Source organism: Salvelinus namaycush, chromosome 6 (genome assembly GCF_016432855.1).
Source record: "Salvelinus namaycush isolate Seneca chromosome 6, SaNama_1.0, whole genome shotgun sequence".
NCBI lineage: Eukaryota > Metazoa > Chordata > Actinopteri > Salmoniformes > Salmonidae > Salvelinus > Salvelinus namaycush.
The window spans coordinates 19,783,437-19,913,244 of NC_052312.1; the positions used below are offsets into that span (position 1 = coordinate 19,783,437).

At 44.1% G+C, this 129,808-nt stretch overlaps 5 protein-coding genes and 1 non-coding gene across 7 annotated transcripts in view; 4 read left to right on the plus strand and 2 right to left on the minus strand.

The window, feature by feature from the left end:
- Positions 1–28,683: 28,683 nt before the first annotated feature.
- Positions 28,684–28,766, plus strand: trnal-cag. The gene has a single exon. It is a non-coding gene; the product is annotated as a tRNA-Leu (tRNA).
- A 3,263-nt stretch (positions 28,767–32,029) lies between these two features.
- On the plus strand, positions 32,030–49,898 carry LOC120048995 (shootin-1-like). The gene is made up of 17 exons (XM_038995256.1): positions 32,030–32,063; positions 32,948–32,997; positions 33,190–33,250; positions 33,432–33,526; positions 33,802–33,982; positions 34,285–34,382; positions 34,465–34,546; positions 34,650–34,744; positions 36,333–36,479; positions 38,296–38,449; positions 38,651–38,789; positions 39,007–39,065; positions 47,146–47,243; positions 47,331–47,360; positions 47,463–47,516; positions 47,856–48,030; positions 48,531–49,898. Exons 1-17 carry the CDS (start codon positions 32,030–32,032, stop codon positions 48,680–48,682), a joined length of 1,704 nt encoding a protein of 567 aa, XP_038851184.1. The 3' UTR covers positions 48,683–49,898.
- A 328-nt stretch (positions 49,899–50,226) lies between these two features.
- Positions 50,227–57,994, plus strand: LOC120049738 (protein TEX261). Of its 2 annotated transcripts, none has more exons than XM_038996108.1 (6): positions 50,227–50,435; positions 54,717–54,819; positions 55,190–55,343; positions 55,549–55,616; positions 56,348–56,450; positions 56,818–57,994. In XM_038996108.1, exons 1-6 carry the CDS (start codon positions 50,356–50,358, stop codon positions 56,931–56,933), a joined length of 624 nt encoding a protein of 207 aa, XP_038852036.1. In that variant the 5' UTR covers positions 50,227–50,355; the 3' UTR covers positions 56,934–57,994. The 2 variants fall into 2 exon arrangements, with proteins under 2 accessions (XP_038852036.1, XP_038852037.1); XM_038996109.1 differs by having other exon boundaries at positions 54,740–54,819.
- A 2,508-nt stretch (positions 57,995–60,502) lies between these two features.
- LOC120048996 (ankyrin repeat domain-containing protein 53-like) lies at positions 60,503–62,900 on the minus strand. Its single transcript, XM_038995257.1, has 4 exons — positions 62,733–62,900; positions 61,976–62,448; positions 61,576–61,696; positions 60,503–61,337 (listed from the first exon to the last, which is right to left on the minus strand). Exons 1-4 carry the CDS (start codon positions 62,898–62,900, stop codon positions 60,753–60,755), a joined length of 1,347 nt encoding a protein of 448 aa, XP_038851185.1. The 3' UTR covers positions 60,503–60,752.
- Positions 62,901–95,321: 32,421 nt separating this feature from the next.
- On the minus strand, positions 95,322–115,119 carry si:dkey-185m8.2. Its single transcript, XM_038995258.1, has 8 exons — positions 114,934–115,119; positions 114,183–114,717; positions 113,290–113,513; positions 106,548–106,759; positions 105,994–106,328; positions 103,638–105,858; positions 100,269–101,285; positions 95,322–95,372 (listed from the first exon to the last, which is right to left on the minus strand). Exons 1-8 carry the CDS (start codon positions 114,983–114,985, stop codon positions 95,322–95,324), a joined length of 4,647 nt encoding a protein of 1,548 aa, XP_038851186.1. The 5' UTR covers positions 114,986–115,119.
- Positions 115,120–122,858: 7,739 nt separating this feature from the next.
- Positions 122,859–129,808, plus strand: part of LOC120049739 (coagulation factor XIII A chain-like) — a 15,100-nt gene continuing 8,150 nt past the window's right edge. The window contains exons 1-2 of the mRNA XM_038996111.1: positions 122,859–122,986; positions 125,850–126,034. Of these exons, the coding sequence (XP_038852039.1) occupies positions 125,881–126,034 (154 nt within the window). The 5' untranslated portion in view covers positions 122,859–122,986; positions 125,850–125,880. The remainder of the gene's footprint in view (positions 122,987–125,849; positions 126,035–129,808) is intronic.

Below are 129,808 nucleotides of genomic sequence, written 5' to 3' on the forward strand. Positions count from 1 at the left end.
CCGTGATTGGGTTGTCCCATAGGGCGGCACACAATTGGCCCAGGTTTGGCCGGTGTATACCATCATTGTAAATAAGAATTTGTTCTTAACTGACTTTCCTCGTTAAAGAAAAAAAATATATAAAGAAAATACTTCATTTGTATTGAAAACCCACTGTTAAATATCAAGGCCTGTATGTAAGCTATAGCATTTGCTCAATGGGGAAACATATGTAATATTATTCTGGTTGATAAGTTAGCCACTAGCTATACCCTCTCTGAATTACAAACGTCATTCATATATCATTGATGTCCTCTCCTCTCCTCGCTTCCTCCTTTCCAGTGACACAGGGACAATTGACTCCAGGGTGCCAATTAAAATGATTGGCGCCTTCATTTGAGAGGGGAAAAAGCGAGGGCCAGGAGAAAGGAGAACAGATGGGTGGCCCGTTTCGCAAGGAGGGAAGGAAGGAGGGATGGAGGGAGGGTAGTGGGGAGCTGGGTAGCCCTCCCTGTAGCAGTGGACCGAAGCAGAGAAGATAACCACTAATGGGTTGTCGGGCCAGTGCAACAGGCTTGCATGCGGCTAAAGTTATCATCGCAACTGCGCTTCACAGTGATGCTAAATCCGGAAAATTGATATTATTGTAAGGTGTCGTAATCGGAATGATTAGAAAAATATTAGAATCAGCAAATGTAATCTTTGATTGTATGTACTTTTCTTCGTTCTATGGTGTAGTGCTGTGTGTGTGGGTAGTCAGTTTAGTGCTATCCCACTGGGCACACACAGTTGAATCAACGTTGTTTCAATGTAATTTGTCAATCTATTGCGACGTGGAATCGATGTGGAAAATACATTGGATTTGAAAAAAGTAATCAACCAGTACTGTTTACATCTAATTTCAACCAGCGTTGTAAACATTGAATTAGGGTAAAACTTCAACTTAAATTCATTGACTTAACCTGAATAACAGGTTTTTACATCAATCTGATTTCAACATCATCATCAGAACTATGTATAACGTTGAAATTGTGTTGAAAATTACACAAAGAAATGTTAGAAATCATTTTATTCCTGTTTATATATTATATATATCAGGTGGTTGAAATTATATAGAATTTCATATTTGATTGGACATATTTGATTTGATCTTGTTTCAATGTTGATAGTAAAATGGTATGTCTGAAAACGTCATTGTTTCAACGTCATGCCATCAACCTAAATAAAGAGGTATATTGAAATGAAATGTGAAGCCACAGTCCAACAATTCCCGACTGAACATTTGACTCCTACTGGTATATGAGGAATAATGCACACAGTGAGAACAAGTCCACCATCCAGATGCCTACCTCTATGTACCCTACTCAGATCCGGTAAAAAGCTATGTTTGATTCAGCTCAGACATAGTGTCAACACATTTAGACATGGATCAGCCTCGAAACTCATTTGTGTAGACTACATAAATCACATTGAATAGTTGAAAGTAACTCCTATACATTTTCTTTAACAAGCTGTATGTGAAAGTTAATTTGGAGTGAGGTTGGGTTTATGTACTGTAGGCAGGGCTGGATTAACGCAGGGGCACACCGGGGCTGAAGCTCCAGGGCCCAGGCCCGTTTTACAAAATAAATAAAGGAAATACTGTATATACTGTATATATTTTATATACAGTATATATTATATATGTAGTATATATATTGTATTTTTTTTATTGCAACTGCCAACCACAGGAGGACTCAGGAGCCCACTCTCAATGAGTGTAGACAGCCTGTTGCTGCCGCTCTGCTAATTATCAGCTGGGGGAGGAGAGGAGGTAGGAGGCCCACGTGATTTAATGGGGGGCCCTGCCATGATTGGGTAACTGATTAATAAAAACAAAATAATAAACTGCATAACAAATAAATGTGACTGGTCAATTGTGTGAGTCAGGGGCTGGGCCCAAGAGGCCAACAAAAATAATAATATATCCATATTATAATTTTTTATCCAACCACAGGAGCCCGCTCTCAATGTTCAAAATACAGCAGAGAGCATCATTTAGCCAGAGAGAATCAATAGTTTATAAAAGGAAAACCAATTAAGTTTTATCACAAGCACATACAGGTATCTGCCAAAATAAAGGAAGCGTCAACATAAAGTGTCTAAAAAAGGTATTTGGCCAATACGAGCTCCCAGAACAGCTTCAATGCGCCTTGGCATAGATTCTACAAGTAGACCTAAACCATGCCAGGAAAATGCACCCCACACCATAACATATACTTTGTACAACTGTTTACTCAAGTGTTCCCTTTATTTGTGCATTTACCTGTATGCTCACAGTCGGCAAGGCCGCAGTTTGGGCAGCATGCGCGCCAAATATACAGCTTGTTGTGTGTTGACCATAGACATATAATCCATAGAAGGGTTCTGTAACCTTTGACTGTTAAACTCATGGGTGCACTAGCAATGGATGCCAGTCCTGACTTGAATGGGAACTGCCATCTATGGAATATATTTCTATGGTTGGTTGCGGCTGTCGGTTTTCCTTTTGCATAATTCTAAATACAATCGCGGGAAAAACGTACAGTTTTGGAAAGCCAATGCCTACTGCTGAAAAGAAAAGGATAATCGGTCTGTAGAACAACTAGAAACAAAGCCCAGGGGACTATGGTTTCTTGATCCGGCCCTGTTCAGTATGAAGGCTATGGTTGATTAGATCTTTGGAAGTTTAGAAGTGGTTACCATTAGCCCTATAAATAGGATGACAAAATAATGATATTAATAATATACTTTCACCTTTGGATATTGTCTTTTATATATTGTATTGGTAATATACAGCATATATACTATCCAAGCAGAATATACATCTTCTTCAAATGGTTGCATTCACAGTTCAATATGCAGTTTGTCTACAAGTTAATGATTGATATGCTTGACTCACGTCTCAATCTCAACCAAAAATCAAAGTTAAAGAATAGCACTAAATCAAACTAAATTCGACTTAGATTTTTAGTTGAGATGGATACTTGAATCCGACATGTAAATAACTTATTCATTGCATTTTAAACCAACCAACCATCCTTCATACACAAGGAAATATCCAAAGGTAATAATGTATTATTAATATCACGAAAGTGGTATCCTATTTGTAGGGCTAACCATCCAATCAACCATGGATGAATGATAGTACACCTATCTACATATGGAAATGACAGTGTCCTTTGGGCAAATCAGATGTCAATGTAGCCTACATAAACCCAACCTCACTCCGAATTTACTTTCACACACAGCTTGTGTAAGAAAAGTTAGAGGAGTTACTTTCAACTAGGCAACGATATTTAGGTAGTCTACGCAACTTAGTATGGAATCTGATCAATGTCTAAATGTGTTACCATGATAGCTAAGCCGAGATGAACACAACTTGTTTCCAAACTAAGAAGCGTATGTAGAGGTGGACATCTGGATGGTAGACTCAATTGAACTGAAGTGCATTACCAGTCACTGTTCAGGTAGAAATTGTTGCTGTTCCTTCAAATTTGATTGAAAAAACCCCCGATTTATTTAAGTTGCTATCATGACGTTGAAACAAATTATTCAAAAATACCATTTTACTGTCAACAAAATAAAATATGTCTAATCAAATCTTAAAATTCAACATAATTTCAACCACACAATATGCTCTATATTATACGATATATTGTGGAATTTCCAACGTATACATAGTTCTGATGATTATGTTGAAATTAGATTGATGTAACAACCTGTTGTTTTCAGTGTTCAATGTTTACAACGTTGGTTGAAATGAGATGAAAACAGTATTGGTTTATTACTTTTTTCAAATCTAATGTATTTTCCATGTTGATTCCACGTCGCAATACATTGCCAAATTACATTAAAACAACATTGATTCAACCAGTATGTAGTCAGTTTCGGGCTGTGTGCATGGGTGCGTGCGTGTCAGTTAGCCTAGTGGTTAGAGGGACGAGCCGGAAAATGGATGGTTTGTCAGTTCGAATCCCAGGTCTGGTGTGAAGAGAGCTCTTAACCATAGTTTTGCTGGTATCAAATCCTAGATGCCATTGCCTGCCGTTGTGCCCTTGAGCAAGGCACTTAACCCCCCCCCCCCCCCACGACAACAATTGCTCAGTATGGCAATCCAATCTCTCCAACCCGTATGTGTGTATTTTGGAGGGGTTGGTTTAAAGCGTCAATAATTGTGTACAACTGACAAATAAAGTGATATTAATCTTAGTGCTATGCATGTGTGTGTAGAACCCAGACCTTTAGCCACGCATCACTGTCCTGTCCTGTCCTGTCCACCCCCCGTCCACCCCCCGTCCGTCCGTCCGTCCGTCCGTCCACCCCCCCCTCCCTAAAAGCAGCTCTGAGACCCATCAGGGCCCTGCACTAATTACGGTCACTTATTGGGGGTCGTCCAAGGCCAGGGACCTCTCCACACCTGCACGGTCATGTGACATTCAAAGAGGTGCGTGGGGTCAGGGGTCAGAGGTGCGGGAAGGGAGGGGAGGGGGAGATCAGCTGTGAAGGTCCTCTGGATTATAGAGAGAGACTTGAGGAAGTACATGTGTGTGTGTAAGGAGAGAGAGACAGGGGGTGAGGGAGCACCTCTTGGGGTTAATTGCCGGGTGACCTTAGTGGGCAGGACAGCCCTCACCCCTCCTCACCCCTCCCACACTCCTCCCTTAGCCTGCCTGCTTTTCTCAGCCCAGGGTGAAATGATGGCTGCTTGTTTTGACATGCTTCACACAAGAGGCTGACTGACTTAGCCCTACGAAAGAAAGAGCCGGGCTGCATTCCTGAGACCAGCCCGACCGACCAGGGCTCTCAACAGACAGGCAGGGCGGGAGGGGAGGGGAGGGGGGGACCATTAGGGAATCTCTCACGCACACACACACATACACATACACACACACACACACACACACACACACACACACACACCTCCCTGTATTCTATTATTCTCTTTCAAACAAGCTTGCACTGCAACAGAAGGAGGAACAGTGTGAAAGGTTTTCTTTGGTTTCGAAGAGAAAGACGCAGAGCTGAAGAAGGCATCTTTTTAGTCCCCATTGGTGTGCAGTGCACGGTCTTCGCCCCTTGTCTTTCTTTGGCACCTTTTGATGATGCGTAAACAAGGAAGTGCACAGTGAAGTAAGAGGGGGACGCATGTCAATGGGCGAGAAAAGACCACAACATCATGTTTGTTTGGGGATGTGGTCAATGGGTTTTATTATGTCAATTCTGAAAAGTTGCATTCACTTGTTGTTGTGGTTAGGCGAAAGCACTTATAAAGAGTAAAACCTTTTTTTTTAGATTAACAAAAACAACCATATTCCATGGTTCCTTAGCATTTATTTATGTCAATGTGTTTCATACTGTACATCAGATCATTGCAATTGTCCTCATTGACAGAGGTTGTGATAATTGTTGGAAAAGATTGTTGGTTGTCTACCTACTTTCATAATTTGACCAAATATTTAGGAAGAGGTCATCATTTTATGGAAACATGGAAAAAGTGGTAAGCAAGTTAGGTCCAAAAAACACATTTTTCACCAAATCAAATACATTTATTGTGTTAGAGGTGATGCTCGTATCCAAACCAAAGTAGATCATTTTAAGATTGTTTTATACATAATTTGTTGTCTCTATAAGCCTCAACATGAGGTCCTAAACCTAGCATGAAAGTGCATCCTTGTAGCTGTGTGGGCTAATATAGTCAATGTTTGTTTTGGGGTAAGTTGAGCCAATGATTGAGCCAATGGCAAGTTGAGCAAATTGAAGTGTTTTCTTCACAGGTGTAATGCAAAGTGTTAAAAAAAGTTCAAAGTGTTTGTTAGGTGTTAAGCCTGTGTTAAAAGATGCCTCAAATTATTAAAAGACCAAAAAACGATTGTGATTGTGTTGAAATGTAGTTCAATCTGTAAGGCTGGTCTGAATGGCTCACCACTTTTACATGTATGCAGTAAGCACAATATAATTCACATTGATTCCTATGTCACAGGCATAGCAGGTATTGTTGTGGTAGTGTCTAACATTACCTCATTAGAATAGCAGGTATTTCCATGGTAGTGTTATTAAAGTGACCTCGTCAGCGTCCGCGTCACGTCTCTCCTCCTCCTTCACTATTAGCAAGCGTGCTAAAGGTCATTCACCTATTAAATTCAGCCTATGAGCATGGCACACCAAGGCAATTCCACCACGCTTTCTGAATAACCTAAGGGCTCACTCATGCAATAATCACTTTCCGTTCTTTCAACCAATGGGCATAAATCTAGGGGAGTATGTATGTCAACTCACCCCTTGTGTCTCTCACTTGCTGTTTTGCAACAGTCTTCAATGACCTTCCACCTCCCCACCACCACCACCACCAACTAAAGCCTCGGATCACCACTCTTCCAGCCTGTCGTCAGCATCTGGCTCAGAGGAGCATTCCTTTGAGACGAGGCCTACCCCAAAAATGTTTAAAACATTTTATACCTCCTTTTCCCCCCCAATTTCGTGATATCCAATTGCGATCTTGTCTCATCGCTGCAACTCCCTAACGGCCTGGGGATAGAGGCGAAGGTTGAGTCATGTGTCCTCCGAAACATGACCCGCCTAACCGCTCTTCTTAACATCCGCCCTCTTCACCCGGAAGCCAGCTGCACCAATGTGTCGGAGGAAACACCGTCCAACTGACGACTGAAGTCAGACTGCAGGCGCTCGGCTCGCCACAAGGAGTCGCTAAAGCACAATGAGCCAAGTAAAGCCCCCCCCATGGCCAAACCCTCCCCTAACCCGGACGATGCTGGGACAATTGTGTGCCGCCCTCTAGGTCTCCCGGTCACGGCTGGTGGTGACACAGCCTGGGATCGAATCAGGGTCTGTAGTAACGCCTCAAGAAATGTGATGCAGACTGCTGCGCTACTCGGGAGGCCTGTACCCCAAACTATTTCATAAAATTCCATGTTGTCTCTGTTGTCATTCACTTAAGCATGTACTCAATCGAATTGTATTTGGAAAATAAAGATAGATGGTTTTAAAAAGGTAGTGGTAATATTTCATTCAGCACTGAAATTTAGAGAATTTGGCAGTACGTCCAACCGGCCTTAACTTACCCTGTTCTGCGGCTGAACTTATCCCATACCCGGAGTGTGATGTACCAAGAGATCACTTTTTCTGGGCAAGCTATGTTTTCAAAACTGTTATGGTTACATGAAGTCTGATTATTTTTCCAGGGATACACAACATCCTGAAAAAAACTACACAGTATATACAATAGTATGTGGACGCCCCAAATTAGTGGATTCTTGTTTTTTTTATCCACACCCGTTGCTGACAGGTGTATAAAATCAAGCACACAGCCAGGCAATCTTCATAGACAAACACTGGCAGTAGAATGGCCTTACTGAAGAGCTCAGTGAGTTTCAACGTGGCATCGTCGTAGGATGCCACCTTTCCAACAAGTCAGTTTGTCAAATTTCTGCCCTGCTAGAACTGTCCCGGTCAATTGTAAGTGCTGTTATTGTGAAGTGGAAACGTCTAGGATCAACAACGATTCAGCCATGAAATGGTAGGCCACACAAGCTCACAGAACGGGACCGTCGAGTGCTGTCCATCGTCTGTCCTCATTACGAGTTTCAAACTATCTTTAGAAGCAACTTCAGCACAATAACTGTTTGTCGGGAGCTTCATGAAATGTGTTTCCATGGCCAAGCAGCCGCACACACAGGCCTAAGATCACCATATGCAATGCCAAGCGTCGGTTGGAGTGGTGTAAAGCTTGCCGCCATTGGAATCTGGAGCAGTGGAAACGCCTTCTCTGGAGTGGTGAATCATGCTTCACCATCTGGCAGTATGACGGACTAATCTGGGTTTGGGGGATGCCAGAAGAATACTACCTGCCCGAATTCACAGTGCCAACTGTAAAGTTTGGTGGAGGAGGAATAATGGTCTGGGGCTGTTTTTGTGTCACCCATTGAGAATGGAGGCCATGGAAGAACTGGGACCTTTTCTTCTTCCAGGAATTGTGTACAGATCCTTGCGACATGGGGCTGTGCATTATCGTGCTGAGGTGATGGCGGCGGGTAAATGGAACAACAATGGTCCTCAGGATCTCGTCACGGTATCTCTGGGCATTCAAATTGCCATTGATAAATGCAATACACCCTTTTCCAGTACACGACACACTGATGTCACGCAACTCTTAGCGGCAGTAAGAAAGTCATCGCCATCTGCGCCCATTTTGGGCTTCTCATACGCTTACAATTATGTTTTGATTCTTGCTTGAAAAGTCGCTAAGATTTTATTTGGTTGTGATATTTGCTAAATAACTATTTTGGATGCAGCAGTTGTTAGCTAGAATGCTAATGCACATTGACATAGGCTGTGGCAAAAGCTATCCAAAGAGCCATTTTACTGATTGATGTTGGAGTGTTTTTTAAGTATAGGGCAGTTGATTTGCGATGATGACACAAACATTATATTAAGGAGGACATTCATACAAGCCTTAAAATCGAATTATAATCCAAAACTAGTGTGAAATGTACTCGTAAGTAACATGCAAATAGAGACATTTTTTGTTGGTGTTCTATAAGAACTCCCCTTTGTTCTGCCACCAACTCGCACGCCTCGCCCTCATGCGGCAATGTTCGCAAACAGAGAAAGGGCTCATTGTCCGTAGCTTATGCCTGCCTATACCATAACCCCACCACCACCATGGAGCACTCTGTTCACAATGCTGACATCAGCAAACCCCTCGTCCACCTGACGCCATACATGCTGTCTGCCATCTGCCCGGTACCGTTGGAACTGGGGTTCATCCTTGAAGAACACACTTCTCCAGCATACCAGTGGCCATCGGAAGTGAGCATTTGCCCACTGAAGTCAGTTACGAAGCCAAACTTCAGTCAGGTCAAGACCCTGGTGAGGACGGCGAGCAAGCAGATGAGCTAACCTGAGATGGTTTCTGACAGTTTGTGCAAACCCGCGGTTTCATCAGCTGTCCTCATGGCTGGACCCGCAGGTGAAGAAGCCGGATTTGGAGGTCTTGGGCTGGTGTGGTTACACGTGGTCTGTGCTTGTGAGGCCGGTTGGACGTACTGCCAATTTCTCTAAAACGACGTTGCTTATGGTAGAGAAATGAACATTACATTCTCTGGCAACTGCTCTGGTGGACATTCCTGCAGTCAGCATGCCAATTGCCTGCTCCCTCAAAATGTAGACATCTGTGGCATTGTGCACATTTTAGAATGGCCTTTTATTGTCCCCAGAACAAGGTGCAACTGTATAATGATCATACTGTTTAATCAGCTTCTTGATATGCCACACCTGTCAGGCAGATCGATTATCTTGGCAAAGGAGATATGCTCACTAACACGGATGTCAACAAATTTGCACACAACATTTTGGAGAAATACGCTTTTTGTGCGTATGGAAAATTTCAGGGATCATTTTATTTCAACTCAGGAAACACGATACCAACACTTTTCATGTTGTGTTTATATTTTTTGTTCTGTGTGTATTTTGTAGCTAATTGTGTCCTCTCTATTGTTGCATTTAGCCTCAGTTGTGGATTTGTACCCTTTTCTGGACAGTGTGCAGGTCTGCATCTCTCATATAAACTTTACAAAATGTTCATGATATCGGGTCAAACTACACATTGTGATGTTTTTATGCTTGTGTAACTTGTGTGTCACTCCAACACTCTTGTGACTCCTTCACAACAACAGCAAAAAGTCGACAGAGAAATCATCAAAGCTCACACATCACATACATTTGTCCACAGTGACCCCCCCCCCCTCCCCCCTATTTTCAATCTCATAATCCTTTCAGAAGGTAAATGAGTCTGGGTCCGTATAAAAGGGATTGTGAAGCAGGGAATACAAGTTTAAAATGACATATTGAGCTTCTTCCTGTGCTGGCATCAATGCAATACATTGAAAGCTCATCTTTTTAATGGGAAAAATGTCATGGCCATACAAACAAAATAAAAAGTCTCCTTGGACCCAGTGATCCCTGTTTTCACCAGACTAATTCCTCCAAACCAAGGACGATTCCTTGATAATTCTCTTTAGGTTTGTATGTTGTGTAAAGGCCTGTATACTGTATTTGTTAGACATTAAGTCAAATTTTTTGCATAATCTTTTTTTCTTCATTGCTCTCCAATTAGTTATTTTTCTTTGGGGCAAACTGCAATATCAGACACTACTGGATGATTGATTAGTAGGCAACATAACAAGAGAATCGAAAACACAGCGAAACAAATCTTAACTCTCTCTTCCACCTCTCTCTTTTAAAAAAGTGTTTTTGTAGAGAGTGGGTGTGGGTTCGAGTTGGCCTTGACTTTATGGTCTCCACCCTGGCAGTTACAGAGAGGAGCGGTGGGCTCCATGTCTCCACCTACCTCTGTGAGGTTTGGTGGCTTTGCTGTGCCTCTCTCTCTCTCTCTCTCTCTGTCTCCCCCCTCTTTCTCTTCCCCCTTCTCTCTCCCTCCCCCCCTTTCTCTCTTTCTCTTTCCTCTCTCTCTCTCTCTCTCTCTCTCTCTCTCTCTCTCTCTCTTGCTATCACACACACAATTCATCTTGTGGTTTCTAAACCTCTCGCTCACTCTCTTTTCTCACAGCATTTGTATGTTTCTATGTCCACCTCAGTGCGTAGTGGAAATTCATTTCCATAAAATCTCACAAGACTTCTCCACTACCCCATAAACGATGCTGAGCACATGAATTCAAATGATTTTAGGAGAGCTAAATTAAACCCAAGTTTACTTTACCAAGCTGAGTTAAACTGAAGTTTAAAACATCTGACAAATTATGGTCCAAACTCCCCCCCTCTTCCCGCTTTCCTCCCTCCTCCCGACCCTGTGGAGCCCACCGCTCCTCTCTGTAACTGCCAGGTCCCGCTTGCCTCCCTATTGTGGCGATGACAAAGGAGGCCGGTGCCCTCTCTCAGGCTATGTTACAGACGGCCGTATGAGGCGGACACTCTGGGCCGGCCCGGCGTTATCTGCTGTGACACTTCAGATTACCTCCACGGCTTCCCTATCTGATCTGCACATCCAATTCAATTAGTGCCAATTAGTTTGTCCCTGCTCTCCCCTCTCCCCTCTCTCCTCTCCCCTAGTCATCCACCCACCCAGCTTCTGATCCTGTACCATCGCCAGTAGCGAGTCGCTACCCCACCACTGACCATCACTGCCTGGACCAGAGAACAGTCCACACCAGTGCTCTCAGCAACGCTTGTGGAACCCCCTTTGTGGGCCCACCACACGCTCACCACCTCACCCCCCCCCCACCAACCCCCTCGCTGGCTAACTCTGGGTCCAGGCACACCTGGCATTTGCAAATTGGGAGCCCTCAAAAAGCAGCGAGAGAAAGGCGGGATGGGGGGGTGGAGGAATAGGGGGAGGAAGAGGGGGAGGAAGGAGGGGTTTTGGTTGATGGGTCTTTCAGCATTCCGATGGAGCAAAAAGTTAATGATGGATCCTTTGTTAGAGTCCCCCAAAGAGAGAAAAGCTGGCCGGAGAAAATGCTACGGAAAATCATTGCTTATGCCAGTGAGCAGAGACAATAGGGAAGGGCACTAAGTACACTCAGGCCCTCCTTCCAGCATTAGGGAACATCCACAGGTTTAATTAAAGCTTATTTCCTGCAATTCTACACATTTTGTCATGGGGTGCAGAGACAATTTAGCAGCTTTAAAGCAATTTTTTTTGCAATTCCATACATTTGCCATGTCTAATGTGTATTCTTCTGATATTTGAGTGAGTCAAGTATTACAACACAATCTATGGGCTGAAAAACCTAGCTAAAAAAACGTAAGCAGACATGGGCTAGTTGATATGGACATTTCTTACAAGTTACAAATAGCTCTCTAAGGTATGCAATGACTGACATGACGAGAGGTAAATTGATAAATGTTAAATGTCTACTACAGCAGCTACAACGTAGACTATGCTTACCTGCCAGAATGATTTTTTTGCGTCAATCCAGTAGCCGAGCCATTTCTTTCGCAAACTCCAACTCATGTGCTACAGAAACACTGCTAAACAAACAACAGTGCTAGGTGCCTGCTCACTTGAATTAAAGGGTAACTACACTCACAAATAAAAATGTCTTCGATTTTTTCCCAGACCTCAAAAGTGGTTTCTTAATGTGGTTGAAGCATTGTTATGGAATTAGAACATAACATGTTGTTGTTTTTCTGATAAAAAGTGTGAAAACCTGAAAAAAATGTGAAAAATCGTAAACCTGTGACTTTTTTACATGTATCTGTTTCAATGGTAAACCTGCTATTCACATACTGCACAGTACAGCTTGGGTTGGCCTGAATGTGAAAGTGTAAACCATTGTTTCTCATAGAATTTTTTCACACAGGGCACCTTTCCTTCTTGTTCTCTCACCCTCTCTCTCTCTCTCTCTCTCTCTCTCTCTCTCTCTCTCTCTCTCTCTCTCTCTCTCTCTCTCTCTCTCTCTCTCTCTCGCTCGCACACACACACACACACACACACACACACACACACACACACACACACACACACACACACACACACACACACACACACACACACACACACACACACACACACACACACACACACACACACACAGCCTCTCTCTATCCCTCCCTCTCTCCCATCTCTCTCTATCCCCATCCCTCTCTTTCTCTCCCATCCCATCACATCGCTCTCCCCCATCACTTTCTATCCCTTCTCCTGGTATCTCTCTAATAATATACCCCCTCATACGCCCTTCTTCCTCATCAGGCTCTAATTTGGACTGACAGCTTCCCCCGTAATTGGTCATAACACCCAGATGGACCGGTCCTTAATTTGCTGTTCCCAATACAGCGATGGAGGAGGCCATGGAAGGGCACGGGGGTGAGGGGAAGCGGAGGAGGGAGCCAAAGTCTTGATTTGTTGGTTATAGATACAAGAGCAGTAAACACCCAAGGCTCTGCGCCCGACAGTTTGAACAGGCTTTTGTTCACACGTCTATTCAAAAGGGAATGAGGGCCCTCTCCTCCCTCCCTCCCTCCCACCTCCTTCTAACCCCCTTTCCCTCTCCCAATCTCTCTGTTTCTTTCACCAGGAAAAGAGAACTGGTGGGACAGAGAGGTGTGTGTGTTGATGTATTGAAGGTGGACCTGGAAATGAATATTGATGAATGATCTTTAATGATGTAGAAGTAGAGTAGACTGGGTGTTAATGTGAGTTTAGTTTAGTTTATTATTTTCCTCATTAGTACATGCAGCAGCTACTATTCTTGGGGTCCTTGGTGGTGCTGGATAAGGAGACACTGCTCCTGTGTGGTCGTGGCTCTCTACAGGAGACTATAGGGCCAGGAGGTACAGGGGGTACATGGTGACAGCCAGCCAGGCAGAGGTGAGTACCCCCCGGCACTAATGAGGGCAACCCGCTGGCCACTGTGACCTCAGGGGTGTAGGGGTCAACAGGACCTGATGGAGTGGTCTGGTGGCAGCGCCGAATGCCAACAATTGTTGTGTTGCACCACTACACAATAGTATAGAGAGAGGGAGAGAAGACAGAGCCAGAGAGGGAGAGGGAGAGAAGACAGAGCCAGAGAGAGAGAGAAGACAGAGCCAGAGAGAGAGAGAAGACAGAGCCAGAGAGGGAGAGAAGACAGAGCCAGAGAGGTAGAGAAGACAGAGCCAGAGAGGGAGAGAAGACAGAGCCAGAGAGGTATACAGGACAGAGCCAGAGAGGGAGAGAAGACAGAGATAAATAGGAAAAACAGAGAGAGAGAAAGAATGGGGAGCAGGTCTTTTCCCAAGCCTTGCAGCAGTAGTCCAATTAAAGGCGATTTCTCTCACTGCACATCTGAGGCCCTTGAAGCCGCGCGGTCAGTTGGTGCAGTTTGGGAAGAAGAGGAGGGAAAGAGGAGGAGGAGGGAGGGAGGGGATGTTGTCAGCATGTTGAATGCAGGGCCAGTGGAGGGGTTGGTGGGGTGTGTGTGTGTGTGTGTGTGTGTGTGTGTGTGTGTGTGTGTGTGTGTGTGTGTGTGTGTGTGTGTGTGTGTGTGTGTGTGTGTGTGTGTGTGTGTGTGTGTGTGTGTGTGTGTGTGCGTGTGTGTGTGTGTGTGTTTTTTGTGTGTGTGTGCACGTGTGTGCGTGTGCGCGCGTGTGTGTGTATGCTCGTGTGTGTGTACGCTCGTATATGTAAATGTGTTTGCATGTGTAATCCTGTATGTGTGTGTGTGCATATGTGCGTGTACACCTGTGTATGTGTGTGAATTTCCGTGTGTATACTCGTATGTGTGTGTGTGAAGGGGATGTGTGCATACACAGTGGGACAGTCGCAGCTCTGTGGAACATGACTGGGGCACGCAGATGTGTGAGTCTCTCTGGACTAAGCCTTGCCAAGGCCTACTGTGAGGGGTCACGACCTTTACAGAATCAGTGCTCCTGCATGTCAGAACTAATAAAGGTCAAGGTTCCACCAACACCAGCTGCATGGAGGGAGAGAGGGAGGGAGGGAGGGCGAGAGGGAGAGGTAGAGAGGGAGGGAGAAAGAGAGGGGGGGAATAGAGATAGTGAGAGATGGAGGGAGAGAGAGGGAAGGGGAGAGGAAGGGAGGGAGGGAGGAAGAGAGAGAGATAGAGAGTGTGAGAGATTCGGCGAGGGTGAGAGAGAGAGTTTGATAGTAGGAGAAAGAGAGAGAGAGGGGGGAGAAAGGGAGAAAGAAAGAGGGGGGAGAGATGGAGAGAGGGAAGGAAAGAGGGAAGACAGAGGGAGAAGGGGGGTTCACACACTGAAGCCCCCACAGCTGTCTAGCCCAGGACAGGGGAAGTAAAGAGTAGAGAGGGGCTTGGAGATCTCCTCTCGGCAGCTCAGACTACAGAGAGTGTTAAGTGGGGGAGCTTCGAGCCACAGGGCTTAACACAGGTGCTAGTGCAGCAGAGCACACAGGGGGTGAGTAGAGTATAGTCTTTAGAGCTCTGTCATTATTACCGCCACCTCTCTGGTTGATTCTCATTGTCTTTGTCGACGTGTGATTGTGTGTGATTAACGAGCGTGGTGGATGGGAGTGGGAGGGAAGGGAAGGGAAAGAACTGTTCGATTTGTGAGGAATCAGTGGAACTGATTGGTAGATTTAGGTGAAACGTCTGTGATATCAATGGATGGGAATTGATCTAGTGATGTGATAGACAGTGAAGCAAGTGGAAAATTGGGTATTACGTCATCGCTAGCTAACGTTTGGTTCACTTGTGGTTTGTTAATTAACAAATAACAGATAGAGGCAGAGGGACAGACAGGGCAGGAGAAGGTGAACGGAGAGAGGGCAGGAGAAGGTGAAATGAGAGAGAGGGCAGGAGAAGGTGAAATGAGAGAGAGGGCAGGAGAAGGTGAAAGGGGAGAGAAAGGGCAGGAGAAGGTGAAAGGAGAGAGAGGGGGCAGGAGAAGGTGAAAGGAGAGAGAGAGGGCAGGAGAAGGTGAAAGGAGAGAGGGCAGGAAAAGGTGAAATGAGAGAGAGGGCAGGAGAAGGTGAAATGAGAGAGAGGGCAGGAGAAGGTGAATGGGGAGAGAAAGGGCAGGAGAAGGTGAAAGGAGAGAGAGGGGGCAGGAGAAGGTGAAAGGAGAGAGAGAGGGCAGGAGAAGGTGAAAGGAGAGAGGGCAGGAAAAGGTGAAAGGAGAGAGATAGGGCAGGAGAAGGTGAAAGGAGAGAGAGGGCAGGAGAAGGTGAAAGGAGAGAGAGAGAGTGCAGGGGAGGGTGAAGGTTAGAGAGAGAGTGTGTAATCCAGCTTTACTGAGACATGCCGTGAATTTGATTAAGATCTCAGGCTGTTTTAGGTTATTTCTTCACATTATAAGTGCATCAATGCACACACGGCAGAAGGCTATAAGTGTGAATGTTCCAAAACGCAATCAATTATCTGGAAAACACTGTTCTCAAAAGTGACCGCAAATGGAATTATACATATAATGCTTTAATATAAAGCAGATTTTTTTATTTGTGAAAATGATCTTCCCCAAACTTGAAACTCACACGCCACCTATGTCTGCCAGTTAGGCTCTACACCGGTTGTAAAGCGGATTAATGTGCTTAGTTTTAAGAAGTTATTTGGCCACTTTAGTTGTGATACGAACCTTATCAAAACATATAGGCCTATGGGCTAGGCTACATGAGGTGTGCGACTATGTTTTTTAAAGTTATTTTTTTTAAAGGTATTGCTCTGTTTCTTGCCTTACTGAACACCCTGGGCATCATTCACAAGTGATAATACATCATTCACAAGTGATAGGCTAATATTGTCAGCCATCAGACTATTCTTAATTTAATGTTGTCTTTACACATACTAAATAATATATGTGTGAAATTAGTTTTGATTTAGTATGGACCTGGACCGTTATCATTCACCTGTCTCGGAACAGGGGCATGGGGAATAAAATACATGCCATCTATGTACTTAAATAGCGAATGAAGGACGCTTTTCCTGTGGTTCATTTTCATGCCAGCCTGGTAGGCTATACTCCTGTTATAAAACAAACCAATGTGTTTGATATTAGGAAAGTTAATAAATGAATATAGTAGGTCTAGCCTATAGAAAGCTGATCAGATCCTCCTCTTTTTAGTAGAGGCCATCACTCTGTTTTCTCCCGCAATTGCATAGCCTATAGAAATGTTGCGCAACGTGAGCTCACGGGCTCTCATAAAGTGTTTGATTTGATTTTCGAAAACATTTGCATTGATGTCAGAGTGATTAGAGGGACAATAGAGTGCTGAGTACCAGGCAGTTAGCAAGTTTGGTAGGCTGCTAACGACCATCAGCAGCATCAGAGCTTGGAGAACCCTAGTTACCGTGTCCACGTGACCGTGTAATTTGACTGCGGGTCATGACTCGTGACCGCCTTAGTGACGCTAATACGGTCACCGTAACAGCCCTAATCTCAGCTCCATGGCAATGTAAACTTTTGAGCAAGTCACCCATAAATCATCCTCCTATGTGCGTGCGTGCTTGCGTGCGTGCTTGTGTGTGTGTGTGTCCAGTCATGGTAGCACTTCATTTTACAGAAATGACCTAGTACTTACTTGGAAACTGCATAGTAACATGGTAATTACAAAGGAATAACCTATTCATTACTTAACTGTGTCTTTGGGACTTGTTGCAACAAGCACCATTTGGCACTATTTGGTTTCAGGTAGTTACAGTTAATTGTGTTCAATTAATTGGAGTAAGTAACAGAAAGTACTCATTGATACCTTATAATTTACCAGGTAAACACCAATTCATTAGTTCACCGTAAAATAAACTACTAGCCCAGTTATATTAGCCAACCAGTCTCCTTCAACTCCATCCCAGTCTGTTTCTCTGTCGACTGTTGTGCCAGGGATGTCTGGTTGGCGGTCGCTGACTGTGCCACTTTGTGCCTGCCCAGATGCCAGCTTCCTCTGCCACCATTCTGGCTCTACTCTGAGACAGTGATCAGCCATTACGGGTATGAGACGGTGATCTGCTGTCTGTGCCACTGTGTGCCAGTCGGCCCCAGCAGACAGACAGTTTCCTCTGTAAACTCATGATCCTGAGACGGTGGTGATGAAGATGGTGTACCACGGTGTGTGATGCCACCAAGTCTAGGTCAATAAGACGCTCACTGGCTGACTGACATTGTTTGTCTGTCTGCCGATTCTAATGGCGTTTTCTAGACTAGAGATGACCTCTGTGCTGTTATGACGTTTTTTCAACGTGCACACACAGCAGCATAATTTCCCTTCTCATTCTCAATTCACAAAGCACACATGCATGCACCCACACACGCACACACACATACACACACACACACACACACAAACACTTCAGATCATTGATGTTCGTCAGCTTTTCAGTTACCTGAAATATTCGCTCAAATAAATCGAAATGAATTGCATTTAATTGCTACATTTGTTAATAGTTTGGTCGAGATAAATAAAAGACTATCAAAGCAACATTAAAATATGAATTAAGTTCCAAATCATTCTGAGTAATTGAACTCAACATTGAATACATTTGTATTTGAATGAGTATAATATTAAATCAAATCAAATGTATTCATCACATACACAGTTTACAGCAGGTGTAAAAGGTTCAGCAAAATGTTCATGTGCTAGCGCCCTCAACAATGCATTAATAAAAAATAAAACAATGAAAAGAGTCAAAAACAACAAGTAGTAGAAGCAATGTACACATATAAAGTGGGTAGTGGAATCAATAGTATATATTAGAACAGCAGTGTTGACTGTGAGTGTGTGTGCCATTTGTCACCTCTGAGTGCTCTTGTGTGTGTGTGTTTATGCATGTTTGTGTGTGTGTTTGTGTGTAACTTTGTGTGTAAGGGTTGGATGTGTGGGTAGTCAGTGTAGATACTTTCTAAGGTGCGTATAGTCCCTCCGATGAAAATAGTCTCTCAGGTGCAGTGATAATTCAATTGAAAAGTAATAGAATTGAACACAAGGCCAAATTTGAGGGGGACACTGATGGCCAAATGCATATATTAAAATATATTTCCATGAATTCAACATAATTAATATAGTTAATTAAATGTGTGCAACAAACAACAGCTTATATATTTATTTCTAGGTCTGTGGCCTCTCAGTTTCAATGTTGGCTTGCTGTTGGTTTGTTGGTCCGGGACTCTGCATGGAGAAATACAGAGAATGCAACTGGTGGCAGAACACAGAGTTACAGCGCCACCTACAGTCCTCCAAGCAGTAGAACCTCTCTCTCTCTCTACTCTAGTCTAGTAGTAGACAGTGAACAGTGAATACACAGTAACATGTCAGTCAGCAGACATGTTGCCAGTTCTGGCCTAGTTCTTGAATTCCATTCTCTTCAGATTGTTTATTTCTTATTTATTTTCTTGTATGTATGAATGTATGTACAGTGAGCTCCAAAAGATTTGGGACAGTGACACATTTGTTGTTGTTTTGTCTCTGTATTCCAGCAGTTTGGATTTGAAATTATACAGAGTAAGTCACAGATGCACAAATATAACCCCCCCCCCCAAAAAAAAATGCTAACCTCCCCTGTTATTGTAATGATGAGAGGTTAGCATGTCTTGGGGGCATGATATTTGTGCATCTGTAACTTTCTCACTTATCACTATTCAGGATTCATTCAGGACTAGCCATAATCATGGTAGCATTCACATTAATGTTGAAGTGTTTAGAAACATATTCTATTCTCTATTCTCTATTCATATTCTATTCTGTATGGATGTCACGTTCGCTGGAATAAATATCGGACCAAGGCGCAGCGGATGTTGAGTTCCACATTATTTATTACAGTGAAAACTTAAAACAAAACAAATAAAGAAACAACGAACCGTGACTACAGCGGTGCTATGTGCACTAACTCAAAACAATATCCCATAAAACACAGGTGGAAAAAATGCATCTTAAATATGATCCCCAATTAGAGACAACGATAACCAGCTGCCTCTAATTGGGAACCATATCAAGCACACCAACCTAGAAATATAAAAACTAGAATACCCACATAGAAATATTAAACTAGAATACAACATAGACATCCATATATTAAATCACCCCCTAGTCACGCCCTGACCCACTATACCATAGAGAAACAATGGTTCTCTATGGTCAGAGCGTGACAATGGATGAAAATACAATCCAATTAAAGCTGGCAGTCTGCACTTTAAACTCACAGTCATTGAATCATTTCAAATACAAAGTTCTGGAGTACAGAGCCAAAACAACAACGAAATTGTCATTGTCCCAATACTTTTGGAGCTCGCTGTATGTGCATGAGACGTGCATGTATTAGAATGGCTCAATCTCATATCATGACTACATCAAATCATTTGGTCCTTACAGTATAGTAATCCAAATTGTATCAGAATGGTTTACAAAATGGTTGGAGGTCAAAATGTAAGTGATATGGCTCTCCATTCGGTTCCAATATATAAAGCATGTTTTTGTATGTTTGGACAAAAAAAAATGCACAAACAGAAACAGAAAAATAGAGGGCCTCGCGGCATCGTTCTGGTTTGTTTTTGTTTTCACAGCACAGCGGAGTCACCGAGGGTTCACAAGTATCTGTGAGGCTGCTCTGTCACATTTCATTGTGTCTCTCTCGCCCTCTCTCTCTCTCTCTCTCTCTCTCTCTCTCTCTCTCTCGTCCTCTCTCTCTCTCTCTCTCTCTCTCTCTCTCTCTCTCTCTCTCTCTCTCACTCTCTCTCTCTCTCTCTCTCTCTCTCTCTCTCTCTCTCTCTCTCTCTCTCTCTCTCTCTCTCTCTCTCTCTCTACTGTACTCCCCCAGTAACATCAGGCTTTCAATTCAATTCAAGGGGCTTTATTGGCATGGGAAACACATGTTTACATTGTCGAAGTAAGTGAAATGGATAAACAAAAGAAAAAAAAGAAAAAAAGTAAATATTACACTTACAAGTTCCAAAATAATTATGTCTATATACAGTGTTGTAACGATATGCAAATAGTTTAAGTACAAAAGGGAAAATAAATAAACATAAATATGGGTTGAATTTACAATGGTTTTTGTTCTTCACTGGTTGCCCTTTTCTTGTGGCAACAGGTCACAAATCTTGCTGCTGTGAATGCACACTGATATTTCACCAAATACATACCTCTCTCCTCATCACTCAATGCCTAGGTTTACCTCCACTCTACTCACATCCTACCATACCCTTCTGTACACAATGCCCTGAATCTATTCCACCATGCCCAGAAATCTGCTCCTTTAATTCTCTGTTCCCAACGCACTAGACGACCAGTTCTTATAGCCTTTAGCCGTACCCTTATCCTACTCCTCCTCTGTTCCTCTGGTGATGTAGAGGTTAACCCAGGCCCTGTTGCCCCCAGTACTACACCCATTCCCCAGGCGCTCTCATTTGTTGACTTCTGTAACCGTAAAAGCCTTGGTTTCATGCATTTTAACATCAGAAGCCTCCTCCCTAAGTTTGTTTTCATAACTGCATTAGTACGCTCCGCCAACCCTGATGTCCTAGTCCTGTCTGAATCCTGGCTTAGGGAGGCCACCAAAAATTCTGAAATTTCCATCCCCAACTATAGCATTTTCCGTCAAGATAGAACTGCCAAAGGGGGCGGAGTTGCAATCTACTGCAGCGATAGCCTGCAGAGTTCTGTCATACTATCCAGGTCTGTGCCCAAACAGATTAAGCTTCTACTTTTAAAAATGCACCTTTCCAGAAATAAGTCTCTCACTGTTGCCGCTTGTTATAGACCCCCCTCAGCTCCCAGCTGTGCCCTGGACACCATATGTGAATTGATTGCCCCCCCATCTATCTTCAGAGTCCGTACTGTTAGGTGACCTAAACTGGGATATGCTTAACACCCCGGCCGTCCTACAATCTAAGCTAGATGCCCTCAATCTCACACAAATTATCAAGGAACCTACCAGGTACAACCCTAAATCTGTAAACATGGGCACCCTCATAGATATCATCCTGACCAACCTGCCCTCCAAATACACCTCTGCTGTCTTCAACCAGGATCTCAGCGATCACTGCCTCATTGCCTGCGTCCGTAATGGGTCCGGGGTCAAACAACCACCCCTCATCACTGTCAAACGCTCCCTAAAATACTTCAGCGAGCAGGCCTTTCTAATCAACCTGGCCCGGGTATCCTGGAAGGATATTGACCTCATCCCGTCAGTAGAAGATGCCTGGTTGTTCTTTAAAAGTGCTTTCTTCACCATCTTAAATAAGCATGCCCCTTTCAAAAAATGTAGATCTAAGAACAGATATAGCCCCTGGTTCACTCCTGACTTGACTGCCCTTGACCAGCACAAAAACATCCTGTGGCATACTGCATTAGCATCGAATAGCCCCTGCGATACACAGTAAGTCAGGTTAGCAAAGGCTAGCTTTTTCAAACATAAATTTGCATCCTGTAGCACTAATTCCAAAAAGTTTAGGGACACTGTAAAGTCCATGGAGAATAAGAGCATCGCCTCCTAGCTGCCCACTGCACTGAGGCCAGGAAACACTGTCACCACCGATAAATCTACGATAATCTTAATTTCAATAAGCATTTTTCTACGGCTGGCCATGCTTTCCACCGGGCTACCCCTACCCCGGCCAACAGCTCTGCACCCCCCACAGCAACTTGCCCAAGCCCCCCCCCCCCCCCCCCCCCCTCCCCCATTTCTCCTTCACCCAAATCCAGATAGCTGATGTTCTGAAAGAGCTGCAAAATCTGGACCCTTACAAATCAGCTGGGCTAGACAATCTGGACCCTCTCTTTCTAAAATGATCCACCGCAATTGTTGCAACCCCTATTACTAGCCTGTTCAACCTCTCTTTCGTATCGTCTGAGATCCCTAAAGATTGGAAAGCTGCCGCGGTCATCCCCCTCTTCAAAGAGGGAGACACTCTAGACCCAAACTGTTACAGACCTATATCTATCCTGCCCTGCCTTTCTAAAGTCTTCGAAAGCCAAGTTAACAAACAGATCACCGACCATTTCAAATCCCACCGTACCTTCTCCGCTATGGAATCTGGTTTCCGAGCTAGTCATGGGTGCACCTCAGCCACGCTCGAGGTCCTAAATTATATCATAACCTTCATCAATAAAAGACAGTACTGTGCAGTCGTCTTCATCGACCTGGCCAAGGCTTTCGACTCTGTCAATCACCGCATTCTTATCGGCAGACTCAAGAGCTTTGGTTTCTCAAATGACTGCCTTGCCTGGTTCACCAACTATTTCTCATATAGAGTTCAGTGTGTCAAATCGGAGGGCCTGTTGTCCGGACCTCTGGCAGTCTCTATGGGGGAGCCACAGGGTTCAATTCTCGGGCCGACTCTTTTTTCTGTATATATCAATGATGTCGCTCTTGCTGCTGGTGATTCTCTGATTCACCTCTACACAGACGACACCATTCTGTATACTTCGGGCCCTTCTTTGGACACTGTGTTAACTTACCTCCAGACGAGCTTCAATGCCATACAACTCTCCTTCCGTGGCCTCCAAGTGCTCTTAAATGCAAGTAAAACTAAGTGCATGCTCTTCAACCATTCGCTGCCCGCAGCCTCCCGCCCGACTAGCATCACTACTCTGGACGGTTGTATTGTGTTATTGACTGTACATTTGTTTATCCCATGTGTAACGCTGTGTTGTTGTTTGTGTCGCACTGCTTTGCTTTATCTTGGCTGGTCGCAGTTGTAAATGAGAACTTGTTCTCAACTGGCCTACCTGGCTAAATAAAGGTGAAATAAAAACATTAAACTTGCACATCATCATCTACACATCACTTGTGTTAATGCTAAATAGTAATTATTTCGCCACTATGGCCTATTTATTGCCTTTATACATTTGTACACACTGTATATTGATTTTTCTATTGTGTTATTGACTGTACGTTTGTTTATCCCATGTGTTTTTTTGGCATACTGCTTTGCTTTATCTTGGCCAGGTCGCAGTTGTAAATGACAATTGTTCTGGCCTTGACTTCATGGTCTCCACCCTGGCAGTTACAGAGAGGAGCGGTGGGCTCCATGTCTCCACCTACCTCTGTGAGGTTTGGTGGCTTTGCTGTGCCCCCCCCCCCCCCCTCTCTCTCTCTCTCTATCACTCTCTTTCTCTTCCCTCTACTATCCTCTTTTGCTCTCTCTCTCCCTTTCTCTCTCTTTCTCTTTCCTCTCTCCCTCCCTCCCTTTCGCTCTCTCCCCCCTTTTTCTCTTCCCTCTCTCCCCTCCTTTACTTCCCTATCTCCCTCTCTCCCTCCCTCGCTCTCTACTGTACTTCCCAGTACCATCAGGTATAAAAGCTGTTATATCGTATCATCCTCCCATTCACTTCTTCTCATCCTCTTCTCTTCTCCGCCGTCCCTAAAACACTCACTCTTTCAACAAACCCTCCTTTCTCTTTGCAAACTTCCCCTCGCAACTCTTCAGACCTCTCTCCTGCGCTATCTTTAGCTCTAACTGAGCCATCCCCTCCTCTCCTCCTCCAAGCCGCTCTCCCCCCTCCTCCTCCCCTTACCCCTGCAAGTTGTCTTGTGTCCTGTCTGCCCTGGGGGGTCGTGACCCCATTGACCTTTGGGTGACTTCTGCAGGGTAGATTCTCAGTCATCTGTAGCTGTGGTCCTGCCAAAATCTGGATAATCCTATCACACTGTCATCACTGTTGAGAGAGGCAGGGCGGATCAGGGCAAGGCATCGCAGGTGAAGTGTGTGTATTTGTGTGTGTCTGTGTGTGTGTTTGTGTGTTTATTCATGTCCACATGTATGTGTTAATGATTACTTGTCAACAGACAAATAATATAAATATAAAATACAAACTAGCTGACAGAAAGTGAGTGAGTGCTATGTATTACAGTGCATTCGGAAGTATTCAGACACCTTGACTTATTCAACATTTTGTTACGTTCAGACCTCCCTCATCAATCTACGCCCCCTCCCCCAAAAAGTAAATATCACATTTACATAAGTATTCAGACCCTTTACTCAGCTGAAGTACATTGGCAGCGATTACAGCCTCGAGTCATCTTGGGTATGACACGACAAGCCTCGCACACCTGTATTTGGGGAGTTTTACCATTCTTTTCTGCAGATCCTCTCAAGCTCTGTCAGGTTGGACGTTGCTCCACAGCTATTTTCAGGTCTCTCCAGAGATGTTCGATTGGGTTCAAATTCAGGCTCTGGCTGGGCCACTCAAGGACATTCAGAGACTTGCCATGAAGCCACTCCTGCGTTGTCTTGGATGTGTGCTTAGGGTCGTTGTCCTGTTGGAAGGTGAACCTTCGCTCTAGTCGGAGGTCCTGAGCGCTCTGGTGCAGGTTTTCATCAAGGATCTCTCTCTGCTTTGCTCCGTTCATCTTTCCCTCGATCCTGACTAGTCTCACAGTCCCTGCCACTGAAAAACATCCCCACAGCATGATGCTGCCACCACCATGCTTCACATTAGGGATGGTGCCAGGTTTCCTCCAGACATGACGCTTGGCATTCAAGCCAAAGAGTTCAATCTTGTTTTCATCAGACCAGAGAATCTTGTTTCTCATGGTCTGAGAGTCCTTTAGGTGCCTTTTGGCAAACTCCAAGCGGGCTGTCATGTGCCTTTTACTGAGGAGTGGCTTCTGTCTCGGCCACTCTACCATAAAGGCCTGATTGGTGGAATGCTGCAGAAATGGTTGTCCTTCTAGAAGGTTCTCTCATCTCCACAGAGGAACTCTGGAGCTCAGTCAGAGTGACCATCGGGTTCTTGGTCACTTCCCTGACCACGGTTCTTCTCCCCTGATTGCTCAGTTTGGCCAGGTGGCCAGCTCTAGGAAGTGTCTTTGGTGGTTCAAAACTCCTTCCATTTAAGAATGATGAAAGCCACTGTGTTCTTGGGGATCTTCAATGCTGCAGAAATGTTTTGGTACCCTTCCCCAGATCTGTGCCTCGGCACAATCCTGTCTCGGAGCTCTATGGACAATACCTTCGACCTCATGGCTTGGTTTTTGCTCTGACATGCACTGTCAACTGTGGGACCTTAAATAGATAGGTGTGTGCCTTTCCAAATCATGTCCAATCAATTGAATTTACCACAGGTGGACTCCAATCAAGTTATCGAAATATCTCAAGGATGATCAATAGAAGCCGGTTGCACCTGAGCTCAATTTTGAGTCTCATAGGAAAGGGTCTGTATATTTATGTAAATAAGGTATTTCTGTTGTTATCTTTTGCAAAAATGTCAAATATACTGCTTTCACTTTGTCATTATGGGGTATTGTGTGTAGACTGATGAAAAAAATATTTAATACATTTTAGAATAAGGCTGTAACGTAACAAAATGTGGAAAAGGGGAAGGGGTCTGAACACTTTCCGAATGCACTGTATACTGTACATTGACGTACTCTTCCCAAACGAACCCGTAGCTATCTGGGGCATTAGTCCTAGTATCATGACTATGATAAGCCAGGCAGCTGCAGTTGGCACCACCAGATGCTCGCCTTGTGCCCTGGTCCATCCATAGCCTGCTGCCTCCATACAAAGCAATAAACAACAACTTGTAATCACACACACAGATGCCAGATGCTGGGTGGAGTGTGTGTGTCCTCAATTGGCGCAAGGCATCACATCGTCATCCCCTACACCCAGTGAGTTCTGTATTATCACCACAGACTATCAACACACAGATTCTGCTGCCTCTGTGGCTGCACCGTCCCGCCCGTCCCGCCCCCCTCTCTCTTTCTCTCTCTCTCTCTCTCTCTCTCTCTCTCTCACTCTTCCTCTATTTCCCTCTCTCCCTCTCTTTCTCTATATCCCTCTCTCTCCCTGTTGCCTTCTGCCCTCTCCCACCCCCTGTTTCTCCCTCCATCTATATCTCTCTTTTTCTCTCTCTCTCTCTCTCTCTCTCTCGCTCTTCCTCTATATCCCTCTCTCCCCATCTCTCTCTCTTTCTCTCTTTCTTTCTCTTCATCTATATCCCTCTCTCTCCCTCTTGCCTTCTGCCATCTCCCACCCCCTGTTCATCCCTCCATCTATATCTCTCTTACTCTCTCTCTGTCTCTCTCACTCTTGGGCATAAGGTGTATTACATCTGTGCTTGTAAATAGACATGTATAACAACACGTTGATATTAGGGGTAAATCTATGGGCAGGGCCGGGAAAGGGCGGGATTGGTTAGGATCCCAGATGATTGAGTAATGGAGAGATTTGAGGATAAAAAATAAGTTGTTTTGTTGTGAGCAGTCTGAATACATCAAGTGAGGATGGATGTTGAAGTGATAGTTCAGCGATTTGACACATTTAGATATTTTGTCATGGTAAGGAAACAAATATCGAAACATGTAAAATCGCTGAACTATCCCTTTAAGGCTAGCTGGCCCAGACAAGACATGATGGTGATAATAAACAAACAGTTCATAAGTTCATTTCTCCAACAATGCAACTTCTCACCCCTGGTGTTGAGTCCGGGCCTGTTGTCCGGACCTCTGGCAGTCTCTATGGGGGTGCTACAGGGTTCAATCCTCGGGCCGACTCTCTTCTCTGTATACATCAATGATGTGGCTCTTGCTGCTGGTGATTCTCTGATACACCTCTACGCAGACGACACCATTCTGTATACTTCTGGCCCCTCTTTGGACACTGTGTTAACTAACCTCCAGGCGAGCTTCAATGCCATACAACTCTCCTTCCGTGGCCTCCAACTGCTCTTAAACGCAAGTAAAACTAAATGCATGCTATTCAACCGATCACTGCCCGCACCCCTATCGCCCGTCCAGCATCACTACTCTGGACGGCTCTGACTTAGAATACGTGGACAACTACAAATACCTAGGTGTCTGGTTAGACTGTAAACTCTCCTTCCAGACTCACATTAAGCATCTCCAATCCAAAATTAAATCTAGAATCGGCTTCCTATATCGCAACAAAGCATCCTTCACTCATGCTGCCAAACATACCCTCGTAAAACTGACCATCCTACTGATCCTCGACTTCGGTGATATCATCTATAAAATAGCCTCCAACACTCTACTCAACAAACTGGATGCAGTCTATCACAGTGCCATCCGTTTTGTCACCAAAGCCCCATACACTACCCACCATTGCGACCTGTACGCTCTCGTTGGCTGGCCCTCGCTTCATACTCATCGCCAAACCCACTGGCTACAGGTTATCTACAAGTCTCTGCTAAGTAAAGCCCCGCCTTATCTCAGCTCACTGGTCACCATAGCAGCACCCACTCGTAGCACGCGCTCCAGCAGGTATATCTCACTGGTCACCCCCAAAGCCAATTCCTCCTTTGGGCGTCTTTCCTTCCAGTTCTCTGCTGCCAATGACTGGAACGAACTGCAAAAATCTCTGAAGCTGGAAACACTTATCTCCCTCACTAGCTTTAAGCACCAGCTGTCAGAGCAGCTCACAGATTACTGCACCTGTACATAGCCCATCTATAATTTAGCCCAAACAACTACCTCTTCCCCTACTGTATTTATTTATTTATTTATTTTGCTCCTTTGCACCCCATTATTTCTACTTCTACTTTGCACATTCTTCCACTGCAAATCTACCATTCCAGTGTTTTACTTGCTATATTGTATTTACCTCGCCACCATGGCCTTTTTTGCCTTTACCTCCCTTATCTCACTCATTTGCTCACATTGTATATAGACTTATTTTTCTGCTGTATTATTGACTGTATGTTTTGTTTATTCCATGTGTAACTCTGTGTTGTTGTATGTGTCTAATTGCTATGCTTTATCTTGGCCAGGTCGCAGTTGCAAATGAGAACTTGTTCTCAACTAGCCTACCTGGTTAAATAAAGGTGAAATAAAAAATAAAAGTCCATATGGCATCCAATGAGTGAGGTCAAGAACAAGACATGGTAGGCCTGTTATTAAAAATAGAAAATGTTGGCCTATAATAAAAATAGAACATGAAAATGGGTTCATTTTCAGTGTCCTAGCCATCATCCCTGAGCCATAGGCTACATCAATGACTTATTATAATAACAATATTATCTTGTATATTATTAACTAAAGAATTATCCATCGTAGCACGTTTTTATTCTAGTCCAGTAGTAACATATCTCATTCCATTGAAGTCGGTTCTGAAATCGCCAGATAGACCCCAGTGTTGATTCCCAACGTAAACATTTCTAGCAGAGACAGTCGCTAATGTATGTTTTGCAATATAATGCCAATGTACAGACTCTCAAAAGGATGTACGTGTTAAACGTTAAACATGTTAAAACACGTGCTGATCAAAAGCTATTATATTTGCAACATTTTAAAAGATCGGTGTGTCAGGATGGCCGAGCGGTCTAAGGCGCTGCGTTCAGGTCGCAGTCTCCCCTGGAGGCGTGGGTTCGAATCCCACTTCTGACAATAACTTTTGCTCAAATTCTGAGAAAAGAGATCGAATGATAATGCTAACTTCTCGTATTTTGAACCTCTATTCGTTTCATTGCACAACATTTATTCGTGTTACATAATCAACATAAAGATGAGAAATCAATCAAGTTCAGAATTATAATTAATTCATTGTCTTGTGCAATAACTATTGCAATAATTGGTGTAGGCCAATATCTTCACCAGGCTGTCTGAATAAATGTTTGTATAGTTATTCATCTTATAATTCGTTTATTTGAACATATTGATGTAAAAAAGTATTTTCCTATATATATATTCTTCATGTTTCAGTAAACAAATATGTATAAATAAATAATTATACAACTAACAAAAAACATCTGAAAGCAGCAACAACATGTATATTTCTTTTGCAGGAATCAATGTAAATAGAGACTTATTTCGTATGCAAAAATGTCAGATGAGTTGGTCGAATAGCCTAATTGTAAAACTAAACAATTTTATGGAACTTCTAGAAATTGGCCATGGACAACCTCTAACAATTGTTATAATGGCATGCCTTTCATCAACTACAAAGGTGTAGAACCATGAATAGTTCTGAAAAAATTCTGAACATATTTGATCAAAATATTTTCCCCATAATTTCCCCGATGTGTATACCTTGTGATCCATCCAAAGCGATAACATTTGATTAAATGAATTCCATGTTGGTTAAGGCTTTAAAATAATGAATCGAATGTGTCACAATGGTTTGCTTTGATAAAAGATAGATAATGCTCTAATGCATGGAATCAGTCTTTACAACGATTACGAAACGTACAAATAGGAGCGAAAAAGAACGGTGGATGGGCCAGATTTTTTCCATTGACAATTTTGGCGCACAACAGGTAAGGTGAATGGGCGGTAGGCTAATAGTGACTTTGTGACTATATTCAACTGGGCTAGCCTTTATTTGTGTTAAATGTTACCAACTCATTAGTGATTCAGGAAAAACATCATATAACAGTTTTTAATAACTAGCCTACAGGCAGGTCAACTAAGGTTAGGCCTACACCTCACTAGCTCTCTCCACCTATTTGTTCCACATATTTGTTTATGCGCCCAGTAGTGCTCCGCAAGTCTTTCACTGGGATAATTTCCCCTGCTAATGCCAACAGACAGCGATGATATTATGTGACATGTTCACCTTTATCACCCTTCTGTAATTGACGTAACAAAGTGCCACGTATCCACGGTGACAGACAGATCTAGAAGCCTGGGGGGGCACTTATCCGTGGTGGCCAGGAAGGGTGGAGTCAGTCATAATGCCATCGTGATCAAAATCACATTTATCAAAACCATAAATGTTTGTTATGGATCTAGAAACCTATGTGTTAAAAAACAAACATTTTGGCACATTTACAATGGTTTATAGTGTAAGAGATGAGGTAAACGCATGTTTGATAAATTAAAAGCACGAGTTGTTTCATAGATAGTCAAATAGTTTTTTTCAAAGGTAGCCTATTGGTGTGTCCCACTCCCTATAGTTTTGTGTTATATTTGTGCCATGGTTATTGTGGGTCTGTTTGTAAAGTAGTGACGTTCACAATTACGTTTTGTTTCAATGTAGCTACGCTACCCAAACCGCTGCAATCCATTCTCACAAAAAACCTCACAATAAAAACTCTATCGGAGAGAACATAGGCTATGCGCTGCAGTGTCCCACCATACCCATCTCTCAGGATGACGAATGAGACCATCCAACCAGTTTTAAAGTAGCGCCATGGGTCAGTCTATCAGTACTGGAAAATCATTCTACCGCTGAAAAGTATGACAGAGTCAGTACTGTTCTTTTTGGGTTGATTGTAGCTGAATACAGTCTTTCCCTTCACGATGCTGGTATTTATTACATGTTGTTTTATTATTAATCCGAACATCAGGGCTAGAACTGAGGTCTCTGCCCTTACCAGATATAGGCCTGGTCCCTGTGAAGCTGTATGCTGCTAAAAACAATAATATCCACTCTAGGGATTATGAATAAATAACATGGGGGAGAATAGTCTGAGTAATTGGTTGTGTGTTTGTGTGTGTGTTTGTGTGAATAATTGAGGGTTCCTCTTCCCAATCTATGTCATGTCATTTCCAGGATGATTTTAAAAAGTTTTTAATGGCAGATCTCTGTTAAGACTGCAAACAGAGGTCAAGGTTTGTGTCCCAAATAGCACCCTATTCCCTATCTAGTGGACTACTTTTGACCAAAGCCCAATGGGTCATGTTCAAAAGTAGTGCACTACATAGGGAATACGGTGACATTTGGTTGGCACACAATATGTTCCTCTACTGTAATATGAAGAAAGCAGGAATGGTTTCTCCTGACAGACACACTTTAATTTGACTGTAGATTTACAAAGACAGTGTCCCCATTAGAGATGTCAACTGGAGTGCACAATTTCTTACTGAGGCTGGGGATACTTCAGGTGTTTAGTGGAAGAAGGTGATCTTTTAAGGACATGCAGAGATGTCATTGATGACAATGTTAGGATGGAAGAATCCAATGTAATGGTCCTAACCTTAAAGTTTGGACCTGTGTGGCTCAGTTGGTAGAGCACGGTCCTCGCAACACCAAGGTTGTGGGTTCAACCCTCATGGTGAACCAGAAGAGGGGGGGAAAATGTATGTACTCACCACTTTAAGTTGCTTTGGATATGAGCGTCTGCTATGTAAGGGTTTCTAGGTCTGGTTTTTGCCCTAATACTACAAAGTTGATTCAAATAATCAAAGCTTGATGATGAGTTGGTTATTTGAATCAGCTGTGTAGCGCTAGGGCAAAAACCAAAAACTTACATTCGGGAGGGAGGAGGAGGAGGAAATATGCACAATTATAGTTTTTTCACTACTGGTATGAGTATGTGTAAACAACTCCCCATCTTGTATCACTTCAAGTCAAGACTTTCGGTTCCCTTTCCTACACACTGGGGTGTGTGTGTTTGTGGGAATGTGTGTGCTGGTCAAAGGCGGGGTAAGATCCTGAGTCAGAACAGAACAAGGAGACTGTTGTCAGGGAGTCAGAGAACCAGAGGCTATAGAACCAGAGGCTATAGAGCCACAAGCTATAGAACCAGAGGCTATAGAACCAGAGGCTATAGAACCAGAAGCTATAGAACCAGAGACTATAGAACCTTAGGCTAGAACCAGAGGCTATAGAACCATATGCTATAGAACCATATGCTATAGAACCAGAGGGCATAGAACCAAAGACTATAGAACCAGAGGCGAAAGAACCGGAGGCTAGCTGGGTAATCATGTCGTTCCAAGGGGAAAACAGCACTGCCGCAGGTGAGACTGTCAACGATTCAGGGGTATTATTAAATTGGTATATCAACTGGTCCAAATTCCATACCTTACTTACAGCTTTTGTTGTTTGAAATTAGGTCTGCACTTGGAGGGTAAATTAATGTGGTAGTGAGAAAGGTGCCATGGACTTATTTAGACAAATACTTAAGTGACTATCTGATATTTCATGTGAATTATGTAAATATTTCTGATATCCCTAACCTTTTTGCTTGATGACGACAAAGCCTATCCATTATTGCAGGTACTGTATATGGCTAATGCGCAGGCCAGTCCCATAAACTACTGTATAGCCTATGTTCCATTTCAATGTTTTGCATAAAAGTAGCATGTTAATAATGCTTCCATTATTTATAATCCTGGGTGGTTATGCGAAAGGCATGGTTCAGATCCCTGTTCAAAGTGAGACTTCCGGAATCTCTTCCTGTATTTTCACAGAAGGCGGAGCTTCCTCTTTTAGGGTCTGTGAAGTACTACAGAAGTAAAATCTTAATTTGATCACCCCTTGCAGGAGAACTTTCAGGAAATGTTAAACTTGTAATGTATTTGAGGTTTAAAAAGGCTTCTGTCGTTTGTAATTTCCACTTTGAAATTTCAGACTTGATTTTCCCATATGAAAACTGTATCAAGCCATACTAAAATGTCCATTCATTTTAATCCACATAATAATACATATTTCCCGACGCTGCAGAATTATTTTACTGCTGTAGCAAACTGGCTCAAATTAAGATCCTACATCTGTAGTGAAAATCTGACTCATTTGGATTGTAATGTCTTTCTTCCTCATTTATTAACCACTTATTCATGATTCAGAGCTGTGATAACTGTACAATGTTGCTTCTGGAATTACTTTTTCTCAATTTTCTCAGCTTCCGGTGGAGAAAGCAGTTGCTCCTCTGAAGACGAAGGAGATATTCAGGTATCTTCAATAGCATCTGTGATGCCCTAGTGTTCCTCGATTGACCCCCCCCCCCCCCCCCCCCCCCCCCCCCATGATCTTATAGTAATAACTCCAAGTACGTTGTTTATTTACTTTCTTATGCAATAAAAAGTAAGTAAGATGTGACTGGTTTCTCTGTTCATGTTTCTGTTTGTTTGATCTGTCCTGTAGTGTGAGATTCTGGAAAAGCAGAGGGATGAGGCCAGTCAGAAGCTGTCTGAGATGGAGGAAGGTGAGCTGCACCAATCAACATCCTTGATTACATGGTGGGAGCTCAGCTTTCCAATGAAGCTTCCGTAATGAGAATAAATGCGCACACATTGTAGGAGTCTATTCATCCAGCAGCCTCATGTCAGCTTTCTCTCTCTCGCTCCCTACACACTCCCTTTGTCTCTCTCCCTCTCTCTCCTCAGTATCCTCTCAGCTGTTGAAGGAGATGGATGTTCTAGAGATGCAGTTCCAGATTGAACGCTCCTGCAGGGAGAGTGCAGAGGCCCTCGCTGTCAAGGTGGGTTGTATTATGGTTACTGTAGTTCATCATGTGACAGCGTTGGAACTCCAAAGAATGTTTCAGTGATGTCATCCACTAAACCAGTCAGTGTCCCACTTGGGTGTGCAAGTTTTGTGCCAGCCCAGTACTAACACAGACAAGTCAGCTAATGATTAAGGGCTCGAATGATTAGTTCATAAGTTGAATCACTACTAGGCGGGAACAAAAGCCCGCACGCCCTGTGGAATAAAGAATACTGCTCTTATCAGATATCTTTCTCCTTGAACACAAAGGTGACCAAAGAGAACAAGGTTCTGAAGAGGAGAAGCCAGGCTCTGCTGCCACTCCTCCCTAAGCTTCCTGAAAACATGGCCACCGTGACCTTTGACCTGGAGTCTGACCAGGGGGTCGACCCCAACCCTGATGGGGACAGCGGTGAGGAGGCTGTGCTGCAAGAACAGGCACAGATCAGAGGTATAGAGACAGTCTGAGATCCACCATACACAACAACTACCATCCTGAACACATACTGTATAATGTATGAACATGAGTGAGAGATAGCAGTATCACAAGGCAATGGAATTGAGATTTGAGAGGATTGTTTTTGTACTTTTACCCGACCGACCAAGAAAATGTAAAGAGATATAAGATACCTGCTCATCTTCCTCTCTCTCCCCCTTTCTCAATCTCTCTCCCCCACCCACCCACCCATCCACCCACCCTCCCTCTCTCTCTCTCTCTCTCTCTCTCTCTCTCTCTCACTCCATCATGGTCAGAGCTGCAGGCCTCAGTGGAACAGCTGCTGGGGGAGAAGATGCAGTTGTGTGAGCAGGTCGATTCACTGAAGAGAGAGCAGAGCCAGCTCGAAGAACAGGTAGCTAGCAGTGTGTGTGTGTGTACTAAGTCAAACTTTATAAGTATTTATTGTTTCCTACTCTTCTACATGTTCCACTCAGTTGGCCCTAGACATTGGGGAGAAAGAGGCTATACTGAAGAAACTGTCCAAGCAGAACAAGAACATGAATAAGATGAAGAGAGGTGAGACCCCACTCAGACACATATCAGTGTTCCTCATGGTATACGCTCTATTCACCTCATGCCAAAGTCACGTTCAATGTTTTATGTGTATGTGGGTCCATAGTATCCCAGCTAGTGACAGAGGAGTTCACAGGGATCAGTCAGAAACTGGAGCTGGAACAGGGCCTCAGACAGCACGCAGAGGTCTTCGCTCACCAGGTACACAACCCTGTGTTTCTGTTTGTGTATTTCTGTGCGTTTTGTGTACACGCGTATGTGTTTCTGTTTTCTCAGTGTGTGTGTGTGTGCGTGCGAGTGTGCACCCATCTCACACTCCTATAGGTGGCATGCCATAGGAAGACAAGGAGCAGCAGTGGCCCCAACCAGGGCCCAGGGGCAGTCCTAGTGAATGGAGGAGCATTGGACCGAGGGAGGGCAGGGCTACTTCCTCACTTCCTCATTCAGACACTCACTTCCTCATTCAGACCGGAGGCATATTGTGGGGCGCGCGGGGAGGGGGATGGGGTAGATACACCCATTCAATCTGTATTCATAAAAGAGGACAAATTAGCCAAACAAATACAAAGAGGTGTGAGAAGGGAGGGACACAGGCAGGCTGGTCACTTTGTAAACGAGAAACACACACACACACACAGCTCACGTTTCCCCAGCTGGCCCTGTTGTAAACAAAGGCGGCTATCTTTTCCTTCTTTTTTTTACGGGCGTCTAGGAGGACAACAAAAGTAGTCTCCCCTCTTAGAGCCCCCCCCCCCCCCCCCCCCCCTCTGCTTTATAATGAGCACCCATCACGGCGGCAGTTTGAGAACGGGGACTATAGCTTTAAACACATCCCCGTCTTTAGCTTGACACTTTACATTGAAAGCTGGCAATTGTCGCCTTTGTGCACGCTGTTTGCTATTTACCAGACAGGCACATAATGGGACGCCTCGCAGGGATCCTTACCTGTGAAAAGGACCCCTACTGTTCTGAGACAACCACACAACTCAGCCCCCTTTACTCTTAATGCAATGCAAAGCATTATTTGTTTGATGGTGTGTGTGTGCGTGTGTGTGTGTGTATGAAGCCTCTATTTGTCTACTTTCACATGTTTTGAAAACACACTCCCCATTCATAGGTCTTCTCACTCCGCATGTGTTGTGCTGCATAATAATGATGTGGGCCTCAAATAGGAAATAACTTAGTTAAGCTTGTGTGTGTGTCTGTGTGTGCGTGCATATTGTGTGGAAACCAGCAGCCCTTTTCCTTGTCAAACAGCACTCCCTACTTGGTCCCTATCTGTGTGAAAGTAGCCTTGTGCTATAGGGACTTTAGAGTGCTTACACCAGGGTAATTGGGAGTAAATATGTTAACTGTAATGATGATGTGTCGTCAAACACACAGATGACTGCTGTCGCTACACCTTCACTGTGTTCGACCTCATGGGAGCCAAAAGTGAAAGTGACTCACTGACTTTCAATTCCTAAACTCACTGTCTCTGACTGTAACTATTTTGTTAAACCTAGTTTCACTATCATTTGACCATTTACAGCTTCATATTACAGCTTTATCTATGCTGCTGGAAGAGAATTTGGCATCATTCTGTATGGGATTCCATATTCATTTAATTTGACTTCATACCGCCCCTTTCCACTAGTCATACCTCTGATGACTGTATGCTGGTCATAACTATTGTACAGTCCAAAACAAAATATGAAAAAGCAAATGAATGATTGACAATTGATTGATTGATTCATTGACTGACTGATTGATTGATTCATGATTGATGGATTGATTGATTGACTGGCAGGTGTTGGTGAAGCAGAAGGAGACCCAGAGACAGAGCATGGTGCTGCAGCAGAGTCCAGAGACCAGTCTCCAGCTCCAACATGCTCTGGAACAGGTGGCCCACATCAGCAGTACCCTACAGGACATACAGCGCTACTACCGAAACCAGGTAGATGGGGGTTGTGTGTGTGTGTGAGTGAGAGTGTGTGTGTGTGTGTGTGTGTGTGTGTGTGTGTGTGTGTGTGTGTGTGTGTGTGTGTGTGTGTGTGTGTGTGTGTGTGTGTGAGTGAGAGTGTGTGTGTGTGTGAGTGAGTGAGAGTGAGAGAGAGACAATGTTTGAGTCTCTTTGAAACTACAGTATATTAGGCCTCCTGAGTGGCGCAGTGGTCTAAGGCACTGCATTGCAGTTTTGCAGTGTCACTATAGCCTGGGGTTTGATCACAACTGGCCGTGACCGTGAGTCCCATAAGGCGGTGCACAATTTGCCCAGCGTCATCCGGGTTTGGCCGGGGGGGGCTTTACTTGGCTCATCGCGCTCTAGTGACTCCTTGCTCCTGCAGGCTGACTTCAGTCGTCAGTTGAATGGTGTTTCCTCTGACACATTGATGTGGCTGGCTTCTGGGTTAAGCCATGTTTCGGGGGACGCATGACTCGACCTTTGCCTCTCCCGAGCCTGTTGGGAGGTTGCAGCGATGAGACAAGATTGTAATCACAAAATGGGGAGAAAAAGGGGGTAAAAAAAAGAAACTACAGTATATTTGTTGGCATATAATACCTGAGTAATGCATCTGAATAGGTTACATTTAAATGTATAGGTCTAGGCCTCCCGAGTGGCACAGCGGTCTAAGGCACTGCATCAAAGTGCTTGAGGCGTCACTACAGACTCGGGTTCGATCCTAGCCGGCTGTGACTGGGAGACCCATGAGGTGGCGTACAATTGGCCCAGCATTGTCTGGGTTAGGGGTGGGATTTCCTTGTCCCATTGCGCTCTAGCGACTCCTTATGGTGGGCCAGGCGCCTGGAAGCTGACTTCAGTTGCCAGCTGGACAGTGTTTCCTCTGACACATTGGTGCGGCTGACTTCCAGGTTAATCGAGCAGTGTGTCAAGAAGCAGTGCGGCTTGGCAGAGTCGTGTTTCAGAGGACGCATGGCTCTTGACCTTTGTGGTGGAATTATTGTAATCAAAAGGAGTCACTTTTAAGATTTCTTCAAAACAATCAAACTTCATTATTTAATTACTGCAGTAATGGAGCTGGTCAGTAATCACCCCTGCAGGTGATCAATGAGGACTCAAAGAGCTGGTTTGAGCCACAGCATTTTATAGCAAAGTCCATCCTCCTTCAGTCTACACGACACACAACAGATGTATGGAATGGGTCACAAGGTTAAGATTTTTTTTTAAATTAAAACATTTATTGTACCTTTATTTAACTAGGCAAATCAGTTAAGAACACATTCTTATTTACAATGACGGCCTCGGAACAGTGGGTTAACTGCCTGTTCAGGGGCAGAACGACAGATGTGTACCTTGTATGAAGGATACTTATCATTCACAGCAGACAGTCTCTGCTGTAAAAACATGAGAACTCATTGTGTAGAGACCAGTGTCTGGCCCCCCAACTCCATACTGGAGCCATCTCTCCCTGGTACCGTATAGAACAGAAACATTAACTCATGCTCTGGAATGCGGTATCCCCAAAGACATTGTAAATCTTCCAGAGGCCCATCCTCAGTAGAACACGCATAGATGAGCGTTCTAACAACCCCTTATTCTGTTGCATAAAACAACCATTTGATGCAATAACAGCATTATAACATAATCTTGTAATTTCCACCATACCTTCATCTCTCCCGAGTCCGTAGGGGAGTTGCAGCGATGGGACAAAACTGTAACTACCAATTGCGGAGAAAAAGGGGTAAAAGTTCAACAAAACCCCCAAAAAGTCAGTAAGTCTAATACATGTCGCTGTACATGACTATCAAAGGTGAAACCGACCCAGTCTGCCCTGGAAGAGAGCAGTGTTCTATCTGAGCTGCAATGTGTCAGAGGCCAACTGGAGAGCAGTGAGGAGGAGAGGAGGACCATGGACACCCAGCTCAGGGAGGCTCAGAACACTCTCACCCAGCTTCAGGGGGAAGGTACATTTACAGATGTAGTTTGGTCACAGTCAGCATAGGACACTGATGTACAATTCAAAGAATAAATTACAAAAAACAACACTATAACCGTCTGGAGTTGAATTTCTCTTTGCCCCATTTTCAATATTCAAACAAATGCTATTTTACGGTATTCAAATATGACACACTGTTGTGGTTGATGGTACTTTCTCTTCTTTTTAGTGAAACAGCTCGAGGATAGGCTGAAAGACGCAGAGAAAGACCTGGTTTCAGAGAAGGACAACTCAACCCCTGCACTTCCTCCTCCACTACCTCCTCCTCCACCACCCCTACCCCCACCTCCCTCCAGTACTGCTGTTGAGTAGGTATTCTATATACTATAAATACATAACCACTATATTAGCTGGTAGAGGTATCCTATTTCAAACATCTTGAACTTACATTGAAAATGAAAACTTGTTGACCTTTGTTACATAGCAAGGTGATGGTAGTACCCATAGGTACATTTGATTTAAGAATTTAGTTAATTTGATTAAACAAACGACTTCTGCAACACTTTCTCTTCTTCCTCTCTTCAGTCCCTTAGTCGTCCTTCGCAACAAGAGGAAGGAGTCAGCCAACAACATTGATAAGAATAGTGAGTGTTCTTACCAGGTTATGATTGACAAAAATAAACTTTGTTATTATAGCTTTTTCTTCTGTTGTTACATGTACATTCTACACGCATTTTACATACATGGCACATGTTTTTTGTTGTTGCAGTAGTTACTGTCGGGACTTTACTTTCATTAATTTGATGACTGTTATTTATTTAATTCACTAACTATGTTTAATTGTTACCCCATTAAATTAATCTTGTAACAATTAACTAATTAAGATTTGGGGCACCACGGAAGAAGTTGTTTAGAGAGTTACCATCTCCCAAATTAAACTCTATGAGGTCTTTACCTATAACGTTAATAAACAGTAATCTTATTAATTATTACCTCTTATCAAATACTCATTCTGAACGATCGTAACCTTCTTGGATCTGCAAAAACCCCAACCTTGCGCATTATTCAGTACAACACAAATTGGTTTAATCATTTATTTACTAGCTAACTAAATAATAACACAGAATACACACACACACACTTACATGAGACAAAGGTCCCTAGTTGACTGACAAGATATGACAGCTTGTTACAACATAGATGGAGAGGGGGAAGAGAGAGAAAAAGGACACTTATTGTACAGTCAAGGACTGTCTTCACATTAATCATATATCTTGCACATGAACCACCGCCCGTTTGGAATAAGAAATCATGAATGTATTTACGTGTGAAATGCCTTCGTTCGTCGTTTATCTCGGTCGGAACCAAACCTTCTCTGAAAGTTGTTGGCCTTTCAGCTATATGGCTCTGATTGTCCAAAAGGGATCTCCCCTCCCCTTTCCTGTTTTCTACTGTTGTTCACTCTGGACGATAACCAGCCATGTCGATGGTTCCCATTGGTGATGAACGTAGTAGGATAGTCTCACTTAGATGAGCTTTTCTCAATATCTGCCTTAAGACAGCTAATCAGCTGTACCAGTGATTGTCTGAGGTGAGCTTCTCGACTTCCTCCTCGTGTTGGTATTCAGGATTCGGACCACGATGGACATGAGCTGCAACTCTTCGTCTCTCTGGTCCAAAAGGAAGGTGAGTTAATTTCTTCACCTCCTGTTGAGGTTCAAAGAGTCAACCATTCCAAACGTGCAGCTCTCCACCTCACGTTTCCTGGTCTAAAGGTTGATTCCTCTTTCAAGCCTTTATGCACTCTTAGTAAAAAGGGGCGTTCCGTCATTCTGACAAGCTCTCTGACCTCACTCGGGGCGTGGCTACTTAATGTGCAAAGGATATCAAAAACGATTATCTCATTAGAAAACTAAAATCACATTCCTATCTTAACACAAATACCTTCATCACGTTCATATTGTGTTCACAACATATTGGATGAAAATGTAATAACATTACAAAATGAAAAACAATATGACATTCGTTTTCTATAGTTCCCCACTGACCATTTCCCACATTGTTATGTTAGAAATATTGTTCCATTATCACTTTTTGGATGTTAGAGTCTTGGGTGGGCGAAACTGTCTGTGAACAAAGACATTCCTTTGGTTGATACTAAAGAACAAGAAGGAGAGCCTCCCTCTCTTGTAATTTACAACCGAGTGTGAACGGTCAACGATCCAGCAGCTCCCCCTTTCCCCTCTGTGGGAGAGAGAGAGGCCTGGTTACTGTCACAATCTCGTCAGTCTGATCTGACCCATTCTGATCCTCACAGGACAGTCATGACATTACATAGCAAGAATAAAGTAATTTGATATTTCTATATACTGTACATTGCATCTAGATAGATAGATAGTACTTATTCATTATACATTGTTTTTTCAGTCCTAACTATTATAGAACATTAACTTTTAAACGCACCACTCAGCTACTCACAGTCCATCCCACCTATCTCCGTAAACCGCCCTCTTTAAGCTTTCCATATTTTTCTGTTTCACATAAATTCTGAACCAGTATAAACGCATAGCATCTACAGATTAGATTGGAAGTTTTAAAGATACATGTTTTTACTACAAATATTATTATATTGTTGATTGCTTGACAATGATTTTCCAAATCTCCCAACAGTGCTATTTGTAGGGTGACTTTTAGATAAATGATTCGATTTTTCAGACATTCCTGAACCTGTGACCAGATATCTAATGATTCTGTTTCTTCATAGCAAAATTTGCAGAGCTAAGTTGGTTGTATGCCCCATAACATTCTTTTTGTGGCAAGAATTGTGTATAATCATTTATAATCATCATGAAAAACCTCTACATTTTTTTTTTTAAATTCCCCTCATCAATCTACCTACCCCATAATGATAAAGTAAAAACAGGTTTGTAGAAATTCTTCCAAATCTATTAAAAATAAAAAACTGAAATATCACATTTACAAAAGTATTTGGGCAGTTTCTCCCATTCCTCTCTGCAGATCCTCAAGCTCTGTCAGGTTGGATGGGGAGCGTCGCTGCACAGCTATTTTCAGGTCTCTCCAAGGATGTTTGATCGGGTTCAAGTCCGAGCCCTGGCTGGGCCACTCAAGGACATTTAGAGACTTGTCCCGAATCCACTCCTGCATTGTCTAGGCTGTGTGCTTAGAGTCGTTGTCCTGTTGGAAGGTGAACATAGGACCCAGTCTGAGGTTCTGAGCTCTCTTGAGCATGTATTCATCAAGGATCTCTCTGTACTTGGCTCTGTTCATCTTTGCCTCAATTTTGACTAGTCTCCCAGTCCCTGCCGCTGAAAAACATCCCCACAGCATGATGCTGCCACCACCATGCTTCACTTTAGGGATGGTGCCAGGTTTCCTCCACACGGAAGGTTCTCCCATTTCCACAGAGGAACTCTGGAGCTCTGTCAGAGTGACCATCGGGTTCTTGGTCACCTCCCTGACAAAGGCCCTTTTCCCCCGATTGCTCAGTTTGGCCAGCGGCCAGCTCTAGGAAGAGTCTTGGTGGTTCCAAACTTCTTCCATTAGAGAATGATGGAGGCACAGTTCTTGGGGATCTTCAATGCTGCAGAAGTGTTTTGGTACACTTCCTCAGATCTGTGCCTCGACACAATCCTGTCTCGGAGCTCTATGGACAATACCTTCGACCTCATGGCTTGGTTTTTGCTCTGAGATGCACTGTCAACTGTGGGACCTTATACAGACAGGTGTGTGCCTTTCCAAATCATGTCCAATCAATTGATTTTACCACAGGTGGACTCCAATCAAGTTGTAGAAACATCTCACGGATGATTAAGGGAAACAGGATGCACCTGAGCTCAGTTTCGAGTCTCATAGCAAAGGGTCTAAATGCTTATGTAAATAAGGTATTTCTGTTTTTTTCTTTGTCATTATGGGGTATTGTGTGCAGATTGATGAGGCAAAAGGGAAGTTGTCTGAATACTTTCCGAATGCACAGTATTTAGACCATAGACATGAATTGGCCAAATATATTTATCGTCCAATAGCATATTTAAAATGATCCACCTTCCTTTCGGATCTGTTTTGACAGTTTGTACATTCGGATCAAAATTGTTATTAATTAATATCATCACCACTTTTGAGTTTCTTTTCCCATGACAGAAATAGAAATCTCCGTCCCAGTCCTTTACCCATACAACCTCATCTGTAATTGTAGAGTGAGTTTCCTGTAAACAATAGATATTATATTCCTTTCTTTTAAGCCAGGTAAAGACTGGTCGTCTTTTTTTATAATCTGCTAAGCCATTACAATTATAACTAGCTATACTTATTTCACACCTTACCATAATGAGATACAAGTTAAATTATACTTACCATAATATATGCCTGTAAATTTACTACCAAAAAGCACCATTATGATCTAGCTGCTATATACCCTGAATTTTTCCATACTTACCAATACTACCAGAATCAATGTCTGACATCTATCCATGTAGCCGTACCATAATATATCCACTGCTAAACATACTGCAGCTGAAACTAACTCTAAGTAAACCTCCAATTGTCTTCCAATATCCCTCCCGTGAAAGCCTCCCCCATCCCAGAAGGGTGTGTTTTCCCTGATACTATCATGCCACCCCTGTACCCGTGACGCGCCTTTAGCGTCCTAAAACACACTTTCAACCGCCGATTGGTGTGACCAATCAGAAATCGGAACTGTCCCATGAACCTGTTTCAATGCTGCCACCTCTGATGTGCCCAGCCAAAAACTCTATACGCCTATGGAATGACCACGAGAGGAGCATCTTCTTTAGGAATTAGCCACATAACAAAACAAATGGAAAATACATTTGAAATACATTTGTTGTACTGAGGACAATAAGACCTAAAACAATTGGCAAATACCCAGACAACAGCAAAACATAGAACATAATACTAATGATAGTAATAAATAATTATATCATCCTTATCACTGTCATCATAAATAAAAAATAATAATCAACTACACATTACTTACGTATGACTACTTTAACAATAAACAGTATGTGCTCAGGATATGTATTTTTCGTAGCTGTCTATTTACCGCCACAAACCGATGCTGACACTAAGACTGCACTCAACAAGCTGTATGGGGTCATAAGCAAACAAGAAAATGTTAATCAAGATGCGGCGCTCCTATTGGCAGATGATTTTAATGCAGGAAAACTGAAATCCGTCTTACCTCATTTCTACCAGCATGTCACCTGTGCAACTAGAGGGATAAAAACTCTAGACCACCTTTACTACACACACAGAGACTCATACAAAGCTTTACCCTGCCCTACATTTGGCAAATCGGATCATAACTCTATTCACCTGATTCCTGCTTACAAGCAAAAACTCAAACAGGAAATACCAGTGACGCGCTCAATATGGAAGTGGTCCGATGAAGTGGACGCTAAGCTACAGGACTGTTTTGCTATTACAGACTGGAATATGTTCCGGGATTCATCCGATGATATTGAGGAGTTTACCAAATCAGTCACCGGCTTCATTAATAAGTGCATCGACGACGTTGTCCCCACTGTGAACATACGGACATATCCGAACCAGAAACCATGGATCACAGGCAACATCCACACTGAACTAAAGGCTAGAGCTGCCACTTTCAAGGAGCAGGACACTAATCCAGATGCTTATAAGAAATGCTGTTACGCCCTCTGACGAACCACCAAACAGGCAAAGTGTCAGTACAGGACTAAGAAGTCAAAAAAATTAAATCATATGTTATTAGTCACATACACATATTTAGCAGATGTTATTGTGGGTGTAGCAAAATGCTTGTGTTCCTAGCTCCAACAGTGCAGTAGTATCTACAAATTCACAACAATACACCCACATCTCAAAGTAAAACAATGTAATTAAGAAATATATAAATATTAGGACGAGGAATGTCGGAGTGGCTTGACTAGAATACAGTAGAATACAGTATATACATATGAAATTATTAAAACAGTATGTAAACATTATTAAAGTGACCAGTGATTCCATGTCTATGTACATAGGACTGCAGCCTCTAAGGTGCAGGGTTGAGTAATCGGGTGGCAGTAGGCTAGTGACAGTGTCTAAGTTCAGGGCAGGTTACTGGGTGGAGGCCGGCCAGTGATGGCTATTTAACAGTCTGATGGCCTTGAGATAACTAATCCTACTAGATGGGCTCTGACGCTCGTCGGATGTGGCAGGACTTGCAAACTATCACGAATTCCAAGGGGAAACCTAGCCAAGAGCTGCCCAGTAATGCAAGGCTACCAGACAAGCTGAAGACCTTCTATGCTCGCTTCGAGGCAAGCAACACTAAACCATGCGTGAGAGTACCAGCTGTTCCCGGACGACTGTATGATCACGCTCTCCGTAGCCAACATTCACAAGGTCGCAGGGCCAGATGTATAACCAAGACCCATACACAGAAAATGCGCTGACCAGCTAGTGTCTTCACTGATATCAACCTCTCTCTGATCCAGTCTGTAATAACTACATGTTTCAAGCAAACCACCATTGTCCCTGTGCCTAAGAACACCAAGGTAACCTGTCTAAATGACTACCGCCCCGTAGCACTCACATCTGTAGCCACGAAATGCTTTGAAAGGCTGGACATGACTCACATCAACACCATCATCCCAGAAACCCTGGACCCACTCCAATTTGCATAACGTCCCAACAGATCCACAGATGACGCAATCTCGATTGCACACCACACTGCCCTTTCCCACCTGAACAAAAGGAACACCTACATGAGAATGCTGTTCATTGCCCACCAAGCTCATCACTAAGCTAAGGACCCTGGCACTGAACACCTCCCTCTGCAACTGGATCCTGAACTTCCTGACAGGCCGACCCCATGTGGTGAGGGTAGGCAACAACACATTCGCCATGCTGACCCTCAACATGGGGGCCCCTCAGGGGTGCGTGCTCAGTCCCCTCTTGTACTCCCTGTTCACCCATGACTGCGTGGCCGTCCACGACTCCAACACCATCATTAAGTTTGCCGACAACACAACGGTGGTAGGCCTGATCACTGATGACAATGAGACACCCTATAGGGAGGAGGTCAGAGACCTGACAGTGTGGTGCCAGGACAACAACCTCTCCGTCAACGTGGGCAAGACAAAGGAGCTTATCGTGGACTACAGGAAACGGAGGGCCGAACACGCCCCATTTACATCGATGTCCTCGGTGTCCACATCACTAAGGAGCTATCATGGACCAAACACACCAACACATTTTTGAAGAGGGCACAACAACACCTCTTCTTCCTCGGGAGGCTGAAAATATGTGTCATGGGCCCTCAGATCCTCAAAACGTTATTCAGCTGCACCATTGAGAGCATCTTGACTGGTTGCATCACTGCTTGGTATGGCAACTGCTTGGCATCTGACTGCAAGGCGCTACAGAGGATAGTGCGTTGGCCCAGTACATCACTGGGGCCGAACTCTCTGCCTTCCAGGACCTCTATACCAGAGGATGGTAAAAAAAATGGTCAAGGACTCCAGCCACCAATGTCATAGAGTGTTTTCTCTGCTACCACATGGCAAGTGGTACCAAGTCTGTGACCAAAAAGCACCAAAACAGATTCTATCCCCAAGCCATAAGAATGCTGAACAGTTAATCAAATGGCTACCCGCACAATTTACATTGACCCCCTCCATAATTTTTTCATTTTATAATTTTTACCCCCTTTTACTCCCCAATTTCGTGATTACAGTCTTGTCTCATCGCTACAACTCCAAAAACGGGCTTGGGAGAGGCGAAGCTCGAGTCATGCGTCCTCCGAATTATGACTCGCCAAGCCACGCTTCTTAACACCCGCTCACTTAACCCGGAAGCCAGCTGCACCAATGTGTCAGAGGATACACCATTCAACTGATAACCGGAGTCAGCCTGCAACAAGGAGTTGCTAGAGCGCGACGAGCCAAGTGAAGTAAAGCCCCCCCCCCGGCTATACCCTCCCCTAACTCAGACGACGGTGGGCCAATTGTGCCCCACCCTATGGGACTCCCGGTCACGGCCAGTTGTGACACAGCCTGGGATCGAACCCAAGGCTGTTGTGACACCACAACACTGCGATGCAGTGCAGTAGACCGCTGCGCCACAGATATTTCTTTATCTTAATTGTTTTGCACTGACTCTTGCACTGGCTCTACTCACCCACTCACCCATACTACACTGACACTCCAACACACACACACTACATATGCTCAAACACACAGAACACACACATGCATATTGACGCCACACACACACTCACATATAGACAAACTTTCACACTTCACATACTTGGCTTCTACTCTGTTTATAATATATCCTGATTGCCAAGTCACTTTTACCTCTCCCCACATGTACATCCTGTATTACCTCAATTACCTCGTACCCCTGCATATTGACTCAGTACTGGTACTACTTGTATATAGCCTCGTTATTGTTTTTATTGTGTTACCATTTCCTTTTTTATTTAGCAAATATTTGTCTTACTTTTTAACTCTGCACTGCTGTGTAAGCAATTCACTGTAAAGTCTACACCTGTTGTATTCGGCACATGTGACCAATAAAATTTGATTTGATTTTGATTTGATATTCAAGGCATGTTTAGTTGGTAAATTATGACCCTGGTTTTGATATCAGCAGTTCTATTGTTCAACACAGCACAGCTCAAGTAGCCTATTCATTGTGTTGTGTCCCTTTCTCCAACAGAGCCAGATCCTACTTTGGACATGAAGACCCGAGCGGTGGATGCGATGATGGAGAGGATAAAGAAAGGCATTGTCCTGAGACCCACTCAGAGACCACAGGTAGGGCTAGGTCAATCAACCAATCAGTCAATCATGCTATCTACAATTGCAGTGGTGAGACATCTGACATTTTGTCTCCTATTTCAGGTCGGATCAGAAGATGACCGTGCCTGGAGGGTGAGCACTTTTGATACCTTTCTTATTATAATAATTGTTATAAAAGACTATTGATTTATTTAATATTAAAATGCTTTTAATTTATGAATCTTTCAATCACAGGACCAGAGGATTGAGAAGAGAAAGTCAGCCGTGCTGGAGCTGAAAGGAATGCTGGTAAGATGGGATCAGTTAAGAATTGGGAGTCCCATAGGGCAGCGCACAATTGACCCAGTGTTGTCCGGGCTTTGCCGGTGTAGGCCGTCACTGTAAATAAGAATTTGTTCTTAACTGGCTTGCCTAGTTAAATAAAGGTTAAATAAGAATGTCAACAAACATTTTTTTTTTTAAATTAGGGATTTTCAATTCGACAAGAGAAGTGAGTCTAATAGGTCGACGGGATTAATAATGTACCCTGATTGGTTTACTGTACTTTTGAAATCTTCTTTTCTTTGACCTGATTGGTTTAACCTCCTCCTCACCTATCCTGATTGTCTACTGTACTACCTCTACTAGGACACCATAAAGCACCAAGGCCACAGGAGGGCATGGTCACGGAATAGGTTCAGCCGAAATGTGGGGGAGGCAGAGCTACAGATGGTGCTACAGAGAAGGAGACGGGCCATGGCGGATGGACAGGACACACCCAGCTCCGCCCCCTCCACTGCCATAACCCCTACCAAAATACAAGGTGCAGTAGCATCTCCATCCTTTGCTTTAGGGATTGGGGGACAGTCAGTCAGTTTGGGTTTTTAAGGGTTGCAGTGTTCTGGTTATTGTTTTGTCCACGGGCATTAAATTGATGGTACTACATTAAAAGATGGACTGGCCTGGTCTTGGATGGCTTGAAATGATTTTAGGTCAAAGTTGGTTACAGAGAAAGATTGATGCAGATGATAACAAACGAGGGACCAGGAGGACACATCATTAGCCTACCCAGGCTACGTTTAGACAAGCAGTCCAGTTCAGATTTTTATTTTCACTACTTGGTCATTTGACCAATCAGATCAAATCTGAAAAAGATCTGATGTTAAAAGATGTGATCGATCAAAAGACCAATTAGTGGGGGAAAAAACTGAATTGGGCTGCCTTTCTAAACGCAGCCGTAGTGATGTTTTTCATTTACCTACAATATTTTAGAATTTTTTTAAATATAAAAATTTGCTTATATACCATATGTCTTTCCCCCAGGCCCACAGCCGGGCGGTCCAGCAGCAGGAGCACTTCCCTGGGCAGGAGAGAGTGGCAGCACCCCTGTACTCCGGAGGCTCCAGCAAAACAGAGAGAAGAGGAACTCCCGTATCAAAGAATCAGAACTGATCATCTGCCAGGAGAACATCTGAAAGTTGGGAAAACGGATGACTAGTTTTGGGATACTGTACCACAGTGTTTCCCAAACCTCTCCTTGAGTACCCCCAGCCAGTCCACATATTTGATGTATATGTGGAACCTTCGCCTGTAATAATAATAGTAACTAAAATGTGAGTGGCTTGGGTTCAGGCTTGACCTTAATCTTTGGGTTTTGGGGACCCAAAGGGGTGCACATTTTTATTTTTGCCATAGCAGTACACTCCTGATTGAAATAATCCAAGCTTGACGATGAGTTTATGACTTGAAACTGCTGTGCAGTGCTAGGGAAAACAATTACATTTGGATCACCAAGACCAGGATCAAGAATCACTGGGTTAAGGGTAGTAAGCCAATGGCAAAGAGCTTTCTGTGGCAGTAAAAATGTACAAGGATATTCTACTTGTGCTGGGTGTGAGAAATATTTGAATGGCAATATGCCCCTTTTTTAATAACCCATCCATGAATTTCTCTCAATTCACATTCAATGTTGCAACGAGAAAAGCAAAGAGTGAGAAGAATATGGTTCTGCATTGATGCTCTTATCGTGGAATTCTTGGTGCATTATTGTCCTGATGCTCTGAAAACTTGTCTCTTTTTGTATAGGGGTCACTTCACTCTAATACCTGCTATGCTTCAGCTATGTAAAAAACAACTTAAAAGTGGAAATAATACAATATTTTATTCACATCACGCCTCAGTTGCCATTTGTAAATGGAAAGCACACATGCAGTACCAGTGAATGAAAAATACACATACTACCACCAAATGATTTCTACTGTTTCTTTTGAAGAGTGGAAGCTACCTTTCCTCTCATTCTACGCTCTGGACCTCCTTGTAGCTAGAGACCTAGCGCCTTAATTAGCTCACACAACAGAGGAATTGTGTCGGCTGCCATTTAGGCACTCCATATACTTGGGTTGCCAAGGTGTTGAGGAGCTAAGAGCACTCAGGTGATCTTAAAGGTCCTCCAGCTTCTGAAAGTGTCTGAAATGGAGGCTGGGTGGATGGCAGCTTTTTGAGTTCACACTTCCACACACCCCTGCTCTTTGTTAAAAGCATTTGAAAAGGATGGGATTACTTTCACACTTTGACTCTGACACCATTTTAGTTTCTGCAGCACGCTGTTCTGTCATTATATATTTATTTAATTTAGCTCCTTTACTAGAAAGGTCTGCTTTTCACTTTCAGCATACATTTTTCATAGTTTTTTTTGCCCCTCAATCTCAAAGGTGTAGGATTTTTAAATAATGTTGCTACTTCATTCTGTGTAGGTGTGTCTCTGTGTGTGTGTGTGTGTGTGATGAAATCAACAGAAATAAAGTAGCTTATTAATTCTACTACAGTCTCACTATTCTACTGTTATTTCATCATTTACAGCATACCTGGAAGACCAACTGGTAATTGCAGCACATTCATTTCTGATCATTTATTCCAGCTCTAGCTGTAAACTACAGAGCGCAGGCAGCTCCCCCTCTGTCCAAATGTGCTGGAGTTCCTCCGACCATAACTGGCGCTGTAGCCACAGGGGCACACTGAATCCTGGAGACTGCAGCGCTTTCCTCAATGTCCGACTGCCAGTGGGAGAAACTTTGACCAACCACCAGTTAAATTATTTCACAGCACTTACTGTCACTTTTGTTTTTAATATATATGTGTGTTGTTTTACATGAAACGAGATGTGGTTTATTTATTTACTAAGTTGGCTGTCGTTGGTGATACAGATATCTTTCATCACACTAGCAATTGGTGAGTTTAATTTTTGAAGTTAGCTACAGTAGCTAGCATCGCCACATTACCTTCTTTCACACCCAGCCTATTGATGCATGTCAATTCGGCCTGGGCTCGGGGTGCAAGCAAAGTGACAATCAACAATGTGGCAGAATAAACTTTACTAACTTGCCAGTTAGGATAATAGTAGCAATTTAGTTAACAATGCTTTGCACATAACGTAGTGTGGCAAATTCCCATAGCTAGCTACAGCTAGTGTGTGAGCTAACAGCCAACTGGGTAGCTAACGTTAGTTAGTTGTGATTCACAATCCAACCAAGAGAGTAGAGCAAATCTACTTGTTTTCACGTGCAAAGTTGATCATTGTAATCACTACAGTAATATCTTGGCTCACCTGCGGCGTTTCATCCAGCCTGCAACTGGTGTCAAAGCTTATCCAATGTTAACTACCTATTGCTGGTCCACACCTATTGCTGGTTGTTGTGCAAGGGGCTACTAGTAACTAACTAATTAGCGAGTATCTTTACCACAACACTGCTATTTACAAAATCGCAAACTAACGTTATTGTAAAGCCAATCGTATTACGCAATAGTTGGATAGAATTGTCTGGCACGTAACTAACTGTTCGACGGTTGCCCTAACGTTACTCCTATATTCCAAGCAGAGTATGCGAGCGGAGTTGAGTGGTCGTAAATCCCGCTTGCACACCGCGCCATTAATCGAAATCACAATTTAGCCAACACTCATCTATTTTTGTTACTACCTGGACATACCATTTCGTTTTGAAGTATTGAAACCAAGCCATGTGACTTAAACCATTTTAAAAGACGTGAAAAGGTGAATGTAAGAAGCGCTCATAATTTAAATAAATATTCAGCCCCTTTGCTATGAGAGTCGAAATTGAGCTCAGGTACATCCTGTTTCCATTGATCGTCCTTAAGTGGACTCCAATCGTTGTAAATTCAATTGATTGGACATGATTTGGAAAGGCACACACTTGTCTATATAAGGTCCCACAATTGACAGTGCATGTCAGAGCAAAAACCAAGCCACGAGGTCGAAGGAATTGTCCGTAGAGTTTTGACACAGGATTGTGTTGAGGCACAGATCTGGGGAAGGGTACCAAAACATTTCTGCAGCATTGAAGGCACGCAAGTAGTGGCCACCATCATTCTTAGATGGAAGAAGTTTTGAACCACCAAGACTTCCTAGAGCTGGCCGCCCGACCAAATTGAGCAATTGGGGGAGAAGGGTCTTGGTCAGGGAGGTGACCAAGAACCCGATGGTCACTCTGACAGAGCTCCAGAGTTCCTCTTTGGAGATGGGAGAACCTTCCAGAAGGACAAGCGTCTCTGCAGCACTCCACCTATCAGGCCTTTATGGTAGAGTGGCCAGACGGAAGCCACTCCTCAGTAAAAGGCACATGACAGCCCGTTTGGAGTTTGCCAAAAGGCACCTAAAGGACTCTCAGACCATGAGAAACAAGATTCTCTGGTCTGATGAAACCAAGATTGAACTCTTGGCCTGAATGCCAAGCGTCACGTCTTGAGGAAACCTGGCACCATCTCTACGGTGAAGCATGGTGGTGGCAGCATCATGCTATGGGGATATTTTCAGCGGCAGGGACTGGGAGACTAGTCAGGATCGAGGAAAAGCTGAACGGAGCAAAGTACAGAGAGCTTCTTGATGAAAACATGCCCCAGAGCACTCAGGACCTCCGACTGGGGTGAAGGCTCACCATCCAACAGGACAACGACCCTAAGCACACAGCCAAGACAACGCAGGAATGGCTTCGGGACAAGTCTCTGAATGTCCTTGAGTGGCCCAGCCAGAGCCCGGACTTGAACCTGTTTGAACATCTCTGGAGAGACCTGAAAATAGCTGTGCAGCGACCCTCCCCATCCAACCTGACAGAGATTGAGAGGATCTGCAGAGAAGAATGGGAGAAACTCCCCAAATGGGTTATTGTGTGTAGATGTAGGCTGAACAATTTAATACATTTTAGAATAAGGCTGTATGAAATGTTACAAAATGTGGAAAAAGTCAAGGGGTCTGAATACTTCCCGAATGCACTGTAAACACACTAAATAGGTCAGGAGCCAGACAGGGAGCCTAAGATGTAACGAAAATAAATGATTTAGCCTATATTATTAGGCTCTGTCTACAGTGCCTTTTTGAATTATTTTTTAGAAACACGAGTTTGGCCAGAGTCTGTGGCTTCAGGCTCATGTGTTGGTGCTTGAAGAACAGGCTAGCAGCAAAGAATATCCTCTCCGCTCTTGTAGAGTCACTGGGGATGCTAAAACACCCTTTGGGCCTCTATTGGCAGGCTGGGCAGAGATGCAGTGTTTTATTTTACACTTTTCTATAGGTAGACCTAAAGGGTTATGCAAAATAATCCAAAAATGGAAAACACCTTGAAAGTGGAAATAACGCCAGGCCTATTGGGCCAAAATCAATTATGGGCTATTGTATAGATAATAGAACAAGAATGAACAACTTTTAAGAGATCTGATTTTTAGTTTATAAATACTTTACTACAGTGACTTAGTTAGCTACACACCTCGTTCCTTTTTTTTTTTTTTTTTAGCATTTGCACGTAGTAAGTAAACCATCATGCTTTCGGGATATGTGTGTCTTCAGATTCCACAATTATTATTTAGTGGACACTACATCACCGCACTCCCTCTCTTGCTCTTGGTCCTCATCTTTGTAAGTCACCTTGATTTTGCACCTGTGTGTTTTATCAGTTTCTTTATGAAAATATTTAGCGACCACCATGACAGTAGCTAAAGCAAGGGGCTATAGCAGCACACAAGTAGACTACAAATGCATGCTGGGCCGTGAAGTGAGCGAAATTGGAGTGGCCGAGAAGGCCGACGCTCCAGCCTTTGGGAATCTGGCTCCGTACTCCAGTCAAATTGGGCACGCTTCCTTCCAGCTCCGCTCCGCTCCGCTCACATACTCTGATTACAAGGACAGATGTTTTGTTTAAAGGCGAATTGGCTCTGGAAGCCAAAACAGCCAAGTACTCCCATCTGTGTGGGAACCCTAACCCTATAAAGGTGTGTAGTAATTTAAATAGAAAAGTATTTCGTGCTGATATGAATATACACTCCTTATGCTTCCAAAACCGTACCGCAACGGATGCGTGTTTAATGTTTTGAGAAAACAAAACTCCCCTTTCTGAAGATACTATTGTCAATATTAGTGATATGGGAAAAAAGTTGATATCGGGACATTATTTTTGATGATCGCAATACCTTTTAGAATAGTGAGAATTGCAATACATATCGCATCGGCACCTAAGTATCATGATAATCTTGAGCACCCTGGCAAATCCTAGTCAATAGGCGCTAAAGCAGTTAGTGTCTATGAAGGAATGGGGTAGAAGTCATCTGGCTTATGCCCTTGTTTAAAATCAGTCTACTGTGCTAGTAGGTTTAGCTGTGCAGATGCGTTGACAAATTCGACACATTTTTGACGTGTTAAACGCATGTGCATCTGTAAACTTAGAAGATAATACTAGTTTGAAAGTCAAGTGAGTCAACTTTTGTCACAGGCTGTTTAGTTTTATCCTAAAATCCAATCTGATTGGACAGCTGTCACTTATTATCCGGCGTGTCTATATTAGCAACTAATGTCATCAGCAATAATGTAGTAATCACTAATAACCGGTAAATTAATATAGTCCATGTGGATTTAATGCGAATGTGTGTCAAAACAGCCCTTGAATCTCATGTTCAGACAGTGAGTGAGTTTGCACTGCAGGCAGTGAGGTGGTAGAACTAAGAGAGGGAGCTGTCCGATGCGGGATAAAAAATGAATAAAAATGTCTGCCTGTCATGCCTCGCTATGAGTTCCACCGGCACTTGGGCATAGGGTTCAAAAGTGCACAGCGCTCTGTCCAGATTTCCTCACTCTCTGTGTTTAGAAGTCCGGGCGGGCATGGAGTACTTTGCCTTACGTGACGAGATGCAGATCCTTCGTGTGTGTGTGTGTGTGTGCTGTCACCCCCTTCTCATTGATGTAATTGTTCTGACTTGTTTTAGTGCATTTGCCTCAAGTAGCCTTTTCTGGAAGCATGTTAGTAAATGTCTGATTCTGTCTAGGCTACCTTCAGTTTTTCAGGGGTTATTTTGGGTCTTGTGTGTGTGTATATGTGTTTGTTTGTGTGTTTACTGCCGTGAATGTTGTTTACTTATTCATCAATCGATCTCATCCCTTGTATGTCACAGTGCTGTCTATGGACAAGCTGGTAAATGCATTTTGTTGGTTGTTTTTATTTGATTTATTAGTACGTCTCTCCTCCCCCCCCCAGCTGCTGGCCTGTATTATTTGGCAGAACTAATAGAAGAGTACACAGTTGCCACTAGTCGAATAATAAAGTACATGATACTGGTGAGTAGTTTCTCTTGGATGATATCTAACACAGTGAATTTGACCGATCATTTCCCTGAACACTTCGGCCTACAGTGTAAAAATTCAAAGAGCTACCTCTCTATAGTAACCGATCAGTCTTACAGCCTAAATATCTTGGTCATCAACTTGTACTTTCATCTCTTCTGAACAACTCTCCCCTCCTCCCCTTTCTACTTGTTAGGTGACCTAGTATTCCCATATGTCCTAGGCTACATTCAAAATGTGCACTACTTTTGTCCAGAGGCCTATGAACAAAAATATTGCACTATAGGGTGGCATTTCAGATGCATCCTATACCGCAGAGGGGAGTAGTACTACTAACACCCCTGCTCTGTGTACTGTACTTTAGTTCTCTACAGGTGTGCTGACGGGCCTGTACCTGTTTGAGGGCTTCCCATGGCTGATGATGGGCTGTGGTCTCTTCACCAACCTGGTGTACTTTGGCCTCCTGCAGACCTTCCCTTACATATTGCTGAGCTCACCCAACTTCATTCTCTCCTGTGGTGAGCATCAGAGGCAGACAGCAGCTGAGGCAGGAACAAGTGTATAGTAGCGATAGCTTTTCTAGATGTAAACGCCAATCAATAATATGCAGGGCCTGGAGTTTCTTCCCTGATCATGTGGCCTAATTTAACTGTTTAAAATGCACTGTATTCATCCCTCCTACATATTTGTCTTTCTCTCCCCCGCTCTCCCTCTTTCTCTCAGTATTGGTGGTGTTGAATCACTACATGGCTTTCCAGTACTTTGCTGAAGAGTATTACCCCTTCTCAGAGGTAAGCCTAGGACACATGCACCCACCCACCTCTGAGGTAAGCCTAATCTGTGTTGATTACTCCTGAGCTCTTATGAGCAAAGTATTGCAGGGTACATAATCATTTATTTACTTAGCAAATTACATAATGGAACTATATGAGTGATGGCTCAAATACTCAGGGTTGGGTAGGTTACGTTCCAAATGTAATCATTACAGTTACTAGTTACCTGTCCAAAATTGTGATCAGTAACATAATTTATGGATTACACAAACTCAGTAGCGTAATCAGATTACTTGCAGTTACTTTTGGATTACCTTCCCCTTCATAAGAAGACCGTTTTTTTGTAATCAGTTACTCCCCAACCCTGCAAATACCTCACCTAGGGCAAAGACAGTTGCTATGTGTAATGGGAATATTTAAACTGAATGAAGTTAATATTCAAAGATCGAGGACTCACTGATTTATTATTGTATTCTCTGAACACTGATTCTGTTGTACGTGACAAAGTCACTGCTTTTTCTTTTGACCTTCATACAAAGCCTCTCAGGCCGGTGTTTACAGAACAGCCGTCTGCTGATTAGGACCTAGTAGTTATAGGCTACGTGTTTTGCTAAGATCAGCGAAAAACTCTGAGCCCTAGTCGTAAACTCTAAAGGCAGAGTATTTCCTTGTCAGGAATCACTCCTGGCCCTGTAGCTCCTCTCTTCACCTCCGTCTCTCCTCAACTCCATATCTTCTTCTCCCTGAAGGTCCTGGCGTACTTCACCATCTGCCTGTGGATCATCCCCTTCTCCTTCTTCGTGTCGCTATCGGCGGGGGAGAACGTGCTTCCGTCCACCATGCAGCAAGGAGGTGAGCTCTTAAGGCTAAGTATGAAATGACACCCAATTTCCTGTGTAGTGCACTGCTTTTGACCAGAGCCTTATGATACGGATACTTGGTCATGTTGAGTAGGGCACACACTTAATTACAATGAAAAACGTTTTCCATGAAAGTACGTTTTTCCTATAAAACTAGTTCAGTTAAATTGTGTTTTCTCCCTTCTGGACCCCACTCAGATATAGCACGTTCAGGTACCATTCCCCCCCCCCCAGTTGTTCACCTCTTAGCCAACCAGGTTCTTTTACTAAAAATTATTTAACTCTTTCTCAACAACTTATCTGGTTAGATAAATAAAGTTGAAATGTGTTGAATTTTTCTCCTCTCTTTCCTTCTCCAGATGACGTGGTCTCAAATTACTTCACCAAGGGCAAGAGGGGCAAGAGGTCTGGCATCCTGCTCATCTTCTCTTTCCTCAAGGAGGCAGTGTTGCCTAGTCGACAGAAGATGTACTGAGGCTCTACCGGGGGGGGTTGGGGTGGTCAGGGGGGGTGGTAGGGGTACAAGGGTATATTTGGGAAGGGACGAAAGGAGAGGAGGAAGAAGAGCTCATCGTAGCAGTGCAGACGAGAGCTTCCCATTATTGCTACGGACTAGCAGCAGTGTGTTTACAGGACTTGTACATCTCTCATACTCGCTCTCTTTCTCTCTCTAGCTCTGTCTGCATCTGAAATGGCACTGTTGCCTATATAGTGCACTATATAGTGAATAGGGTATCCATGTCTGTCTGTGATGATGGTGACAGCAAACAAAGAACTGAAGGCCTCTGGCTCCTGTTCTCCAGCTACAGTAGGCGTCTCAAATAGGCTCTCTTATGCATCAGACTATTCTGTTCTGTTTTTTAACTAAAACGAGTGTTTCTTATTGGACAAGTTCATGTTGTCCCCTCTCTGTTTTAGTCAGTTTTCTTCTGTTTGGGGCCTAATGAATACGAGCCAGGTGGAGGGCAGGTTGAAGGGGGGGAAGAGGGGAACAGGGTTGGCATGAAACGAGGCCAGACCAGATCACTTTTTTTGCGTCCCAAAGGGCACCCTATTCCCTACACTGTGCAGAGACCCATGGGCCCTGGTAAAAAGTAGTGCCCTATGAAGGGAATAGGGTACCATTTTGGGAAGCAGCCCTTGTGTGCTGGGTCGCTAACTCCCTACTAGTATGGGGTCGCCTACTAAGCCAATGTTTGTACGTGGCCGCATAGGAACAAATTAGTTTTTCTTTTGTATACGTCTTTACTGTTCAACAATCATCAATGACTCCATGGCTCTCAAACGGCTCATTCTCTTGAGCCATTCAAAAGAAGAAAAAGAAAGCTTAAATAATACAAGGGATTTTTTGTTGTTGATAAATTGATAAAAAAACAGAAACAAACTAACATGCCCACGAATACTTATGAATCTGTGATAAGGTAGTTGACGTGCAATCATTTTTGTACGCTTCTTGTGGGTGAATCGGGTAAGTTTGGCGAGAGAAACGGCTAAAGTGATGTGTAGCAATGCTATTAAAGAGGCAGTTATATGGTGTGAGACTCATCACTGATTGTGTGGAAGGTAAATGGTATTTTCGACTGGGGTACGGAATTATTGGATCCCTTGAGAATGATGAGGCAAAAAAACTAAAGTAAAAAATACTAATACTGAGCTAAATTAAAAATGTGTTTATACTAGATGATGTGGTCTCATTGTTTGACAAGTAACACAAAAAAATGAATCACAATTATTGCATGCCCTGTTTTCAATACTCCAGCACCATCCCCCTTTGCGAGGATAACGGCACAGACTTTTTCTAAATGTTTTATGAAATTGGAGAACGCATTGGGAGGGATCTTAGACCATTACTCGATATAGAATCTTTCCAGATCCTTGGATCTCTTTAGTCTGCGCTTAAGGACTACCCTCTTCAATTCAAACCACATGTTTTCAATGGGGTACAAGGATCTAGTATGGGGTACATTGAAAAATATAGATTTTTGTGGTCAATTAACAATTTCTTTGTGGATTTTGATGTGTGCTTGGGGTTATTGTGTTGCTGGAAGATTAACTTGCGGACAAGTTTCAGCCTCCTGGCAGAGGCAAACAGGTTTTTGGCTAAAATGTCCTGATACTTGGTCAAGTTTATGATGTCCTTAACCTTAACTAGGGCCCCAAGACCAGTGGAAATAGCCCCATAACATCAAAGATCCACCACCATATTTTACAGTAGGGATGAGGTATTTTCTGCGTATGTATTTTCATGTCATCTGACCAAAGCAACGCTTGGAGTTTGCTAAACGGCGTTGGCATTTGTATTTGAACCGGTGCTATGGTCATATTGACATACAAATAGAGTTCTTTGGGCACGCCCACCAGCGGTGGGTTTGGCCTTCGAAAGAACAATGCAGAACATACCTCATCCCTACGGTGTTAGCGCTATTTTGCTCAAGGAACTGGAAAGATTATATATGGAGGAATGGTCTAAGATCCCTTCCGATGTGTTATCCAATCTCATAAAACATTTTAGAAAAAGGCTCAGTGTCGTTATCCTTGCAAGGGGAGCGTGCTGGAGTACTGAAAACAGGATCCAATCATTTTGACCCCTATATTTGTGTTGTTGAGTTTACTTGTTAAACTAAATCTCTTTCTCTGAGCAATTGTATTAGTCGTAATAAGCTCCCGAGTGGCGCAGCGGTCTAAGGCACTGCATCTCAGTGCTACTGTAGAGGTGTCACTACAGACCCTGGTTCGATCCTGTATCACAACCAGCCGTGATCGGTAGTCCCATAGTGCAGTGCACAATCGACCCAGCATCGTCCGGGTTATGGGGTCGGCCATCATTGTAAAATAAGAATTTGATCTTAACTGACTTGCCTAGTTGAAGGTTAAATAAAAAAATAATAGCTAATTTACAGTATATTTTATACACTTTTTTGCCTCATCTTTATCAAGGGATCCAATAATTCCGGACCCCACTGTCAGACTTAATCAATGATTGGCGGTGAGGCAATTAACATTTTACATTTAAGTAATTTATCAGACGCTCTTATCCAGAGCGACTTACAGGAGCAATTAGGGTTAAGTGCCTTGCTCAAGGGCAAGGTCGACAGACTTTTCACCTAGTCAGCTCAGGGATTCGAACAAGCAACCTTTCTGTTAACCTGGTGTGAGACTCAATATGTGAACGGTTATGTGGAATTACTTTCCTGGGTTGTGTTCACTGGGTATGAATTGTTTAAACACTTCTAACAGAAAATAAGCGTTGTTATTGGACTTATGTTTAGTAATTTCTCTGTTCCAAAAAATTGATCTCCCACTACTGAACTGAACACGACCCTGCTTTTGCAAGGTACTCTATATTGATTGTGTGCTTTCACTATACGTGTATGTTCTGGGGCTAGCGGCAGTTGCGGGGGGGGGGGGTTGAGCAGAGGTCAGGACATGCCATTGCTGGGGTGTGAAGTGATTCTCAGGAAGTGTGAGCGTTATGATGACAAAGTAAGCGGACAAAACCACAACTCCCACCTCCACCCCCTACCTTCTTTTGACAAGCTCTCACCTGCAGACCCAGACTAGACCCTGAGGGAGTGTCATCAAGACAGCAGGCCCCCGTTTGTGACAAGTGACCCAGGTTACTGTGGTCTCAGCCCTGTGTCACCCCTCCCTTACCTTCACGCAGGAGACCGAGGAGCTCCAACCACAGAGAAGTAGCTGGAGACTGGTGAACTCAGCTGTTGTTCCACTTATGTATGCATAGCCAGTTTGACATTGGGATGGGGGAGCCCTATAATGACACAAAAGCACTTAATTGGGACAGCAAGCCCAGAGTGGAAAGTTACAGGGTAGTCCTCTTATCTCTCCTGTATTCAACAACATACATAGTTAGTCATATACTAATTACAATACCCATTTGTAACCATTTTCGGGAGTTAGCTCTGACATTGCCAAACAATCCTTATACGCCTTTCATAATCTCTGGCAATTTTTATTGGATGAGAATATACAGAATATACAATAATAATAATAATACTCCTGATATGCTAAATCTGTTATGTTTTGCAGAACACCACTGTCCAATCGCCTGTGATGCTTTGTGACATAGTAGAGTCAAGTACAGTGTCTCTCCATTATAGTAGAGTAAGACTGGGAGAAAGTGGATCTCCACCACTCCTTAAGGTAGAAATTGCCCCCAACCACAGATCTAGGATCAGATTACCCTACCTGCCATTCTAACCTTAACAATTACGAGGGATGAAAGAAATCTGACTCTGGATCATTTGTTAGGGGTAACTTCTACCTCTCCATCCAGTCAGTAGTGGCCAGGCTCCAGCTCCTCGGCCAGGTGCATGGCCACCTCTGTCCAGGGAGAGGTGTTGGGTCCTGGGGAGCAGCCGAGGCGCGGCAGGTCCAGCACATGGTTGGGCTGGAAGTGGTTGGGCGAGGCGATCCTTGATGGGAAGGCAGCAGAGAACAGCCCCCTCTGAAGGACATCCCAGGGCAGGTTGGGGACCGACTGGGGGGACCCATCCCACTTGGCAGTGTACTGGGGACGTCCATCCCCACGGGCCCTGCAGAGAGTTACGCTGCGCCTCAGGTCGGGCTCTGGAGGGGACTTCTCGGGCTGGCTACTCAGACGCACCCCCTGGGGCCGGGAGACAGAGGCCGGTGGGGGTTTGGAGGGGTTGGGGGAGATGTTCCAGGCCTCCCGAGGTGGGGCCCCTGGACACTGCCTGTGGCAGGCCTTGGTCCTCTGGCTTTGTGGCCTCTGGTCTGGGGAGAGGCAGTGGGCGTGAGCCTGGTTCCACGTGGCCCTAGGCTGGGCCCAGAGGAGGGGAAGGCCTTTCTTATCGGCCCACGCCGTGACCTTCTCTTCCATCAAGTTCTGTCTCCCCAGCTGAGGGAGGTCACCATGGAAACATGGACACGGAGGAGAACCAGGTAACAATCGTTAGGAAAAAAGTAATGATTCATTTTTGATTAAATTCAAGGGTTTGGACTTTTTAACATTGATGACAGTGTTAGATCTCTGTAACTCATGAGTAACTTCCTATCAGTAAAATAGTAACAGTATTTGTAATAGTAACAGTAATAATAACTGCGTTTTGTTTTTCCACACAGTAGAGTAGACAAACCTTCTCTATGTTCTCGGCCCTCCTGTGCATTTTGAACAGGTCCTGCTGAAGGTTCTGCAGCGCCTTGCGCCTCTCCATCTCTCTTTTCTTCTCGTTCTGCCACATAGAGTCTTTCAGAAACCTGGCCACATACAGTCAAGTGAAGTGTCACTCTGTTAAGAAATAAGCCGAGTAAACTCATTGTCTTCTGATAGGTGGCGCCACTCCTAGGTGCCACTCACCCCTCAGCTGATCTACGAATATCTCTCTGACATGGCTGTATTACCTGGTAAGTACACAACTTGTTACCACTACTACTACACCAAACCTTTCAAACAAACACACACATCTCTTTCTCTATACCTCTATTTCTGTCCTTTCTCACTCACACACACACACACTCTCTCACACACACACACACCTGGCGATCCTTCTGTGACACCAGATGCGTGCCAGTTCCAGAGGTGTGTGTCCTCTGTTGTCTTGTGCACCAGTGTCTGCCCCCACCTGCACTAGAGTCTTGGTACACTCCCACAGGCCCTCGGTGGCAGCCAGGTGGAGGGGCGTCAACCCTGTGTCAGTGGCTCTGGAAATGAACCAATACACGACTCTCTTAAAGTACATCATCACCACCTTCATCTTCACTGTCATTATCACCATCATCATCATTATAAAGGCAACGCTCATTATAGACATTGGGATAATGTTGTCAGAGCAAGAGATGACGTCGTACACGTTTGGCAGGGCTCCATGCTCCAGGAGGTAGGTGAGGCAGGCATGGGAGTGGGGTCTGCTCTTGGCAGTGAGGACCATGTGGATGGGTCTGCGGCCCAGGGGGCAGCTGGCGTTTATGTCCACCACTTGGGATGCCAACAGCAGCTTCATACACTCCAACTGCCCATGTAGGCCGGCCACGTGGAGCACTGTCAGACCCTAGTGTGTGTGTGTACATATAGGTATACAGGCGAGCACGGTGCACTCAGACAGGCACAAAAGGGCACACAAGTACAGACGGATGGACACAAGCACACGCTCAGACAGACACAGACACTCAGCAGGTCAGTACAGCCACAGATAACATGTTGGAATGCATAAATATAAACAAATGACTAGCACTTCAAGAGATGGAGTTATTGAATTGACATCGAGTCAAGCCGCCGACACAGTGCTTGATTCACCTGTTTGTCGAGCTGCGTTGGGGATAGCGCCCGCTTCAGGCTGAGTCGCAGCCAGTCACGGTCCCCCGAGGTGGCCGCCTGGAACATGTCGCTGTCCGGCGGAGCCTTCACCAACCGCCGAACCAGCACCACCCCACCACCTACCCTGGGCTTACTGGAGGAGCACATTATCCAGTCACTCAATAACAATCAGTCCAGGAACAGGTTGAGAATAGGAGTAAAAAAACGTTCGTCTTTAGTTTTTCAAATTATAGTTTGATAGTATTAAATAAACTAGTAAGCCCAGGCTCTGGTTAGCCTAAACGTCTGCCAGCATTAAGGCGACTCCTTGCCCTTGGGCGGTGCGCAACCACTAGGCTAGGCTACTTCAAATTGCGCTATAACTTCTGATAAATTGCAGGCACGAAGGCTTGGCTACAATGTTACAGTGTTTCAACGGGTTAAATGTATGTAGTCTAGCAAATCAGGATACAATTTTACCACATAGTAGCCATCTTTAGGTCGATCATTTTCCGCGTTTGTTTATATGTTCCATGGTTGCTATGGTTATTCTTCATATTGTTCCACTGTTTTTAAGCACAACAACTCAACAAAAATATAATTAATTGTATTTATATTACTCAACAACCCAAAACAGAACATTGCAACAGAACGATGCATGACAGATAGAAACTTTCCTATGTAGAATCAATTTGATTCGAACACTTACTTTATCTTTCCAGAATTCAGAAGTTGTCCTTGTAAAAGAGAATTAATTGAAAACATGCGCATTGTTAATGTTCCAATCCAAGAATATAGACATACTTTCGAGTTATAGCCCATGGCCCATTATCGCAGTCCAGTGTGGAAGGCAAATAAATTATGTCAATTTTACTGATGTTGAATGAAACGCTTGTGTGTGTGTGTGTGTGTGTAGAGGCGTGGCCAAGAAACCCCTCGGGTGAAAGGAATCCGGGCCTGATCTTATTGCTTCTGTTGTTCCTCACTCACCTAGCCTACAGACGACTGGGCTTTGTTTTGTAACGGCTATGAAATGTGTTGAATTAAACAAATAGCCTAGTTCACAGCAAAGGCAGTTCTAGCATACTTAAAATATATATATACACTGCTCAAACAAATAAAGGAAACACTTAAACAACACAATGTAACTCCAAGTCAATCACACTTCTGTGAAATCGAACTGTCCACTTAGGAAGCAACACTGATTGACAATAAATTTCACATGCTGTTGTGCAAATGGAATAGACAAAAGGTGGAAATTATAGGCAATTAGCAAGACACCCCCAATAAAGGAGTGGTTCTGCAGGTGGTGACCACAGACCACTTCTCAGTTCCTATGCTTCCTGGCTGATGTTTTGGTCACTTTTGAATGCTGGCGGTGCTTTCACTCTAGTGGTAGCATGAGACGGAGTCTACAACCCACACAAGTGGCTCAGGTAGTGCAGCTCATCCAGGATGGCACATCAATGCGAGCTGTGGCAAGAAGGTTTGCTGTGTCTGTCAGTGTAGTGTCCAGAGCATGGAGGCGCTACCAGGAGACAGGCCAGTACATCAGGAGACGTGGAGGAGGCCGTAGGAGGGCAACAACCCAGCAGCAGGACCGCTACCTCCACCTTTGTGCAAGGAGGAGCACTGCCAGAGCCCTGCAAAATGACCTCCAGCAGGCCACAAATGTGCATGTGTCTGCTCAAACGGTCAGAAACAGACTCCATGAGGGTGGTATGAGGGCCCGAAGTCCACAGGTGGGGGTTGTGCTTACAGCCCAACACCGTGCAGGACGTTTGGCATTTGCCAGAGAACACCAAGATTGGCAAATTCGCCACTGGCGCCCTGTGCTCTTCACAGATGAAAGCAGGTTCACACTGAGCACATGAGCACATGTGACAGACGTGACAGAGTCTGGAAATGCCGTGGAGAATGTTCTGCTGCCTGCAACATCCTCCAGCATGACCGGTTTGGCGGTGGGTCAGTCATGGTGTGGGGTGGCATTTCTTTGTGGGGCCGCACAGCCCTCCATGTGCTCGCCAGAGGTAGCCTGACTGCCATTAGGTACCGAGATGAGATCCTCAGAGCCCTTGTGAGACCATATGCTGACACATGCACATTTGTGGCCTGCTGGAGGTCATTTTGCAGGGCTCTGGCAGTGCTCCTCCTTGCACAAAGGCGGAGGTAGCGGTCCTGCTGCTGGGTTGTTGCCCTCCTACGGCCTCCTCCACGTCTCCTGATGTACTGGCCTGTCTCCTGGTAGCGCCTCCATGCTCTGGACACTACGTTGACAGACACAGCAAACCTTCTTGCCACAGCTCGCATTGATGTGCCATCCTGGATGAGCTGCACTACCTGAGCCATTTGTGTGGGTTGTAGACTCCGTCTCATGCTACCACTAGAGTGAAAGCACCGCCAGCATTCAAAAGTGACCAAAACATCAGCCAGGAAGCATAGGAACTGAGAAGTGGTCTGTGGTCACCACCTGCAGAACCACTCCTTTATTGGGGGTGTCTTGCTAATTGCCTATAATTTCCACCTTTTGTCTATTCCATTTGCACAACAGCATGTGAAATTTATTGTCAATCAGTGTTGCTTCCTAAGTGGACAGTTTGATTTCACAGAAGTGTGATTGACTTGGAGTTACATTGTGTTGTTTAAGTGTTCCCTTTATTTTTTTGAGCAGTGTATATACTGTATATTATCAGTAACATACATAGTCTTACATCATAAAGAATTTTCCCCATTAAAGTGGTCGTCATTTCAACACCGACTTTCCTATCAATGTGGTAAATCGTTTCAATAGAGGCCTCTATTTTTTTCCTTTAATGTCCATGATAAGCCTACAGTAGGCTATGACATGACATGATACACAAATCTGGCACATTGGCCCACATGGAATTTGTCTAATTACTAGCCCAATTAACAACATTCTATTATGTCCAGGTCAATCTAATCTGATGCCAGAGTCCTGAGTGGCGCAGCGGTGTAAGGCACTGCATCTCAGTGCAAGAGGTGTCACTACAGTCCCTGGTTCAAATCCAGGCTGAATCACATCTGACCGTGGTTAGAGTCCCATAGGGAGGTGCACAATTGGCCCAGCGTCGTCTGGGGTAGGCCATCATTTTGAATAAGAATTTGTTCTTAACTGACTTGGCCTAGTTAAATAAAAGTAATAAATTAAAAAATGCCCCTTTTGCCTTCATTAGGTAGGATGTAGTGTCTCCTGTCATGATACTGGGAAATGGATACTTCCAACCAATGGGATCCCTATAGTTCAAGCCAAAGCCCTGGGCAGAGGCATTGACAATGCATTGGCTGGAGCATGTGTTGTCATTGACAGTGTATGGGTCTGAGGTTTCAGAGCAAAGTAAGTATGAAATCGGTCGATTCTGGATGGAACCAGTATTGGAGGCCTGCCTCGCTGAAACAACCTGGACTCAGGGGTAGACGTAACATAGTAAACGAAAATTTGGGACACCCAAATGAGTATGGTCTGTTATGTTTGGTATGGTTCATCATCTATTTCATATTATGAATTCTAATTTGTTGTGGGCAACTTTAGCTTGGTGGCTAACGCTAACATTAGCTAGGTGGCTAATGTTAGCTAGGCTAGGGATTCGGGGTTAAGGTTAGGGTTAGGTGAAGGGTTAGCTAACGTGTGTGTGTGTGTGTGTGTGTGTGTGTGTGTGTGTGTGTGTGTGTGTGTGTGTGTGTGTATCAGTGGAGGCTGCTGAGGGGAGAACGGCTCATAATAATGGCTGGAACGGGGCAAATGGAATGGCATCAAACACCTGTAAACCATGTGTTTGATACCATTCCTCTGATTGCACTCCAGTCATTACCAAGAGTCCGTTCTCCCCAATTAAAGTGCCACCAACGTCCTGTGGTGTGTATGCGTGTGTGCGTGATCGTGCGTGCTAAGGTGTGGGTGTCTGTGTGTGCGGTGATACTCTCTGTTTCTGTGTGATCAATGCTCTCATCAGTAGGGTTGCCTAGTCTGATCATTGATTATTGACCTAGTGAACTCTGCCTATACCTGGGAGAGATGGACCTTGGTTAAATCTGATAATACTTTGCAAAGTATGTGTCATGGCAATACTGTACCTTCACATGAAAGCTGATTGCTGTACTAATTCACTTTTGTTTTAAGTAGGCCTGTCACGTGTATGTTCCCCTGTCCAGTGATAGCCATTCAGAAGAAAGATGCCCTCTGTATCTCATGCTTGGTCAGGAGAAGCCATACTGTATGATCTATAAAAATGGAATTCGATGGATACCTGTTCTAGGAGTTCTTAGAATTCTATTTAAATGGTAGAATCCAAATTCTATTTCTATGGTATGAGTTACTGTGTGTGTTGTGTGGCTCCAAGAGTTACTGTGTATACTGTGTATGGGATTGACTGTCGTTCAGTACAGGTTCAAGGTCAGACCGGAGATGGTTTTGCTCCCAGCTTGACCCCGGAGTCTGCCCGCCAAATGCATCCCTGCCTCAGTGACTTCCCTAGCCTGTCCTTGGCCACATGGTGGGGGTCGTGTGGAGCACTTAGTGCAGTGTGTGTGTGTTCGTGCGTGTGTATGCGTGCGACGTTGTGGACTCATGTTTGCTCCTAGCAGAAGTCTCTGGACAGAGACCCTTTCATACAGTATGTCAATTTCTGTTTGGCTACACGGATCAGATGCTTGCTTGAGTGGTGTGTGTGTGTATATGGGTGTGTGCGTGTGTATGCGTGTGTGTGGATGACAAATGCTTCAAAGCCTCACTCCACTGACTATCTATTTGACCCCCAGCAGGTTGATCTCGCCAACACTGTCGCACCATTAGATCTGATCTGAGCTATAGTTACAGCTTAGCAAAAGGCCCATCAGAGCTGCTCAACCCTGCTTAAGGCAGGAGTGAAAATGAGCTCATGTCCTCGAAGCTTGAGAGGCCCGCAGTGGCCAGCTGTGGTGCTTTGCCATTGGCTCCCCCTTTTCATCCCATCATCAGTCTGGTCCCTAAGAGGTGGAGTTCTGAGCTTTGGGTGAGATCACTCAGTGAAGCTCGGCCAATTAGTCAGTCAAACTCAACATTAAAGCAAATACTATGTAGTCAGTCCGTGTTCATGCAAACACGTTGAATCACACACAAACAGACTCACACAGACTCAGTACCCTTCCCATCCCCAAGCACTCATGCTCTCACTGCTGGTCCATTTGAAAGACACAAAGCCAGTGTGGAAATGTGACTGCAGTGAAAAGATGGGCTCCAGCCTAAGGATGTATTCGTGCTGATGTGGAGAGTGAGAGCTAAAAAGGACAGGGAGGAAAAGAGAGAAAGAGATAATGACAGTGAGAGGGAGAGAAAGAAAATGAGAGAAAGAGATAAAGAGGAGAGAGATAGAGAAGATGAAGAGAGCTTCATAGGCCTCACAGCGCCTTCATATTTTATGAGCCACCTCGTGAGGACCTCATGCCTTGGGGGCCTCTGAGCTATGTTAGTGTAAGTGCGCTGATGCCCTCACTCCTCTCTTTCTCTCTCTCTCTAAATTGTTTTCTCTCTATCTTGTTCTCTTTCTCTCTCTCTCTCTCTCTCTATTGCTCTCGCTATCTCTAATCCTTCTCTCTCTCTCTACCCGCCCCCCCCTCTATCTCTCTCTTTATCTCCCTCTCTCTCTCTGCTCAGCCAGGCGGCAGTGTGTTAATGCATCCTGGCACATTCTGCAGCTCGGAGTCACAATGTGGCCGGGCTTTAAGCAGTGACCGTACCACGACCTCGCTCAGCCTCCACGCACGCACTGTCACTGTACGAGGAGGGTGAGACATGGGGCGAGGGGGGTGAGGCGAGGTGAAGGGGGGGGGGGGGGGGGGGCACAGGCAGGGGATGGCAGAGAGGGGGAAGCACATGGGAGAGGATGGCAGGGAGGGGCAGTGAGATAGGGGAGAGAGGGGTGGACGCTGTTTCTGCCTGTCACCCGGCGGGTACTATCCAACACAGTGCCAGTGAGACAAATGAAGGACCGCGAACTGAGATATGGAAATGTGTGATGCGATGCAATGGGCTGGCTGTTACATTGTAGGCTTTCAGCGCTTGTGTAACCATGTATCTCCATGAGTGCTGAACATTACATTATTTAGAGGAGCTAAAGACATGGAATATAATGTATTAATTGTAAAAAATGAATTATTTTGGACCGTTGATGATCAAAGGTCTCTTACAAATGATATGCACTGTATTTGTTTTACTCTGTCTCAGTGAGTGGTGTGTATAGTATACAGTGTGAGTAGCTATACACTCTTAGAAAAAAAGGTACTATCTAGAACCTTAAAGGGTTCTTCGGCTGTCCCCGTAGGAGAAGCCTTTGAAGAACCCTTGTTGGTTGCAGAACCCATTCAATAGAGGGTTCTACATGGAATCCAAAAGGGTTCTACCTGGAACCAAAAAGGGTTCTACCTGGAACTAAAAAGGGTTCTATCTTATGAGGACCGCTGAAGAACCCTTTGGAACTCTTTTTTCTAAGAGTGTAGAATAGAAAAGCGGAGGCCCCTGCTGGGATCCTACTATAAGATGCCTCTGATGCACGCCGTTGTCTCTCTCAGTCCTCGCAGGATAAAGATCTCATCTGTTGGGTCCTGCTCCCTCATCAAGATAAACATCTCATCTGCTGGTTCATTCTCCTTCATCAGAATAAACATCTCATATGTTGGGTCCTGCTCTCTCATCAAGATAAACATCTAATCTGTTGTGTCCTGCTCCCTCATCAGGATAAACATCTCATATGATGGGTCCTGCTCCCTCATCAAGATAAACATCTAATCTGTTGTGTCCTGCTCCCTCATCAGGATAAACATCTCATATGATGGGTCCTGCTCCCTCATCCATGAGGTCCCTGTGAAGAATTTGCCATTACTCTCCCATCTCCTCTCTTCTCCTTTCCTTTTCTTTCCTCCACTTCCTTTTCCTTTCCTCTTTCTGTTACTTTCCTGTCCTTCCCTCTCCACTCCTTTCCTCTTTCGTTCTTCTCCTCTTTTCTCTGCCTTAGCTGGAGCGCCCAGGAGGGAGGAAAAGAGAGAAAGACAGAGACAGAGAGAGAGGGCAATAATGAGGGAAATAAGATAATAGCTGAGGCGAAGCAGATTTAAAGAGCAACCGAGAATTGCGGATAGCGCTGGGTTAATGAAGAATTGAAGGAGTAAATGAAGAGTGCAATATAATGGACGAAAGAGGCAGGGGTCAGCCCCAGAGAGAGAGAGAGAAAACAGAGAGCGGGAAAGGACATGAGTGTGTGAGATAGAGAGATAATAATGGGGCTAGGGCAGTGAAGTCAAAGATCAGGGGGTGAACAGGAAGGTAAGAGAGACATTTCTCTGAAATGACAGGTGACCATGGCCTCTCTATGACATGTCAGTCCCTGGCCCCCCAGGTGAGTGGCATGCACGATGTAACATAGTTGAAGGACGATGGCCCAGTGACTCATCTACCAATCCTCTTACAGATCGATGGGCAACCTGCACCAAACACACACACACACACGCTACAGCCTCTCTGTGCCAAGGAGGAGAGGGTGAGGTACAGTAGCAGACAGCAGAACAGTAACACCAGCAATGTTAACCTGTAACCAGACCCAACGTTTCCAATACAAACTTCGTTGTCCCCGCAGGGAGAGTCATTCATTGTGCAGTCAGGAGTAAAAGACAGAAACATTAAATCCAGTCTGAACTGTAGCGTAAACTAGTCTTCTATCTCATTTCAACGCTTGGCTTCTCTCCAAACCCAGCTACCTCACTAACTGTTGTATAATGCCGATATAACGTTGCTTAAGCTGGTCCTGTGCTCTTTTGTACGAGAGTTATGTTTTTTTCTCTCCCTTTCGCTCTCTCTCTCTTTTTCTGTTCTCTCTCTCTTTCTCTCTCTTCGCCTCTCTTGTTTCCTTTTGTGATATGATGTTGAAGTTGATATGCTTGGAAGGCTGTTCTGTCAATCTGTTGGGTGTTACTATAACCAGAAAGGCAGCCTGCCCTGGGCTGTACTGCAGTTCTGTACTGTAGTTCTAGTGTATGTGTGTATGTGTGTGCATCTGTGTGCATGTGTATTCCAGAGGAGGCTGGTGGGAGGAGCTATAGGAGGATGGGCTCATTGTAATGGCTGGAATGGAATCAATTGAATGGTATCAAACACATCACACATATGGAAACCGCGCTTTACTCCGTTCCATCCATTACAATAAGCCCTTCCTCCTTTCTAATGGTTCCTCTCAGCAGCCTCCGCTGGTGGAAGTGTGTGTGTGCGTGCGTGCGTGCGTGCATGCATGCACGCGTTTATGTGTGTGTGTCCGTGCGCGTATGAACACAGACACCATGACCCTGCTGAGTAGTGTGGATGGATGGATGCAGGGCATCTATATCCAGGTCACAGAGCATTTCCCCTCACCATGGGTTCACCAGAAGGACATATCATGACTGCAGAAAACCCCATTGCATTCATATACCGGGATTGACACTGTAGGAGCCATTTTGGCCTTCTTCTGTGCTCATTTAATGTGTTGTGTATATATTGTCGCTGTGCGAATACCTGATTCATCAAGGTGAAAAAAAATGTATCCTAGAGCAAGGCACTTAACCCGTCATACTACTATGGCTGACCCTGTAAATAAACACATTTCACTGCACCTATGTGACAAGAAAACATATTTTGTATTTTTTGTATTGCCTGTCAAGGCAGGTTTTCACTTGTTTTGTACATTAGGGGCATTCTCACATGGGGTTATGGGTCACTGGTCACATGTATATAGGTGAGAAGATAGAGCATTATTTTAATCACGATGCTGTGAATGGCAGACCTGGGTTCAAATAATTTCTTCATTGAGCTTGCCTGTTGCAATGGAACCAATAGAAATTCCCCAAAGTGCAAACCCCACCCACTTGGCAGTCCAGGCATGCTAAAATAAAACACTCAAAACCACAGGGAGGGTGAGGTGGAGAGGAAAGAAAAGAGAAAGAGTCTGTCTCAGGGGGATTGACTTGTGGAGGTCCCCAATTTTTTTTCTGAGGTCTTGGCTGATTTCTTTTGATTTTCCCATGAAGTCAAGCAAAGAGGCACTGAGTTTGAAGGTAGGCCTTGAAATACATCCACAGGTACACCTCCAATTGACTCAAATGATGTCAATTAGCCTATCAGAAGCTTCTAAATGATGCCATGACATAATTTTCTGCAATTTTCCAAACTGTTCAAAGGCACAGTCATCTTATTGTATGTAATCTTCTGACCCAGTGGAATTGTGATACAGTGAATTATAAGTGAAATAATCTGTCTGTAAATAATTGTTGGAAAAATTACATGTCCTAACCGACTTGCCAAAACTATAGTTTGTTAACAAGAAATTTGTGGAGTGGTTGAAAAACAAGTTTTAATGACTCCAACCTAAGTGTATGTAAACTTCTGACTTCAACTGTATATGTCACTCCCTTTGGTTCCTTCCCCAGGCGTTATTGTTTCTGTTCCACTGTCATGTCTGTGCGTTGTTTGTGTTTCTTGTTTGGTATTTAGTTGCATTTATTTATTAAAACACTCACTCCCTGAACCTGCTTCACGACTCTCACCGCACTCGTTACAGAATAACACCTCACCTAAGGGAAGCATCAGGGAGCGTTTTTTTTTTGTGTCAGGTGGAATGACGTCGGGTCCGGGAGCCGCGACAGGCTTTCATGCCTCAGCCAGATCGCCAGGCTCTCCTGCCTCCGCTGGCTCGTCTGGCTTTCATGCCTTCGTCGGATCCCCAGGCTCCCCTGCGACCACCGGCTCGTCAGGCTCTCATGCCTCAGCCGGATCGCCAGGCTCTCCTGCCTCAGCCGGTCTGTGTGGTTCCCGCGTCCCAGCCGGCGACAGGTTCCCTCGCATCAGCAGGGGTGACCGGTCCGCTCCTGATCCCTGGGATCATCCCTTGGGTTGGCGTCCTGCGCCTGGAGACGAACGCGTCGAGGAGGGGGTACCGTCAGGTTTGCTCTCTAGGTCGCCATGCTCCTGCGTCTCAGCCGGATTGACAGGTTTCCCGCGTCTCTGCAGAGGTGTCTGGTCCACTCCTGATCCCCGGGATCGTCATTTTGGTCGGCGTCCTGCGGCTGGACCCGATCATTGGGGAGGGGGTACTGTCACGTGTGCTCCCTCTCTGGCCTCTAGGTCACCAGGCTGCTCTTTATGGCGCACACCTGTCACCATTGTTACGCGCACCTGCGCGTCATCAGACTCACCTGGACTCACTTCCCTGATTACCTTCCCTATATATGTCACTCCCTTTGGTTCCTTCCCCAGGCGTTATTGTTTCTGTTCCACTGTCATGTCTGTGCGTTGTTTGTGTTTCTTGTTTGGTATTTAGTTGCATTTATTTATTAAAACACTCACTCCCTGAACCTGCATCCCAGCTCTCAGCGCACTTGTTACACACACGTCGTGACAGTGATTTAATACTTTGCAATTCAATTGGCAAAAAAATTTAAACGAGGTGGTGGCTACCCACTGGGCACACACTGGTTGTCATTTTAATGAAATGATGTGGAATAGACGTTGAATTGACGTCTGTGCCCAGCAGTTTGTATTTGTATTTATGAGGGATCCCCATTAGCTGCTGCCAAGGCTAGCTGCTGTTCCATAAGGTGTATTTTTTGAGATTATAGTGCTTGCATCAGTTACCTGATGTGGAATAGGGTTCTATGTAGTCATGGCTCTATGTAGTACTGTGCGCCTCCCATAGTTTGTTCTGGACTTGTGAAGAGACCTCTGGTGGCATGTCTTGTGGGGTATGCATTGCCGAGCTGTGTGCTAGTAGTTTAAACAGACAGCTCAGGACATTCAGCTTGTCAACACTTCTTAAAAAACAAGTAGTGATGAAGTCAATTTCTCCTCCACTTAGAGCCATGAGAGATTGTCATGCATATCATTAATGTTAGCTCCCTGTGTACTTTTAAGGGCCAGCCGTGCTGCCCTGTTCTGAGCCAATTGTAATTTTCCTAAGTCCCTCTTTGTGCGACCTGACCACAATACTGAACAGTAGTCCAGGTGCGACATAACTAGGGCCTGTAGGACCTGCCTTGTTGATAGTGTTAAGATGGCAGAGCAGTGCTTTATTATAGACAGACTTCTCCCCATTTTAGCTACTGTTTTATCAATATGTTTTGACCATGACAGTTTACAATCCAGGGTTACTCCATGCAGTTTAGTCATCTCAACTTGCTCAATTTCCACATTATTCGTTACAAGAGGAAATATTTAGGAGTAACTTATTCCCTGCCACCCATTCCGAAACTAACTGCAGCTCTTTGTTAAGTGACGCAGTCATTTCAGTCGCTATAGTAGCTGAAGTGTATAGTGTTGAGTCATCCGCATACATAGACACACTGGCTTTACTCAAAGCCAGTCACATGTCGTTAGTAAAGATTGCAAATAGTAAGGGGCCTAAACAGCTGCCCTGGGGAATTCATGATTTCATTATGTTGGAGATGCTTCCATTAAAGAACACCCTATGTGTTCTGTTAGACAGATAACTCTTTATCCACAATATAGCAGGGGGTGTAAAGCCATAACACATACATTTTTCTAGCAGCAGGCTATGATCGATAATGTCAAAAGCCGCACTGAAGTCTAACAAAAACAGCCCCCACAATCTTTTTATCATCAGTTTCTCTCATCCAATCATCAGTCATTTCTGTGAGTGCTGTGCTTGTTGAATGTCCTTCCCTATAAGCATGCTGAAAGTCTGTTGTCAATTATTTGTTTACTGTAAAATACCTTGAGGATCTGGTCAAACACCATTTTCCCCAGAAGTTTACTAAGGGTTGGTAACAGGCTGATTGGTTGGCTATTTGAGCCTGTAAAGGAGGCTTTACTATTCTTGGGTAGCGGAATGACTTTTGCTTCCCTCCAGGCCTGAGGGTACACACTTTCTAGTAGCCTTAAATTGAAGATATGGCAAATTGGAGTGGCAATATCATCCGTTAATATCCTCAAGAATTTTCCATCCAGGTCACTTCTACGCGATGCCAGTGGATAGGTCTTGCTAAAATTATGTGAAACCACGTCGGTCACCATGACTTGATCAGCTGCTTAGCCAACTTGTTGTAGCTTGCTTACTAACATAGCTAGCTAGTTCTACCTTTACTGACAAATAAACAGCTTGCTTAGCTTGCCCTGAAGTTGTAGACATGCTGCTCCAAAATGAAGGGGGACTGTTGTCAGAAAACAGTCTGTAGATCAGAATATTTCTCCACAATTGCTACTAACGTTGGGGTCAGCTGAGTGCAGCAGCAGCTGAACTGACGGGAGGCTATGACTCGTGGCAGAACAGGCAGCGCTAGCTGCTTCTTCATAACTCATTCATTGTGGTAAAATAATGTTGCTAAATGTATCTAGCTTATGGAGGAAACATTTGGTGTTCAGCCTTGAGTGTGTGCACTAGGTTAGCTTCCTATTCCTTTCAGTGACTGACTTAGAGATACGTTAGCCAACTAATGGACAAATTTAAGCTAGCTTGTTTATGTTGTTAAACTCCAGAAATACTGCTCCGTCAAGAATCAAACTTCTTAGCTAGATGTCAAATTGAGCAACTAAGACTTCTTGAGCAAAAAACTTCACAATCAATTACAGATGTATTGTTTTAGGTTATATTCATTTTTACTATTTGAAGGTGTAATTGGGTACATTAGACAATGTCACCTAGGTAATATTTTCGAAATTCATGGCAGCCCATTGTATCCGGACTACTTTCGAGCTATCCCATTACCCTTTGCGAGATATGAGACAAATCAGAGCAGGCCCACTACATTATACTGTGCTGCTCAGGTAATAGCTCTTCAGTCTTCTGAGAGGTGCTATTCTGAAGAACACGAGCAGAGTGTGAAACCATTCTGAGAGGGTTACAAGATCAGCTCTTTAAAGGAGGGCTCGGGGAGACTGTTAAAGTGCCTCATCTCTCTCCTGCCCCTCCTCATCTCTCCTACATTTCTCCTCTCCTCCTGACTCACCCCTTCTCTCTTCTTTCCTCCCTTCTCCTGACATCCCCTCCCTTCTTTTCCCTCTCCTCCCGACTCACCCTTTTCCCTCTCCTTTCCCCCTTTCTCGTCCTCTCTCATACCCCCTCATCCTCTCCTTTCCACCCGACCCCACTCCTCCCCTTATCACCTTATACTAGGAACAGTACAATATTGCAAGGACCTTGCTGACATACAGTATGTCTATGCTTTGTGAGTTTATTCTAGCTGTACTCTCCGTGACCCCCCCATTAGCCAGTTGGAGAAATCAATAGGGATCAATAACACAACAGGACGCCAGTATATGAGGCCAGTCTAGGAGGTCTGTACCTGTTTGTGAGTGATAATGAATGACAATGAAAAGCTGTGAAGGAAAGGAAGACGAGACCACCCTCCCCTCCTCTCTTCTTCCCCCTCTCTCCACTCCCTTCTTCCTTCTCCCTGCCCCTCCCTTCCCTTCCCTGTCCCCTTCGGCAGATGCAAACGTGGCATTTATACCGGTGAGATTGTGCTCTTACGCTTTTAAAGGAAGTGACATCTCCCTCTCTCCACAGCAGCCTGTGCAAGCTTTTAAACCCTACTCCTTCATCGTGTCTTACCATGGATTACACCAGGCCCTAGAGCACTGATCCCTGCTCTGCCCTCCACTTAATGGATTGTTTGCTTTAAAGCGGGGAAGGGAAGGGGACCTCTCTCTTTCACTCTCTCGTACCCATCCCTCTTGCTTTAGCTTCTCCTTTAAAGCCGAAAACATCTATTACTTTTCCTCTGTGACGATGAATGAGCTCTCTCTCTCACTATGCTTTTTGACTCTGGTGATAAAACGATATGCTCCTCACCTCACAATCTCCATGTCCCTCCCTCTCATTGGTCTTTTATCTCAAATTCATTCCTTTGATTACTAACACTTATTCAAGCTCATTTTAATTCAAGTAAAATGTAGCTTTATGTATTCAAATAATGTGTAGCAAAGGTAATTCCCATCTATCCAATTTAATTGAGAAAGAGTTCACCCTTTCCATAGATGTGTTGTAAGAGCCCTATTGTGGGAGTGACCGAGTCTGACTGTGGCGAGACTCTAGCTAATGGACTGAAGCTACATATTTGGATGCATGAAGCCATCTTGGCGTTTTCAAACTTTAGGTGGCAGAGTTTAGGAGAGCGCGTACAAACACAAACACACAGGCCTGGGGGCAAGTGATTAGAAGGATGAACAACTGGCGCTCTATTCATACAGCCACTCAGATCGTTTTTGATATAGAATTGGTACAATCTCCAAGCCTTTACCTCCTTAATTACATGCTAAATATTACGCTTGACTCGGACAAGACAAGGTTGCTGATAACTATTTCATACTTTGCAAAGAAATGTATTCTTGTGCATTGGGAAAATGAAAACCCACCCGCTTTTCACTTGTGGGTAAAAGAAGTTGCAGGTGTTTTTCCATTCGAAAAATTGACAATGGACTTAAGAGTATAGCGGTCCCACATTCTTGAAACTACGGGCTCCTTTACTGTCTTTATTGGGGAAAAGATTTTAAAAGGTGTTGGGCATCCTGAGACCCAGCGAGTATCCTTGCTTCATAGAAAGAGAGGGAAAGGAAATAATAATAATAATAATAGTAATAATAATAAGAATTGTACTAGTTGATCTGGAAAAGCTCTGAAAATATAACTGTTTTATGAAAATGTATCTGCTGCTATTTGCCTCCAAGTTATAATGCTAACTGTACATTAGCTAACTGCATTTGCTGCTGATAATGGTACCTGTTGCTATTTGATTTAGTTTGACTTATATATGTATGTTATCTTGTTATCTTTATATTATTATTATAATTCTTTTTTGGGGGGTCTTTATAATTGTCTGGGGAAAAAATCATTTAAAAAGTATAATAATAAAAGGATAAACAACAGAGTGAACTGTTCATCTCCCTGTCCTCCTCCTACTCCTCCCTCCTTCTCTGCCCCAGCCTGGATTGCCAGCAGTGGAATTAATTAGCTGATGACATACATAACATTGGCTTCAAAGCACTTCAAGGCATTTTCTTAATAACAGGCTGCTGTGTAACTCCTTCCGATGATCATGAATGTCGAGCCAACCGCATTCAGCTGCAGTCCTCTAACACTCAGACCTGGGTTCAATTACTATTTGAAATAATTTCAAGTACATTATCTGTGCTTGATTGAGCTTGCCTGGCTTAATGGACTAATAGAAACGTTCAAAAACTGTAAATCCCACCCACCTGGCACTCCAGGCAGCCTAAGCAAACATTTCAAGTATTTGAAAGATTTCAAATAGTAACTGAACCCAGATCCGCTACCAGGTCAAGCACACTATGGGTAGCATCCGAAATGGCATCCTATTCCCTATGTAGTACACTACTTTTAACTAGGGCCCATAGCGGAACATTTTGGACTGGGCCTAGACATTGCATGGCCCTGCTCAAAAGTAGTGCACTATGGAAAAGGGTGCCATTTCAAACTCAGCGTAGCCATTCTTATAGCATGATTGTCATCTGAGAGGTCCCTATAGAGCCGTAGGTTGATAAGTTGATGACCCATCAGTTAAGTGATCCTGCATGTCAAGATTCAGTATAAAGAGTTGTGTAACATTTCTACCTCTGAATTATGACTGACTAACTGTCTGTGAGTGACAGGATTGAATGATGATGATGGATAGTATAGGTCCCAAACTGGTTATTATTATGCGCAACATCTGAAAAGGTGAATAGGCTACTTTGTAATCAGAACACATGCAGGTTAATGTGCCATCATATATATATATACACTACCGGTCAAAAGTTTTAGAACACCTACTCATTCAAGGGTTTTTCTTTCTTTTTACTGTTTTATACATTGTAGAATAATAGTGAAGACATCCAAACGATGAAATAACACATATGGAATCATGTAGTAACCCAAAAATTGTTAAACAAATCTAAATATATTTTATATTTGAGATTCTTCAAATAGCCACCCTTTGCCTTGATGACAGCTTTGCACACTCTTCTCATTCTCTCAACCAGCTTCACCTGGAATGCTTTTCCAACAGTCTTGAAGGAGTTCCCACATATGCTGAGCACTTGTTGGCTGCTTTTCTTTCACTCTGCGGTCCAACTCATCCCAAATCATCTCGATTTGGTTGAGGTCGGGGGATTGTGGAGGCCAGGTCATCTGATGGAGCACTCTATCACTCTCCTTCTTGGTAAAATAGCCCTTACATAGCCTGGAGGTATGTTAGGTCATTTGTCGTGTTGAAAAACAAATGACAGTCCTACTAAGCCCAATCCAGATGGGATGGCGTATCGCTGCAGAATGCTGTGGTAGCCATGCTGGTTAAGTGTGCCTTGAATTCTAAATAAATCAGACAGTGTTACCAGCAAAGCACCCCCACACCATAACACCTCCTCCTCCATGCTTCACAGTGGGAAATACACATGTGGAGATCATCCGTTCACCCACACCATGTCTCACAAAGACAAGGCGGTTGGAACCAAAAATCTCCAATCTCCAACCGGTCTAATGTCCATTGCTCATGTTTCTCGGCCCAAGCAAGTCGCTTCTTATTATTGGTGTCCTTTAGTAGTGGTTTCTTTGCAGCAGTTCAACCATGAAGCCCTGATTCACACAGTCTCCTCTGAACAGTTGATGTTGAGATGTGTCTGTTACTTGAACTCTGTGAAAAATTTATTTGTGCTGCAATTTCTGAGGCTGGTAACTCTAATGAAGTTATACTCTGCAGCAGAGGTAACGCTGGGTCTTCCATTCCTGTGGCGGTCCTCATGAGAGCCAGTTTCATCATAGCGCTTGATGATTTTTGCAACTGCACTTGAAGAAACTTTCAACGTTTTTGAAATGTTCCTTATTGACTGACCTTCATGACTTAAAGTGATGGACTGTCGTTTCTCTTTGCTTATTTGATCTGTTATTGCCATAATATTTACTTGGTCTTTTACCATATAGGGCTATCTTATGTATACCCCCCTTACCTTGTCACAACACAACTGATTGGCTCAAACACATTGAGAAGGAAAGAAATTCCACAAATTAACTTTTAAGAAGGCACACCTGTTAATTGAAATTAATTCCAGGTGACTACCTCATGAAGCTGGTTGAGAGAATGCCAAAAGTGTGCAAAGCTGTCAAGGCAACGGGTGGCTATTTGAAGAATCTCTAATATAAAATATATTTAGATTTGTTTAACACTTTTTTGGTTACTACATGATTCCATATGTGTTATTTCATAGTTTTGATGTCTTCACTATTATCCTACAATGTAGAAAATAGTAAAAACAAAGAACAACCCTTGAATGAGTAGGTGTTCTAAAACTTTTGACAGGTAGTGTGTATATTTAGTTATTTATTTTTCTCCCTCCCCTCAGTTGTCCTATGTAAGTGGACAGCCTTTTTTGAATGACAAGCTATATGCCAAAGATGGACAGGACTAGGACAGACACTGATAATTGGCATCATCATCTAGGCTACTTAGTTCAGCCGATGCCACGATGAAAGAGAGATAATGTAGTAGACTATTATTGTAGCCTGCTCCCTGTTTGCCAAAGGGACGCAGACTGAGAAGTATTATTTCCTGAACTACTTATTTTAGTTACATCTCGGTGTCTGGGGTTCGGAAACCACGGCCCCAGGACGCTTGCCGAGGGTGCCCGCCTGCGTCCTAGAACTTGAAGCGTAGGCTACATTTACTATGCATCCGAGCGCTAAGAAGACCTGACACAGCTGGCTGCATTTGCTGCTTCGCGCATAAGCGATCTGAAAACGCAGTGCTATTTTCGTTGTTGTTAATTTGATCCGTGTTAGGACCTAGGTTCACAGTTCGGTCAGCCTTCCCTGATACTATTTTCCCGTTTGTTTCAGTAAAGGTTCTCCCGTCACATCGCATTTAGGTCGAGTAGCCCGTGAACTGTGAATGGACCGTGCGCAGGGACATGGGTTGCGCAGAGGTGCCTGCCTTGCTTTGCGCGCTGGGTCCTTGGCTCCGTCGAATTCAAGTGATTCCATGTTCTATTTAGAAACGTTTTCCTTTCTTGTTATAAAACTGTAGGGATTCATGTAAAAAAAAAAAAAAAACTTAGTTAATTAGTTACCAGATTAAGTAGAAATGTGAAAATAATAATAACCCAAATAAAATTGAATTATGTTTTGTTTTATTAATATTAACATAATGTTTAGTCAAAGTGCAACTAAAGTGAGATTATATGTTTATTCAAATATATTGTCACAAAGCATAGCATATCCTACACAAATCCGCGTGCATGCAACAAGACGAAAAGGCAATTCATCTCAGCACACTCTAAAATCACTTTTATTAAAGTCTAAACTAATTTTAGAAATTTCAAAAGCCTATATATTTTTCAATTTAAAAACATAATAACAATGAATAATGTTCTATTGTTATTACTATTTAAGTTACCTGTTTTTCTGCAGTTATGTCCGATGGGCCGTCAACAAGTTTGGTCAGCATGTAGTGTGCCTGCCTGCTCGCGTGCGGTTGTGCGCATTCTAGGAAGAATTTAGGCTAGAGTCTCGTGGCAAACCATTGAGTTAGTAAGCAGTTCTGATAATTTCATTCTCCTATTTTCCTCTGTTGTCATTAATTATTCAAATGGAGAAAAATAATGGAATTTTTATTTACCTGGTAAATAAATATGTATTGCGTTAATTTCATAGGCTATGAAAACGGGATTTTATTGCATATGAAATTTAATTGTACAGTATTACAATAGCCACATTAATTATAGAATTCTATTACAGTTTTAATACAGTTTTACAGTTTTAATATTAGGCCTACCTATTTCAAATTGTGTATAGGGAGAATATCTGTAGGTAACCTATGTGTTATCTCTTCCACCATGGATTTGCTCAAACATTTTCAAAAATACTTTGTTGTTCAGGCGTTGTACTATTATTTAGACTATTATAATGAAATATATATTAATTACCGGTATACATTATATTTACAGGCATACCTCTTAGATCAATTTACTCTTGTTACAGGAAAACAAAACAGTTTATTTAGTAGGGTGACATTTTTTATAATTGCAAAAGCACAATGCAATCCCAAAATTTGAAGCAACACAAAATAATTGTTTTAACCAGTTTTTACCCGTTTTTTCTGATTGAGATTAAATATGGAGATATTTTACAATTGAGATCTGGAGCTAATATGGGCATATTTAATGTATTTTAATGATGGTATAGTCTATAATTACATTTTTCTTTACAGAGCTTCCTCGCACAAGTACACTAGACCATTATATTATAGGCCTACTGGACATGCGGTTCACGCGAGGAGATTGTCATGCGCCGAGGACAGTGACGAGAGACAGAATGCAAGAGACAGATATGATGTTTGGCACTAAAATTCCATGGCACTTTTCCCCTTTAAACAGCCGATGGCAGTTGACCTAAAAAGGTTAAACAGAGGCTAGCACGTGTTGTTACACCACAGCACAATTAGGTCATACTAAGTTCATGGAGAATGATACATTTCATAAGCGCTTTTTTATAGCCTACATTTCCAAAACATTTAGGCTAGGGGGGGGTGAGTTTGCACATCGGAGAGATGAAAACATATTTTGATGTTAGGTTCACTAAATTCACATTCATGGCGACAGGCGTAGTCACTATTCATGCGTCAGTCTTTCCTATTTTTATCAGACCTCGGTCTTATGTGATGGAATAACGAGGGCAACAGCACACAGGCTACATTGTACAGCACAACAAACACACACACAGACACACACCACACACACTCGGTCGAAAGGGTTGCTACCCTCCACATGTTTTTAATCACAAGAAAGATCCTCAATTAAATGTTCTTACTTATAATAAGACAAACAATGCTTTTGGCCTTTTATCAAATAATGCAGACAAAGGCATATTGCCTTCCACCTCTACTGGAATTCATCCTTATCATTTTATTCCAAAAGGGAACGGATAATTAACTCAACAACAGCACAGACTATTGAGCATACAGACCGGAAATACATTCACCCTTCCCCATTTCGCCAGCAGACGTATGAATAAAACCTATTTCAAAATGTTGTGAAAACAACAGTAACAGACCATGTGCGCGAGAGGATTGCGCTTAGAGCGGTGCGCAGGGAGAGCGAGTGAGCAAGCACCGGGCCAGCGTCAGTGCGTGCCCATGCATGTTTTCCGTCAGAGCGCATCATCTGCACCAGCTTGAAATATAAAGCCTCATGTAGCCGTGGTTGCTGGCGTTCTCTCTCTCAGATTCAGTTTCAGATAAACTCAAGACCAGACCACGGGCGGCAGTTGCCATGGCATCGGCAGCATATTTCTAGCGCTCTCTCTTTTCCTGTTTGATGCCGTGTGAACTCTTGACCTCGCTGTTAAAAATCCCCAGTAATGGATATGGTTTCATGAGCAGGATATGGACTATATTACTATTTTCCCAGCACACCATGTCACTGTGTACATTTTCCACGAGATCTCGTTCCAAGCATGGTGGGATGATAGCAATAGGCCTATTAGCCTACTACTTAAACTATAGGATAGGCCTATATATTCAAGCAGGCATTGAATAGGCCTATGTGTTTAAGCTACAGAGAAAATAACCTGAAGCCCATTGTGTCAGCAAGCTCACAGTACACTCTCAAATTGACTTGACTAAGGTATAGCTCTGCTCTTCTCTGCATTACACTCCTGTTCTGCACACTGTGTATATAGGGCCTAATTAGTCTATTTTCACTGGGACCATGTGTTGTGAAATCACTCATGAAAATCCACTGTTGTGGAGGATTGAGCTAAGGGGGCACTCACTGCCAAAAGCCATTTCTGCCCTGGCTGGCTGGAGCCCCAAGCCTCCAAGCCTCTTACTCTGCACCAGTCTATAGGCTAGGCAGTAGGCTACAAACTCAGGCCTGCTGCCACCGATACATCAAACAAACACAACCAGAGCAGACACACTCTAATCCGCTCGTCACGGCCTAGCCAACGAGCCAATGAGATTCCTCTCCCTCCCTCCCTCCCTCTCTGCTAGCCTCTTGTATTTGCCTCTGGTCCATTTTACTCATCTCTGCTCACCCCCTGTGTTTTCTCTCTATCTCTCTCTTTTCTCTTTCTGTCTCTTTGCTCTTATCTCTCTCTGTGCTCTCTGTCTCCCTCCTCTCTATCTGTCTCCCTCTCTCTCTATCTTCCCTATCTTCTCTCTCTCTCTGCTCCCTCCCTCCCTCTCACTGCATCCCCTCTCTCCATCTATTTCTCTACCACTTTTATACACCCCATCTACTCTACTCAATACCTAAGTAAAGGAAAACAGTTGTTACAGGCCAGGCCAGACAAGAGTGACTTCATTATACATACATAATCAATGTTTAATCTCCACTCCTGAAACTGGCGTTGCTCTTCGCACTCTCTGCACAACCATGATATTTTCATCCCGGTAATCGAGATAAAACCAAATTTAATAACTTTCCCTTCCATAACCTGCAAAAAAAGAGAGAAAACATTCATTTGGTATCAGACAGTGCCAGATGCCTCTTTCAGAATTTGGATTTTTTTTGGTAACACCTGGGGATATTTGAAGAGTACCTACATAACATATTCATAACCCATACATAACACATTCATAACCCATACATAACACATTCATAACACATACATAACACATTCATAAGCAGCACTCTGCAATACACTACAGCAATACACTCTTGTCACCCTTCTAGAATATTCGAAAGTTCTAAGATTCTGGCTTGGATTCTCCTCAATCAACATCCCTACATTACCTGCAGATAAAAGTAACATTTTCAACACATATTTTGTTAATGTTTGGACAAACCTTTTTACAGTTACATATAGAATTACTTGCAGAGTAAATCTTTTATAGGTTTGAGGTAAATCTGTGTGCTCTCTCTGAGTATGTGTGTGTGTGTGTGTGTGTGTACAAGTGCGTCCATACATGTGTGTGCTGCGTGCATGTGCGTCCATGCGCGTGTGTGCGTATGTGTGTGTGTGTGTGCCTTCATGCATGTGTGTGTGTGCGTATGTGTGTGTCTATCTATCTAATTCTCTGTCAGTCTGTCATCGGGATTTGCGTTGCAAAGCGCTGTGCAGAGCTGCATAACTCTTTATGTAAGGAGGTCTCAGATGGGGTGAGAGGGTCAGATGAGGATGGGATCGGCCCAGTGTTTGGACTTGTTTGTGCGTGTGTGTGTGAGAGAGAGGGCGAGAAAGAACGAGAGAAAAGCTGAGGAGATTGAGACAAATACACCAAAATGGGATGCATTCAGCCAGGGACGCAACTTCACTGGGGACGGGGGTTTTATCAGTACAATGTGATACAGAAAAAAAGCAACCGTGTGCTTGAGGACCATGTAGACGCCTCCAAGCGGTCGAGTAGACTGTTTGGAGTGTTCAGCCGGCTGGATTTAGGACAGTGCGGACACCACTGAGCGGGCTGATAGGCTGTGTGAAGGCATAGCTTCTGGAAGGCTGGCTGGACCAGCACGGGAGAGTTGAGCATAGTTCAGTGTGTATGTGTTGCGCTTTTTCACTGAGTTGTAAAAGCAAGCAAGCAGAGCAGAAACTGTCTACTCTTTAGTTGACTGATGTAGCTGACAAGGTAACTGCTGTTTAACTTAACATAAAAAACGAAACTAGTATTTATGCGCAGTGCTGAGCTAGTATTGTAACTGACGTGTAATGTTTTATCCCCTTTCAACTGAGATGACTGAATTAGCTATGCTAGCTAGTAGCTACCACAGCCAGGTCAGCTCTAGCCTCTAGCTACCTGTCAGATAGCGATATGAGGTGGCTATTATTACTATCTAACAGCTGTTGTTTGTATGGACATGTTTTGTACCCTTTGTTTCGTACAGTTTCAACAGAGAGCTGACCAAAAGTTGGCAAATGTTAGCTATTTTCTTTGCCTCAATCACACTAGACGTGAATCAAACGATGAAGCCATCGGCCAAATGATTGAAGATTGATATTGTGACATTTTTTTCAGTGCAATGTGAGTTTTATTAGTCAGTATGGCTATGTAACGTTATTGATCTGTCAGTTTCCCGAGTTAATTCTCTACTTTTCACACTGACAAAGTAATACGCAGTTCTAAAGTTACAGGCTTCACTGTCATGGTGCACAGTAGAGGTCTGTGTCGGATTTCTTCATCCCGCTCCTGCCTGCACCCACAGCTTTTCATACCACCATCCACTGGCTTTCTGTCCGACTTCCACCCGGTACCGCAAGAACTGGTCCCAAACCCAAGCACAGTCCCGCAATGTTATTTTAGGCGTATGTGACACAGCCCACTTGCCAGCTATGGTCCCAGAAATTTTGCGCCCTATAGGCGATATCAAATGTGAAAAAATCACTTAAGAAATATGTTAAATTACCAGAGATTCTCACATGGCCTTATATTAAGCTATCTGGATTACTGGGCTGGATTAGCCAATATGCTAGATGTAGTTTGAAGAGAGCAGAGTTGGAGAGACGTACACTTTCTCTTGAGCTATTTTTATAGCCTACCGGATAAATATGGGTGATCAATATTTAGGCCTTTCTAGACAATGTAGTAAACTATAGCCTAATCATAGGCCTATTTAGGAAGTACATTTCCTTGGAAAGATAACTGCCCCATGCTAAAGCTGTCACGCCCTGGCCTTAGTATTCTTTGTTTTCTTTATGTTTTTTAGTTAGGTCAGGGTGTGACATGGGGAATGTATGTGTTTTGTAGTGTCTATGGGGTGTTGTATGTATATGGGGCAGAGTAGAGTATAGTTGTCTAGTTATGTCTATGGCTGCCTAGATTGGTTCTCAATCAGAGACAGCTGTCATTCATTGTCTCTGATTGGGAGCCATATTTCAGGCAGCCATAGGCAGTAGGCTTTTGTTGGGTAGTTGTCTATGTCTATGTTCTATGTTGCATGTGTGCACTTAGTTCAGGTTTAGCTTCACGATCGTTTATTTTGTTCATTTTGTAAGTGGTTGTTTTTTCCTTCATTAAAGAAGATGTATTTTTCACGCGCTGCGCCTTGGTCCTCTCTCTCTTATCAAGACGATCGTGACAGAACTACCCACCAACCATGGATCAAGCAGCGTGAGAGGAACCAACAACAGCGGCAAAGAAACCAGGACTCGTGGACATGGGAGGAAATATTGGACGGAAAAGGACCCTGGGCTCAGACAGGGGAATATCACCGCTCTGTTGAATAGAGGGAGGCAGCTAAAGCCCAGGAGCGGTGGTATGAGGAGGCAGCAAGGAGACGTGGCTGGAAACCCGAAAAGCCTGTGAGTAAACCCCAAAAATTTCTTGGGGGGGGCTAAAAGGGAGAGTGGCGAAGTCAGGTAGGAGACCTGCGCCCACTCCCTGTACTTACCGTGGAGAGCGAGAGTACGGGCAGACACCGTGTTACGCAGTAGAGCGCATGGTGTCTCCTGTACGCGTGCATAGCCCGGTTAGGTACATTCCAGCTCCACGTATCGGCCGGGCTAGATTGAGCGTTGAGCCGGATGTCATGAAGCCGGCCCAACGCATCTGGCCACCAGTGCGTCTCCTCGGGCCGGCTTACATGGCACCAGCCTTACGCATGGTGTCCCCGGTTCGCCTACATAGCCCGGTGCGGGTTATTCCACCTCCCCGCACTGGTCGGGCGACGGGGAGCATACAACCAGGTAAGGTTGGGCAGGCTCAGTGCTCAAGGGAGCCAGTACGCCTGCACGGTCCGGTATTTCCGGCGCCACCTCCCCGCTCCAGCCCAGTACCACCAGTGCCTACACCAGGCTTCCAGTGCGTCTCCAGAGCCCTGTTCCTCCTCCACGCACTCTCCCTGTGGTGCGTGTCTCCAGCCCAGTGCCTCCAGTCCCGGCACCACGCATCAAGCCTCCTGTGCGTCTCCAGAGCCCTGTACGCACTGTTCCTTCTCCCCGTACTCGCCCTGATGTGCGTGCCCTCAGCCCGGTACCACCAGTGCCGGTACCACGCACCAGGCCTATAGTACGCCTTGAGAGTCCAGTGTGCCCTGTTGTTGTTCCCCGCACTAGCCTGAAGGTGCGTGTCTTTAGCCCGGTACCTCCAGTTCCGGCACCACGCACCAGGCCTACAGTGCGTCTCAGCCGGCCTGAACTGCCCGTCTGCCCAACGGCGCCTGAACTGTCCGTCTGCCCAACGCCGTCTGAACTGTCCGTCTGCCAAGCGCCGCATGAACTGCCCGTCGGTACTGAGCCTTCAAAGCCGCCCGTCTGCCATGAGCCTGCAAAGCCGCCCGTCTGCCATGAGCCTACAGAGCCGTCCGCCAGACAGGAGCCGCTAGAGCCTTCCGCCAGACAGGATCAGCCAGAGCCTTCCGCCAGACAGGATCAGCCAGAGCCTTCCGCCAGACAGGATCAGCCAGAGCCTTCCGCCAGACAGGATCAGCCAGAGCCTTCCGCCAGCCATGACCAGCCAGAGCCGTCAGCGAGCCATGACCAGCCAGAGCCGTCAGCAAGCCATGACCAGCCAGAGCCGTCATCCAGCCATGACCAGCCAGAGCCGTCATCCAGCCATGACCAGCCAGAGCCGTCATCCAGCCATGACCAGCCAGAGCCGTCATCCAGCCATGACCAGCCAGAGCCGTCATCCAGCATTGAGCCGTCATCCAGCCGGGATCCGCCAGAGCCAGCCAGCCAGGATCCGCCAGAGCCAGCCAGCCAGGATCCGCCAGAGCCAGCCAGCCAGGATCCGCCAGCCAGCCAGGATCCGCCCCTCAGTCCGGTGCTGCCCCTCAGTCCGGTGCTGCCCCTTAGTCCGGTGGGGTTAATTTGGAGGGTGGCCATTTGGAGGAAGCTACCAAAGCGGGTATTGACAATGGTGGAGTGGGGGCCACGTCCCGCACCCGAGCCGCCGCCATGATGGGGCCCACCCCGGACCCTCCCCTTTCTATTTCAGGTTGTGCGGTCGGAGTCCGCACCTTTGGGGGGGGGGGGGTACTGTCACGCCCTGGCCTTAGTATTCTTTGTTTTCTTTATGTTTTTTAGTTAGGTCAGGGTGTGACATGGGGAATGTATGTGTTTTGTAGTGTCTATGGGGTGTTGTATGTGTATGGGGCAGAGTAGAGTATAGTTGTCTAGTTATGTCTATGGCTGCCTAGATTGGTTCTCAATCAGAGACAGCTGTCATTCATTGTCTCTGATTGGGAGCCATATTTAAGGCAGCCATAGGCAGTAGGCTTTTGTTGGGTAGTTGTCTATGTCTATGTTCTATGTTGCATGTGTGCACTTAGTTCAGGTTTAGCTTCACGATCGTTTATTTTGTTCATTTTGTAAGTGGTTGTTTTTTCCTTCATTAAAGAAGATGTATTTTTCACGCGCTGCGCCTTGGTCCTCTCTCTCTTATCAAGACGATCGTGACAAAAGCCTACTCTATTTAATTGAGACCACACGTGCACCTGATTGCGCAGGTATGGCTACTGAACTTGAAGCAGCAAGAATGATGACAGCGACCCTTGCTAAATTTTGCATAGGCCAATAGGATATAGTCTATCTCTTAGGAGGACAATTTGCAGGCCGAGACAAATAAATGGGTAATCAATACTTATTGAAAATGAAAAGGTGCAACGCTCGCTCACCATAGTAGACTAACCACCTATGTATTTATTTACAGACACTAGTAAACAATAGTACAATCCTATTTAAGTTAATTTCATATTTAAGTTAACTGCCACGGGATTCTCCGCCCATGTAGGCCGCCTACTCTATTTCAATGAGACCGCACATACTGACCGCACTTGAACTCTCACGCCCAACTAGGAGAGGTAGGCTACTGAAGTTGAAGCAGTGAATTCTGAGTGTGTGAATAATGTGAAAAATATGTGCTTTTAATAGAATAGGTAGGCTAACGCATACAAAGCAGAAAGAGGACCGTTTCCAAATAATCTGCGGGACAACAAAAATACAATATTTTCATCCCAAAGTCGTCTGTCTGTCTCCCGCCTGCAGAACCTGCTGCAATGATCTCTGTCGGGACCTTCAGGCATCCCACGGGAATGCAGCCCTCTAGTGCACAGTCAGTACACAACACTGTGGCCATCATGTCTTAGAAGGATCAGATTGTGACAGGGGTCCCAGCAGGGTCAGACAGCCAGGGAAGACCAGTCTACGGAGCTTAGGGGAATTTTGCAGTATATTAACAATATCATTGAATTATATAAAGTTTCATCTTGAATTGATGGCTAGACCTACAGTAGCTACATGACAGCAGCTTAAGCTTAAAGCTACAGTCTGGGATCTGGCAATAATGTATAAATGTACAACAAGGTAATTGTTTGTCATGCCTCACCTTAGAAGGATCAGATGGTGACAAGGGTCTCAACAGGGTCAGGCAGCCAGAGAAGACCAGTCTGTGATGGAGCTGAGGTGAATTTTTGCAGATACAACCACCTTATTCTCTCTGCGCAGTTAACACTGGACAAGCCAGATGCCATTTTAAGCCAGTCTGACAAACCTCCAAAGTTGATTTCCAAACTGTATCAAAGGTTGATAGAGGCTTTTCCCGATGACACATCACATGTAAAACAAAAGTGTGAGGAAGACCTGCTAGAAGCTATTGATGATGATGAATGGATACAGATGTGTTTGAATGCCCAGTCAGGTTCATATCATCTCAGACATAAATTACTGCAGTTTAAGACCATCCATAGAACCTACTATATGCCAGTGAAACTGACTGTCACGCACTCAGAAATGTTATTCCTCTGCTGGAGGTGTAAAACACAAAAAGGGGACATATTTGCATATGTTATGGTCTTGTGAAGGCTGGCTGAAATCTGTCAACGAGAATGTTCTTTTATCTCAGCAAGTCTACAGATTCTCCCTGTTTTTGTTTGCTTGGAAATGTTAATACTGGAGACTGTTGTCTCTCTCCTGTGTAGCCAAGCATTTATAGTGACTAAGAAATGCATTGCCATTAATTGGAAGGTTGGTTATCCTCCCACAATGTCAAGTTATGTATCACTAGCTTTGATTTATTACCAGATTAAGGGTATACGGGGCAATTTTCATACGGTCTGGATGGCTTAAATGGATTACAGTATGACTAAAGGAGTCGGTATGGAAAACATGCCCACGTCAGGGGACATACCTATTTAGGCAATCCCTAGCTGCTGGGCTGCTCAGTCCTGGCCCTGGGGGTCTACCGTCCTGTGAGTTGTCACTGGCCTAACACACCCAAAACCAATTATGAATGTTTTACTAAGATCCTAAAGCTGAATGGGGTGTGTTGGGTTGGGGCGCTGCAGGGTGGTGGGACAAAAAGAGCTCTATAGTACTATTAGGCCTATGAGATTAATTATATGGAGGATTTGCTGTTTCTGTGTGTTTTTTTGGTTGTGTTTTTTTGTTTCTAAACCTTTTCACTTGGGAAGTAAAAAAATGAAAGGTGGGAACTGGGAAGGAACTTCTGTTGAGAGACAGTTTAGTTATTGACTAGGCTGGTAGGGGTATGGCACGCAGGTGGCTCGGGCTGGCTGGTCGGTCTGGCTGACATTTGATATAGAGAATAAAGACAATCGAAAGTCTTTATATTTTTTGAAGACTTGTACATTTGTTAGGCTATTGGTTAAAGGTGCAACACAATATTACTTTTTGAATTACATTTTATCTCGTTCAGTGTTATTAATCACTTAAACATATGTAATAATAATCTCTTACCTAGCTTGATGACTGTGGACATTTTTGCTTACTTTTTGTTCTAAATAGATATGGCATATTGGATTGGGTAAAAATGCAGGAAATCAGCTTTAGATGCCCAGGTTATGCCAGGTTATGTCCCCCCCCCCCCCCCCCCCCACTTCTAAAACCAAAGATGCGCCCCTGCATTCAGCCATGCACAGCTAAAAGGGACAAACATAAATGGGGAAATAAATTATGCACACATTTTTTTTTAAACGGGAAGAGAGAAATAGAAATAGAGGGCATGAGATAGAGAGGGATGCATACAGATATCTGTAATGAGAACGGTTATAGATACCAATGTCTTTGATTCTTGATCCAGCCTGACATTGACGGAAGCGATGATCTGAACTGTGAATCGCAATGCTTGCCTGCCTGGCTTTGACCTGTGTACAGTACAAACAGTATATGAAACACCTTCAGATACTTTAGTGGCGCTTGATTGGGCTTGCCTGGCGTAATGTAACCAATTGAATAGTCCCCTAAAAGTGCAAATCAATCCTGTCTATCTGACACTCCAGAATAAGCGCAATCAAACACTCACAAAAGTAATTTGAAAGAAAATAATTACAATTTGAACCCAGGGAGGTCTCATGCATTCTTCCCTCCCCCCTCTTTCCTCCCCATTTCCCCTGTCTCTATCTCTTTCTCCACAGGGTTAGGGTCATGGCACCCCAGGCGTTTACGTAGAAGGACATGTGAGTTTTGTTGACCTTTCTATCTATCCGTCCGTCCCTTATCTTCCCTTTGTTTCAAGTTTTAATGTCACATGCACAAGTACAGTGAAATGCTTTTCTTGCAAGATCTAACTCAAACAATGCAGTAATCAAGAACAATGTAATACTAAAAATAACAAGGTAGAACAAAAACACATATAAAAACATATTAAAATAAGAAATAAGAAGAACACGATAGAATAATTCCTACCGTTCTTCCTACTTTCCTTCCTCCCTTCCTTCCTCCGCCCCAGAGCTCCCTGTCAAGGCTCCGCAGTGGTCTACGGCGATGACGTTGTTCGTTCTTTCGTTCATTCAACAGCAACCACCCCGGCGGTCACGCTCGTCACGTTGCGTAACTCCCCCCCCCCCCACCTGACCTCTCCGTGAACCGTTGCATCGCCGCCGAGGGTGACGCTAAACCGTCCCGTTCAGGAGGCAAAGAAGACAGAAGAGCAACAGCGCCTCACCCCTGTCTTCTTCTTCTTCTTCTAAAATCTATATCATAAATCTAAGCAGGCAGACGGCTGAGGATACAACTTTCGTGGTGTATAGGGGTTTGGGTTGACAAACAGGGAAATATGCATGGTCATAGCCTATAGTGGCACTGTATAGGACAGTGTACTTCATGTCCCAAAATATACAGAACAAAAATATCAACGCAACATGTAATGCGTTGGTCCTATGTTTCATGAGCTGAAATAAAAGATAGCAGAAATGTGTCAATACGCACAAAAAGCTTATTTTGCACACACATTTGTTAATATCCCTGTCAGTGAGAATTTCTCTTTTGCCAAACTAATCCATCCAACTGACAGGTGTGGCATATCAAGAAGCTGATTTAAAAAACATGATCATTACACAGGTGCACCTTGTGCTGGGGACAATAAAAAGGCCACTCTAAAATGTGCAGTTTTGTCACACAACACAATGCCACTAATGTCTCTAGTTTTGAGGGAGTGTGCATTTGGCATGCAGGAATGTCCACCAGAGCTGTTGCTAGACAATTGAATGTTAATTTCTCTACCATAAACTGCTTCCAACGTCATTTTAGAGAATTTGGCCGTACGTCCAACCGGCCTCACAACCGCAGACAACGTGTAACCACGCCAGCCCAGGACCTCTACATCCTGCTTCTTCACCTGCGGGATCATCTGAGACCAGCCACCAGGACAGCTGATGAAACTGTGGGTTTGCACATCCAAAGATTTTCTGGGTTATGGGCAGGCATAATTTTATTGATGGCAATTTGAATACCACAGAAATACCGTGACAAGATCCTGAGGCCCATTGTCGTGCCATTCCCTTCATCCGCCGCCATAACCTCATGTTTCAGCATGATAATGCATGGCCCCATGTTGCAAGGATCTGTACACAATTCCTGGAAACTGAAATGTCCCAGTTCTTCCATGGCCTGCATACTCACCAGACAAGTCACTCATTGAGCATGTTTGGGATGCTCTGGATCGATGTGTACGACAGCGTGTTCCAGTTCCAGCCAATATTCAGCAACTTTGCACAGCCATTGAAGAGGAGTTGGACAACATTCAACAGGCCACAATCAACAGCCTGATCAACTCTATGTGAAGGAGATGTGTCACGCTGCATGAGGCAAATGGTGGTCACACCAGATACTGACTGGTTTTCTGTTCCACTCCACTACCTTTTTTTTTAACGGTATCTGTGACCAACATATAGATATTTGTATTCCCAGTCATGTGAAATCCATAGATTAGAGCCTAATGATTTTATTTAAATTGACAGAATTCCTTATATGAACTGTAACTCTGTAAAATCTTTGAAATTGTTGCATGTTGCGTTTATATTTTTGTTCGGTGTACATATATATATATATATATTTTTTTTTATGGAAACTTCTACGTCATCTCAATACAAGAATACGTACATACATTTTTTAATTGTGTAGTGCTTTTCAAAGAATCTCAAAGCACGTAAAAAGTGAAATAACAAACACAACATTTTAATGGTGGAGATTAAAAGCCTTAAAAGATTAAAAGGTCAGTTTAGGATGAAATGGAGGCTGTTTGGGCTGGAAATGCAGTGGAGGTTCAGTGGAGGGGGCATCAATGGAAAAGCCAAAGCTCTTTAACAGCGCGCTACACCTGGTTCACTCCATTGGAGCCCCTTCTCTGGCACTGGTCCTCCATTGCCAGGAATGTAACACCCACCTGGGTGATGCCGTGGCTGCTGAAAAGCGCACAAAAAGCCACCACATCTTGGCAGTGGTTAGGAGCATTCCCTGTACAGTGCCTGAACTTCCTTGGTTACCTCTGGACACAGCATGCAGTCCTTGGTTTAATACTTCCAAACATATTATTTGAAGCCAAACAGCCAGCTAGCTAGCTATCAAGCCAAAATATAGACTTTTCATCACGATCCTGCAACTCTGAGAGTCAAGACCACAGGACATAATGAGCAAACCCTAGAGCAGCCTAACACCCAAAAAATAAATAAAAAATGTAACAAAACACCCTTAAAAATACTAAAAATATGGACAATATTTACAGAAGAATGAACAGAAGTGGAGAATAAAATGAAATAAAATGTGTTGAATAAATGTATTTTCGATTCAAGAACAAGCAGAAAAAATATTTTCAAGAGCGAAGAGAGAGGGGGTGGAGATTTCATTTCACATTTCATGACACCATCTTTTGGACAACAGCGGTCACTGCATTTCAGAGCGTGAAGCCCAACAGAAAAATCTCCTCCAATCCTTTTCATGTATCTATTCCAAAATGCACTACTCATATGTTGACTAAAAACAAATGGAGCTTTGCAATCAGCTCAAACCAATCCAATAGTTACAATTTGACATGAATGAGGCTCGCAAACAATAGCACAGCAGGATTTGAACACTCTCTCCAACCAGTATATCCACAAAGACAAATCCAGACAAATGTAGCTTTTCATAGTAAAATGCCTGCTATATTTTTAGATGACTAGAGTATCATTTCCCTCTGATTTTGATGCATTGCTGTGTGCTGTATTGGATATGAATGTACAGTACGGTATTTGATTTGGAACCTGTTCTGACAGATGCTTGCCCACACACGGTCTCCCCAACCCACCCCCTCCGCCCCCTCTCGGGCCTTTTAGCCAATGGGAGCTAGGCAGACCCTCTGGGGTGTGTCTCATTAGCTAGATTCCAGGACCTGGATCTGGCCCACTGCATGCGCTCAGTCGGAAGAGATGCGGTCCAGAGGGGCCAGCATCATCTGCTTCCTCTCCTGTTGGAGAGGAGAGGAGTGGGAAGAGAAGAGAAGAAAGGTCTGTTTATTCATACCTGAATATTACAGTCTCTCTCTCTCTCTCTCTCTCTCTCTCTCTCTCTCTCGCTCTCTCTCTCTCTCGCTCTCTCTCTCTCTCTCTCTCTCGCTCTCTCTCTCTCTCGCTCTCTCTCGCTCTCTCTCTCCTAATGACCCTGTCTCTGTCGCTCTCCTAATGACCCTTTCTATCTCTCCTCCTCTGTCTCCTGTCTCCTCTTCTGTCCAATTTGCTGCTGTGCTAAGGATATTACTGTGATACACCAGTATTGCTTGTTTTGGGTTTGGATCCATATGTTAAATTGATATTGTGGATGCTCTGTTCTGAGCTATGAGACAGGACCAAACCTAAGACCTGGTAGGGGAGGAGAGAAGAGAGAAAGGAGAGGAGAGAGATGATAAGAGAGGGCTGGGTGGGTGGGTTTAAATAGTCATGCAGAAAGCTGCCTGTAGCCCAAGCCAAGCAAGCTTCCTTATTCAGAGATGCCCTTTGGGGGATGGTAGAGGGGAGGGGGAGACGGGGTAGAGCCCCCCTCCTCATGGTCCATCAGCTCTCGTACCCCCATGAGAGACTGGTCTGGTCTGACCAGTCTCTCATCCCCTTCCACTATACACGTCTCTCTACCTCTCTACCTCCAATGCCCAATCTCTCATCTTTCCTTCCACTATACTAACCTCTATCTCTTCTTCCAATGCTTTCAAAACAAGATATAATCAATTACCCCAAAAATGTAGTGAGAGAGAATGTAAAAGAATGCTAGCTTGCCACTACCTTTTCCTGCTAGCTTGCCACTAACTTTTCCTGCTAGCTTGCCACCACCTTATCCTGCTTTACTGCCCGCTACAGATCTCCCATCTTCCCTTGTAGCAGAATGTTAGCTTGCCACTACCTCCACAATCCAAAAGGCTTTCAAAATCAGGCATATAATCAATTGCTGAAAACATTTATTTTTTATTTGCCATCCTGTAAAGGCTTATCAAAATCCGCCATCTGTTCTTTATCATTGAGCATCCAATAAACATGTATAGGCTTTACTATCTGTCTGTCATGTACAGTAAGCTACTTTTTCCATTATTCAAACTAGTGGGTTGTTTGTGTGCATTTTCATGAATAGAAATCAACCAAGCCATTAACTCCTGTTTTAACAAAGCCATAGAAGTCGTCCCAAATGGCATCCTATTCCCTACATAATGCATTACTTTTGACCAGACCCCTATCAGGTATGTGTACACTGATGTGAGTAGATGGATATACAGGATGACCCGTGGAATGTGAATGGGACCTTTGTCCCACTACATTAACATCATGTGTGTCCAAAATGGCACCCTGTTCCCTATATAGTGCACTTCTTCCCATAGGGCCCTGGTTAAAAGTAGTGTACTGTAAAGGGAGTAGGGTGCCATTTGGAATGAAGCCCATGAGAGTAACCCTGAATGGAGAGAGGGCAGTGGGAAAGCCATATGATATGATTTGATACAGTGCAATGGGGTTTTATCACATAACATGATTCACTATTATGATGAGGTAAAAAAATTAAAATAAAAGAATGTTGGTACAAAACGATAGTACTGTTAGACTATGGTTCTGATGGTTCTCAAATGCAATCAAAGCAAATTTGCGGCATAAAGTTCCATGGTAGCGTAGCCATGGTTTTGGAATAACAAATATTTAATGTATGTCTGATGCTTTTCTTACACTGTAAAACCATTAAACATGTGACACATTTAGAACCTACATGTCAGTGTTTAAAACTTAGATTTGCTAATAAGTTTTTGCTAGATTTCCTAATAAACAAGATTCAACATGATTGTCAGCTTTTTCCAGTCAGTTTCCAACCAGGAGAACACCTACAGTATGTTGAGTATGCCAAACATTAGGAACACCTTCCTAATATTGAGTTGCCCAATCATCATTTATTCAAAATATTATTTTAATTAAATCTGGAAATTTGAGTTACAGAATGGTGACAGCGGTTCCTGCTATGCTAAGCTACTGTAGCATCAGACGTTTTTCTTTTCTGACCAAGGCCATGAACTACCAACGCGTGACTCTGCTATCCCACGTTGGCGGTCAGTGGACTTTAAATGACACAAAGTGGACATTTGGAAAGACACAAGCATCGTTTTCACCGCACATTTCACATTTGCAAGTTTAGTGAGCAATTACAGTAGGCGGCCTACAGTCCATTAGATACATCCATTGCAATTGGACATTGAAAGAGGAGTGGGGAGATGAGTACAAACCATATCTCTTTTTTTATAGTCAATAAGTGCTTGATAAAAAAAAGAACACTCTGAAAGATAGTTGCCCCCTGCAGCGATGTTCAAACACATTGTCAAAATTGACTTCTTTGAGAGAGCATTTCACACATCCAGTCCCCGCTCAATGACAGACCGATGGCATTTGTATGATGATTGGTTACAGAAATGGCAACATTCGCAGCAGCGACAAGTCAATCATTCCACAATTACCATTGAGTGTTTGGCTCTCCTAGAGGTCTGTGAGCTAGAAAAGCTGTTTGCTTTCATATTTTTGTACTACATTTTAGTAATTTAGCAGAGGCACTTATCCAGAGCAACTTACAGTAGTGAGTGGATACATTTTTGTATTTTTTCCCCCAAACTGGTCCCCCATGGGAATCAAACCCACAACCCTGGCCTTGCAAGCACCATGCTTTACCAACTGATCCACATGTCTTTTAAGTTGATATGAAACATTGCCATGAGGTATGGGGGGACGTTTCCCCTCCAAAATTCAGAACCGGTCGATTCGTCCCCTCCAGTAATTTCTTTAAAATCTAAAATAAATATCATAGCATATGAACACATAAGCAATGGCAAAATGTGAAGAATTGCTGGAAATTAGCTTTACCGGTCAACATTGGGCACGGAAAACGGTCCAACTCCTCTTTCTCAATTTTCCAACTGAAATGCGGTATGCCTTTCCTGGCTCATCTACTGTATGTGTAATTCTGGTCATGTGCGCCGCGACCGACATAGATAGCTCGTTAACTAAGCTAGCCACTTGTAGCTAGCCAGTAACTCCTCCAGTATGTGTTGATGTCATTGCACAGGATATGATTTTGGACAGAAGCGATAGAGATCGGTAAGAAATGTCACTCCTCTAGCCAAATATCTTATTCATCCATTATATATTTTTTAACCATTAAATTACCTTGTATGATGGTGCATTGATCAGTTATACCGTTTAAAGACCTTATTTTTTCATTTTTGCCCAAAGACGATCTTTAACATACAGTGAGGGGGAAAAGTATTTGATCCCCTGCTGATTTTGTACGTTTGCCCACTGACAAAGAAATTATTAGTCTATAATTTTAATGGTAGGTTTATTTGAACAGTGAGAGACAGAATAACAACAAAAAAATCCAGAAAAAAACGCATGTCAAAATTTATATAAAATGTCAAACTGTGTAGAATTGCAGGAAATGCGTTTTGAAATGTAAAAACAAACAAATCTGGGGGAGGACCCCATGGACCCTCCATCTACCATTCGTCCCTCCCAATATCTACACCTTAATTTCGCCCTTGGTATAAAAGCTTGACGCTTTTAAAGCCATATAGACTATAACCCACTCATCTAGAATCATATTTTACCAGTCAACCGCAGAGCTGTCTCTGGTGAGATTCCCTGCGGCAATACTTAGCTCCCCTGCCCTCCTAGCAATGAAATATAGGTCAACAATCTTCATAAAGACACATTTAGATTTTATGAAAGGCTGGCTAATGCCCACCGACAAATATCTATTTTTATTTCTGTGAAAACACATGGCAAAATGTGTGGTTGGCCTATCTAATAAAGATGAATGTATCTCACAAGTTTTAGGCCTATTATACGTGTCGGTAAATACTGCTACAGTTCCTTGTTCTCTTCAACACAAAGAAGCACAGTTGAATAAAATCTCAAAAGATGAATTGCAATAATTCAGTAATATTTAATCATTCACATTTTACAAGAATGGGATTAGTTTGTCCTGTTTATCTTCTATTTTTATAAATGTGCCTGTTTTCACAAAGCATCGCAGTGTAAGAGTGTTGATCTAGGATCAGTTTTATCTTTTAAATCTCCATGAATAAGATTGCATGTACAAGGGGGGACCTAATCCTAGATCAGCACTCCAACTCTGCGATACTGTGGATACGGGCCCTGGCCCACTATGACCCTGTATACATTAGCCTACTTCATATTTCACTTATGATGTCTTCATTAAACGTACTGGTGCTTGGACACATTTCAACTCCTTTTGTCCAATTTATTATCAACATGTTGAACATCAGCATCTTGAAACACTCCATCTGCCGTCCACAGAAAGTGATTCAAGATCTCTATCTTGTGGAGAAACTATTCAACTCACATACTGTAAATCCAACTTTTTACCTGTAAGCGGTCTTATGGGGTCGTTCCGTGCGAAACTGGAACAAAAAACGACCACAACATTTAGGATCTTTCTGAAATGTAACACATGAAAAAGTCCTTTTGGAGCAAGCATGTTTGGTAAATGTTTGACATTTGTATGTAAAAGGATTGTCAAGGAATAATTCGTTGAAGTTGGAATATTTGTGAACGACTCATCCGTGATTTCTTTTGCTTCTGTAGTTTGGCTCTGTATTTGGTAACTGTTGCATATCTCCTCATCAATTAATGATATTTTATATCAAAAAAGATTTAAAAACGACACATGAAATAAAACATCCCGCCATTGGCCTGTTCACAAAGATTTCAAACAACTGATTATTTCCCTCTCATATCATCCCAGTCCATCCTTTGTCTCTCCATTCATCTCTACTCACCCCAACTGAAGATCAGTCTCCATTACATTGATAGTCACCGTTTCCTGCCACCATCTCCTCTATCTTCTCCATTAGCTCTGCTGTTTGAGAGTTGTTCTTCCTGCTGGCCAGAATATGGTGTCTACCGCCGCATTGTCCCACCAGCCACTGGAGGTCCCCATTCCTCAATATGTGCTGCTCAGCGCTCTCCCCTAAAGCTTCCCCCCACGTGAACAGCACCATAGTGCGACGCCAACTATCTTCCCCGAGCACACTCATATGGTGTTCCACCGCTCTCCGATACTTCTGTGTGAATGACAGGTAGGCTGGTAGGACCAGGAGGATAGCGTGGGGACCTGGGTGGGACAGGGAAACACTATGGAAGATGTTCTGGAGCTGTGTTGGGTCTGTGGGGATGGAGGTGTTGCCGTCTGGTCCGTTACGCCACTTTAGCCCAAGTGGTTCGACCACACTGACCTGTCTTCCAGCGATTTGTCCCCGCCATGGCATAGAGATGGACTCTCCTGGGTGTGAGGCCTCTCTGCCCAGGATTGTGTACCCTGCTGGGTGACGGGAAGACCAAGTCTCCCCTAACAGTACCAGCCTCAGCTCAGACCTTTGGATGTGTTTAGTGTTTTCTACACTGGGGCCTGGACTTGGAGTTAACTTTAAGTCTGAGATAACATTTACATCTTCAATTTCCTTATAATTATCCTCCTCTTCCTCCTCTTCACCCATTCTCCCCCTCTTTTTACATTCTTCCGGCCATATCTCATCCTGGCTCCCTCTTTTTAACGGAACACACTCCTTCCCTGTGTTCTGAGAATCCCCTTCCTGTTTGGGATGCTCTCTATTTCCCTCCTTGCCTCCCTCTTCTTCTATCTCCTCTTTCGCCTGTTCTTCCAGATTCTGTCTAGCCTCCTCTTTCTCTTCTGGCGCTGCCATTCTTTCAAACTGACTGTTATTGTTTAAGATTGCAGACGAGGCACATTCCATCATCTTCTGATCTTCCCGGTCTGTGATGCTTCCACTCCTCTCTGGTTCTTTTCCCTGCAGTTCCCGTCCTTCTTTCTCCACCACTCCTACTTCCTGGTACATCATATGGGAATCCTCTATACCCTCTAGTGTCACATTATCATATCTTGCTGTCATGTCACATACATCTCCTCCATGTGCTTCATGGCTTGGTATCAATCCGTTAGGCTCTCTGATCTCCACGTCATAATCTCTGCCATCCGGATCTTTTTCAAAATGGTTCACTTCTCGCTCCTTTTCCTTGAATCCATTATTTGTATTCCTCTGTTCATGCCCTCTCCTCTCTAGTTCTGTTTCAAGTCTTTCTAGACGCTGCTCCCAATTCCTCAACTCTTGCATTTTTTCGTCAAAACCTTCCTCTCTGTTCTTTAGCTCTTGCTGATGGTTTTCCACCTCCCCCTCCAGCTTTTCCATGTCTTGGCTCCTGTTGCTCATATGTTTCCCTTGAATTTCTAGCTCTGTTCTCCTGTTCAGTAACTCTTGCTCTTCATTCCTCAAATTGTGTTCTTTGTTTTCAAGTCCTTGTTTGCTCTCTTGGATCTCTTTCTCTCTTTTTTCCAGAGCTTGTCTATGCTTCTTTATTTCTTCTTCTCTATTCTCCAGGTGAAGCTCCCTTTTCTCAAGGTCTTGTTGTATATTTTCCAATTCTTCTTGTCTTTTGTCCATGTCGCGGTGTCGGTTGTTCACATCCTTTTCCTGGTTTTCCAACCCTTGTTCTCCACATCTCAAATCATGTTCCCTGTTGTCGAGTTCATGTTCTCTGGCCCTCAGTTCTCTCTCTCTTTTTTCCAGATCCTCTCTCTGGTTCTGATGTTCTATCTTCCCACTCCCTTGTTCATTTTCCCTTTCATCCAGCTCTAGTTGACGGTTGTCCTGTTGGCGCTGCAGGTTTTCTAGATCCAGCTCAATTTTCTTAATATTTTCTTCCGAAGTTTTTAAATCATATTCCCTACTATCAAGTTGGTTCTTTCTGTTTTGCAGCTCTTTTTCTATTTTCTCCACATCTTGCTCCTTGCTGCAGATGTTTTGTTCTTGGCTTTCAGACTCTTCTTCCTTTCTTTTCAAGCATTTTTCTCGGCTCCACAACTCCTGTTTCTGTTTTTCTTGTCCTTTCTGTCTTATTTCTAGATCTTCCTCCCAGTTCTTTACTTCTCGTCTTCTACTTTCCAACTCTTCCTCTCTTTTCACTAGCTCTTCCTCTCTTTTCACTAGCTCTTCCTCTCTTTTCACTAGCTCTTCCTCTCCTTTCACTAGCTCTTCCTCTCTTTTCACTAGCTCTTCCTCTCCTTTCACTAGCTCTTCCTCTCCTTTCACTAGCTCTTCCTCTCTTTTCACTAGCTCTTCCTCTCCTTTCACTAGCTCTTCCTCTCTTTTCACTAGCTCTTCCTTTCTTTTCACTAGTTCTTCCTCTCTTTTCTCAAGTTCTTCCTCTCCTTTCACTAGCTCTTCCTCTCTTTTCACTAGTTCTTCCTCTCTTTTCTCAAGTTCTTCCTCTCTTTTCTCAAGTTCTTCTTCTCTTTTCTCAAGCATTTTTTCTCTATTCACTAGCTTTTCCTCTCCTTTCACTAGCTGTTCCTGTCTTTTCACTAGCTTTTCCTCTTCTTTAACTTGCACTTCCTCTCTTTTGAATAGCTCTTCCTCTCTTTTCACTAGCTTTTCCTCTCCTTTAACTTGGTCTTCCTGTCTTTTCACTAGCTCTTCCTCTCCTTTCACTAGATCTTCCTGTCTTTTCACTAGCTCTTCCTGTCTTTTGACTAGCTCTTCCTCTCCTTTCACTAGCGCTTCTTCTCCTTTTACTAGCTCTTCCTCTCCTTTCACTAATTCTTCTTCTCTTTTGAATAGCTCCTCCTTTCTTTTCACTAGCTCTTCCTCTCCTTTCACTAATTCTTCTTCTCTTTTGAATAGCTCTTCCTTTCCTTTCACTAGCTCTTCCTCTCCTTTCACTAATTCTTCTTCTCTTTTGAATAGCTCTTCCTCTCCTTTCGCTAGATTTTCCTCTCCTTTCACTAGCTCTTCCTCTCTTTTCACTAGCTCTTCCTCTCTTTTCACTCGCTCTTCCTCTCCTTTCACTAGCTCTTCCTGTCTTTTCACTAGCTCTTCCTCTCTTTTCATTAGCTCTTCCTCTCCTTTCACTAATTCTTCTTCTCTTTTGAATAGCTCTTCCTCTCCTTTCGCTAGATTTTCCTCTCCTTTCACTATATCTTCCTGTCTTTTCACTAGCTTTTCCTCTCCTTTAACTTGCTCTTCCTCTCTTTTGACTAGATCTTCCTCTGTTTTCACTAGCCCTTCCTCTCTTTTCACTAGCCCTTCCCCTCTTTTCACTAGCCTTTCCTCTCCTTTCACTAGCCCTTCCTCTCTTTTCACTAGCCCTTCCTCTCCTTTCACTAGCACTTCTTCTCTTTTCACTAGCACTTCCTCTCCTTTCACTAGCACTTCTTCTCTTTTCACTAGCACTTCTTCTCTTTTCACTAGCACTTCTTCTCTTTTCACTAGCCCTTCCTCTCCTTTCACTAGCACTTCTTCTCTTTTCACTAGCACTTCCTCTCCTTTCACTAGCACTTCTTCTCTTTTCACTAGCTCTGCCTCTTTTGTCTCAAGTTCGCATCCTCTGTTATCCAGCACTTCTTTACTTCTTGCTTGTTCTCGTTCCTTCTCATTATACACTCTCTCCCTTTTCTCAAGCTCTTTCTCCTTTTCCTCAGCCGTCTGTTTCAGCTCATTCTGTCTTTCTCTCAGATTCTTCTCATAACACCCTCGTATCTCATCCACCTGTTTCTCTCTCACCTCCTTCTCTTCTTTCATTTTCTCCAGCTCCTTCTGTCTCTCATCGTTCATCTGTTTCAACGCAGCAACCTCCAGGTCCCGCTCTTCCATAACATGGTGGATTTCCCCATCTTTGTTTTTTAACTGCTCTTCATATCCACAGAGCAGCTCTCTGATGTCAGCCTCCCTGCTCTCCTTCTCGGTCCTCTGAACCCCCTGGTCCCCCTCATACTCCTGACACTTCTTCCTGAGGTTGTCCATCTCTTTCTTCAATTTCACGTTCAGCTCCTGCAGTACCTCAACCTTCCTCTGGCTGTCCCTTAAGCCTTCTGTCATGCCTGAAATGTTCCTTCTACTTTCTTCCTCCATTTTCTGCAGTTGGCTGGTAGCACTTTCGTTGTCTTCTAACATCAACCTCATCTCCTCATCCTTCGTCTTCATTTCCTTTTCATATTCCTGTATCATGTTCATCCTTTCCTTCTCCATCATGGCAGTTAAGTTTTCCAGTTCTGTTTTTGTTTGTTTAATGGTTTGCCTTAAACTGACGAGTTCTCTCTTATTTTCCCCGTCCTTTTGTTTTAAGTTGTTGAGCTCCACTTCTTTCCCTCGTATCTTGTCCATTGTCTCGGCATCTCTCCTACTTTTGTCCTCTGTGTGTTGCCGTTGCATTGCCACCGCCTCAGACTCCTTCTGTTCGTTGTTTTCTTTCAGCCGCTCAATTTCTTTTACGTTGTCAACGGATCTCGCCCTCACTTTCACAATCTCTTTTTCTTTCTCTGTAACCAATTGCTGTGTATCAGTTATTTCTTTATTTTTCTTTTCAATGATTTCTTTCAGCTTGCTCATCTCTTTCTTTTCCCTTTCGTCTCTCTTTCTTTGCTCATCCCTCCTTTCTGTCTCCCTTGTCTCAGATAGCAGTCTCACTCCTTCCATCTCTTCCTCTTTTTCATGCACTTTTCTCTCCATCTCTTCCTCTTTTTCATGCAGTTTTATCTCCATCTCTTCCTCTTTTTCATGCAGTTTTCTCTCCATCTCTTCCTCTTTTTCATGCAGTTTTCTCTCCATCTCTTCCTCATACTGTAAACGTCTCTCCTCATACAACTGTTTTGACTCATACATCTCGTTCTGTGACGTTTTTCCTCTTTCTGTCCATTCCTCTTTTTCTTTTTCTTCCAGGGCTATCCTGTCTTTCAACTCCTCTGCTTCCCTCCTCCATCCCTGATGCTTTCCTCTAAACTCTTCCTCCCTCTCTTTTTTATCTCGTTCTTTCTCCTCGACGACACGCTCAAGGTCGAGCAGTTTCACTTGCTGCTCATCAACTCGCTCGTTCAGCTCTTCAATCTCTCTCTCTTTCTCCTCTCGCTTGATGACTATCTCCTCTAGCTCTCTGCTTCTCTGATCGAGCGCAGCGATGAATCTGTAGTTTTCCGCGGCCAGATCCTGAATCTCTCTCTCCTTATCCTCCGTCAGCCACCTAATCCTCTCCTCCAGTTCGCCCATTTCGTTCTTCCTCCCATCACTCCTTTTCTCTTCCTCCTCCTCCCCTCCATCCTCCTCTTTTTCCACGCCTGACTTCCCCGGAGATTTAACTTTCTTCTTCCGATCGAAAAACCAGCGGATGCTCTTGACCTCCCTCTCCCTCATCCTCTTGAGCTCCATCTCCTGACGCTGCATCTTGTCACCAACCTCTTTGAGACGCTGGTTGAATTTCTCGTTCCTCTGTCTGGTGAGGTCGCTGACCTCCTGCACTAGCGACGAGAAGGCCTCGCACCTGTTCCCGGCCACCATCTTCTCGACCTTCTCCAGCAGGCCTGACACCTGAGCGGCGTCCCCACATCCATTCAGATTACTGATGACGTGGTACCTGTCAAGTCAAGTTTTTACTTTTCAGTGCATTATCACAATGTCTCAATACGCCTTACGGAGGAAGATTACGAATTAAACAGAAGAACAAGAAACGACAACAACCAAAACAGAGAGATAAGGACAGCAGACATACCTGCTCCCACACTTCTCCACCAGCCACTTAAGGTCCCTCCCCCCGCTTTGGATGTGCTGCTCAATGCCCACCCCCTCCCTCAGCTGATCCCCATGGGTGAACAGGAGGACAGCATGCCTCCAGACCTCTTCCCCCAGGAGCTCCAGGTGTTCTCTTACAGGTGTGGAACCGACCAGGGTGTCCACCCTCAGGGTGAGGAGCACAGCGTGGGGTCCCGGGGGACACAGGGACACGCTACCCCACACCATCTCCCGCTTTACCCTCTCTGGGGTGGGGCCTGCTACTCCACCTTCCCAACCGGGGGTGTCCACCACGGTGACCAGCCTCATGGCTACCTAAAAATGGCAAAATAAGATACACATTACTGTTGTCTCACAACACACTGACTCGCTTTTGTATTTTATTACTAGGACTGATTATGCTGATAGTGGCTTTCTGAAGATAACTTTATGATATGTGGTTGTTTTTACCCATACCATAGTTGAATGCACTGACTGTTAGTCACGCTGAACATAGCGTTTGCTAAATGACTACAATGTAAATGTAAAAACGACCTCTGCCTGGCACCGGGCACACTCCTCCGTCACTCTCCCTGTCTGGAAGAACCCTGCTGCTTCTCCACCTCCACCCAGTATGGTGTTCCCAGCCGAGCTCTTCCCCGTCTCTCTCTCTCCCAGGAGGACCAGTCTCAGCTCTGGGAGACGACGAGTACCCTTGGAGAATGGTTGTTTCCCATCCCAATCAGAGCCCTGGGATCCAGCGTCAGCTGTCAGGGAGAGGGGGCACAAGATTTCAGGGTTGGAATATTTAGTGGTTATCAGAGTGTACTGTATGTCACATCTGTTTAGGTATAAGCTCATGTATCTCCCTAGGTCCTATTTTCCATAAGGATAGTAAAATGACATATAGATTGAAAAACATGATCAGAGGTTTTGAATTTAAGACAACAACGTATTTATCACACATCATTTCCGCTTTATGTTTTTTGATACAGTGTTATGCTGGTGAGGAAATATTCTAACTCCGAGAAGATAATCAAATGGGTCATACTAAACACAGCAGAAACAGAAACGTCACCTTTTTCAGGGCCCTGTCTTTCAAAGATAATTCGTAAAAATCTAAATAACTTCACAGATCTTCATTGTAAAGGGTGTAAACACTGTTTCCCATGCTTGTTCAATGAACCATAAACAATTAATGAACATGCACCTGTGGAACGGTTGTTAAGACACTAACAGCTTACAGACGGTAGGTAATTAAGGTCACAGTTATGAAAACTAAAGAGGCCTTTCTACTGACTCTGAAAACACCAAAAGAAAGATGCTCAGGATCCCTGCTGATCTGCGTGAATGTGCCTTAGGCATGCTGCAAGGAGGCATGAGGACTGCAGACGTGGTTTGTCGTCCTCTCGTTTACTTTTTGTATTTTTTGTCTTTTTGTATATATTTCAATTTATTTTCAATCTCTTTTCCATTTTTTAATTAAACATACCTTCTGGTAACCCGCCTCACCCAATGTGACACGGATCCGCTATTGTTTAGACCAGAACCTCCATCAGAAGCTAGCCATCAGAAGCTAGCCATCAGAAGCTAACCAGCTAATTAGCTATTAGCTATTTAGTCATTCTTAGCCACTGCTAGCGGCCTTTACCTTCTGCACAGACACCAGCCGTTTATTCTAGCCTGGATAATACTTGCCAGCCTGCCAGTATCGGACTGTTTTCTCCACTACAACGCCGGATTCCTGCCGTAAACCCTGGACCATTACTCCTGATCATCACAGCTAGCTAGCTGCCACCGAATGACCCAGCCCCAAAGCTGGCCCCGAGCCAGGCCCACCTCCCGGCCTACTCTGTGATCCCTCGGCTACTCAGCCGATGCCTCCCGGACTCTACGCCAACACGGCTAGAATCCACTACTCCACCGGATCCTTGCCGTAAGCTCTGGACCTTTGCATCGGATCATCACTGCCAGCTAGCTGCTACCGAGTGGCTATAGTGGCTAACGCCCCTGCCCCGAAGCTAGCACCAGTTAGCGGCGGGCCAGGTGCATCTCCCGGCTAGCAAACTAAATTACTGCAACTACAATACCTCTTTCGCCATCTGGCCCGGACCCTTTGTCGACACAGCGCCCCGCCGTACCACCACGACTGGTCCACCGATGTAACTCCATCCGCTGTGCCCTCAACCGGCCTTTGCCGGACGTCGGAGCAGACGCTTCTACTTACCCCGGCCTGCTAACTTTAAGCGCTGTGTCTCCCGCGTGCTAGCGTAGTAACGACTACCCCGCGGCTTCCCTGTTCCATCTATTGCTGTTCACTGGACCCTATGATCACTTGGCTACATAGCTGATGCCTGCTGGACTGTTTATTAATCACGGTACTCCATTTTGTTTATTTTTTGTTTATCTGTCAGCCCCAGCCTCGAACTCAGGCCCTGTGTGTAGTTAACCGACCCTCTCTGCCCATTCATCACCATTTTACCTGTTGTTGTTGTCTTAGCTGATTAGCTGTTGTTGTCTTACCCATTGTTGTCTTAGCTAGCTCTCCCAATCAACACCTGTGATTGCTTTATGCATCGTTTTATGTCTCTCTCAAATGTCAATATGCCTTGTACACTGTTGATTAGGATAGTCATCATTGTTTTAGTTTACTGCGGAGCCCCTAGTCCCACTCAACATGCCTCAGATACCTCCTTTGTCCCACCTCCCACACATGCAGTGACCTCACCCAGCATAACTAGCCCGTCCAGAGATGCAAACTCTCTTATCATCCCTCGGTGCCTGGGTTTACCTCCACTGTACCCGCACCCCACCATACCCCTGTCTGTACATTATGCCCTGAATCTATTCTACCATGCCCAGAAATCTGCTCCTTTTATTCTCTGTCCCCAACGCACTAGACAACCAGTTTTGATAGCCTTTAGCCGTACCCTCATCCTACTCCTCTGTTCCTCGGGTGATGTGGAGTTTAACCCAGGCACTGCGTGCACCCAGGCACTCTCATTTGTTGACTTCTGTAACCGAAAAAGCCTTGGTTTCATGCATGTTAACATCAGAAGCCTCCTCCCTAAGTTTGTTTTACTCACTGCTTTAGCACACACTGCGAACCCTGATGTCCTTGCCATGTCTGAATCCTGGCTTAGGAAGGCCACCAAAAATTTGGAGATTTTCATACCCAACTACAACATTTTCCGTCAAGATAGAACTGCCAAAGGAGAGGAGTTGCAATCTACTCCAGAGACAGCCTGCAAAGTTCTGTCATACTTTCCAGGTCTATGCCCAAACAGTTTGAGCTTCTAATTTTAAAAATGTATATCTCCAGAAATAAGTCTCTCACTGTTGCCACCTGTTAGAAACCCCCCTCAGCTCCCAGCTGTGCCCTGGACACCATATGTGAATTGATTGCCCCCCATCTATCTTCAGAGTTTGTACTGTTAGGTGACCTAAACTGGGATATGCTTAACACCCCGGCAGTCCTACAATCTAAATTGGATGCCCTCAATCTCACACAAATTATCAAGGAACCCACCAGGTACAACCCTAAATCCGTAAACATGGGCACCCTCATAGATATTATCCTGACCAACTTGCCCTCCAAATACACCTCTGCTGTTTTCAATCAGGATCTCAGTGATCACTGCCTCATTGCTTGCATCCGCTATGGGTCCGCGGTCAAACGACAACCCCTCATCACTGTCAAACGCTCCCTAAAACACTTATGCGAGCAGGCCTTTCTAATCGACCTGGCCTGGGTATCTTGGAAGGATATTGACCTCATCCCGTCAGTCGAGGATGCCTGGTTGTTCTTTCAAAGTGCTTTCCTCATCATCTTAAATAAGCATGCCCCTTTCAAAAAATCTAAGAACAGTTTTAGCCCTTGGTTCACTCCAGACCTGACTGCCCTCGACCAGCACAAAAACATCCTGTGGCAGTCCGCACTAGCATCGAATAGTCCCCGCGATATGCAACTTTTCAGGGAAGTCAGGAATCAATACACTCAGTCAGTCAGGAAAGCAAAGGCTAGCTTTTTAAAACAGAAATTTGCATCCTGTAGCTCTAACTCCAAAACGTTTTGGGGCACTGTAAAGTCCATGGAGAATAAGAGCACCTCCTCCCAGCTACCCACTGCACTGAGGCTAGGTAACACTGTCACCACCGATAAATCCACGATAATCAAGAATTTCAATAAGCGTTTCTCTACGGCTGGCCATGCTTTCCTCCTGGCTACACCAACCCCGGCCAACCGCTCCGCACCCCAACAGCTACTTGCCCAAGCCTCCCCATCTTCTCCTTCACCCAAATCCAGATAGCAGATGGTCTGAAAGAGCTGCAAAACCTGGACCCGTACAAATCAGCTGAGCTAGACAATCTGGACCCTCTCTTTCTAAAATTATCCACCTCCATTGTTGCAACCCCTATTACCAGTCTGTTCAACCTCTCTTTTGTATTGTCCAAGATCCCTAAAGATTGGAAAGCTGCCGCGGTCATCCCCCTCTTCAAAGGGGGTGACACTCTAGACCCAAACTGTTATAGACATATATCCATCCTGCCCTGCCTTTCTAAAGTCTTTGAAAGCCAAGTTAACAAACAGATCACTGACCATTTCGAATCCCACTGTACCTTCTCCGCTGTGCAATCCGGTTTTCAAGCTGGTCACGGGTGCACCTCAGCCAGCTTCAAGGTACTAAACGATATCATAACCGCCATCGATAAAAGACAGTATTGTGCAGCCGTTTTCATCGACCTGGCCAAGGCTTTCGACTCTGTCAATCACTGTATTCTTATCGGCAGACTCAACAGCCTTGATTTCTCAAATGATTGCCTTGCCTGGTTCACCAACTACTTCTCAGACAGAGTTCAGTGTGTCAAATTGGAGGGCCTGTTGTCCGGACCTCTGGCAGTCTCTATGGGGGTTCTACAGGGTTAAATTCTCGGGCCGACTCTTTTCTCTGTGTATATCAACGATGTCGCTCTGATCCACCTCTATGCAGACGACACTATTCTGTATACATCTGGCCCTTCTTTGGACACAGTGTTAACTAACCTCCAAACGAGCTTCAATGCCATACAACACTCCTTCCCTGGCCTCCAACTGCTCTTAAATGCTAGTAAAACCAAATGCATGCTTTTCAACCATTCGCTGCCCGTACCCGCCCGCCCGACTAGCATCACTACTCTGGACAGTTCTGACTTAGAATATGTGGACAACTACAAATACCTAGGTGTCTGGCTAGACTGTAAACTCTCCTCCAACATCTCCAATCCAAATTAAATCTAGAAACAGCTTCATATTTCGCAACAAAGCCTCCTTCACTCACGCCGCCAAACATACCCTCGTAAAATTGACTATCCTACCGATCCTCGACTTCGAATACTCTACTCAGCAAACTGGATGCAGTCTACCACAGTGCCATCCGTTTTGTCACCAAAGCCCCTTATACCACCCACCACTGCGACCTGTATGCCCTAGTCGGCTGGCCCTCACTACATATTCGTCGCCAGACCCACTGGCTCCTGGTCATCTATAAGTCTATGCTAGGTAAAGCTCTGCCTTATGTTAGCTCACTGGTCACGATAACAACACCCACCCGTAGCACGCGCTCCAGCAGGTATATCTCACTGGTGATCCCCAAAGCCAACACCTCTTTTGGCCGCCTTTCCTTCCAGTTCTCTGCTTCCAATGACTAGAACGAATTGCCAAAATTGCTGAAGCTGGAGACTTATATTTCCCTCACTAACTTTAAACATCAGCTGTCTGAGCAGCTAACCGATCGCTGCAGCTGTACATAGAGTATCTGTAAATAGCCCACCCAATCTACCTACCTCATCCCCATATTGTTTTTATTTACTTTTCTGTTCTTTTGCACACCAGTATTTCTACTTGCACATCACCATCTGCTCATCTATCACTCCAGTGTAAATTTGCTAAATTGTAATTACTTCACTACTATGGCCTATTTATTGCCTTACCTCCTTATGCCATTTGCACACACTGTATATAGACGTTCTTTTTTTATATTGTGTTATTGACTGTACGCTTGTTTATTCCATGTGTAACTCTGTGTTGTTGTTTGTGTCTCACTGCTTTGCTTTATCTTGGCCAGGTCGCAGTTGTAAATGAGAACTTGTTCTCAACTAGCTTACCTGGTTAAATAAAGGGGAAATAACAGGGGCAATAAATTGGGCAATAAATTGGGGCAATAAATTGCAATATCCATACTGTGAGACGCCTAAGACAGCGCTACAGGGAGACAGGACGGACAGCTGATCATCCTCGCAGTGGCAGACCACGTGTAACAACACCTGCACAGGATCGGACATCACACCTGCAGGACAGGTACAGGATGGCAACAACAACTGCCCGAGTTACACCAGGAACGCACAATCCCTCCATCAGTGCTCAGACTGTCCGCAATATGCTGAGAGAGGCTGGACTGAGGGCTTGTAGGCCTGTTGTAAGGCAGGTCCTCACCAGACATCACCGGCAAGAACGTTGCCTATGGGCACAAACTCACCGTCGCTGGACCAGGCAAGACTGGCAAAAAGTGCTCTTCACTGACGAGTCGTGGTTTTGTCTCACCAGGGGTGATGGTCGGATTCGCGTTTATTGTCGAAGGAATGAGCGTTACACCGAGGCCTGTACTCTGGAGTGGGATTGATTTGGAGGTGGAGGGTCCGTCATGGTCTGGGGCGGTGTGTCACAGCATCATTGGACTGAGCTTGTTGTCATTGCAGGTAATCTCAACGCTGTGTGTTACAGGGAAGACATCCTCCTTCCTCATGTGGTACCCTTCCTGCAGGCTCATCCTGACATGACCCTCCAGCATGACAATGCCATCAGCCATACTGCTTGTTCTGTGCGTGATTTCCTGCAAGACAGGAATGTCAGTGTTCTGCCATGGCGAGCGAAGAAACCGGATCTCAATCCCATTGAGCACGTCTGGGACCTGTTGGATCGGAGGGTGAGGGCTAGGGCCATTCAGAAATGTCCGGGAACTTGCAGGTTCCTTGGTGGAAGAGTGGGGTAACATCTCACAGCAAGAACTGGCAAATCTGGTGCAGTCCATGAGGAGGAGATGCACTGCAGTACTTAATGCAGCTGGTGGCCACACCAGATACTGACTGTTACTTTTGATTTTGACCCCCCCTTTGTTCCGGGACACATTATTCCATTTCTGTTAGTCACATGTCTGTGGAACTTGTTCAGTTTATGTCTCAGTTGTTGAATCTTGTTATGTTCATACAAATATTTACACATGTTAAGTTTGCTGAAAATAGACACTTTTAAGGAACTCACTCATAAGCACAGCTCTGATGGTACCCCTCTGAGTCTGGGCCTCCATCTGTCTCTGCCTCTTCCTCCGTTCCCTCGCTCTCCTCCTCCCGTCTGCCTCCAACCTCAGGAGGGCAGGATCTGCCCCAAAATGTCCTCCCTTGTTCTCCACCATCTCCACCATCTTCCTCAGTAGCTCCCTTACCTGAGTTCCGTCTCCCCGGCTCTTATTGTCCAGGATATGGTACCTGGAAGACAACAAAACAGAAATAAAAACCTTGTTCTTGTTCTTGTCCTTTCTTGCACTCAGATAGCTTTTTTTATGTAGACAATTTGACTTGGGATATGTGTTGTGATACGTGGATGTTTTGCCTACCGTACCTTCCTTAGCTTAATGCACTGATTATCAATCAATCAATCAAATATATTTATAAAGCCCTTTTTGCATCATCACTTGTCACAAAGTGCTTATACAGAAACCCAGCCTAAAACCCCAGAGAGCAAGCAATGCAGATGTAGAAGCACGGTGGCTAAGAAAAACTCCATAGAAAGGCAGGAACCTGGGAAGAAACCTAGAGAGGAACCAGGATCTGAGGGGCGGCCAATCCTCTTCTGGCTGTGCCGGGTGGAGATTATAAGAGTACAAGGCCAGGCCAGATCGTTCTTCAAGCTGTTCAAACGTTCATAGATGTTCAGCAGGGCCAAATAATAATCACACTGGTTATAGAGGGTGCAAAATGTCAGCACCTCAGGAGTAAATGTCAGTTGGCTTTTCATAGTCGATAAGAGTGTCTGCTAAACTAAATTACTTGTATGTTAAAGTCCATGTTTCAGATTAAATGTGGTAATAAAAGTGAATGTACACTCCTCCAAGATGACAATATCAACCAAAAAATGCCAATATTTTAATTTCATACCTGTTCCCACACCTCCGTAGCAGCTGCTGGAAGGCAGCCCCACCCGTCAGGATCCTCTGCTCCATGGGCACCACACCCAGCTCGTCCCCCCTGGTGAACAGCAACATGGTATGGTCCAACACCCCTTCCCCCAGAGACTCCAGGTGCTCCTCTATTTGCTTCCTGTAGGACTCTGTTACCGAGGCGCAGGAACGTATCACTAGCAGGATAACGTGAGGTCCGGGGGAGCACAGGGACATGCTGCGCAATGTCTCTCTCCGGACCCAGTCGGGGGTGCTGTTGAGCGGGTAGTACCATTCCCAGCCAGGGGTGTCTACCACGGTGACTCGTCTCCCGGTTAGATCGGCTCGCTTTTTCGAGCACTCCTCGGTTGGTCTGCCGCTCTCAAACCCCCCTATTCCTCCCAGAATGGTATTGGCTGCAGAGCTCTTCCCTGTTCCTTTCCTTCCCAGCAGGACTAGCCTAAGTTCTGGAAGAGGGGGAGCACTGGTTGAGTGGTTCACCTCTTTCTGCATAACACCTTGCATACTCTCATCTGTAAAGAAAGAGAGAGAATTTGTGTTGTACTTCCATAGTGTGACCACAAATTGAGTGACAGAAAGCAAAACTGTGCCTGCTGTGACATCAGTTATTTAGACGTTTACTGATGACTTTTAAAATATTTATGTTTTTTTAGCACCTAAATCAAACAGATTCAAGCTCTAGTCAAAGTAATCATGTACCATCTACTGTAGTTTCATAAAGAACTTACCACCACCAGTTGAGACCGAAAAGGGAGGGTACCCTTTGCCCTGTGACTCCATCTCTTTTCTTTCTTTCTCTCTCTCTCTTCTTCCTCTCTGTCCTCTTGCTCTTTTCTTTGGTTGCAGCCTCTCTTTTATAGGAAGGCTTTATTCACGAGTACAGAGCTACTCCCTCAGTCTTGCACAACAATGCAGAGTCATAATTATTTTCTAAAGGCATCACACAGAGCCGGTTGAATGACAATGTACAGAACACAGAACATAGCGGAACACAGAATGTGGAACTTTCAAGTCACGTGACCCACCTGTGGTTTTTTTGAAGCACGCTCATTCTACAACACAGGAAGTAGAGAGCAGGGGATGTTTGCCTTCTTGTGAAGTCAGACCACATTTCGAGCTGGGTGGCGAGATAGAGAAACAGTGCTTTGTGGTATGTGCTGCTGTGCTCCTCTGTAGCTCACACTGCCCTGTATTAGCATTTTGGTTTAATTGTGCCCTCTACGGGGTTTCAAAACTACATTCCTTTTGACATCACTGTATAATTATTTGTACTTGAATGAACAAGGACTGTATGGAGAGAATTCTGTTAACTGGGGTGTAATCATTAGTCCAAACAGTTTCGTTTTGCAACTCAAACAAGAGTTTCTATTAGACAAATTCAGGTAAGTCCCTCCCCAGTTCATTCCGTTTGTTTCCATTTAAGAAACGTTTTGCAACAGAATCAGCTGAATGAATACACCCCATGTGCCCTAAGAACACAGACAGTAGGCAGGTTTCCATTGACCCAGTTGTATTCGACGAAAGTAATGTCAACAAAAAATGTGATTGTGACATGTGTAATGGAAACGGCAGATATAGGATTTTTTTTTTAAAGATCGCCAACATTTCTATCCATGCGACAGGGGTGGATTTTTATTTTGTCAAACTTTCTTTATTGCGACAAATGATATAAGGAAATCAGTACATTTAAATAAATAAATGAGGCCCTAATCTATGGATTTCATATGACTTTTTTTTTTAAAGTAGGGCGTGGATCAGAAAATCTGTCAGTATCTGGTGTGACCACCATTTGCCTCATGCAGCGCGACACATCTCCTTTGCATAGAGTTAATCAGGCTGTTGATTGTGTCCTATGGAATGTTGTTCCACTCCTTCAATGGCTGTGCGAAGTTGCTGGATATTGGCGGGAACTGGAACATGTTGTCGTACACGTTGATTCAGAGCATCCCAAACATGCTAATATGGTGACATGTCTGGTAAATATGCAGGTCATGGAAGAACTGGGACATTTTCAGTTTCCAGGAATTGTGTACAGATCCTTGCGACATGGGGCTATGCATTATCATGCTGAAACATGGAGTGATGGCGGCGGATGAATGGCACAACAATGGGCCTCAGGATCTCGTCACAGTATCTCCGTGCATTCAAATTGCCATCAATAAAATGCAATTGTGTTTGTTGTCCGTAGCTTATACCTGCCCATACCATAACCCCACCTCCACCATGGGGCAAACCGTTCAACCACACAACCCCATACACGTGGTCTGCGGTTGTGAGGCCTGTTGGACGTACTGACAAATTCTCTAAAACGACATTAGAGGTGGCTTATGGTAGAGAAATTAACATTAAATTCTCTGGCAACAGCTCTGGTGGACATTTCTGCAGTCAGCATGCCAATTTCACGCTCCTCAAAACTTGAGACATTTATTGAATTATGTTGTGTGACAAAACTGCACATTTTGGAGTGGCCTTTTATTGTTCCCAGCACAAGATGCACCTGTGTAATGATCATGCTGTTTAATCAGCTTCTTAATATGCCACACCTGTTAGGTGGATGGATTATCTTGATAAAGGAGAAATGCTCAATAACAGGGATATAAACAAATTTGTGCTCCAAATTTGAGAGAAATAAGCTTTTTGTGCATCTGGAATATTTCTGGGATCTTGTAGGAACTACACTGGACTTTATGCAAACTGGAAACCACATATCCTGCGGTCGTATTTATTGTAGCTAGGGATTTTAACAAAGCAAATGTGAGGAAAACGCTACCGAAGTTCTATCAACACATTGACTGTAGTACTCACTCTGGAAAAACACTGGAACACTGCTACTCCCCCTTTCGAGATGCCTACAAGGACCTCCCCCGCCCTCCCTTCGGCAAATCAGATCATGACTCCATTTTGCTCCTCCCTTCCTATAGACAGAAACTCAAACAGGAAGTACCCGTGCTAAGGTCTATTCAACGCTGGTCTGACCAATTGGAATCCATGCTTCAAGATTGTTTTGATCTCCCAAACTGTGATATGTTCCGGGTAGCCTCTGAGAATAACATTGACGTATACACAGACACGGTGACTGAGTTCATCAGGAAGTGTATAGGGGATGTTGTTCCCATTGTGTAACGGTCATCGTTGCATGAGGAAGGATCGGACCAAAGCGCAACGTGGTAAGTGTTCATGATATATATTTACACTGAACACTATAACAAAAACAACAAAGTGATAAACGAAACCGAAACCGTCCGTCCTGTAAGGTGCAGAAAACACTAAACAGAAAATAACTACCCACAAAGCATCGGTGGGGAAAAGCTCCCTAAGTATGGTTCTCAATCAGAGACAATGATAGACAGCTGCCTCTGATTGAGAACCACACCCGGCCAAACACAAAGAAATAGAAAACATAGAAAAAGGAACATAGAATGCCCACCCAAATCACACCCTGACCAAACCAAAATAGAGACATAAAATTCTCTCTACGGTCAGGGCGTGACACACTGTGACTATTAAAACCTACCGAAACCAGAAACTGTGGATAGATGCCAGCATTCGCGCAAAACTGAAAGAGCAAACCACCGCATTTATCCATGGCAAGGTGACTGGGAATATGGTTGAATACAAACAGTTTAGTTATTCCCTCGGTAAGGCAATCAAACAGGCAAACCTCAGTACAGAGACAAAGTGGAGACGCAATTCAACAGCTCAGACGCATGAACAATGTGGCAGGGTCGACAAACAATCACGGATTACAACGAGAAAACTAGCCACGTCGCGGACACTGACGTCTTGCTCCCGGACAAGCTAAACACCTTCTTCGCCCGCTTTGAGGATAACACAGTGTCACCGACACGGCCCGCTCCCAAGAACTGTGGGTTCTCGTTCTCTGTGGCCGACGTGAGTAAGACATTTAAGCGTTTTAACCGTCGCAAGGCAGCCGGCCCAGACGACATCCCTAGCCGCATCCTCAGAGCATGCACAGACCAGTTGGCTGGAGTGTTTTACAGACATATTCAATCTCTCCCTATCACAGTTTTCTGTCCCCACTTGCTTCAAGATGTCCAGTATTGTTCCTGTACCCAAGAAAGCAAAGGTAACTGAACTAAATGACTACCGCCTCGTAGCACTCACTTCTGTCATCATGAAGTGTTTTGAGAGGATAGTTAAGGATCATATCACCTCTACCTTACCTGACACTCTACACCCACTTCAATTTGCTTGCCGCCCCAATCGATCCACAGACGATGCAATTGCCATCACACTGCACACTGTCCTATCCCATCTGGACATGAGGAATACCTATGTAAGAATGCTGTTCATTGACTATAGCTCAGCTTTTAACACCATAGTACCCTCCAAGCTCATGATTAAGCTCGGGCCCTGGGTCTGAACCCCGCCCTGTGCAACTGGGTCCTGGACTTCCTGACGGGCCGCACCCAGGTGGTGAAGGTAGGAAACAACACCTCCACTTCGCTGATGATCCTCAACACAGGGGCCCCACAAGGGTGCATGCTCAGCCCCCTCCTGTACTCCCTGTTCACCCATGACTGCGTGGCCACGTACGCCTTCAACTCAATCGTAAAGTTTGCAGATGACACAACAGTAGTAGTCCTGATTACCAACAATGACGAGACAGCCCACAGGGAGTAGGTGAGGGCCCTGGCGGAGTGGTGCCAGGAAAATAACCTCTCCCCCAACTTCAACAATAACGAAGGAGCTGATCGTGGACTTCAGGAAACAGCAGAGGGTGCACCCCCCTATCTACATCGACGGGGCCGCAGTGGAGAAGTAGGAAAGCTTCAAGTTCATCGGCGTACACATCACTGACAATCTGAAATGGTCCACCCACACAGACAGTGTGGTGAAGAAGGTGCAACAGCACCTCTTCAACCTCAGGAGGCTGAAGAAATTGTCCCTAAGACCCTCAAACCCCAAACTTTACAGATGCACAATTGAGAGCATCCTGTCAGGCTGTATCACCGCCTGGTACGGCAACTGCACCGCCTGCAACCGTAGTGCTCTCCAGAGAGTGGTGCGGTCTACCCAACGCATCACCAGGGGCACACTGCCTGCCCTCCAGGACACCTACAGCACCCGATGTCACAGGAACGCCAAAAATATCATAAAGGACATCAACCACCCGAGCCACTGCCTGTTCACCCTGCTATCATCCAGAAGTCAAGGTCAGTACAGGTGCATCAAAGCTGGGAAAAACAACTTCTATCTCAAGGCCATCAGACTTTCAAAAATATATTTTTGGCTTTCCTTCCGGTGCTGTACGTGTCCTGGAGGGCAGGCAGTGTGCCCCTGGTGATGCGTTGGACAGACTGCACCACCCTCTGGAGAGCACTACGGTTTCAGGCGATGCAGTTGATACAGCCCGACAGGATGCTCTCAATTGTGCATCTGTAAAAGTTTGTGAGGGATTTAGGTGACAAGCCAAATTTCTTTAGCCTCCTGAGGCTCTGTTGCGCCTTCTTCACCACACTGTCTGTGTGGGTGGTCCATTTCAGATTGTCAGTGATGTGTATGCCAAGGAACTTGAAGCTTTCCACCTTCTCCACTGCGGTCCCGTCGATGTAGATAGGGGGGTGCACCCTCTGCTGTTTCCTGAAGACCACGATCATCTCCTTTGTTTTGAAGACGTTGAGTGAGAGGTTGTTTTCCAGGCACCACACTCCCAGAGCCCTCACCTCCTCCCTGTAGGCTGTCTCGTCATTGTAGTGACTGGGTGTATTGATACACCATCCAAAGTGTAATTAACAACTTCACCATGCTCAAGGCGATATTCAATGTCTGCTTTTTTTAAATTTTACCCATCTACCAATGGGTGCCCTTCTTTGCGAGGCATTGGAAAACCTCCCTGGTCTTTGTGGTTGAATATGTGCTTGAAATTCACTGCTCGGCTGAGGGACCTTACAGATAATTGTTTGTGTGGGGTACAGAGATGGGGTAGTGATTCAAAAATCATGTTAAACGCCATTTTGCACACGTTAGTCCGTGCAATTTATTATCTGACTTGGTAAGCATATTTATACTCTTGAAGTTATTTAGGCTTGCCATGACAAAGGTGTTGAATACTTATTGACTCAAGACATTTAAGCTTTTCATTTTTTATTAATTTGTAAAAAATGTCTAAAAACATAATTCCGCTTTGACATTATGGGGTATTGTGCATAGATCCGTGACACACAATCTAAATGCAATTTTAAATTCAGACTGAACACAACAAAATGTGGAAAAAGTCAAGGGCTATGAATACTTTCCGAAGGCACTGTATATAGTATGTGAAGCAGGCAAATGCATTTATATATTGGACTGGTATATCTATAAATTTACAGTACCAGTCAAAGTATGGACACACCTACTCATTCCAGGGTTTTTCTTTATTTGTACTATTTTCTACATTGTAGAATAATAATGAAGCCATCAAAACTATGAAATAACATATATGGAATCATGTAGTAACCAAAAAACTGTTAAACAAATCAAAATATATTATATATTTGAGATTCTTCAAAGTAGCCAACCTTCGCCTTGATGACAGCTTTGCACATTCTTGGCATTCTCTCAACCAGCTTCATGAGGTAGTCACCTGGAATGCTTTTCCAACAGTCTTGAAGGAATTCCGACATATGCTGAGCACTTGTTGGCTGCTTTTCCTTTACTCTGCGGTCCAACTCATCCCAAACCATCTCAGTTGGGTTGAGGTTGGGTGATTGTAGAGACTAGGTCATCTGATGCAGCACTCCATCATTCTCCTTCTTGGTCAAATAGCCCTTACACAGCCTGGAGGTCTGTTTTGGGTCATTGTCCTGTTGGGTCATTGTCCTTGTTTCAACTGTTTTATTGCTCTGTTAGTAAATGGTTTACCGTCAATTATCAGGACAAATCATAGTCCTGACGACCTAAAACATTCTGTAAATAAGACCTATTGTGATCTGATGTTTAAATTCTTCTTTATGGAAAATGCCTTTATAAATTGTCAATATCTTCATTTATTGTTATCAAGAGTTTATAAAACGTTCATTGTCAAGTAAATTACTTTATTAAAACAAGCATAAAATGGATTTGTCATCATGTTTAGTTTTTCCTTTACAACGTCAAATTGAGGTGGATGCGCAATACTGAAATTGAGAAAGCATCTTACAGACAATTTTCTTAAATATTGACTAAACTGAAGGGGCATGCACATGCAGGATCCCCATTCTCTGCCTATTGAAATGTCTCTGTTTCAATGGGCATGACGCCACTGCTTGTTCTGCTTTCTGGTACATCTGTTGGGCTTCACAGACTTTTTTTTACACCTTGGTTCAGTTGTGGGCCTGGCTTTCATGGGTTGCAGCTAACATGTCTGTGGTAACTCGATCAATGCCAATGCCAATGCCAATAACAACGGCAATGCATATATGAATAGTAATACTACTATACCGCAGGTAAGTATACATACACATTCAAAAGTAATTATGTATAGTGTCCACACTATAACCATTTATATTGGGTTTCACAGACTTTTCTTCGCACCTTGGTTCTGTTGTGGTCCTGGCTGTCATGATAGGGTACAGTTTGTTCTCCTAGCTCAGTTCCAGACAGCACAGCAGCACACCATCGTTAGCTTAGCTCACTGCTATGATTCATATTTGCCACTGGCGTCACTAGTGGGGCTAAGACAACCAGACTGTTGTTTTTGGTTTTGGAGAGTTATTTATTTATTTATTATAATATAAATAGATTTGACACATAACATATACGCCTCCTATATTGTATTGTATGTTACATACCAAGGTCATCATGCTAGTTTATAACACACATACTGTACAACACAATAAGCTTAACATGTTAATTAATAGTAGTTCGTACTGTAGTTTTGAGCAGCCAAAATTGAAAGCTTTGATTTGTCACTCATAAACAAAATCAACTAGTGCAAATGTGTGATGAAACTGTATTTATCTTAAAGATTGTCTGTTGTCTATTTCCTGACGATCACTGTGGCCCATTACCACTGACAAGATAATGTAGAAATTGTGTATTCGGAGGCTACAGTGTAAACGTGTGTTAGGTTTACGTCATTCTATTTGATCTCTAATAGTATCAAAACAAAGCTTTAGAGAGACATTCACACGGATTGTGACTGAGCATGGCTTGTCCCCAGTGCTGGCCTGTCTTTCACTGCCTGGCAAACAGAGATGACAATTTCCCCACCCTTTTCTCAAGTTGGCCAAACCGCCACCCAAGGGCCTAATCCTGTCCTTTCCAACCTCAACCCCTCCTACACACAACCCATCGCACAACTAATGCTGGGACTGGTTCGCACACACACACACACACACACACACACACACACACACACACACACACACACACACACACACACACACACACACACACACACACACACACACACACACACACACACACACACACACACACCTCGCTTCTAGTCCTTAGGAAACTTTGCACAAGCATTTCGCTACACTCGCAATAACATCTGCTAACCATGTGTATGTGACCAATACAATTTGATTTGATTTGATTTGACACACACTCACAAGCCCATCCCAGCAACAACTCACCCTGGGGCTGGCTCTCTTGCAAATACACACACACACACACACACACACGGCCTATCTCTGCCATGGAGAGGGCCCTTCCCTTTCCTGTATATAAATGGATTCAGAGGGACCCCAGCAACAGCCTGTCTTTGTGTGTGAGAGAGACAGACACTCAGCCCCTGAGGATCAACTCTATCAGACAACTGCAGCTTTCCCCTCTTCAACTTCTACAGAGGTGAGTTTACTCTTCAGTGGTCACTGGTCAAGCAATGTTTTCTGTCTCCAATCTTATTTGTTTGATACTGCATGTATTTGACAATGCTTTGATGAAAAGTAATGCGATGCCTCGTAGAATGCATCATTTGCAGTACTCTAAATTTAGTTGCAGTACTTTTTGTTGTTTTGCTGTATACTAGTACACCATTTTTTCCTCTAGGAAACTTCCAAATGCTGGTAAAAGCAGAGTTTTTTATGGGGGGGGGGGGGGGGGGGGGGGGGCTGGGGGCTTATGAGAGTCCTAAATGGAAGCTAATGTTACAGTACCAGAGTGAGAACTGAGTGCTGGTTTGAATGGTTCTTTATTCCACATCATGTAATCTGGTTCTGAATTAGGATTATTTGCTTCTGTGTTTTTTATTTTCCTTTACATCCACATTTTGTTGTAAAATGCTGTTAAACTATGGATAATTTTTACCTTTCAGGAGTCACATTTCTACTTTGCACAACGCCTCCGTGTCTAAGTACATACTACATAAAACTGTGTATATGGGGGACATTTTCGTAGCACAGGAGCATTGTGCAAAGTGCAAAAAAATATTAAAAACCTAATTATAATCTGGTAGCATGACGAAATTAGAACATATTCTTCAACAATGTGCGTCATAAAGAGAACACAATTTACATATTGCTCCGTTTATGAAACGCTATTTAAATAGTCACCTCTTTGTAACACACATTGTGCAAGAAAAAAATTGAATTAAAGGAAAACTCCACCCAAAAACTATCTTTTGGTATTTGTTTCATTAGTCCATTGTTGACATAGTCCCAAAACATTTTGCTTGTCAGCAATCAAGATTTCAAGATATATAACTTTCAAAATACAGAAATCATCCCTGTATGATGCATTTTGCATCATACGATGCTGTGTTTTGCATCACATGATGCAAATTGCATCATACAGGGAGGATTTCTGTATATTATAAGAAGGTTTGCGGTATTTTTTGCACCTTGCACAATCATTTATTTTGCCCTATGAACATGTTACCCTATACAAACAGTATTATATGGCATCATCCATTGACTAATAGCTGAAAATAGTAATAACTTGCAGCATTTCCACCACAGAAAGGCACAGCGCTGTCCAAGAAAACATCGATAAAAACCTGTGGTGATGTTGTTTCTCCACAATCAGCATTGACCAGCTAATGTTCAGATGAAGGGGGTGACGGCACCATTTGAGCGTGTGTGTGTGTGTGTGTGTGTGCCTGGTGTGTGTGTGTGTGTGTGCCTGATGTGTGTGTGTGTGTGTGTGCCTGGTGCGTGTGTGTGTGTGTGCCTGGTGCGTGCGTGTGTGTGTGCCACGGTGAAACAGTGCTCTCACTGTGCAGGTCCATGACTCACCTTTCCAACACTGGCCAGAGACCATCCCACACCCCAAACCTGTCTCCTCGACCAGCACAGCACAGCACACGGCTCATTACATAACTAAATTCTTAAATCGTTGTTTGTGCCACAAAGCTGCATGACGTATATTGTGCCATACTTACATTTTCATGAAAACAACCATTGTGTATTTAATGACTAAAACAGCATGACCATATTTACATAATAATCTCCATTAAACAACCACCCCCCTCCCTCCTAACCTCAAATAAAATAGGCTTTAAAGGAAGAGACCCCCAGGGGACGGTTGGTTGAGGTAATTCCTTTTTCAGTGCTGCTTTATTGACTTACGGTATGTCTCGAGATTTTTATTTACATTTAACCCACTATTAGTAATGTTGCACCACTGCTGGTACTATATGATGGGGTCTAATAGCTTGTCATTTTATGGACTGCCAAGTTTGGACTTAGATATAGTTTGTTAATGTATATTATTACCTAACTAATTGTAAATGTGCAAGGTAATTTGTTAGTTTTACCACAGATACTGGCATAATTTTACTGGTACACTACTCGTTGTGAAAATGATAAAATTGACAACAACAAATAAATACACAATGATTCTAAGCAAAGGAATCTGATGACATTGTTGTGTCCCCCACACACTGACACTAAAGTTTCCCTTGTCATTTACGACCGTTTTCCCTCTTTAATTTGAAGATTAACTGCACAGTCTGGTGACACACTGACCACAAGGGACGGAGAATAACACAACACGCCAAAACAAACAACCAAACACCCCAAAATGTCTGACCTTGCCAACTGCTTTTCTGGAATTACACCCTCAGTAGGCGCCTCTTTAATACAGCACGGAAATAAACAAGGAAAGAAAAAATTAACACTGGCTCTACTCAGTGAAACCACAGAGCAATTCAAACCTAAGTTTACTGACCTAGTCACTACAATAATGCACACTAATACACACATAGAAGTGGTTCCCAAAGTCCTACTAGCACTGACTTCGCTGATAAGTACTTTGTTGAGGGAAAATGTACTTGATACGATTGTGATGTGTGTTGTCTCACCTAGCTAACTTAAGATGAATGCACTAATTGTAAGTCGCTCTGGATAAGAGCATCAGCTAAATGACGAAAATGTCAAATGTAATATATATAATTGTTTTGACATGTGGTTTGTGTTCAAGTTTACGTGCACCTCATCCAGGTCAGTACTCAAGTTCGCTATTGCTGCCCTACCTCAATGTGAAACAGATGGTTTGTGGGAACAGTTAATCTCTTAGCATCTGCTGCACAACTGGGAGTGTCCTCCCCAAGGGCTAGCTGAATATGAATGGAGTCGTCATGTGATATGATACCATACCTAGGAAATGTCTGGTTGTCTATTTGACTCTCTGTCTCTGTCTCTGTCTCTGTCTCTGTCTCTGTCTCTGTCTCTGTCTCTGTTTCTCTCTGTTCGTCCGTTTGTCTGTGTCCCAGGCCCGTGAGGTGACGTTTCAGCGCTGGTACCATGTCTGACTCAGAGCCCGCCGCCAAGCCACAACCCCAGGTGTCACACCGCGGACGCAGTGCCGCCCCCATCGCCAGCTCCAATGCAGATGGGGAGGAGGTGCCTGAGTTCGAGCCCTTCGGCCTGATGCCCCGAGGACCCCCTCCACTCAAGGGTAAAGAGGAGAAGGAGCCTGTGTGTGTGTGTGGGTGCGTGCACGTGTGTGTGTGTTTGAGTGTGTGTGTGGTGTGCGACAGAGAGAGACAGAAGTGTGTTTGTATGTCAGAGTGTTGGTTTGTGAGTCAGTATGTGCCTTGGTCACAAACGATAAGAGACCCTACAATGACACGTTTCCTGTAGATTTAGGATGCGGACTGACAAATGAATGGCATTCCGTTCAGAGTTATCTCAACACACGTCTTCAGACACATCCTGAGTCTACCAGCCTCGTCACTGTTCTCCTTTCCTCAGCATTATCTCCCTAGAACACAAGGCAGGGTTCTGAATAAGAATGGAATGACTGGAATGTAGAACCTCTAACAGACTGGAAGCGACTTCAGCTGTCCCCTCATGATAGGTAATTATGAGACCTCAGGATAAGACCCAGATGCAGACAGTTCAAAGTCAAAAAAGTTTATTACAAAAACAGGGGGCAGGCAAATGACAGGTCAAGGGCAGACAGAGGTCAGTAATCCAGAGCAGAGTCCGAAAGGCACAGAACGGCAGGCAGGCTCAGGGTCATGGCGGGCAGAATGGTCAAAACCGGGAAAACTAGAAAACAGGGACTAGAGCGAAAACAGGAGTACGGGAAAAATGCTGGTAGGCTTGACGAGACAAGACAAACTGGAAACAGACAAACAGAGAACACAGGTATAAATACACAGGGGATAATAGGGCAGATGGGCGACACCTAGAGGGGGGTGGAGACAAGCACAAAACAGGTGAAACAGATCAGGGTGTGACAGTCATAGGCATCTAAATAATATATTGTAGCGAGTTTCCCAACAAGAACAACAACCAACAACAACCACGTTGTTGATCTTCGACTACAGTTCATCATTTTTTACTACACGTCACCACAGTCTGCTTCACCACAGAACTGCTTTCTGTGTCACTGCGACCTTACTATCTGCCCCGTGAGTTCCCCCAATTGTTTGTTACCGTTGTGTACATTCAACCAAAAGCTAATATAACAAAGGCATCAGAGATTATTTATAATCTGTCACAGAAACTGGAATCCATCTCCCCCGACGCACCCAAATTTATTTTAGGGGATTTTAACAACTGTACCTTGCGCAAAGTCTTGCGCACATACCATCAGTATGTGAAATGTCACACTAGGAAAAATAGGACTCTTGATTTGTGCTATGGGACAATACCAAAGGCGTTCTCTGCCACCACCAGACCTCCTCTGGGGACATCAGACCACAATGTGGTCTACCTCAGGCCAACTTACTGTCGCCTCCTGGAGAGGGAGAAACCCACAGTTAAAACTGTCCAGATCTGGAATGACAACAGTATCACTTGTCTCCAGGGGTGTTTTGACTGTACAATGTGGGAGGTATTTGAGGACAGCAGCTCTGATCTGGATGAACTCACAGAGGTTATTTCAGACTATGTAAACTTCTGTGTTGAGTCAGTTGTGCCTACTAAGACCTGTAAAATCTTCCCTAACAACAAGCCTTGGGTATCAAAACATCTAAAATCACTACTTGATAGGAAGAAGGCAGTTTATGCTGGGGGTGATGGACAGGCTTTAAGAGATGTACAACGTGAGATAAAAAGACAGATACTGGTGGACAAGGAGGCATACAAGCAAAGGGTGGAGAGGACCCTCTCCTCAGGAAACGCAAGGGTGGCCTGGCAAGGGATTAAATCCATGGCTAGCGCCCCCCATATAGGCAGGGGAAAAACCAGTGCTGACCTTGGGGGATATGAGGGCCAGAACATGGCTAATGAACTGAATGTTTTCTTCTCAAGATTTGAATCAGACAACTTCGTGTCGGAGGTAAAACAAATGGAAGCATCATTACAAATGTTTGAGAGAGTTGTTGTTCAACAGTCTGATGTTCTAAAGTTGTTCAGGGGATGTAACACATACAAAAGCCCAGGCCCAGACAAAATAAGTGGGCATGTGTTAAAGCACTGTGCTGAACAACTGGCTGGTGTTTTTACAGACATTTTCCAATCCTCACTCAACCAGCAACACGTTCCAGTATTGTGGAAAAAATCAATAATTATACCAATTCCTAAAGTATCGAATCCCTCTGTGCTGAATGACTATCGCCCTGTCGCTTTGACATCCTTAGTTATGAAATGCCTTGAGAAAATTGTGAAAAGTCATATTCTCAGTGTCACCCAGAAGCTCCTCGACCCATTTCAGTTTGCCTATCAGACCAGCAGAGGAGTTGATGATGCCATTCTTACCCTCCTTAACATGGTCTATAGACATCTAGAAGGTGCCAAATCCCATGTCAGGGTTCTGTTTGTTGACTTTTCTTCTGCCTTCAACACAATCCAGCCCTACATTCTGGCACAGAGACTCATTCGGGACTTTTCCTTAGATGGGGGGCTGGTTTTGTGGCTGTTGGACTTCCTGAGCCAACGCTCACAGCGAGTCAAAATAGGTCCCCATGTGTCGGATATACGCAATACCAACACAGGCTCTCCTCAGGGATGTGTTTTGTCCCCACTTCTGTACATCTTGTACACTAATAGTTGTACTAGTTCCCATACTGACAGACACCTCGTTAAGTTCGCTGATGACACTGCCTTGATCAGCCTGTTGCATGATGACGAGGAACATCATGGCCCGGTCCTAGATGACTTTGTAGAGTGGTGTGAGGAATCACACTTGGTCCTCAATACTAACAAGACCAAAGAGATGTGCATAGACTTCAGGAAGCGTACAACACCTACCTCTGCAACATCTATCAGAGGCCAGAATATAGAAATTGTAGAGGAATATAAATATCTGGGTGTCTTTTTGGACAGTAAGCTTCAGTGGAGTAAATGTACAGACCAGATCTACAAAAAGAGCCAACAGAGACTGTACTTTCTAAAAAAGTTGGGTTCTTTTAATATAGACTGTACTATATTGACTCTGTTTTACAAATCCTTTATTGAGAGTATTTTAACTTTTTGTATTGTTTGTTGGTTTGGCAATGCCACTGTCAGTCAGAGAAACATGCTGAGAAGGATTATTACCACAGCAAGTAAGGTACTTGGAGTCAAACAGACAGGCCTGGATGAGATCTTTAAGGTCAGGGCCCTCCGTAAGGCTCACAAAATCATTTTAGACCCAAGTCACCCCCTGTACCTGGACTTTGAATTACTCCCCTCTGGGCGCAGGTATAGGGCACCCCTCAGCAGGAAAAATAGAACGAGACAATCATTTGTGCCAGGTGTGATATCCCTCTTAAATAGCTCGGGGAAATGTTCCCATTGACCCCGTAAGGCCAGCAGGCTAGTCTTTGTTTTAAATGTTTTATTTCTTATTTCTTATTTCTTACTATTATATTTTTTTTTTATTGGTGCGTGACTGTTATTGAAAGTTGTATTGTCAATCTTGTTTTGTATTTAACGCCACTTTAAATGTGTACATGACACTGCAACAAAATTTCCCCATGGGGACAATAAAGTAAGTAAGTAAGTAAGTAAGTCTGCAGACAAAGCTGTCTGTCTATCCCTAAGATGAGAAGGTTCCCAAAGTTGAACACGCAACGTAATCGGCCTTCAGAATGTCTATACCACTCTTCATACATTTGAACTTGCAGGATTCCATACGTTACGTTACGTTGAAGATAGAATCGTTAGTTGCTACATCCATTTTTGGACTTATAAATGAATGATATACACACACTGATTCTTGAAGAAGGCAACTTATAAATGCCTCATGATTAGTTCAACTGTCGTACCTCATCAGAACCCAAAACATAAGCTTGTTTTA

What these genes read in the sequence shown, in the direction of transcription:
- LOC120048995 (XM_038995256.1), top strand. Translation starts at nt 32,030, where the DNA reads ATGTCGTTCCAAGGGGAAAACAGCACTGCCGCAG. An exon ending in GCTGTCTGAGATGGAGGAAG is followed by an intron (nt 33,251 to 33,431) that starts GTGAGCTGCACC and finishes CTCTCTCCTCAG; the next exon opens with TATCCTCTCAGCTGTTGAAG. An exon ending in CATGAATAAGATGAAGAGAG is followed by an intron (nt 34,547 to 34,649) that starts GTGAGACCCCAC and finishes GTGGGTCCATAG; the next exon opens with TATCCCAGCTAGTGACAGAG.
- LOC120049738 (XM_038996108.1), top strand. Translation starts at nt 50,356, where the DNA reads ATGAAACGAGATGTGGTTTATTTATTTACTAAGTTGGCTGTCGTTGGT. An exon ending in TAATAAAGTACATGATACTG is followed by an intron (nt 54,820 to 55,189) that starts GTGAGTAGTTTC and finishes ACTGTACTTTAG; the next exon opens with TTCTCTACAGGTGTGCTGAC. An exon ending in AGTATTACCCCTTCTCAGAG is followed by an intron (nt 55,617 to 56,347) that starts GTAAGCCTAGGA and finishes TTCTCCCTGAAG; the next exon opens with GTCCTGGCGTACTTCACCAT.
- LOC120048996 (XM_038995257.1), bottom strand. Translation starts at nt 62,900, where the DNA reads ATGTGCTCCTCCAGTAAGCCCAGGGTAGGTGGTGGGGTGGTGCTGGTT. An exon ending in CAACGCAGCTCGACAAACAG is followed by an intron (nt 62,449 to 62,732) that starts GTGAATCAAGCA and finishes CTACATGGGCAG; the next exon opens with TTGGAGTGTATGAAGCTGCT. An exon ending in GGGCCGAGAACATAGAGAAG is followed by an intron (nt 61,338 to 61,575) that starts GTTTGTCTACTC and finishes GACCTCCCTCAG; the next exon opens with CTGGGGAGACAGAACTTGAT.
- si:dkey-185m8.2 (XM_038995258.1), bottom strand. Translation starts at nt 114,985, where the DNA reads ATGGAGTCACAGGGCAAAGGGTACCCTCCCTTTTCGGTCTCAACTGGT. An exon ending in TTCGGTCTCAACTGGTGGTG is followed by an intron (nt 114,718 to 114,933) that starts GTAAGTTCTTTA and finishes CTTTCTTTACAG; the next exon opens with ATGAGAGTATGCAAGGTGTT. An exon ending in CTACGGAGGTGTGGGAACAG is followed by an intron (nt 113,514 to 114,182) that starts GTATGAAATTAA and finishes GTTGTCTTCCAG; the next exon opens with GTACCATATCCTGGACAATA.